At 38.7% G+C, this 126,174-nt stretch overlaps 7 protein-coding genes, 2 long non-coding RNA genes and 1 gene segment (V, D, J or C); 4 read left to right on the top strand and 6 right to left on the bottom strand.

Moving 5' to 3' along the window:
* The window catches only part of camta2 (calmodulin binding transcription activator 2), a 39,869-nt gene extending 38,566 nt beyond the window's left edge, over window positions 1-1,303 (top strand). Inside the window, exon 25 of the mRNA XM_067580378.1 lies at window positions 1-1,303. This exon is cut by the window's left edge and continues 1,950 nt beyond it. The gene's annotated coding sequence lies outside the window, so the exon portion shown is untranslated.
* A 3,786-nt stretch (window positions 1,304-5,089) lies between these two features.
* Window positions 5,090-22,794, bottom strand: LOC137174879 (zinc finger protein ZFP2-like). 5 transcript variants are annotated; one of them, XM_067580387.1, is made up of 7 exons: window positions 22,662-22,794; window positions 21,234-21,603; window positions 20,125-20,385; window positions 19,701-19,898; window positions 11,935-15,714; window positions 11,217-11,276; window positions 10,230-11,130 (listed from the first exon to the last, which is right to left on the bottom strand). In XM_067580387.1, exons 2-5 carry the CDS (start codon window positions 21,486-21,488, stop codon window positions 13,456-13,458), a joined length of 2,973 nt encoding a protein of 990 aa, XP_067436488.1. In that variant the 5' UTR covers window positions 21,489-21,603; window positions 22,662-22,794; the 3' UTR covers window positions 10,230-11,130; window positions 11,217-11,276; window positions 11,935-13,455. The 5 variants fall into 5 exon arrangements, with proteins under 5 accessions (XP_067436491.1, XP_067436488.1, XP_067436487.1 ...); XM_067580386.1 differs by lacking the exon at window positions 11,217-11,276; XM_067580389.1 differs by lacking the exon at window positions 11,217-11,276 and having other exon boundaries at window positions 19,701-19,856.
* A 1,558-nt stretch (window positions 22,795-24,352) lies between these two features.
* On the top strand, window positions 24,353-70,816 carry LOC137174884 (zinc finger protein ZFP2-like). 5 transcript variants are annotated; one of them, XM_067580395.1, is made up of 8 exons: window positions 24,353-24,443; window positions 25,219-25,392; window positions 26,662-26,913; window positions 64,034-64,294; window positions 65,895-65,958; window positions 66,051-66,175; window positions 67,730-67,813; window positions 68,235-70,816. In XM_067580395.1, exons 2-8 carry the CDS (start codon window positions 25,303-25,305, stop codon window positions 69,018-69,020), a joined length of 1,662 nt encoding a protein of 553 aa, XP_067436496.1. In that variant the 5' UTR covers window positions 24,353-24,443; window positions 25,219-25,302; the 3' UTR covers window positions 69,021-70,816. The 5 variants fall into 5 exon arrangements, with proteins under 5 accessions (XP_067436496.1, XP_067436495.1, XP_067436499.1 ...); XM_067580394.1 differs by having other exon boundaries at window positions 66,051-66,193; XM_067580397.1 differs by lacking the exons at window positions 24,353-24,443; window positions 25,219-25,392; window positions 26,662-26,913 and adding exons at window positions 62,151-62,268; window positions 63,509-63,672 and having other exon boundaries at window positions 66,051-66,193.
* LOC137174901 (uncharacterized) lies at window positions 36,271-37,513 on the top strand. Its single transcript, XR_010925497.1, has 2 exons — window positions 36,271-36,441; window positions 36,520-37,513. It is a non-coding gene; the product is annotated as an uncharacterized lncRNA (long non-coding RNA).
* On the bottom strand, window positions 42,270-49,221 carry LOC137174885 (zinc finger protein 431-like). Of its 2 annotated transcripts, none has more exons than XM_067580400.1 (3): window positions 48,660-49,221; window positions 46,602-46,862; window positions 42,270-44,649 (listed from the first exon to the last, which is right to left on the bottom strand). In XM_067580400.1, the coding sequence occupies exons 1-3, from the start codon at window positions 48,744-48,746 to the stop codon at window positions 43,444-43,446; spliced, it is 1,554 nt and encodes a 517-aa protein (XP_067436501.1). In that variant the 5' UTR covers window positions 48,747-49,221; the 3' UTR covers window positions 42,270-43,443. The 2 variants fall into 2 exon arrangements, with proteins under 2 accessions (XP_067436501.1, XP_067436502.1); XM_067580401.1 differs by lacking the exon at window positions 48,660-49,221 and adding an exon at window positions 47,012-47,376.
* LOC137175127 (Ig lambda-2 chain C region-like) lies at window positions 54,144-56,337 on the bottom strand. The segment is given in 3 exon segments: window positions 54,144-54,573; window positions 55,853-55,997; window positions 56,251-56,337. Coding segments are annotated over 3 exon segments (555 nt in total).
* LOC137174900 (uncharacterized) lies at window positions 56,403-57,632 on the bottom strand. Its single transcript, XR_010925496.1, has 2 exons — window positions 57,430-57,632; window positions 56,403-57,344 (listed from the first exon to the last, which is right to left on the bottom strand). It is a non-coding gene; the product is annotated as an uncharacterized lncRNA (long non-coding RNA).
* A 5,148-nt stretch (window positions 70,817-75,964) lies between the features above and the next one.
* LOC137174887 (zinc finger protein 431-like) lies at window positions 75,965-83,627 on the bottom strand. Its single transcript, XM_067580403.1, has 3 exons — window positions 83,533-83,627; window positions 82,400-82,637; window positions 75,965-80,180 (listed from the first exon to the last, which is right to left on the bottom strand). Exons 2-3 carry the CDS (start codon window positions 82,586-82,588, stop codon window positions 79,143-79,145), a joined length of 1,227 nt encoding a protein of 408 aa, XP_067436504.1. The 5' UTR covers window positions 82,589-82,637; window positions 83,533-83,627; the 3' UTR covers window positions 75,965-79,142.
* Window positions 83,628-99,060: 15,433 nt separating this feature from the next.
* LOC137174888 (low affinity immunoglobulin gamma Fc region receptor II-like) overlaps window positions 99,061-126,174 on the bottom strand; it is a 43,060-nt gene continuing 15,946 nt past the window's right edge. Inside the window, exons 1-9 of one of the 7 annotated variants that reach the window (XM_067580409.1) lie at window positions 116,480-116,641; window positions 108,303-108,338; window positions 105,672-105,935; window positions 105,354-105,593; window positions 104,858-105,058; window positions 104,534-104,635; window positions 102,926-103,015; window positions 101,540-101,629; window positions 99,061-99,200 (exon numbers count right to left, since the gene is read on the bottom strand). In XM_067580409.1, the coding sequence (XP_067436510.1) occupies window positions 99,157-99,200; window positions 101,540-101,629; window positions 102,926-103,015; window positions 104,534-104,635; window positions 104,858-105,058; window positions 105,354-105,593; window positions 105,672-105,903 (999 nt within the window). In that variant the 5' untranslated portion in view covers window positions 105,904-105,935; window positions 108,303-108,338; window positions 116,480-116,641 and the 3' untranslated portion in view covers window positions 99,061-99,156. Of the gene's footprint in view, window positions 99,201-101,539; window positions 101,630-102,925; window positions 103,016-104,533; window positions 104,636-104,857; window positions 105,059-105,353; window positions 105,594-105,671; window positions 105,936-108,302; window positions 108,339-113,528; window positions 113,971-116,479; window positions 116,642-123,715; window positions 124,093-125,080; window positions 125,132-126,174 lie in introns of those variants that run through there. The other 6 variants (XM_067580404.1, XM_067580405.1, XM_067580407.1 and 3 more) reach the window with 6 other exon arrangements.
* LOC137174895 (coxsackievirus and adenovirus receptor homolog) lies at window positions 116,680-120,047 on the top strand. The gene is made up of 3 exons (XM_067580420.1): window positions 116,680-116,955; window positions 118,417-118,764; window positions 118,842-120,047. Exons 1-3 carry the CDS (start codon window positions 116,892-116,894, stop codon window positions 119,042-119,044), a joined length of 615 nt encoding a protein of 204 aa, XP_067436521.1. The 5' UTR covers window positions 116,680-116,891; the 3' UTR covers window positions 119,045-120,047.

Here is a 126,174-nt window from a genome sequence, read left to right as displayed (position 1 = left end):
CTTTCCCCCACTATTAATACTAAATGACTACAGAACGACACGTCCATCGTTAGTGTGGTGGAAATCGCCGGGGGAGAGGGAGGGGAGCAGTAGTTCTCAATGTTTATCCAAAAGTCAACCTGTAGAAGAACTCCACATGCAGCAGAGTCCAGCAGGGGTCAGAGTTCAACACCGATGTTTCCCTCTCTGGTAACACAGATGTCCAACGAGCCTCGGGGACGTCTTCTCCCGGGAACGGGCTATAAGTTTCCTGAAAACACGATCAACACGGTAACAAAGGCTTCCACTAACAATAGAAACAAATACAAAGTGAATAAATAATAAATATTTATGTTTCACGCCAGTTTACCGCTGGAGAAATCTTGTCGATTCAGAAACTGCAGGAGATTCGGACGTCTCACGCTAAAAGATTTATTGACAAACACAAACTCGATCGACCAATGAGACGGCAGTTATCCTTCAACGTGAAACGTCACGGCGAGTCTGAAGGCAGCGACCTCGTCCCCAGACGCAACATCGCTAAGAGATCGTTTACTGTAGCGCTGTCTCCATGGCAACAATCATAAAGCTGGGTCAGTTCGACCGAGCTTCCTTCACATTACGACTACAAAATAACTCATTTACGCTTTTAGGACGACAAACGGGAACGCTCTGTTGTGCAAAAATATAAAGTTTTAATATATTTTCCTCTCCATTAAGCAGGCGGGTTTAACTTTCTTTGTCGTCGTTATGATTTAATTATCTTAATTAGGAGATTAAACAGAGAGCCGCTCCAGACTGAAGAAGTCAAACGCATCATAAAAAACCACTAACGAGGAGCTTCTGGTGTCATTTAATCTAAAACAGGAGAGAGCTGAAGGAGGCTGTGACGTCATCGGCGCTGATGACGTCACAGGTCAGAGGTCAGACCGGGATTCCCAACAAAACTGTATTTTAATCAGTCCGGCAGTGACGGACGACCCAGCAGGTTTCCCATCACAGCTGCAACACGTCCTTAACACGTTTTCCTTCAGCGGAGACTGAATGATGCTGTGTCGTCACGGCAACCACAGCTGCTAGGACCGAGCATGAGCTTTTTTTTTTCCCGGATGTTTTGACAGGTTTTTTTTTTTTCTTTGGGCTTGTTTTTCAGTTTTGACCCTGAATGAGGAATAATCTTCAGTTTCTACTTCTTCTTCAGCTGTTGCAGTGAAGCTTTGCATGAGTTTGTATTTCATTGTTCTGCATTTCAAAACCTTTAAAATTAAAAATCATTGTTAAAACATCATTCTACAAGTCAGACAAATAAATCAGCTGTTTGCTATTTGTTTTGGTTGTGTTTGTTTTCCTGCTGGTGGAAAATAGAGATACAAAAAAAAACATTTAGAAGATGTTACACATGTTTAGTTGTTAGTTATAAATTCTGGAAAAGATTTATGTAATTTTATCTTAAATGCTATTGTTTATTTTCTACTGATGCTGCATGCAAAATACTTCATGCAGAAGTCCAAGTTCTCCAGTCAAACTGTGTTTACTTGCTGTTTGAAACTATTTGAGGGTCAAATCCAAGCGGCAGGTCTTTAAACCTGCACTTTCTCTAACGGCCAGCAGGAGGCGACTCCGCTGCCTCCAAAAACAGTTTGTATGGAAGTCTATGAGAAAATGACTACTACCTACTTCTCTCTTGATTTATTACCTCAGTAAACACTTTCCTAACGAGTTTATGGTCTCGGTCACTAGTTTCAAGTCTTCTTCATGAAAGCATGATGTTCATTTAGTAAATTATGGTCCCATTTAGAGTAAAACAGACGATAAAGCAGCGTCTGCTTTAGGGCGTAGCCGTCACTATTTCACTGTTTTCAGTTCATTAAAGTTAATTATAACATTTCAGTTGCCTAAAAAACTCTAAAAGACCCTCTAAGGAGTCTGATGTTCAGTTTTTTTCAGTAAGTACATTTTGCTTTAAGCCTGTTTTTCGCTAGCTAAAATTAGCATCCCAGTTAATATCACCGTTAACATGAATTACAGATGAACCGTGCTAACGAAGCTAGCGCTAACGTTACGGTTAGCTCCACCCGCTTGTCCAAATATGGTCACTTCTGGCTCCAAAAATCCAAGATGGCGACAGTCAATATGTAAGCCCCAGGCACAGCGTCATGTAATTACAATGTGAAGTGATGCTATTTGGCCCCAAAAAGACTTTAAATCCACTCGACTCGCTGTCGGATCACGTTTAGAAAGTCTAGAAGAGCCGCGTGATTGGATCACGACTCGCTGGTGCGTTTGTTCTGCGGACGCCACAGATACGGAGGCGGTACAGAGGAAGTGGAACTTATTTGGCTTCATGCGTCGTTAAGCAACATTCATAGGATCGAACGAGGCCTCGGACGCTACAACGAGTCCACAAACCAACGAGTGACATCACAATGGCTACGACCATTATTTTTATAGTCTGTGGTCAAATAATCAGGAAATTTAACAAAAACGACCGACGGCTGTGGACACGAGGGAGCAACACGCATCAATCATGAATCGGTCTTAACTCAGCCCGACACGCGTCACGGCAGACGGCGGGTTTTCCACACGCTGATGAAGAAGCTCGGGCTCTGTTGTCTTTAGATTTATTAAAGGTGAACAGAAACAGTGAGAACAACACGGTTATAAAGGTGTTTATGATGCTTCCTGCTTACCTGCAGCATCAGATGTGTTTCATAATCAACTAAACTTCAGCCACCGTCAGTAATCAATACAAACATTATTAAACCGTTAACTAACAGCAGTCAACAACCTGATCATACGTTAGCAGATACCTGGTGTTTCTGTAGTGGTGACTAAACATTGCCAGCCTCCAGTGTTGCCAACTTAGCGACTTTGTCACTAGATTTAGTGACTTTTCAGACCTTTAGCAACGTGGCTAGTAGACATATCTAGTGACCTGAACTCCTCTCCTTGAAGAGGGTCAACAGTATTTCTCAGTGAACAAGAGCTGATGTGGCTCTGTGATTATGACTAATTACTGATCCTCATTGTTTTTATTATAAATGATTTAACTTTACCGTATAAGTTTGATTTTATTTTGTCAAAATAGAGAAATCAGATTAATTCCAGTGTGTGATCATCTCTCTACTCATGACACAACAGTTAGAATTGATAAAACAGTCTGCATTAATTGATTAATTAATTAATGTTGGACTGAGGGCAGACTGGACGCTACAGTGACTCACTATCACAGTACGAAGTGGTATTATAAGACAGAACGGGTCGGGGCTAGCTGGTTAGCATGCTAATTTCAACACAATACACATAGGTCTTTGACATAATGTCAAAACTGTTGAACATTTCGTTGATAATTTTGGTTAATTTTTTGAATGTTTTAAACTAAAATTCTGGCCAAATCTTACACATTGTACCTTGAAAGTCCCAGTGTGCTTCAAAGTACTCGTCAGGTCGTCACGCAGAGTCTGAAAACTCCTCAACACCAAGTATTATAGTAATAAACGTGTATGTAACTAAAGTGGACATGTTTGTGTTCTTGTGCTTAACCTTAGAAGACCTTTTACCCAAAATCACAATTAAGATGAATAACAATCATAATTCTAACTGACCTCTCGTGTGACCAACAAGGAGGACTATTTCCCTGTTATCATACTTACTCTAATGTGCATTATGTCGCTGGACAAATAATTTCAAGTTGGAGTTGTGCACAATACAACTCCCACATAAAATCATAAAGCTAACTGAGTGCACAAATTCTTACAATCATAATTCTAATTGACCTCTCTTGTGTGGCCAACAGGAGAGACCATCTCATTATTATTATTATACATACACTAATATGACTTGTGTCGATGGATGAATAATTTCATATTTGAATCATGTGCAACAATAATTCATAATTCCCTCTTAAGGTCATAAAACAATTTGAGTTCATAAATTCCTACAGATGCGTCTCAGCCACCTCACTGGATCGGGGTTCTGGCTGCTCTCTGCAGTAGAGAATACCAGACTTCTGTGCTGCGTTTGGATGTTCTAAAGAAATAAATGCTAAAACCAAGAAACAAGGACAGTCTGATAAATGAGGCACAAACTGTCCCTTTTGGCTTGAACCAGCCATTTATTATGTTAATAACAGAATGATATAAGATCTTACACAGTCAGTGTCATAGAAACAAAGTCAAGGAAACACTAAAATAAAGAAGGAAATAATTGAGCCAACTGTTGGTTGCCAGGCGACACAACGAAGATTTAATATGAAGCTAAAATCAAATGACCAAAGTCACAGCATGCTCAACAAATTACTCTACCCAAATTAAAACCAAACATATCATCACAAAAGCATTCGCTGTGGTTATCAGGACTACGTACAATTACCAACAAAAACAAACACACTATGGTGTTTTTAACTGAACTTATACACATCAACCTACCACAGGGACAGGAAACAGCAGACTGGTAATGGGGTTTGGGGCCCAGCGGTGGGTACACACCAGTCCCAGTGGTAAACTAATAATAATACATTATCACAACATGATATTAAAATAGAAAGGTGACCAATAACACATTTAATTTACAGCAATAACAGCAAGAATTGGCAAGTTATGGCAAGTGTTTGTTTAAGATCATATTGCTCCCTTATCAATAATTATAATTCAATGAAATATATTAACACTATATTGAATTTAATAGCAATATAGAATGAGGAAATGTTACGAAAAAGGCTTTAAACTCAGGGCTAACATTAGCCGGTTAGCTTGCAGCACTGTTAATTATTTAATGTTCAGTAAAGAAATCTGTAGCTGCCATTTTCACTGATATTATGACTTTTGACTTCATAAAAATCTCCCAAAGCCCACCCTGTGATGTGACACACAGTCAGAGCTGTACATTTTCTGGGGGGGGGCTGCTAATAATAACAAAGGCCAACAGCACCAATATCAATGACTTATGGATTATAGAGAAAAACAGTGATGGTAAAATCATTTAAAAGGGAAATTATGTAGCTTTGAGGTTCAAAATTCATTCAACACATTTTATTCAAAATCAACATGAAACTCAAAAATGAAAAAAACAACTATGACTCACAAACTCAGTTTGTAGAGAAGCTTAGGATCGAACAAAACTGTCATTACAGCAATGAGAGGAGGCAGGGGGATACCGCTAACCTGCCTCTAAAACACGTTCAACACGATGCTGAGTGACTGCGTTGGTGGGTTTTTAGGGTACTCACCTGAGCAAACATTTTCCCACATTGCTCACACCAGTATGGTTTTTCTCCAGTGTGACTGCGTTGGTGGCATTTTAGACTACTGTCTTGTGAGAAAGCCTTCCCACATAGCTCACACGAGTATGGTTTCTCTCCACTATGAACGCGTTGGTGTTTTTTAAGCTCACTTTCTGCAGTGAAAGTTTTCCCACATTGGTCACACAAGTACGGCTTCTCTCCAGTGTGAGTGCGCTGGTGGATTTGCAGATTATTTTCATACGTGAAAGTTTTCCCACATTGATCACAGCTGTATGGTTTCTCTCCTGTATGAATGCGTTGGTGTTTTTTTAGACTACTGTCCGTAATAAAAGCTTTCCCACACTGGTCACAACTATATGGTTTCTTTCCTGTATGAATTCGTTGGTGTGCCTTGCGATTACCGTCAGTAGCGAAAGTTTTCCCACATTGGTCACAGCTATACGGTTTCTCTCCTGTATGAGTGCGTCTGTGTTTTTTAAGATCTCCATCTGTAATGAAAGTTTTCCCACATTGGTCACACTGGTATGGTTTCTCTCCAGTGTGAGTGCGTTGGTGGATTTGTAGATAACTGTCTGTAGTGAAAGTTTTCCCACACTGGTCACACCAGTGGGGTTTCTCTCCAGTGTGAGTGCGTTGATGTATTTTTAGGTAACCATCTGTAGCGAAAGTTTTGCCACATTGGTCACAACTGTACGTTTTATCTCCTGTATGAATATGTAGGTGTATTTTTAGATAACCATCTGTAGAAAAAGCTTTGCCACATTGGTCACAGCTGTATGGTTTCTCACCAGTGTGAATGCGTTTGTGTATTTTTACACTTCCAGCTTGCGTGAAAGTTTTCCCACATTGCTCACAGCTGTATGGTTTCTCTCCAGTGTGAATGCGCTGGTGGCTTTTAAGGGCACTGCCACGAGGGAAAGTTTTACCACATTGCTCACACCAGTACGGTTTCTCTCCGGTGTGACTGCGCCGATGGATTTTTAGATTACAAAGAAGAGTGAAAGCTTTCCCACACTGGTCACAGCGGTGAAGTTTCTCTCCGGTATGAGTTCTTTGATGAATCTTTAAATATGCTGATGTTGTGAAGGCTTTGTCACAGTGCTGACAGCAGTGATGTTTGAGTCCCTTTACTCCTGTTTGTTTCTATGGCAACAGACAAACACAGAGAAAGAGAGTGAGAGTAAGTTAGATGACATTTGGAGCATGTAGATCATGTCTGTGGAAAATAACCCTCAGTGTCCAAGTTGGACTAAAGTATTACTACCCAGCTGCACTGGGCCCTGACGTCGTTTATAATTAGTCAACAAACCCGTTATAAAGTTACATTATGGGAAATGCAGGATCCATTTCTTAAAATGTTCTTATTTGCAGTTCTGTCACATAATGACAAATGTGCTCAACTGTTGCAAGAAATTACTCATCAGGAGTATTGATTCACAATTACATACACTACACAAACCAGGCATACCAGCCTTGAGGTCACATACGTCATGCACAGGGCAACTGGTCACAGCCAGTCTCTGTCCCAGAATGAAGCTGAGTCCAGGTGGATCCATCACATCAACCACAGGTTGTCACATCTTAATAAATCCACACATATTGTCATGCAGGGCAAATGTTAAGTCTTTCCAGTGTTTTCGATATTTCCTCGTGCCAATCCTTCAATGTGGGACCATCCTAAGGGATCCAGTGTTTAAGAATCACTTTGCTTGCTATAAACAACACACTAATAGGTTTAGTATTATTTGGGGCTTTTTTCCTGTCTTTATTCAAAAACGTTGTCTTTTATTTACATGTTCAGATTTTGTAATTCTTTCCTTCAAACCCTGCCTTCACACTCAAATAGCCCCTGCTTGCACTTAGATTTTCCTTTTTTTTTGTTTTAAGTTGTATTTTGTTTTCAAGTTTTTAAAAGACTGCATTGTGTCCCCCTCGAGGAGCTTAACAAGCTGGTCCAGTCCCCTCACTCACATGTGTCCTGAGTATTTGACACAATGAAATAATTTTGAACCTCTAACCCGGCTGCCTTATAGCTCACAAATAAAATGTCTCAAGGATTCCATATCAATCCACATATTTTACATGTCTGGTTTCACCCATTCATACACATCTTAGTGGTGCAGCACAATCATTGAGACCCACATTCGGGCCCCGAAGTCCTCTTAGAGGGGGAGCACCGCTCCCTTCATATGTTTCTCTGTTGCCAGCTGTTTTATATTTAAAAGCCTTCTGACATTATTGAAGGAGTTTGTGAGATAAAACGCCCACTTTTTATTAATGTTAATGCTTCCGTTATTTCTCTTTGACCATTTTCGGGGTGGGCAAACTAATTTTGGAGAAACCCTTTTCCCCCGACCATCCTTTATCGCTGCCACTGAGTTATTATTCTGACATTGATTGATGAGCCACATACTTCAGTTTATTGGCATGTTCCTATAGTCTTTGATAGAACAAATATTTTAATGCCTTGAAAATTTGTAGATCTGGAGACTACTAATTATTTTAATTTTAAAAAATGTCCACAAGTAATCAAAAAACTTAAAATAAATGAATAAAAAACAGCAGCATTAATCATAACAGCACCTCCTTGTTTCCGAGAGAGAACGAACATTTGTAAATACTTGCATAAATAATAAATACATAAACAATGTCAGTGTATTGCACACAGTAGGATGTTTAAAGCGTGCAGCCAGTGAGAGGTGGGCCGGAGCAGCAGATGAAGGTGGCGGCAGGGCTGCATCATGTCATCCACACAGGAACCGATACAAAAATACGCCTCGGGACGGTTTTGTGAAGGTGGTGAAAATGTTAGTTTCAAACCCTCTAAGTTACTATAACTATAAGCTATAAGTTAAACTTTTGCCTGACTTTCCTTGGTCACAGGAGCCACAGATCTCCAGGCTGGTCTGTTTGTTTCTTTGTGCCGATGCTGGACGTAATGTTAATGTTAAAGAGTTTGGTCTTGACCTGCTCTATGTGAAAAGTGCCCTGAGATAACTTTTGTTATGATTTGGTGCTATATAAATAAAACTGAACTGCATGTTACCTGAGAAAAAATGGTAAGACTTAAATTCCAAGCTGTCAGAGCTCGATATATTTAATTAGCCAATCTTAACATGTACAGTGCAGGCAGGAGCCACCGGAGGCCGGGAAAGCCGCTAGGAAACACTGCGGTCCCAGAGCTAACATGCTAACTGTTAGCAGGAAGCTAGTTCCATACCCACAGCACCCACTTATGTCTGCCTGTAGAATAATGAAATTGACACCAGGGGGGAGCACTAACATTGTTAGCAGGTCACTCGCAGGGTTTCCTGCAGACATTTTCTGTTTCATCGGCCCACGCATGGATGTATAAAGAGAACTGGATACGGCGTCGGAGGCGGGGCCTTGTCCGTTCCCATGAAAGTTGCTCAGTGGCACATGACACCAAAAAAGTTCAACTTCTGCACATAAAATCACCCGGATCTTCTGGGATCATTAGGCCCATAGAGCGAGCGCACTAGTGACTTTCGCTGGCCAAGCCGGCTACTTCCTGTTAGCCCTCCGGCTAACTTGAATGGGGATAAAACAATTCAATCGTGCGGCTCTTTTAGGCTTTTGAAATGTGATCGGGTTGTGATGCTCAAAAAAATGTATCTGCTGATTAACGGACATCTCTTTCACAATGTAAGTCTATGGGGAAAAAGTCTTCGTGGGCTCAACAGCGTCATGTGATGTTGTAATTACACGGTTTGGCCGCTGTGTCAAATTGGTTTCACAGCCCGGCGCTGTTCCTGGGGGCTTGGGCCTGCGATTATCTAAAACTGACATTAATCAGCCAACCACTGCTTGAAAGTTAAGTCTTTTTCCTGTTGGATATTCAAGTCAGTTTATTTACATAGCACAGTTTAAGAACAACCAGTGGTGAACAAAGTGGTTTACACAGACAAAAAAATAAAATATACAGAGCAGTTCTGAATGACATACAGACAAAACAGAAAAAACATATAAACACACCTAAAAAGCCAAAGAATACAAGTGAGTCTTAAGCCTTGATTTGAAACATTTGATGTTGGGAGCTGATCGAACATAGAGAGGGAGGTTATCCCACAACCTCAGAGCTCAGGCCACTGATATATGTTGGAGCTGTTTACAGCTTTAAAACCAAACAGGAAAATTTTAAAATCAATTCTAAATTTAACTGGTCACCAGTGCAGTGACATTAAAATAGTACTGAATAATATGGCACGATTTTTTAGATGTAGTTAGATTTTTAGATGTTGTATACTCGAGTATTTCCATGTGATGCTACTTTCTACATTTCAGAGGGAAATATTGTACTTTCTACTCCACTACATTTATTTGACAGCTTTAGTTACTTTTCAGATGAAGATTTGACACAATGGATAATATAACAAGCTTTTAAAATACAACACATTGTTAAAGATGAAACCAGTGGTTTCCAACCTTTTTGTCTTTTGACGTCTTACAAAAAGCAGTGTGTAGTCGGGGTCACATTTCACATGTCTATGAGTTGTTAACAGCTCCACCAAATAGTGATTTTTCCCTCTAAACTTCTCACATGCTTTCATTTCAATAAATGTTCAAATGATCCAATATTTCAGCAAAAATCAAAGATTAGAGAAAAAGTCCAAAAACTGAAAACAGATTTGTGTATCAGAACTTTGTTTTTTCTTCTTTCCTCTCCCATTAATCATCTCACCACCCCTCAGATTTATCTGCTGACCTTTTGGAGGGGCCCCGACCCCTAGGTTGGGAACCACTGGACTAAACTAGCTAACTGTATATAAAGTAGTGTAAACTAGCTCCACCTCCAGCAGCTACAACAGTAACATGCTGCTTACAAGTAAATAATGTGCAGAGCAAAACTCGCCAAATGTGGCAAGTTTTACTCTACAGATAGTAGAAGTAGTGAACTAGTGAACTAGTTCACTAGTTCACTACTTCTTCCACTTACATCTATCTTATGTTCAACGAAACATGAAGCAATAAAACAACGGCTTACAAGATTTCTTAAAAACATAATTTTATTCAATATTTTTGTCTCCAGATGAACCATACAGACCTACAGAACAGTATTCATCAAGGGTGTCAGATGTAATAAGAAGCAGGCTGGTGTTCAACACCTGTGAGGGAAAATGTGGTGACTGGTGATGACCAGTTACTGGCTGAATCCAAGCTGGCCTGATTTCCAATTAGACAAATGAAGTTTACTTCAAATTCCAATATTTTATTCCCAACATGCATTATCAAAAGTACAGGTGGACCAGGCCATGTTTTAAGTAGTGTGTGGTTTCTGTTAAGATAATTAAAATATACATATAAGTAAACAGCTGGCCATTATCCTTGACAAAATAGTTTAAACACACCAGCTCTCTTTTTAGGCTACAAAGGAAATATCAAAATAATTATCACAACATCATCATTGGCAAACACCCATAATAAAACAGTGGGTGCAATTTTATTAAATGGTCAGTAGGTGTCAGGTTAAAACCATCATGGGGAATTATGAGAATGAGCCACTGCGAACGACTACGACAGATACGTGATCCACATAAGAACTCATATGTGGTAATAATCCAATTAGTAATGCAAACTTATTAAACAACTAAGGTAACGCACCCAAAGTTTATCCCCATCCAATGAGGGGCGGCACCCAGTACATTACAGTGGGAATTTAACACAAGACCCTCTGATTTAAAAAAGGAAAAACAAAAACTGTGAAAATCTGGAATTATTAAAAAAACAAAGCAAAAAAGGAATTGTTTCATGAGTTCTTCTACATGTGGGAGGGTTCGCCACACACTTTACATGTTTGGGGATTATCTTCATCGCTCCTGTGAGGCCTGTTGTTGCATCCAGTCCTCCAAGACCAACAGAGAAGTAAAGGCTGGCTGTCTTCTTTGGATCTTATAAGGTCAGAAAAAGTCTAGTCAGTAAAATATCAACACAAATCAGGGTTTCCCACAGAAAAGTTAAGCCCGGTGGCAAGTACCTCTTGATGGGGCCAAGCGTCCAAGACTGATGGCAGCATTAAGGTAGAGCCCTGAAGTTTCTGTGATAACAGAATCACGGACAGAATTGTGGAATTTAGAATTTAAAAAGCTGTAACAGATTCCATAAGGCCCTACATTAAGACAGCGCAGATGACTGCATAATGTGTTGTTATAAATAAGTCCTTTATTCAAAACATGTCAAAAAATAAATAAATCAACAACTACAGTAGAGTCAAAGAATCTGACAATGTAGAGTCTTGGAATGCTGTATTTTCAACAACAAAAGAAATGAACATAAACATAGAACTGCTCAGAATAGATTCAGCTACTTTATCTCACCACTAACAGAGTGCCACTACATCCTTATAGAGGCGCTGAACAAACTGGTGACGTCAGATGGACGGCAATTGTAGATCACAACGAAGAAGAAATGCAAGCAAAATAATTAGCCATGAGTGGCTGCTGTCAGGCTCTTCGTGTCCACGCTGAAGACATAGAGAGTCTGCTGGAGCTTTGACAGTCACCTGTGCTGCAGCTGAGCTAGTGGCTCAATACATTAAAAAAAAATCCCTGATGCTTAAGCCTAGCGGGGGGTCCACTTAGGCCCAGCGGGCCACCGGGCTTGTAATACACTGGCGGAAACCCTGCAAATCAAGTTTTGGCAGTTTAATAGTGAATGAAAAAGCACTAGAGAAGAATTGAGCTATTAATACTCACCTTTTCTTTGGATCTTGTAAGGTCACAAGGCAGAGTGGCTGTTGTCATCAGGAGCAGATAGAGGGGTAGAGTGGCTGTTGTCATCAGGACCATGAAAGAGGGGCTTGGTGGCTGTTGTTGTCAGGAGCAGATAGAGGGGCAGAGTGGCCGTTGTCGTCAGGACCAGATAGAGGGGCAGAGTGGCTGTTGTCATCAGGACCAGATAGAGGGGTAGAATGGCTGTTGTTGTCAGGAGCAGATAGAGGGGCAGAGTGGCTGTTGTCATCAGGACCAGATAGAGGGGCAGAGTGGCTGTTGTCATCAGGACCAGATAGAGGGGCAGAGTGGCTGTTGTCTTGAGGACCGTGAAAGAGGGGCAGAGTGGCTGTTGTCATCAGGACCAAATAGAGGGGTAGAGTGGTTGTTGTTGTCAGGACCAGATAGAGGGGCAGAGTGGCTGTTGCCATCAGGACCAGATAGAGGGGCAGAGTGGCTGTTGCCATCAGGACCAGATAGAGGGGTAGAGTGGCTGTTGTCGTCAGACGCAGATAGAGGGGCAGAGTGACTTGTCGTCAGACGCAGATAGAGGGGCAGAGTGGCTGTTGTCATCAGGACCAGATAGAGGGGCAGAGTGGCTGTTGTCTTGAGGACCGTGAAAGAGGGGCAGAGTGGCTGTTGTCATCAGGACCAGATAGAGGGGCAGAGTGGCTGTTGTCATCAGGACCAGATAGAGGGGCAGAGTGGCTGTTGTCTTGAGGACCGTGAAAGAGGGGCAGAGTGGCTGTTGTCTTGAGGACCGTGAAAGAGGGGCAGAGTGGCTGTTGTCATCAGGACCAGATAGAGGGGCAGAGTGGCTGTTGCCATCAGGACCAGATAGAGGGGCAGAGTGGCCGTTGCCATCAGGACCAGATAGAGGGGTAGAGTGGCTGTTGTTGTCAGGAGCAGATAGAGGGGCAGAGTGGCTGTTGTCATCAGGACCAGATAGAGGGGCAGAGTGGCTGTTGTCTTGAGGACCGTGAAAGAGGGGCAGAGTGGCTGTTGTTGTCAGGACCAAATAGAGGGGTAGAGTGGTTGTTGTTGTCAGGACCAGATAGAGGGGCAGAGTGGCTGTTGCCATCAGGACCAGATAGAGGGGCAGAGTGGCTGTTGTCATCAGGACCAGATAGAGGGGTAGAGTGGTTGTTGTTGTCAGGACCAGATAGAGGGGCAGAATGGCTGTTGCCATCAGGACCAGATAGAGGGGTAGAGTGGCTGTTGCCATCAGGACCAGATAGAGGGGTAGAGTGGCTGTTGCCATCAGGACCAGATAGAGGGGTAGAGTGGCTGTTGCCATCAGGACCAGATAGAGGGGTAGAGTGGCTGTTGCCATCAGGACCAGATAGAGGGGCAGAATGGCTGTTGCCATCAGGACCAGATAGAGGGGTAGAGTGGCTGTTGTCGTCAGACGCAGATAGAGGGGCAGAGTGACTTGTCGCCAGACGCAGATAGAGGGGTAGAGTGGCTGTTGTCATCAGGACCAGCTAAAGGGACTGGGTGACAAATTTACTTGAAAGAGAAGTCCATTCCTCTAGAGGTCTGTGCAGCAAAGATGTCTATGGTATTCTCGTACCAGTGAGGATTCTTTCTAAGAGATTTTAGAATCTTCCTCTCGATTGCAAGGATTGCCAAGTTCTTCAGTCGTTCTTGTCCCATTGTGTTCCTTGTGTAGCTTTTCAGTCTTTTCAGACAAGAGAAACTCCTCTCAACCCCAGCAGACGTAACCCCAATTGTGGCAATGAGAGACATAAGTCTGTACAATTCAGGCATCGCATCATTCAGTCCACTGGCTTTCATTGACTGTAATGAATCGCAAAGCTTAATGCTGCCACCTTGGATCTCCTTGTCGCTGTAAAACACCTGCAACTCTGTCTTCAGTTTTACCAGGTCAAAGAAATGGCTGTAATTATCTGTCAGACTTCTGAATGCATCCAAGGGAAATTCTGTCCTGAACGATTGGAATTTAGCAAAATCTAGAAGCTCCATGAATCTCAAACATTCAAGGTTTTGATACCGCTGACCGATCTGACTTTTAACACTTGTATGGATGGAGTCATACAGTCGCCTATAAACTTTTCTGGGATCCTCATTACCTTGTCTACGTTTCCTTCTGTGCACAAGCTCCGGATCCTCTGTAACATCTGCTGCTCTACTGAAAATCCTCTCAAATGCCTCCTCTGACTTCAGCTCCTCCAAAGTGTCCATGAGCTTCTCAACACTCCTTTTACAAAGTGAAACATCCATTGCTTTTTTCTGCAACACGTCAAACATGACGTCTGTCTCAGAGAAAATCTGCTCACTTGTATAAAGCAAAAACATAAATTCAAAGTTCTCTAACTTTGTTTTCAGCCCATCTGCTGTTCTTACAGACTCATCATCCATTGAGGGATGATTGATGATGCGAGTGAATGTGTCTATCAGGCTGTCTCTGTTAAGAGCCACTGTGTTGACAATATGAGAGGTGAAGTTCCAACGTGTGGGTTCATTTCTTGGCACTCTGGAACACCCAGATTCTTCCAGCATCATTACTCTTTTGGTTGATTTGCAAAAATAAGAGCTGAACCCACCAAGAGTAGCAAAGAAAATCTTGGCCTTGGGGATGCTTTTCAATCCTTGGCTAAGAACAAGATTAAGGCGATGTGCATAGCAATGCACGAAGACTGCACTGGGGGCAACTGCTCGCACCTTAGCTTGCAAACTGTTAAGATCTGATGCCATAATGGCAGCGCCATCGTAAGTTTGTGCAATGAGCTTCTCCTCAAAGTTAAAACCAGACATTTCTGACTGCAATAACTCAAAAATGGACTGGGCATCCCGTCCACTGGACACATCAAAAAAGCCCAAAAAGCGCTCCTGAATTGTGCCATTATCGTCTATATAACGGACAATAACAGACAACTGAGAGTGACAGCTCACATCAGTTGTTTCGTCAATCTGCCAAGCAAAAAAAGGAGCTGCATCCACCTCTCCTTTGATCTCACTTTTAATTGTTGATGCAATTGCTGATATCAAATCATTCTGAATCGTTTTAGACAGGTCGGAGAAAACACCAGAATTTTCAATATGCTCTGCTAATATGTTGTCATAGCGTGCTATCAAGTCCACCAACTCCCTGTAGTTGCCCTTGTTAGCGGACTCCTGCCTCTCGTCATGCCCTCTAAAAGATTGCTCTTGCATTCCAAGATAAGCCGTCGCATCAATCAGACGGATTAAGGCATCTCTGTTTCGTCTCACTTTAACGTTGTGGTTTGCTCTCTGCAAACGCGTTCCCTCGTCAACCAACTCTTTGTTAGGCACCCGACCAAAAAGCTTCAGCTTACTATTCGCACTGATGTGCTCGAAACACTTGTCATGCCTTTTCGTAGCCCTATCTAAATTCTTAACATCACAGAATCCTTGAGCAGACCAAGTGTTGAAGTGAGCTTTAGGGTTCCCCATCAGAAGGCATGGCCAACAATACAAGCGGTTAGTTGTGGGACTGCCCGTTAGCCAAGAATATCTCTCATACCAGACCTTAGTCAGTTTTGAATCTTTCTGTTGACCTGGTCTAGCATTTTTGATCATGGTTATCTGTGGAGTTGGTCGTCCAGCAGTCTTGATCCTCATCTTTACTGCGTAATCCAAACTGTGGAATGGGTGTGACAACAAATAATCCACGAGATGTTCTTCCCCAAACCACTCGCTGTGTCTGCGTCCATGCCTCTCTGTGACCCCCTCACTCATGTTGCCATTAATTGCCTCATTAGCAATAGCAGCACCATTCTCCTTCAAAGAACCAAGATAAATACAAATCATTAGGCTACCGACCACTTTGTACAAGATGATACAAACTGTAACACTTAACGACAAACTTAATTTCAGTTGAATTCGATCACAATCCAACACACAAAAAAAATACCTACAGGATGCATTTCAGCTCATGTAAAGGAGGAAAAATACAACTTTTAAAAATCAAATGTGGTTTATAACGCATCGTACTTCATACAATTGTCATAAATGTAAAGCCTCATTCATCATCCTGTGAAATAAACTCCTTTTTCAAATAGATTTGATATCATCATTGCTTCATACTTGTATAAAGAGAGAATGATTCATAAAAAAACAAATTTACATGATGTCATAAATAAAAAATCTTGATCTTTAAAGAAAAACATCTAATTGTACTAACTGCAACAATAATAATAATAATAACATTAATGTGGGGGATCTAGAACACAAAATGAATATTTTTCTAAATCAAACATATTAAAATGTTGCAGCGTCCCCTTCAGGCCTTTTTGTTTTCAAATTACATTTTTTTTAAACTGGTGGAAGATATCTCTGGATGTCTCTTAAAGACAGTTTGCTTAGCGGTGGGCCATTTGTGTTCAGGCCACAGCTGTTTCAGAGTCCAGGGGTCCGTTTCACAAAGCAGGTTCAACAAACTCTGAGTCTAATCCTGAACTCTGAGTTGATCTACTCTGAGATAAGAAACTGTAAGTTTCCGGTTCCAGAACAGCTGATTTGAGTCAGTTTAATCAACTCGGAGTAGTTTCACCTGGAGTTAAGCGCGTGCACCACAACTATAAAAAGCCAGCATCAATTGAGCTCCGATTCAACGAGTCACCATGGCAACGGGGAAGAGGAGGGCTGCGTTTTTCGCCCCACTAGAACTAGACATCTTAATGCGATAATACAGTGAGTTTGAACATGTTTTCAGAAAGAAGTGCAACACAAAAAGTAAAACCTCGATAATAATCTCATGGGGGAACCTCATTTTGATCATGTTTTACATTGTAAAGTAAATATTAAGTGGCTGTTTGACTGAGCAGTTGTTTTATCCCCAACATAATGCTGGTTTCACACACATAAATGTCTTCTCATCTACATCATGTTCTGTTAAATAATTAAGCCTATTTAAACTAACACAGACTAACACAACTACTCAGCCAACAGAAAGAAGGCAGATGCCCGTAAAACGGGTGGTGGTCCAGCACCGCCACCTCTAACGGAGGCAGAGGAGCTGGCCCTAAGCCAGACTATAGGAAGGCCAGTGGCTGGCTCCGACACTGTACAAAAAACTTTTGCAAACCATTTGCAAAGAAACGCAGCGCAACACACAATATCTGCTGGGATGTGAGAGCATGACTACGATTGGTAATGTTGCAAATGTAAGGACGGATTAGGTTGTGTATGTAGATGATGGACTGTGACGTGAAACGGTCTCAAAAAGATAATTGTCTGGAAATGCTAGAACATTTATGCGCGGACTGATAACCATCTCTCAACGAATATTTAATTCTCTGCGCAGTAATGCTGCACCTTCATCCACGGGATCGTTATCAAAAGGACATGCCATGTTAGTGAAAAAGTCGCCACCTACTGTGCCCAATGGACTTCTAATATACTGACTCTGATTTTTTTAATGATTTTTTTAAATGACAGACGGCAGAACTAGGCTACGCCAAAACTCGCCTGCTGACTGAATGTATAAGGAAATCAAATGGAGTGTGTGGCTCTGAAAGAGGGCGGAGACTGAGAGAAACTCGAGGTTCATTGAGAAAAACCTGGTCCCGACCAGGTTAGGTTCATAGAGTCTGTTACTACGGTAACTGACCGAGAGCTTAAGTTACCCCTTTCTCTGAAACAGGCTAGAGTTATCCCTCTTTCTCTGGTTTGAGTTACCTCCCTTTTTGAAACGGAAAACTCAGAGTTTCCCTCATTTCAGGGTTAACAGACTCTGAGTTTTCACTAAACCCGCTTTGTGAAACGGACCCCAGGCCTGACGCACTGACCTCAACTCTGACGGCACCGGAAACATGTGAGACAATGAAGAGGACTGTCGTCAACAATCACCAATCTGTTTGTTTCATTTCAATTTTTGGCATTTTATTTAGGATTTCATTAAATCTGGTTTATTTGCAGCATTTTCTAACTGCCCTCCAAACTAAGAAAAAAGTTGCCAATGATTTGTTGGCATGCGAACATTTATATGCTATACCTGGATTAAATATGTTTGTTTTGGTTGGTTGTAACATTGTCTTTGTTGGAATTCTTCGTCTGTTATTGAAAGAATATTGTGAGTGAATTGTAATATAATTGCAGTGGCAGATTCAGATCGTGGTAGTCCCTGGACCCAGCTTGAAAACATACAGCAACAGGGGTGATCTCCAGCGCCACACAGTGGACACATAAAGTGACAGTTATCTCCTACATGCGATGTCCAATATTCATCAAACTGTACGTCCGTTTCCCTCTGGTGAATGTATTACTGCACTTACATAGTAATGTTGACTGGCAACAGGAAGTGAAGCCTGAATGACTGGGGATGCACAATATTATCGGCACGTCATCGGTATCGGCCGATATCAGCTCTAAAATGAAATATTGGCATCAGCCTGAAATGAACATTTTCTGCTGATTATGAGAGGCAGATATGTCGCCTTCTCCTCCGCCGCCTGACTGTGTTTCCCTCCACAGACTGTTTCACCCTGACGGTCCCGGTGTTTCCTCCGCAGGCTCCACTTCACTCAGCTGCCCGTCAGACCAGCTGCTGCTTCTAGCGGAGGCTAGCTGGCTGTGCTAGCTGGCTGTGCTTCCCTCTAGTCATGCTGCGGCTAACGCTCCGCTAGCCTCTCAGCTAACGTTAGCCCCGGCTCTCCGTGTGGATCCAACCGGAGCACCGAGCCCCGGTTTGTTATTAAGGTTCAAGTGGGAAGAAGCAGCGGGTCTGACGGGCAGCTGAGTGAAGTGGAGCCTGCGGAGGAAACACCGGGACCGTCAGGGTGAAACAGTCCGCAGAGGAGCTGCTATGTTCGGCTGCACAGATAGGAAACACCTCAGCTGACAGGATGTACCACTCTGTTTGGAAAAAAAACTTCTTCTTTTTGGTTTATAACGGCGGTTGGCAACCAGCGTTTTAGGTGCATTAGCGCCACCTTCTGCTCCGGAGTGTGGACCAGAGATTAAATCCTACACATTAATCCTGTCTGTCTAATAAACTCAATGAAAACTCTGCTGCTGAACTACTGAACTCCAGTCTTACTAAGTTCTTCCTTCATATATTGTCTTTCTTGATCATACTCAGTACAATCTATGCTTGCATGCATAATAGTCTCCTCAGCCAGTTGGAAAAAATATGTACATATATCGGCATCAGCAATCAGCCACAATGAGTTGGAAATATCTGCAAAAAATCCACTATTGTGCATATCCACTATAAATGACATAGTTCATCAAATGTATACAGTATTTCCAATATGTCATCTCCAGCGCCATGTACAGCACACAGGAAATAATATTTTACCCGTTCACACAGCGTCTGATAATCCTGACAATTCAGAGCTGTGTCTACCGACTTCCACGGCTGCCGCTCCCTCCGACGCACGTGAGGTGTGAGGGCACGTTCATCACATTTATTATTCCACATTATTAGTATTACCCCCGACGCCAATGCATTTCTGAGGGGCCCGGGAACACATAAGACCTGGTGAAAATTGCAAAGTTCTGCAGTGGACGTGGTCTGCGGGCTTCACAGCGCCCCAAACGCAGGGACACGTAGGGATAACGTTGCTTCGTTGAAACTGAGGAACATACTGAACCGTGACTTTTGGGTTCCGTTACACCACTACAGTTTATAAAATGATAACTAAGTGAACACAAAGTCTGGAAGTGTTTAGTTTAGTTTCTTTTTTCAGACTTTCTCTCCAACAACAGAATGAACAGATGATACACGGACCCTCCAGACTCATCATGAAGTCCTGAACACTGACCTGTTTATCGGTGGTAGCAGAGGGTGAACCTGGTTCTTCCATTGTAACAGGGTTGTTGGTGTGGTTCTCCGGGTTCTGGTTCTCCTCCATTTCAATCTCATAGTGGTCCTGGTCTCCTCTCTGACTGATGAACAATTCCTCTTCTTCTTCTTTTTCCTTTTTTATGTTGTTGGAGTGTGAACCAGAGTTATCGATCCCCTTAAACAAACAAACAAATGAAAAATAAAATAAAACATTATGTTCAAACGATCCAATATCTGAAAATTGAAAACAGATTTGTGTATCAGAACTTTGTTTTTTCTTCTTTCTAAGACTTTCTCTTCAACAACAGAATGAACAGATGATACACGGACCCTCCAGACTCGTCCTCGTGTCTTTAGTCTCATTATGAAGCCGGTTTTATCATGAAGTCCTGAACACTGACCTGTTTATCGGTGGTAGCAGAGGGTGAACCTGGTTCTTCTCTTTTAACAGGGTTGTTGGTGTGGTTCTCCAGGTTCTGGTTCTCCTCTATTTTGATCTTGTAGTGGTCCTGGTCTGTGAAATCCAGCAGGTCTCCTCTCTGACTGATGGACTGTTCTTCTTCTTCTTCTTTTTCCTGTTTTATGTCGGGTAGCAACCAGTGTTGAGGTGCATTACTGACACCTGCTGTGTTGTTGGAGTGTGAACCAGAGTTTTCTGTCCCCTTAAACAAACAAACACAAGAGAAAACAAATAAATATAATTTAAAAAACAAAAAAAACCAAAAGAATATCTCAAATGTTCAAATTGTCCAATATTTCACGACTTGGTAAAGTGGTCATACAGTACATCATAAGAACCAGTTCTGAGAGAACAATGTAGATAAAGTATTGCAGTAAAAGTACATAAGTATTATGAGTTTGATGTAGTTAAAGTATTGCAGTAAAAGTACATAAGTATTATGAGCTTGATGTAGTTAAAGTATTGCAGTAAAAGTACATAAGTATTAAGCAGTAAAAGTAGTGGTTTGGTCCCTCTGACTGATATATTATTATATATGACATCATTAGATTATTAATAGTGAAGCATCAGTGTTAGAGCAGCATGTTACTGTTGTAGCTGCTGGAGGTGGAGCTAGTTTACACTACTTTATATACAGTTAGCTAGTTTACACTACTTTATATACAGTTAGACTCCACTGCAGCAACTAAACTGTGTCAGTAACAGTTGTTCAATGTTTACATTCTTTAAAATAAAAAAGGACCAAAATATTATTTTCTTCCTTTGTTTTTTTGTTCTGCTGTACTAAAAATGTTCAGAATTGTGACACAAAAACCGAAGTACAAACCATGAATTAATAACAAGCTGAACTCAGGAAACACTGAGACCTTTATGTAGTTTTTATGACTGAAAACTCAGTGAACACAAAGTCTGGAAGTGTTTTAGTTTCTTTTTTTCAGACTTTCTCTCCAACAACAGAATGAACAGATGATACACGGACCCTCCAGACTCGTCCTCGTGTCTTTAGTCTCATTATGAAGCCGGTTTTATCATGAAGTCCTGAACACTGACCTGTTTATCGGTGGTAGCAGAGGGTGAACCTGGTTCTTCTCTTTTAACAGGGTTGTCGGTGTGGTTCTCTGTCTTCTGGTCTCCTCTCTGACTGATGGACTGTTCTTCTTCTTCTTCTTCTTCCTGTTTTATTTCAAGCAGCAACCAGTGTTGAGGTGCATTACTGACACCTTCTGTGTTGTTGGAGTGTGAACCTGGTTCTTCCATTGTAACAGGGTTGTTGGTGTGGTTCTCCAGGTTCTGGTTCTCCTCCATCCAGCAGGTCTCCTCTCTGACTGATGGACTGTTCTTCTTCTACTTCCTGTTTTATGTTGGGTAGCAACCAGTGTCGAGGTACAAAAAACACGACATTTGAAGACGTCACCTCGGTCTGTAAATTTTTCAGTTAATCATGAAACTAATCAGCAGATTACTCAATAATGAACACTGATTATTAAAATCTCTTTTGTCTGATCAACAGTACAAATGATTTGACACGATATTCAGTTTACTATCATGTACGACACAAAACTCTCACATTTGACAGCAAACTGCAAACTTTTGGCATTTTGGTTTTTAAAAGAAATTAATCATTTCTGAAGAAGATTTAAATGACGGGAGGAGCAGCGAGTTCAGTGAGAAACAGTCACTGCAGCTGTAATTATTACTGGAAAATGAGCCACATACAGAGAGAGAGACTGGACTGGGAATATTTTCTGCTTTCTTTAGTCTCTGTGACAATAAACTGAAGATCTTTAACAAACACTGATCCACATTTTTCATCATTTTCTGATATTTTTCAGTTTGATTTTATATATATTTCATATTGATTGTATAATCTTTTATTATCTTAACTATATATTACCATACTATACTATATTTACCATCCTGAACGTTTGTCTGTCACTTGTAAAGCACTTTGATTTGTATCTGACTTGAATGAAAGGTGTCATATAAATAAAGTTTGATTGATTGATTGTAATGTTTAAGACATACATGTAATGATCAAAGCAGCAACAAAACAGAATAAATTAAACAAACACAGGAGGACTGCAACTGACGATTATTAACATAATAATTATATAACCTATTTTACCATCAGTTCACATGTTTTCAGACACTTTTACAGAATAATTTTCCTTTTAAATAAATCTTTTCTACAAACTGAGCTCATTTCTGTTAGCCTCTTAGCTTCAACTCCGTTAGCATTAGCTCCACTTTGAATTCTTTCAAACTCAGCTCGAACAAAAAGTAAAGAAACAAACATTAAAGTTAACAGTGAGCTAAAGCTGATGCTAACGGTTAGCTGTACGGAGCTAACTGTTGCTAATAAGCTAACTAGTTAGCATCTGAGCTAGCCCAGCATGCTAACGCAGGCGCAGTTCGGGCTTCTGCTCGTGCTCGCTGATGTAAAACAGACACTTTAATGTGTTCATGGTGTGTTTTTACCTGCAGTTCTGCCGCTTAAAAGATGAGAAATAAGCTCGTGTGTTAGCACAACAATACAATTATCCCGCCGCCAGTTCGAGATCACAGCGAACCAATGAGACTTCCGGTTCAGTTCTTCTTCTTCTTCTCGTATAAAATGCAGCCGCATCATCTCGACTGTCACAAATGATGTGATAACAGAAACTTGTAAGGTTGTTATACTACAAACAAAACCTGTCGTCCCTGTGTTCAGATCCTTGGATCCATCTGTGTTTACTGGGACAAATGTTTGATATAATGTTTGTATCTTCAACCAAAACTGCAATATTTCCAAAACCTTTATGTACCTGCACTTTCTCCAGAATATAGAAATCACCTGAGACTGAGGGGAACAACCAGGTTACTGATAATGGCGCTGTAGGGATATATCTCCTCTGATTTAATGACATGTCTTTAGTTTCACTGCTCTACACTAAACACTCCCTTTGGACTCTTTCTCTCTCCCAACATGGAAGAAGTACTGTTGTTGTTGGATGTTGATCTGCAGAACGTCCTTGTAGATTTGCCCAGTAGTTCATCATTAACTGTTTGTGTCTGACGTGCAGCAGCATTTCACCATCTCAACCTGGAGAGCGGACACAGGAGTCGTTTTGAAAGCACCACAACAGAGTCTCAAAGCTTCAGCTGGCACCACCTCCAACTTCTTTAATGAGGTTTGTGCTGCTGAACCATAAGCAATACATCCATAATCTAACAATAAATAAATACATCTACCATTGGTTATTGTAAGCACCTAGGTGGGGTTTTTTTTGGAGCTGAGCCTGATGCTTGTGTTGTGTTTGTGCCCTGGGTGAGATTTTAGATTGGAGCCACCGTCCCCCCATCACTCCCCAACACCACAGCACCACACGTTCACCTGATTTTGGTTACATTACATCATCATATATACAGTCTGTGCTTAGAATAAGTAAAATTAGCAACTGCAAAATGTTGTCAAACAGAACAAAAAGCTCTCTGTGCTTGAAATAAGTTTATATAATAAATATATTTAGATATTTATGTTCACAAGAAGCTTTTCACAAGAACATTTAGTCAGATCTATGAACCTTCAGTTGTACATATTTATACATGATATTTATTTGTAAAATAGTTTTACGTTTGTTTAGATTTTTTGGTATGTGTTTGTGGATTGGACGATGCATTCGTGAACACCATAAATTACCCACAAATCATTGTACACATTTATAAATCAGGTTTTATTTGTAAATGATGTAACACACATCTGTCACCAGTACTGAGATTAATTTCTCTCCATACTGTCTCCTTTAATGTTGAGTCTGGAGAGACAAACAGCCAACAACCCTGATCAGACCTCAGAGAGCTGCAGGTTGATCTGTAACGCAGGCAGCAACAGCAACCGGATATTTCTCCATCAAATTGTTGCTTTTACGAAGGTTAAGGTCAACAGCACCCGAGTTTTCTGCAGGGCTTTTATATTGAATAGCTGCAATATTATCTTATATATTATATAAGATAATATTAACATTATATGTAATATCATACAGTTATCATCATGAGGACTGGCTGCTGAATCTCTAGTCGTTAATGGTGAAAAACCTAAAAACACGCCGCCTGTTGTTCCCCTCCTGGCCGGTAGGGGGGGGCGAGTTTATCTCAGTAACTGAAAACTTGAACGAGAATAAAGCTAACCGGAAGTCTCGTTGGTTCGCTGTGTTCTTTTTAATTGTGTTGTTCCGTTAACAGATGAGTCTATTTCTCAGCTTTTAAGCAACAGGACTGCAGGTAAAAACACACCATGAACACATTAAAGTGTCTGTTTTACGTTTAAAACCCGAAGCGAGCACGAACAGAAGCGAATAGAAACCCGAACTGCGCCTGCGTTAGCATGCTGTGCTAGCTCCGATGCTAACTCGTTAGCTCATTAGCCGCTGTTAGCTCCGGACAGCTAACAGCGCTAGCTTTAGCTCACTGTTCACTTTAATGTTTGTTACTTTACTTTTTTTGTTCGCACTGAGTTTGAAAGCATTTAAAGTTTGACGGAAGTTTTTAATGAGCTAATGCTAACGGAGCTGAAGCTAAGAGGCTAATAGAAATGAGTCCAGTCTGTAGAAATGATTTATTTAAAAGGAAAAATATTTTGTAAAAGTGCCTGAAAACATTTAAACTGATGGTAAAATAGGTTGTGTAATTATTATGTAACTGATCGTCAGTTGCATTGCTTCTGTGTTTGTTTAATTTATTGTGTTTCGTTGTAGCTCTGTAATGTTACTGCTGCCTTGATTATTACATGTATGTTTTAAATTTTACATTCAATCAATCAATCAAACTTTATTTATATGACACCTTTGATACAAATCAAAGTGCTGTACAAGTGACAGACAAACGTTCAGGATGGTAAATATGGATTAGGAGACTAATGCTCATCAAAATAATTAAAAAGCAAAACAGTTAATGAGACAACAATAGATGGGTAGTTAAGATAATACAATCAATAACGACATCTTCAAATATTGTGTTTTGTCTACTTCAACACTGGTTGCTACCCGACATAAAACAGGAAGAAGAAGAAGAAGAAGAACAGTCCATCAGTCAGAGAGGAGACCTGCTGGATTTCACAGACCAGGACCACTACAAGATCAGAATGGAGGAGAACCAGAACCTGGAGAACCACACCAACAACCCTGTTAAAAGAGAAGAACCAGGTTCACCCTCTGCTACTACCGATAAACAGGTCAGTGTTCAGGACTTCATGATTAAACCGGCTTCATAACGAGACTAAAGACACGAGGACGAGTCTGGAGGGTCCGTGTATCATCTGTTCATTCTGTTGTTGGAGAGAAAGTCTGAAAAAAGGAAACTAAAACACTTCCAGACTCTCAGTGTTTCCTGGTTTCTCCTTGTAACGGGAACAAAGCGAGAAAATAATCTCTGTTTACTTTGTGTCATGCAGCACATGCGCAGTACAGAAGCCAGCCTCTCATGGGAGAACGCACAACAAAAGAAAAAGAAACAAAAATCCACCATTTTAAATGTTTCTGAAGAGAATTTCTAGTTTATATCAGACACTGAGCTTCAGTTCTGGCTTCACGGCTGCTGACAGGCCACCGGTAGTTGATGTGTTTAACATATCTGCAATGGTCTATTTCCCTGTGTAGCGTCGTCAGGTTAGGCTAACCCGTTGTTGCTAACTCCCTCCACAGCTGGAGAAACAACAGACGACACTCTGTAGTCTGACTGTACGTTTACTGCCAGATCGACAACTTCCTGTTAACCTTTTCCTCCGCTCACATTCACCGTCACTATTCTGACACTCGCTCTCTTGCTTAACCACTCACTCGCCGGTGCTGCCCTATTCCTTTAAAAGGAGTTACGCAACCTGTAGTTTCCATGGCAACGACACAGACGCTCCCAAGCGCTGTTGATTTCTGAATGAACGGATATTTGGCGTTTATTTTTTTGGCCGGGCGGCCGCCCACCAAGCCCCCCCCCCCCCGAATTGATGGACGTGTGTTGCCATGGCAACGACCAAAAGATAAATATGGTGGAATCCGGATCGATGCGTCAGCTGTAGAGTCACTTCTGTTCCTCTCGCACGTTATCAATCAGTCCGTCCACGCGCTCCAACGTCTCACTCGACGGTCGTCCGTCAGCTGAAGACGAAACAAAACAGTTTGCGTGTCGGCGCCATGTGAAGAAACCAACAGTGTTTGTATTGATTGGTTCATCGATACAGTTAATTTGATAAAAAAAAAGTGTGTCAGATTAGAATCGCTGACTTTACCTCCAAACATCCGTCAGGATCATGTGACCACTGTCAAATAGATGAATCAGTGCAGCAGATCATTTGTCACTGACAAAAACACTGTTGAACGAGAATCAATAAAGAGGAAAAGAGGGAAGCTTGAAGAGGAAGAACTGAGTCTGAGGTTAGACAGTCTGCTCCATCAGTCGTTTTTAGTGAAATATTGTTTTTTATGTATTTTCTCTTTGTTTGTTTAAGGGGATCCAAAACTCTGGTTCACAGTCCAACAACATAGCAGATGGCGGTAATTCACCTCCACGCTGGTCGCTAAACGACATAAAACAGGAAAAAGAAGAAGAGTCCATCAGTCAGAGAGGAGACCTGCTGGATTTCACAGACCAGGACCACTACAAGATCAGAATAGAGGAGAACCAGAACCCGGAGAACCACACCAACAACCCTGTTAAAAGAGAAGAACCAGGTTCACCCTCTGCTACCACCGATAAACAGGTCAGTGTTCAGGACTTCATGATAAAACCGGCTTCATAACGAGACTAAAGACACGAGGACGAGTCTGGAGGGTCCGTGTATCATCTGTTCATTCTGTTGTTGGAGAGAAAGTCTGTTCAGGGATTCTTTTGGCTGTAAAAACTACAAAAAGGTTTCAGTGTTTCCTGATTTCAGCTTGTTGTGAGTAACATGAACAAAGGTAGAAAATAATCTGTTTACTTTGTGTTTTTGAGGAGTTTTACATTCCTCTGTGCATCATGTAGCCCGCCTCTCGTGAGGAGTGTGCAGAAAAAAACGGAAATCAGACATTTTAAATGTTTCTGAGGAGGATTTCTAGTTATCGTCAGAAGTATTCAGATCCTTTAATTAATCACTACAAGGAACTTTCATTTTGTGTTGATTTCAGCGTCTCTGTCGTGCATTCCCAGAACGAAGACTTCATTTCCCATGAGCACAGTCGCCTCGTTGTCGTAAACATCTCGGCTTTCTCGTGCATTTGTTTTTGGAAATGAGTGAAAGAAAGCCGCTACTTATTTTTAATACTATTTTTCTTTTTTAAACACAGCTGTTCTATGTAAGGTTAATAATACCGTTCACACAGCGAGGTTAAACCTTCCTGCAGGGTGTGGGTGTGTTTATTTTTGCTTTAGAACATAATTGCTGCGAAACATTGAGAAACTAAGGAGGGATACACTGATCTGACTGTTTCAGTCCCGATACTGATACCTGAGCTTTCAGTATTAGTCAATACCAAGTATTGATCATGATACTAGTGTTTAGTTAACAAGCCTCACTGTGTGGAAGAGACTGGGATCATCTTTTATGTGCAAGACTTGACTTAAACATAACTTTCCCAACGTTGTAAAACAAAATCTTACAAATAAGATATAAACTTACTGGATTGTTATTTATTAAAATAATGGTATCTGATACGAGATTGGCCCGTTGTCATGGATACCTGATCCAGCTTTTTGATATCCGATATCAGTAACGGTGCGTCTCTGAAAATAACGTTTTATTTCTCAGATTCACTCCTTTTGTTCTCGCTACGACGCCGCTCTCTCTCTCTCTTCATTCACTCTCTAGCTCGCTCGACCACCGCTGCTGTCAGGAAGTCAGGAAGCCGACAACAAGACTTAACTTTACTTTTAACATCACCAAACAAAGAGTAACGTCCTCGCTCCGTCCTAGTGACATCAGTGTTTCATATGAACGACTGTACAGATTTGAAAATATGAATAATATGATAACATTTATGTGGATACCAGCTCACAGAGGGATAAACGATGATGACATCATGGACACGTTAACAAACATCATGGACCAATCACTGAGTAAATCTGAAGCAGAGTTTAGTGTTCAGTAATTTTCTTTTGTTTAATTTATGTATTAACTTATTTTTCTTGTTTGTTTTAAGGGGACAGAAAACTCCAACAACATAGACGGTAGTAATTCACCTCCACGCTGGGTGCTACCCGACATAAAACAGGAAAAAGAAGAAGAAGAACAGTCCATCAGTCAGAGAGGAGACCTGCTGGACTTCACCAACCGCAACCACTGCAAGAGCAGAACGGAGGAGAACCAGAACCCGGAGAACCGGAACCCGGAGAACCACACCGACAACCCGGTTAAAGGGGAAGAACCAGGTTCACCCTCTGCTGCCACCGATAAACAGGTCAGTGTTCAGGACTTCATGATAAAAACCGGCTTCATAATGAGACTAAAGACACGAGGACGAGTCTGGAGGGTCCGTGTGTCAGTTATTCAGAAGAGTGTTTTCTAGTTAATGTCAGATGAGCTTCACTGTGGCGTCATCGCCGCTAACAGGAAGCGTGTAGTCGATGCTTTTAACAAATCTGTAGTGATGGAAGAAGTGTTCAGATCCTTTACTTCAGTCGGTCAGTTAGTGTCTCAACTAAAACAGCAAATTATAAGTAAAAGAAACCTTACAAATAATTAAAGAAATCAAAAAAGGAAAATGAGCACACCTTCCACTTCAAACCTATTTATTGTTATACAGTTTAATGTTTCATCTGCTCTAAATGTTATTGTTCATTTTAACTGTATTTCTTACAGTTGGAGTCAAGAGTTTTATAATCTAACGCACAGCGTGAAGGACTGACAGCAGTCTAACTAACATCAACTAATGTTAGATCACAGCAGCGGGATCAGCTGCTCACGTTTCTGTTATGAGTCATGTGACTGTTTTATTACATGTTTATAACAATATATCACAACGAAAGCTGTTAGAACATGTTAATGCAATATTTATTGACCCAAAACACAGAGTTAGTCATATTATTACACTGCACAGTCCAGTTTCACATAACCTGCCTGGGTACTCTCGCTAAACCCAGAGCAGGGTCTAAAAGCAACCAGGGCTAGCTAGCCTGTTAGCTACTGATGTGACCTGAGTGGCAGTTCCTCAACGGTAGCTGCAGACATGATGATTTTACACGGTGGATAATATAACAAGCTTTTAAAATACAACACATTGTAATAGATTAAATCACTGGTTTCCAACCCTAATGTTCTTTTACTGAAGTAGGATTTTTCATGCAGGACTTTTACTCATACTGGAGTATTTTTACGTTGCTGTGTTGGTACTTTGGCTTGAGTAAAGGATCAGAATACTGCCACCACTGCTTGAAACAATACAAGATATTCTGTACTTACGGTGCTGAATCATCAACAAAACGACAATAATAATTTAATAAAGTCCTTAAAAGACAATGCGGTGAAAACATGAATATTTTCTTGTTTCTTTACTCCTCTATGACAGTAAACTAAATATCTTTGGGTTGTAGACAAAACAAGACATTTGAGGACGTCATCTTGGATCAACATTTTTCACTATTTTCTGACATTAGTCTCTGAATCTCTGACATCCCTACAGTACTAAATGTTTCTCCTGTCAAAGAGCGCAACCTGCAGATGAGACAAAATAATCACGCAGATGGTTTTGTTGCTTTGACTGTGGTCCCTCTTCCTGAACGGATGCAGCTTAATGAGGTCATGCCTGAAGCTTAGATTATACTTTCCATGTGCGTGAGGGTCCATGCGACATAAATTTCATCATCAGAGGATGTAAACGTCGGCTCTGTGTGGACATCCGTGTACCTGCAACGTGTTGTGTCCACACAGTCAGAACGCTGTCTTCCCGTAGACGTTAATCTACTGCGTGTGTGTGGGAAGCGTCCTCCAAACAGACCCAGAAAGTAGTATAAACAGAACAACTACCTGTCCGTGGTGTCCGCTGTCAGCTGTACATGTCTGCTCAGGAGTATAAATGAAGCTTTTAAAGGGAAACATCCCGTCTGAGATTTGCCACCTTGTTTTTGCCACTGACAGGCTCTGACAACATTATGGAGAGAGAGAGAGAAATAAAACGTTTGTCTTTACCTTTGCCTTGATCCTGTCTGTTTGTTGTTGTGTTTAACCAAGTCTCACTCAAGGAAATCTCACGAGATTTGAGTTGTCGAAATCAGCTTAATATTCAGCCGTGAGAGAGTTGGAGAGAGAGGAGTGCCGGGAGGAGTTTGTTGTTTTGGAGTACAGAAAGTGTAGCTTTGTTTTTTATCTAAAAGATTTTCAAAGTCATGGCTGAATATTTAGCTGATTTCAACAACAACACAATGGCTGTGACCAGTTGTGCTTGACGAATGTTACCTCAAGGCCAGTATGCCTGGTGTATTTATGTGTAGTCTGTTATGGGATTTAGTATCCGGGTCGATTCGTTGAGCGATATGCTCTCGTCCGACCAAATTCTCATTGGTCTAATAATCGCCGTGTTTCTTTCATAAGGAGAGAAGTGCTACATCAACAGCCTTACAGGATTAATCTATCATTTCCTGTGGCGTGAGGGACAGACTAACAAATTACCTGTGAAAATGGAGGTGTATTCAAACACAACTTTTTTCACAACTTTGAACTCGCCCAACCTGATGGAGACTGCTGGGTCTATTACTGTACTCAAACTTTACTGAGCGTTTATGTATGGAATGTTTAGTGGATCAGTATATTTCCTATAACTATAACAAGGAGAACCCCTGCCAGGCCCAAAAAATATTTTTTTAATTCCAAAAATAATGCCAAATATCCATTCATTTGGAGATCAGTAGCATTCGGGAGCCTCTGGAGTGCTGTTCTGACACGAGTCAACCTCTGTGTTGTTGCCTGGGAAATTTTTGGTAGCATTATGGAAGGTTAAGGAATATAGCATTGCATAGTATGTGTGCGTAGCGAATGGGAAAGCGCAAGCGGCAGAAAAAGTGACGGTGAATGCGAGCGGAGCAGAGGAAAAGTTTAGCGGTAAGTAGTCAGTCTGGCAGTAAACGTACAGTTCAGGCTGCAGTGTGTCAGTTGATAATGCTGCAGCTTCTCAAGACCAAGAAAAGTCACGTCTGTTATTTCCCCAAGTGCTGGAAAAGTGAAGGGTGTTACCTCTGAAGTTAGCAACCATGGGTTAGCCTAATCTGAAAATGCTAACGGTTCCACAGGCACGATCTAAATATTATGTATGGTTTTAGATGACTCGTTCCACCATGTCATATCACTTACTCTCACTCTCTTTCTGTGTGTTTGTCTGTTGCCATAGACACAAACAGGAAGAAAGGGACTCAAACAGCACCACTGTCAGCACTGTGACAAAGCCTTCCCGACATCGACTTATTTAAAGATTCATGAGAGAACTCACACTGGAGAGAAACCATACAGCTGTGACCAGTGTGGGAAAACGTTTGCCAGAGGTGATAATCTAAAAATGCACCAACGCGTTCACACTGGAGAGAAACCATACAGCTGTGACCAATGCGGGAAAACTTTGACTAGAGACAGTCATCTAAAAATGCATCAACGTATTCACACTGGAGAGAAACCGTATAGCTGTGACCAATGTGGGAAATCTTTCACCCTTCTTGGTAATCTACAAATACACCGACGCATTCACACTGGAGAAAAGATGTACAGCTGTGACCAATGTGGGAAAGCCTTTACCACAAACAGTGCTCTACAAATCCACCAACGCATTCACACTGGAGAGAAGCCGTACAGCTGCGACCAATGTGGGAAAACTTTCACAACAGACAGTGGTCTAAAAAAACACCAGAACATTCATACTGGAGAGAAGCTGTACAGTTGTGACCAATGTGGGAAAGCGTTCACTGCAGACAGTACTTTAAAAACCCATCAACGTATACACACTGGAGAGAAGCCTTACCAGTGTGAGCAATGTGGAAAAACTTTTGCTCATGGGAATTCCTTAATAACTCACCAACGCATTCACACTGGACAGAAACCGTACAACTGTGAACAGTGTGGGAAAACGTTCACAAGAGACACTTATCGAAAGAGCCACCAACGCATACATACAGGAGAGAAACCGTACAGTTGTGACCAGTGTGGGAAAGCTTTTGCTCACAAGAACTCCCTAAAATTCCACAAAGACATTCATACTGGAGAAAAACCATACAGTTGTAAACAGTGTGGGAAAACGTTCAGTAGAGACAGCCATCTAAAAAGCCACCAACGCATTCATACTGGAGAGAAACCATACTGGTGTGAGCAATGTGGGAAAACTTTTGCTCATGGGAGTTCCCTAAAAAGCCACCAACGCAGTCACTCAGCATCATGTTGAACATGTTTTAGAGGAAGGTTAGTGTCAACCCCGCCTCCTCTCAATGCCTTAATAACAGTGTTGTTCTATGCTGAGCTTCGTTACAAACTGAGGGCTATGAACAATAACTTTTGAATCAGCATTTATGGCATTAGCTGCACATGTGACCAAATTGTAAACTCAGTGATTGGCTGTTTCTACAGAAATGCACTTTGGGAGTCTAACTTCTACCCTTAAAGTTCTTTTATTTTTCATTTTTGTGTTTCATGTCGATCCAAGTTGTAGAAGTGCTCAAACTGAATCATGTAACATTGACTATGGGGAAAACAGGACTTTTACCTCTGGAACTCAGAGGCATCAGAAATAGCTCCTCCCACCTGACAACTCTATAGTGCTAATTTAGTAGCTAGCTAATTTTAGGTATTTAGCCTAGTTTTATGGATTCTTAATAAAATTAGTTCAAATTGATCTCAATTTGTTTCTGAAGGGCCATTGGTTTTGCAGAATAAGGTGCAACATAGAAGGCTGTTGATTGAGTAAAAACTGATTGTTAATGTAAATAACAAATGTACAAGTTTACAAAACTAAGGATACGGGAAGAAAACCCTGTCTTCAGGTTCACCTGTGTGAATTATATAATTTCCTATATTTATGTGTCATACATGGTAATAAACTTAATATCTTTGGTTGCCTTGAACTGTTGATCAGACAAAAGAAGATAATGTCATCATGAGCTCTCAGATAATATAACAGTCCCGAACTCTAGACTTCTTTGACAAATGTCATTAAGCCTACTGGACGTCAGGGACATGTTGGTGCTGTAATCAACCTAACATTAAGTAATGTTCACTAAACCAAACGTCAGAAAACATTCACCTGACCTAAGGTCATGCAACATTCAGTTAACCTAACATCCACCTAACGTTAGATAACGTTCACTTAACCTAATGTCAGGTAACATTCACCTAATCAAATGTCAGGTAACCTATTGGCCAAGGTGACTTTTGAAATGCTCTTGTATGAGTACAAATCTTATTCTCCATCACATATCTAAGGGATAAGGCCTGACAAGGTGTTCATTATCAGGAATTAATGGATGACAATGGTTCTGGCCTCCCTGTCGCCCATTAATTCTTGATGATGTACACCTCAAAGGACATTATCCCAAGTATACCATGGTCACTTGATCATAACATGGTCACTTGCCAAAGAAAACAATTTAGACCATTAACTATATTTTCATGCGTTTTTCAATCAAAATCTAAAGTTCTTCACAAGCCATAACTCAATTTCCCTGGTAACACCTGAGGGTTTGACTAATGCCTGGATTAATTATTACCATCCCAAAAGGTTTTTATGCAATGGAAACACTGTTTTTTACTCCAGTCAATGGGAAGAACCTCAGATACGACGTGGCAGTGGGAGATATTCAGTCAATGACATTTGGTATGGGTGATAAACAGTAAATATAATTTGACACTCAAACAACAAGACTAGCTAGCTATCTAGCCATGTCATTGTCAACAAATCAATGTCAAGATTTTCATGAGCAAATGATAGGCCATGTGTACTGTTGGCTGCAGTGTGAAGTAGCGAGTTGAACAGCAAGTAGGATGTGAGATGATCGCTTATGTGATTCAAGGTATCAGTAAGTGCAGAGGGGCAGTGTACTTCTTGCAGCTTGTGTGTTACATTCACCATCCAGTGGTGTTCAGAGGATGAGGCACTGAAGGTAATTCTCCTGGTGTTAACTCTTTGTGCCGTTTCTCCCTTTTCTTTTCAATTTCTCTTTATTCAGCTGAATCCCAGTCATCAAAGTTGTCATGTTCTCCAAATAGACTAAAAGAAGTGTTTAAGTCACTCATTGTTGTAATTAGATGTTAGCTTATTAACATGTTGCAATAAATTGTAAACGGAGGCTATGACTGTGTCCCTGTTGCTACGGTTACTCATTTAGTCAGTGCATTGATTTAGAACGGTGAACAGACAGTTTCACTGGAACTAGAGAGCCCAGTGTTTGTATTTGTATCTGTATTTGTTGAGGCAGCAAAATTATTTGTATTTGTATTTGAATAAAAGTGGAAAGAGGCTTAAAAATCCAGTTTTTGTGTTTATTACATTTTTAATTTTAGAAAATTAAGGTGTTACAATGAGTGTTCATGAATAAACTACCTTGTGAAGGAGGTCCCCACACCGGGTCTCTAACTGGAGTCTCCCAGATCAGAGACGACTGCGCTGATTGTTGAGCAAAAACTTTACTCATCGCCTCATTGCAGACAGACCTCTACCTATTTATACACCCATAACCCAGAGACAGTACAATCTGTAACATATAGGGAAGAACTTCAAAGGTGATTATTGCTTTGCACTTTTAATTTATTGCCTATTTTTTACAACCTAACTTTGTGGAAAGGAGAAGGGGAACAACAGATTATGGAGTCCCTTGAGAGCACTTTGCATGTGTCAGTAGTTCAGTTTTATCTCTGGGGAACACCCCCAACTCCAGGACTGATGTCCAAATAAGGAAATGTGCGTCATGTAGCAGGTGGATGTGAATCCCCTCGTTGAGACCCGCTTATAGACGTAACAGCAGAGCAGAGGAGAGAGACTGAGATAGTGATGTAACCAAACTGCAACTTATTGCACAATCACTTGTGCTTCCTAAATGGACAGATTGATATCCCTCAAGTTTAACTGATTTAGTGTTATACTGTGGCAATTAAGTGTTCCCTTAATTTTTTTGAGCAGTGTATATACCCCGCCTTGCTTTTTTGTGGTGTGAAAAGTGAAAAAATGTAGACATATTTTTAATATGGAATAAATTTTTATTTTGGAATAAAAACTCAAACCTCAAACGAAGCCAATGTAGGAGTCAAATATGCTGCAGATGTAACCAGGAAGTTAACTGTTATTCACACTGGCAGTGGCTGTGACTCAGGTATGAAGGCAGCAGCTTCAATGTCATCAGGTGTTTGATCCTGGGGAAGAAAAGGGTTTCTGACCTCAAATATGCGTCATTTTTTATATTATGACATCAGAGTTTTGCTTCATGCACATGCACCTCTGTCTTTTTCTTTTCTTTTATCCTCCTTTTTTCTCTCTTTACTGCTATGATTATGTGTTACTGCTTTCTTATTTTTTGTATGCTTGTCTTGATATTTATATTTGACTTAACATTCATTGTAATTTTGTTCGTGACTCTGTCGAACCTTTGTCAATCTGTATGTTTGTACAATTGTCCTGTTCTTGTCTTCCAAACTTCAGTGTTTATCAGCTCAATCAGCACAGCGGATAGGTAATGTAAAGCAAGTAGACTTAGCCACTACACCCAAATGAAAATGTCTGTAGCTCCTGAACCACAGTGACTATCTGCATAAATCTTACCAGAAATGAAATCTCCTGTTTCCTGTGAACACGTCAGAAACACTCGTGGTTATACAGAAACACAGCAGCAGATCTTTGAAGTAAGTAAAAACTTAAAAATGAAAATAAAAATGCTTTCTGTCTAAGTAACTGCCTGTATGTTTGTGTGTAAAGGTGGAAGAGAAACCAAAACCAAACCTGAGTGTCATTTCTCTGTAGTTGTGAGCTTACCGCTGTGCTGCACAACAAACCAAGGTTAGATAACTTCTGTCAGGCTCGCACTTTTAATTATTAAGATAGAACCACACTGATAGAAAAGTTAGAGTTGAGGGCAGTTGTTGAGTCACTGGGAAACACTGAAATAATCTGATGTTGATGGACACTAAGAGGAACACAACCAGAGAAACCAGAGCTAAGTCTGGAGTTAAATGGGGAAGATCAGCTGGTTCCTCCTGTAACATCAGTTCCATCCTCACACTGGGACAGTGGAGTTTACTGGTGTGAGTCCAGAGAGGGAGCAACCAGTAACAGCATCAACATCACTGTCACTGGTAAGATCAGACTGTGGAGTTAGTATTGATGAAGCTGAGTGTAAATGATGAAATGCTGTAGTTTGTCTCTGTGTTCAGATGGATCAGTGATCCTGCAGAGTCCTGTCCTCCCTGTGATGGAGGGAGATGATGTCACTCTGCACTGTAAAACAAAGACCTCCAACCTCCCAGCTGATTTCTATAAAGATGGCTCCCTCATGCGGACTGAGCCTGCAGGTCACATGACCATCCACCGTGTTTCCAAGTCTGATGAAGGCCTCTACAAGTGTAACAGAAAGTCACCCATCAATCAATCAATTAATTCTGTTGTGGATGATTGATACTTGTCTCAGTTTATGAATTATCTACATTTCTTTCTGAACTGCTCTGATTGCAGGAAATGACCCACCCATCTCCATGGTGATGAACCCGCCCACCCAGGCTGAGCAGGGATTGGATGATGACTACGATGATGTCATCACATCTGTCATCACAGAGCATCACTTCTGAACTGAACAGATGTGTTTAATATTATATGACTTTATTGTATTATATTATATTATATTATATTATATTACATGCTTTAGTGAGAAACTGTAGCTTTCAGGATTGAATGTGCTCCTCAGCTTTGTCTGATGTGTCTGATGTTGTTCAGAATACATATATGTGAGTTTTGGACCTTCAGGTGTTTTGTAGTATTTGATTTTCTGTTCTTACATTCAGATTTAATGAGGACAGCCAGTCAAAGCTCTGTCAGCAATAATCAACCAGTTTTTAATGATATATATAACCTTTATTAGAGAAAAGACGAGAACAGTAAGTTCACATCTCCTCTGACTCTGTTTCATCATGAGTTCTGGTGTTGAGCTGTTATATCTCGGTTTGGACAGCAGGTGTCGCCACTTCCTCAGTAAAGCCTTGTTGAAGCACAGAAGCTTGATGATGATAAAATGATGAATCATTTTCACATAATACTGTTTGTAGTTTGTTGAGAACTGTTTACTGTAGCAAAACTTGATTACTGAGTGATCCAGTGTCTGTGTACCACAAACGATATTTTTACTGGGAAATAAACAGTTGATGTTCTGTGTAACCGAGCAGAGGTGAGTTTGTTAGTGTGACACAAATAACATCAGGATAAAAATAACACTTTTTGATGTTACTGAAACCCAATTTATGGAAGCGAATAAGAGCCATGAAAACTAAAATCTTAAGCAACTAAATACCTCATGTTGAATTTGAAATACCACTGCATTTAGAGTACCAGAATATTTGACTTCAATTCATGTGATTTCAAGTTGTTAAAATTCAGATCTTAAAGTTTTGTCTTAGAAGAGTCAAAGAAGACTATTCCCAAGCTTCGGAGCTGCGCTGTAGTTGTCTCTCTCTCTCTCTCGTAGTGGTCGTGATCTCTCTAACTGACGGGCTGCGTTTGTTTTCCAGCTTAAATATCACCTCCATGTTCTTGCAGTTATTTGTAAACTCTTGCGAGATTAATGGACTTTAGCTAAGCTCCGCCCCCCTCCGTCACTGTTGCTTTGAAGAGAAACATTTTAATGCTTCCAGCTGAAAATGTGAACCAGCACAAAGAAGTGAAGACATGAAGAAACAGCATTTCCTGTAAAATCAGTTTGTCACATATGTACAATTTATAGTCCGTTGTAATTTACAGCAGAAACACATGAAATGATACATTTATGCTTATTGTTTGTATGTCCAAACAGTATGTTTCACTTTTAATAAAAGGCTTTATAGATGACGACTAACAGATAAATTAAGAGCAGGACAGAGCTGCTACATTAGCCTACACTCTGATATAGTAGCATCTAGATCTGCTGTTTATTTATATATTTAGGTGTTTATATTTACTCAATGCAAACTTTATTTCAATAAGCAATAACGGTTACAAAGACCAGAGGAGAGTCTTAACATGAAAACATAAAATCAACATTAAAGAGGAGACTGTGTCTAATAAGAAATTAACCACAGTATAAAACTTAACCATTAAGTAAAGTAAGTAAAGTACCGCATTCGAAAGCTTACCTCAGTAAGTACAAAAGGTTTTAGATGCAAAATGTACCTAAAGTATCAAAAGTACCCATGATACAAAATGGCTTTTAAAAATATTTATTTATAATATTTATTTATACTGCTGGATAGTCTAAGTTCATATTTTATAAACTGATCATATGTGTTACATTTAAAATATTGATCTGAAAAACAGCTAAATCTGTGAAATAAATGTAGTGGAGTAAAAATAAAATAATCAGTATTTGTAAATTTGCAAAATTTAAAGTACTAAAAGCTAAAGCACTCACTCTGCAGAATGTTAAATGTTAACTAAACACTTTTGATTTTCCTGATGTGGTCAGACAACATGTCGTACCAACTCATTCTGATCGAGCTTAAACAGATTCTTGACAAAAATGTTAGATGCAACATTCCCAAATAGGTCCTTTACCAGCTTCAAAACCAAATCCAATCATAGAAAATGACACCAATGTATTTAATAATGATCATTCAACAAAACTTGAACCAGGAAGAAAACATTTACATATTTGTAAAAAACAATTTTCAATTGATGAGATATCTTTGTACAATCATCTATCAGGTCTCTCACACCAGCTTCCCCTTTCCCCCCGTGTTGTGTTTGTAATCTGTTGAAGCTGTAGTGTTTAGTTACTAATGGAATGAACTTCTTGTTGTTTTCTTGTGCTTGCACCACTTAACCTGAAAAGACCTTGCAAAATCATGATTCAGATTGTGGCGATCAATCCCACAGAATAAAAAAGATAATAATAATGGGGATACCTTACATTCATGCTTTAAATATATGTTATGTTTTGGTATGCGATTGCCCATTCTGTTTTTTGTTGTTTTTTTTTACTTACTTCCACACCCCACTAGTCCAGTCAGCCAGTGAGTTACTTCCACGTTGCCACTCCCTCGGAGTCCCGCCTCTTCCGTTTTCGTACCAGGAGATTTAATTCAGTATGGCGGGGGTCGCCGGCAGGTGAACAGCAGGAGAGAAACCCTCATGTCCGGAGTAAGCCTATCCTTGGCCATCAGCGCGCGTTTCAGTCCGCGTCGGTAAAATCCACCTTGGTTGCCCGCGAGCCGTGGATACTGCAGCCTCCCTTCTATCTATCTCCACGAACACATCAAACCGTCCGTGTTTTCAACTCCGGACAACGCACGTTTCCACACGTCCCCTGAACCGTGAGTCGGCCTAAGCCGGGTGACTTCACTGTACTCTTTTCGTTATCTTTTCTTCTTTTTTTGACTGGGCTTTTGGGGTTGGTAGGACGGTGAAAAACTGAACTGACTTCCTTATTTTGAGTTTTGTTTGGGATTCCGGGAAAACCCGAGGCGGATTATTTTGTTTGTGAACTGGACTGTTTGAACCTGAACTGTATTGAGAAACGGGAAAAACCCGGAACGGAGCACTATTTTTGTTTATGGACCTGGACTGACTTGTTGAAGAGTTTTGTTTTTTGTGTGAGTGCTCTAATATAATTTTGGGAAATTCAAATGGTGGTGTGTTTGGCCTTATTAACTTTATTTAAGTGTTCATTTTGTGTTATTTATATTGTACCAAAAGGTCTTTTGAAAGCATTTTTTTTTGTGGGTCATGAGTTAACCATGTATCCTATGTGGGCTCCAGGCACAAAAACTGGGATAAACACCTTCATGAGTTCAGGTTTGCCTTGAACTCTGCTGTTCAGGAGTCCACAGGAGTCACACCGGCTGAACTCAACCTACAGCGACCACTCAGGGGACCGCTGGATGTCTTGCTGCAGCCCAGAAATGCCCTGCCCGACTCGTCTGTCTACCAAAAAATCACACAGCTTGATGACCTCAAAGCTTTTGTTGCAAAGAATCTCTCTCTGGCCCGTAAGCGACAGAAGAGAAATTATGATAAGCATCGCAGAGAAGTGTGTTTGGCAGAAAAAGCACGAGTCTGGCTACGAGCCCATCCTTTTTCCAAAGCAGAAAAAGCCTTTACAGCGAAACTTGCTCCCAAGTGGCAGGGCCCCTACCGTGTCCTTCAGCAAGTGGGACCTCTGAACTATGAAGTGGTGCTGGAGGAGAGTGGAACAGATCGGAGAATAGTACACATCTCCCACCTCAAGCCTTGTTACCCCACTGCTCAGCAAGTGGAAGAGCAGCAAAACAGGCAGTTGAGGGAGATATTTGAAGAAGAAACCATGGATGAGGATTTCCTTGGTTTTCCAGCGAGTCCTCCTATGGTAACATCCAGGCCTCCTGAGAAAATGAAAATAAAAACCAAAAGTTTGAGAGAGTCAGGGGAGAAGGATAAGAATCTAATAGACCTATAAAAAAAAAAAAAAATAAATAAATAAAATAAAATTAAAAAAAAAATAATAATAAAAAAGGGGCTAATATTGATATAGCTCTATTTTGGGTTTTTTTTTTCTTTTTTTTCTTTTTTTTTGTTAAGGGGGGAAGAGTGTGGCGATCAATCCCACAGAATAAAAAAGATAATAATAATGGGGATACCTTACATTCATGCTTTAAATATATGTTATGTTTTGGTATGCGATTGCCCATTCTGTTTTTTGTTGTTTTTTTTACTTACTTCCACACCCCACTAGTCCAGTCAGCCAGTGAGTTACTTCCACGTTGCCACTCCCTCGGAGTCCCGCCTCTTTCGTTTTCGTACCAGGAGATTTAATTCAGTATGGCGGGGGTCGCCGGCAGGTGAACAGCAGGAGAGAAACCTCATGTCCGGAGTAAGCCTATCCTTGGCCATCAGCGCGCGTTTCAGTCCGCGTCGGTAAAATCCACCTTGGTTGCCCGCGAGCCGTGGATACTGCAGCCTCCCTTCTATCTATCTCCACGAACACATCAAACCGTCCGTGTTTTCAACTCCGGACAACGCACGTTTCCACACGTCCCCTGAACCGTGAGTCGGCCTAAGCCGGGTGACTTCACTGTACTCTTTTCGTTATCTTTTCTTCTTTTTTTGACTGGGCTTTTGGGGTTGGTAGGACGGTGAAAAACTGAACTGACTTCCTTATTTTGAGTTTTGTTTGGGATTGCGGGAAAACCCGAGGCGGATTATTTTGTTTGTGAACTGGACTGCTTGAACCTGAACTGGATTGAGAAACGGGAAAAACCCGGAACGGAGCACTATTTTTGTTTATGGACCTGGACTGACTTGTTGAAGAGTTTTGTTTTTTGTGTGAGTGCTCTAATATAATTTTGGGAAATTCAAATGGTGGTGTGTTTGGCCTTATTAACTTTATTTAAGTGTTCATTTTGTGTTATTTATATTGTACCAAAAGGTCTTTTGAAAGCATTTTTTTTGTGGGTCATGAGTTAACCATGTATCCTTTGTGGGGTTGAGGGTAATGCAAATTGTCCAAACCGCTACAAGATGAATAATAATCATAATTCTAATTGACCTCTCTTGTGTGGCCAACGAGGAGGGCCATTTCCTTATTATTACACATACTCTAATATGACTTATGTTAATGGATGAAGAATTTCATATTTGAATCATGCACAATAATAATTCATAATTCCCTCTTAAAATAATATAACAATTTGAGTTCACAAATTCATACTGATGCATCACAGCCACCTTATTGGATCAGGGTTCTGGCCGCTCCCTGCAGTAGAGAATACCAGACTTCTGTGTTGCTTTTGGACGTTCTAAAGAAAAATGCCAAAACCAAGAAACAAGGATGATGATGATTTCATGGATGAGTAGATATCACAATAATCAATAATCTACTGTCACCACTCTACTGCAAAGTCTGATGAATGAGGCACTTACCATAACGTTTGGCTTGAAAGAAAGAAATATTTGACCCAACTGCTGGTTGGCAGGTTACACACTGAAGATTTAATATGAAGCTGAAATCAAGCGAGCAAAGTAACAGCATGGCATACTCAACAAATTACACTACACAAATTAAAACCAAGCATATCATCAAAAAACCATTTGCTGTGGCCATCAGGAGTACATACAATGCATTTTTACCAACAAAAACAAACTTATTATGGTGTTTTTAACTGAGCTTCAACCTACCACAGGGACAGGAAACAACAGACTAGTAATGCAGTATGGGGCCAGCAGAGGGCGATCATGTTACACACAACACACCAGTCCCAGTGGTAAACTAATAATAATACTACATTATCACAAGATTAACAAAATATAAAAGTAAATAATATCATATTAAAATAGAAAGGTGACCAATAGTACATTTAATGTACAGTAATAACAAACACAAACTATAATTTAATTACGCTTATAGACACAATATTGCATTTAATAGCAACACTGAACAAGAAAATGTTAGCTGGTAAGCTTGCAGCACTGTTGATTGTTTAATGTTGAGTAAAGAAATTTCACAAACATGTATCTGCTGTTTTTACTGACATTTGACTCTTCATTAAAAAGTCCCAAAGTCCATCCCCTGTTTTGTAGAATACATTTCATAGATGTGTACATTTTTTGAGACCTGAGTAATAGGTGAGCCTCCACCCCTACCTCCACCCACCTGGCTACTGAGGGCTTCTGAGGCCGTGGCAGCCCCCCCTCCCACTTCCTTGTCTAAACTCTCAGGTGCAGCCGTTTGAGGCTTTGCATGTCTAACTATACCCCTCTCCACCGGTAGCTTTGACAAACAACTTTTAATCTCTGCCTTATGTATGTTCAAAGGCACAAAGATATTGAAGAAATTGGTGATAAACAACAAATCCGTTTTTGTGCATCTAATTTGTCATGGGCAGGATCTTGAGCAAAATCATCCATATCAAATGAAAGTTTAGACAAAGAGCAGACAAGGCTGAAAAAGAGGGTTATACAGTACCAAGGATTAATAAAAAAAAAAACAGTGAACAGTGTAATGACAGGTGGCACCGTAACACATGCTGATTCTAACATTACTGTTGGCAACCTTCAATTTTTCAAAGAAGCTCAGGATAGAACAACACTTACTAAGGCATGTAGAGGAGGCAGGAAACCACTAACCTGCCACTAAAACATGTTCAACATGATGCTGAGTGACTGCGTTGGTGGATTCTTAGGGAATTCCTGAGAGCAAACGTTTTCCCGCATTGCTCACACCGGTACGGTTTCTCTCCAGTGTGAATGCGTTGGTGGCGTTTTAGAGTACTGTCTTGAGCGAAAGTTTTCCCACATTGCTCGCACCAGTACGGTTTCTCTCCAGTGTGAATGCGTTGGTGGCTTTTTAGATTACTCTCTGCAGTGAAAGCTTTCCCACATTGGTCACAGCTGTACGGTTTCTCTCCAGTATGAATGCGTTTGTGGATTTTTAGATGACTGTTTGAAGTGAAAGTTTTCCCACATAGCTCACAGCTATATGGTTTCTCTCCAGTGTGAACACGCCGGTGACTTTGCAGAGCAGTGTTTGTGGTTAAGGTTTTCCCACATTGCTCACAGCTGTACTGTTTCTCTCCAGTGTGAATACGTTGGTGTTTTTTTAAGGCACTGCTTGTGATGAAATCTTGCCCACATTGGTCACAGCTGTACGGTTTTTCTCCTGTATGAATGCGTAGATGGCTTTTTAAATTGCAGTCTGCAGTGAAATTTTTCCCACATTGCAGGCAGCTGTACGGTCTCTCACCAGTGTGAATGCGTTGGTGGATTTGTAGAGAACCATTTGTAGTGAAACCTTTCCCACATTGTTCACAGCTGTACCGCTTCTTTCCAGTGTGAATGTGTTGGTGTTTTTTTAAGGCACTGTTAGTCTTGAAATCCTGTCCACATTGGTCACAGCTGTACGGTTTCTCTCCAGTATGAATGCGTTGATGAGTTTGTAGATTACCCTCTTGTGTGAAAGTTTTCCCACAATGGCCACAGCTGTATGGTTTTTCCCCAGTGTGAATGCGTTGGTGGATTTTTAAGGCACTGCTACGAGGGAAAGTTTTACCACCTTGCTCACACCAGTACGGTTTCTCTCCAGTGTGAGTACGTTGGTGACGTTTTAGATGACTGTCTCTGGTGAAAGCTTTCCCACATTGGTCACAGCTATACGGTCTCTCTCCAGTGTGAGTACGTTGGTGGCGTTTTAGGTTTCTGTCTGTACTAAAAGTTTTGCCACATTGTTCACAGCTGTGAAGTTTCTCTCGTGTGTGAGCTGTCTGATGAATCTTTAAATGTGTTGATGTTGTGAAGGCTTTGTCACAGTGCTGACAGCGGTGATGTTTGACTCCCTTTCTTCCTTTCTGTTTCTATGGCAACAGACAAACAGAAAGAGAGTGAGAGTCAATGAGACAAAATGGTGGGGTGAGTGAACTCGAACCGTGGATAACATTTAGATCATGTCTATGGAAAATAAACCACAGTGTTCAAGTTGGACTAAAGCTGCAGGGGCGAGTCAACAGAGGGGGCACTGGGTCCTGACTTCCCTTTATTATTAGTCTACTAGCCAATTATAGAGTTACATTATGGGAAATGCAGAATCAATTTTTAATGGATCCTGCATTAACTGAATCTTTTCATTTGCAATTCTGTCACATTACAACAACTGTGCTAAATTGTTGCACATGCAACAATAATTTTCCATTCAAAGCAATTGAACAAATAGAAAAAATTAAGAACTCAGCAGGAGTATCAAATCACAATAACATGGACTCTACACATACACAAACCAGCCATACTGGACTTGAGGTAACATGCGTCATGTACATGGTAACTGGTCACAGCCAGTCTCTGTCTCTGCCCATACATATTGTCATGCAGTATTTTCAATATTTCCCTGTGCCAGTCCTTCAATGTGGGACTGTCCTTAGAGATCCATTGTTTAAGAATCATTTACCTGGCTACATACACACAATATCCCCATCAGTTTAGCATTATATGGGGCTTTTTTCCTATCTGCGTGTGGTCTTTCAATTTGAGATTATGATTTATTGATTTCATGTTCAGATTTTGTAATTCTTTCCCTCAAACCTGCCCTCACACTCAAATAATGTGCTTAATGTGGAATACTGTATTCCTCATACTGTATGTCTGTTGCATAGACTGTGTATGGTGTGTTGTAATCAGGTGTTTACGCAGACTTTCATCACTTTACAGCTGTTAGAGGCTCAGACTGGCTTCCTACTGCAGTTTCTGTTATAGCTTCTAGGAGCACTCGTTTTGTTTTACGTTTGAACGCTGTATCCATTTACGAGAGATGGAGACGGCCGCTACTGTTAACACGGACTCATAAAACACCGCCCACCTGTGCTATGCAGGTGTTTAAAACAAACGAACCCTCCGTGCTGAAGCTAGCAGGCAGACTGGAGCCGCTTTCATGAGACAGATGAATGAATCAGAGTTCAGAGGATCAAATATGACACTAATCTGTTACAACAAAGTAAGTAGCTAGAAAAGCTGACATTAGTGATGTTTAACCATCCAGTTTATCTGCTGCCACTTTACATTACAGTAATGTTAATGTAGCTGATAGTTTGGATAACTTGACTACTGATGTATTCACACTGTGTGTCATTTGTCCATAATTACTGTAATTAACTGCGTACAAGTTAAAGTTCTGCTTCCTGCTCTGTCAGACCTTTAAAAGGAAGCTTTTTACATTTCCAGACACAGTTTAAGGAGGAAAGAGAAACACATAGAAGCAGCCCAGACGTCAGCTGATGGAGAGACATGAACATCATCATTATTAAACATGAGAAGGACGATCAATGATTAATCTATAAAGCTCATATTGAAACAGACAGTTCAGGATCAAATGAAGAGTTCATTAACAGGGAAGTAAAGCCTTCAATACAATTCATAAATTGAATGATTTCTATGTTTTTGGATGCTTTCAAACATTTGGTCGTCTGAATTCTGCATTTGCAAACAAAATTTCCTGGACAAGTGAAAGGTAAATTTACTTGTCTGAAAGGAAAAGTGCCTCAAAAAGTTAATGTCGAGTCCTGAACATGAGATTATTTTCTAACTTTGTTCATGTTACTCGCAACAAGGTGAAACCAGGAAACACTGAGATCTTTATGTAGTTTTTATGGCCAAAAAAACTCAGTGAACACAAAGTCTGGAAGTGTTTTAGTTTTCTTTTTTCAGACTTTCTCTCCAACAACAGCATGAACAGATGATACACGGACCCTCCAGACTCGTCCTCGTGTCTTTAGTCTCGTTATGAAGCCGGTTTCATCATGAAGTCCTGAACACTGACCTGTTTATCGGTGGTAGCAGAGGGTGAACCTGGTTCTTCTCTTGTAACAGGGTTGTTGGTGTGGTTCTCCAGGTTCTGGTTCTCCTCCATTCTGATCTTGTAGTGGTCCTGGTCTGTGAAATCCAGCAGGTCTCCTCTCTGACTGACGGACTGTTCTTCTTCTTCTTCTTTTTCCTGTTTTATGTCGGGTAGCAACCAGTGTTGAGGTGCATTACTGACACCTGCTGTGTTGTTGGAGTGTGAACCAGAGTTTTCTGTCCCCTTAAACAAACAAACACAAGACAAAACAAATAAATAAAATAATTTAAAAATGAACACCAAATTGTTTTGTTCAGTCCAGTTTCTTTCAAATAAAGGCAGGTGAGGAGTACATGTTTGTTATTCTTTAACTCCATAATTCTCTTTCAAACCTTTTGCACCTAACTTAAGGCTTCATGAAGAAATGGCATCTAAATCCACAAAGCAGACTGAAAAAAAGACTCCATGCTTTAGGATGATGCAGCCATTAGCAAGGTTAGCATGGCTGAGTTAGCCAGCTTGCTAGAAAACTACATTCTTCCTGTAGAAAACAGCGATCTCCGCCCTCGAGTCTAGAACTGATCTGGTGCCAGCGACTGTCCAGACTCAGGCTGTGGATCACTTCTTTAGAGTTATCCGGCGCTGAGTCCAGTGAAGTCAGCTGGACTCAGGAGCCAGACGGCGGTGCGGCCTCCTCTACAGCCATCTGGTGCGGTTCGTTCTGTTGTTCGACCACTAACACCCGAGTATCCAGACTGACTGACAGGCTTCACCACCTCTGAGCTGTTCACTGTCACCCTGGAAGTCTCAGTAAATATTATTAAACTGATGTCTGAGAACAGTAGCACAAAACATTAAACCTGCATTAACTGATACAGTTGGTTATAATTAATAATTCACTTAAATGTCACATTCTGTCCAAATCCAAATATATTCAGTTTACTATCATATATGACACACAAAAAAGTTTAAAATCATCATTTGAGAAGCTGCAATCAGCAAGTTTAGTCATTTTTCCTTAAAAAAAAAAAATTGTTCAGTTATCAAAATAGTTTTATTGATTAATTTTCTGTCAATCAACTAGCGGTTCAACCAGGATCAATACTGATGACTAGTAATCGAGGAGACCGATAACCGAAATTAAGAAAAGATAAACACATAAAATCCAGAATACACATCAAATAAATGACTGTTTAAGTCCCAATATTTCACAAAAAGACAAATATTAAAGAAAAGTTCTAGAAGAATAAAGCAAGTTAAATTTTATGTAGCAGAACTGTTTTATTTTCTTCTCTTCTATCCAATCTGTCATCTCAAGACCCCTAAAATGTATTTTATAACCCTCATAAAGTAGTTGAACCGGCTCCACCTCTAAAATGCTGCTCATGCATCGACTTACCAGTGTGAACAATGTACTTTGTTAAATATATTCAATAAATATCAGTCACAGCCCGATATTCTGCAAAACGAGTGCTTTTACTTAAATAGGATTTTAAGTGCGGGACTTTTACATTGTTGTATTTACTAAAATACAGGATCAGAGTATTTATTCCACCACTGTTTAAACAACATGTGATAGCAGGACAGCAGTCTCCTTCATTACTAATGATTACTGCAGCAGTAAACGTGACTGTTGACCATGTAAACAGTCTGTTAACAGGCGGTAGATGCAGCTCCGTTATGTATCTGAATCAATCATTTTGCTGGTCAGGTGGATAAATTATGGATCAATAAATGAACTTGTTGAAGTTAAACATGTTTCATTGATCCATAAACCATCAATAAGCTGAATTAATCAGATGGATAGATTAGTCTACGGAATTAAGAGTGATATAATAATAATATCACAATCAACGTTTCCTCTCCATGATTGGATCATCTGCTGTCGCCGTAACCAGTTACCAGGGAGACCAGTTGATTTGTAACACTGGTTAACCACAGCCTGGACAACGTTATACTGTGTTGAATGGGACAGCTGGTCAGCCACGTGACTAAACAGAGTTAATGTTAGAGCCTCGTAATGACGTCATGAGCACTGACCTGTGTGTCGGTGGTAGCAGAGGGTGAGACTGGTTCTCCTCTAACCGGGTTGTCGGTGCGGTGCTCCGGGTTCTGGTTCTCCTCCATTCCGCTCTTGTCCTGGTGGTCCTGGTTTATGACGTCCAGCAGGTCTCCTCTCTGACTGACGGACTGTGTTTCTGTTCACTTGAAACGTGTAAATACCTCATTGGCCGCTGCTGCATGTCGCCGTTGTGCGCCTGCGCGTCCGCCATATTGCCGCTAATAAACAAACAGATATAAACTGTTCGTCCCTTGTAGACCGCGGAGGCTGCATCACCGGCTGTTCCCGCCCTTACCTTTACGTCACGAAGCGCCGTTCCTGTCGCCTAGCAACCATGACAGCTGCAGATGACAATCAGGACACATCTGGATGGAGCCAGATGTTTTTATTGTATTATTGTGGAAGCAGCAGAAACACATTTCTAAGAACTCATGTTTATAACACTGAATTTAAGACTTTTAAAGACCTACAGACACTTTGTTATTCTGCTTCTTATGTACTTTATGTTGTAAAGACTGCTGTAAATGAAATAAACAATGTATGGGAAGAAATAGACATCACATCCTTTCTCTGTCAAATGTTCAGACTGTCAGACTTCACATCTGTACAGACGAGAATCTTCATGTTACAAAGAGTTTTATGTTATTTCAGTTCATAACACTGACATGAACTACATGATACGTAATGTTCATGCTGCTGCTATCTGTCATCCTCAGCTGATAAAAGTTCATCAACACATCTGAACTCTTAGTGCAGGATCACACTATTAAATCAAAAATCATTACAATCAAATGTAGAATGAAGAGTTTCTATAAAACGTCATGTTGTCGATCAAACACTTGAGCCAATCAGCTGTTTGATCAGGCCACAGCCAGGCGTTTCCCATCATGCCTTGATCTCGTGAGGTCATCGTTATCCGCATGACGTCATCGTTCAGTTATCACCGGTGATCGATTCTCCCTGACTCATGATTTTATTCATACTTTTCTATGAAATAAGAGACTGTAACAGAAAAATCACACTTCATACTTTGCACCTTGGATGAACTCACATAGTTTAACCTTGAACGTGTAACCACCTCCCACATGTGCTCATTACTGGGAGGAAGTAGGAAGTATCTTCACCTTGAAAATGTTACAGTTCTTCTCACAGCTTTGATGACAGCCGGATCCGTCCCACACACACACACATCCTGACACTGCTGGTCTACAACATACACTTTATAACCCACATCAGTCCGCAGTCACACTCTGATTCCTCCTATTTTCAGATTTCCACCACATTTAATCAGAACTCTGAGCTTCAACCTGTAACATAATAAACATCAGACTGAGAGCAGCGGCCTCTCGGTTTGTACAAGAACACACAGGAAACAGCAAACATGTGTCTTATCATATCCTGCAGATAACTGCAGTTAACTACCAGCTCAAGCCAATGCAACCTCGGACCTGCTGAGGCAACATCAACAGCAAGGCATAACATGGCTTTGTGATCAAGGTTTGATGTCAATTTAAGTTAAAATAAGAAGGTTAGCTTTCTTTAGCATTCCCCGTAGCTAGCCAGCGAGCCACCATTTCTATTTATTCTCTTTTTTTTCAAACTCCTATTATCATTTAAACATTTTGTGCCTTATCATGAATCATTAAGATGTTTAGCCATTAATAAATGTCTTCATTTATCATAAGAAGTCGTGGTTTCCTCTGAGCATAGAGGTCACTGTTTTGAAAAGAACTTATGGTTTTATGAGATTGATTAATTGATCAAATTGAGAATTGAATTTAGGCTTTAATGTTTCCTCTGGACATTAAAGATCTCCTCTTGGGACATGGAGCCCATCAAATGAGGATTTTATATTAATTAAAGTAGATTAACGGTACATTAGATCATTATTGTGTAACTTTCTAATTAGCAGTTTGGTCAGTTATGCTTATAGTGTTTTCTGGACTTTGTTATCACAAAACTGACTGTGTGAGACCTTATGTCATTTTCTTGATACCAGAATAAAAGATGATTCAGGCCAAAAGTGACAGTTTGATAACTTGTGGTGAAATAAATACTCAACCATGAAATTATTCCCTGTTTCTTGGTTTTCATTCTTTAGAAGATCCAAATGCAGCACAAAAGTCTGGTATTCTCTACTACCTAGAGCAGCCAGAACCCCAGTCCAGTAAGGTAATGAGACACATCTGTAGGAATTTGTGATCTCAAATGGTTATTATAAACTTATGATTGTTATTAATCTTAATAATGATTATGTGAGGGTGTAGGTCTTTCAACATTAAGTGACTGAGATGCAGTATCTAAGTTAAGATGTAAATAGACAATGGTTTATAGTAAAACTACTGTAACATGTTCACCACACAAGGAATATTATATGACATATATTATTCATGAAATAATATCTAACTTCTTCATCTAATAATACTAGCAGGGGTCACACAAATCACAATTACTAGAAGAGGAAACTTGAATCAATAAATGAGCAACAGCTCAGACATTAATCTGGTCACTAAACAGAAAACAACACAGGCGATAACAAAAGCAAACCTGCTCCTGGGGATCAGGCGCCACCGTGTGGTGAAAGTGAGAACCAACACTCTCTCTGAATGTTAAAGGCATATTATAAAACACATTTACATTGATAAAGGCTGATACATACAGTCATGGTAGGACTGTGTAAAGACTGTGACTGTGGCTGAACCGGATTTTTTGCCATATAAGGTAGAATGTGAGTTATTGGACATGACATCACACATTTAATTAGCAATTAGGCCGAGGCAGAGAAAAAACAGCTGAGAGCAGATCATTAAAAGGTCCAGGTGGATTTCCTGAAAGAACATTTGGAGACACAAGTTTCCTGATGACATCAAAACCAAAAGAGAGAGAGAGAGACTCTGTGGGCACTTGATGTCTGGGTTACAACCATGTAATGTAATAATGTGTTTTGGACTGCGTCTGCTTTGGGGCACAGTGTTTCTTCTGCCTGACTGCCACTTTTGAATATTGTTTTTTTAGGTGGTGAAATGTAAGGAAAGACATTTCTCTCCGTTTTATGAGTCTGAGTTAAACACTAGCAAATTGTGTTTGAACAACAACTAACTCACTTACTCTTTTTCTTAAATATGTTCTTACTTATTTACATACGTGAATACGTCTACCAAGGCTGCACAATCCTGGATCAGTGATCCTGCAGAGTCCTGTCCTCCCTGTGATGGAGGGAGATGATGTCACTCTGGACTGTAAACACTTTACTGGTGTGAGTCCAGAGAGGGAGCAACCAGTAACAGCATCAACATCACTGTCACTGGTAAGATCAGACTGTGGAGTTAGTATTGATGAAGCTGAGTGTAAATGATGAAATGCTGTAGTTTGTCTCTGTGTTGAGGTGGATCAGTGATCCTGCAGAGTCCTGTCCTCCCTGTGATGGAGGGAGATGATGTCACTCTACACTGTAAAACAAAGAACTCCACACTCCCAGCTAATTTCTATAGAGATGGCTCCCTCATCGGGACTGAGCCTGCAGGTCACATGACCATCCACCATGTTTCCAAGTCTGATGAAGGCCTCTACAAGTGTAACATCAGCAGTCATGGAGAGTCTCCATCCAGCTGGATCACTGTCACAGGTGAGGAAGTTAAAGACAAATCTTTCAACCCATTATTTAATATGTTATGTTGTCATTTTACACAAACAAAGCTTGAAATCATCCTTGAAATCTGGAAAACAAACCATAAACAATATGGATGAAGTTAATATCCAATAAACTGCACTAAGTTTATCACTTATTTAAGCTTGCTGCTGAGCTGCACAACAAACCAAGGTTGGAAACTTCTTCTATGACACCAAAAACATTTTCACTTGCTGGTTATTTGCATTGTCACGGTAACTTGGCCTCTGCAGCTGAACAGGAAATGATTTTCATGTTCATATTCAACTGAGGGTGTGTCGGTTGTGTTTTCTCCCGGAATAGGTCCAGAAACTGCCAGCAGATGTTCAACGGCTCATCAACTTTCAAATCACTTCACCCAAAAACCGCAAGAAGCTGTTCTACAAGTGTTTTATTGATCACACCCAGTCTCAATGCTCTCAAGAGTAAATTAATATTATGTGTTTACTCGTCTGTAAACATGTAAAGTTCAGTGAGGTCTCCTCTGATCTTCGACCGCTGTATGATTCGCTGGTTGAAGCTTAATTTTTTACTTTTCAAGCCACAGATCTGAGCATCTGATTGATATATTGATTGATGATATTTTGGAATCATGATGATGGCCGGATTAAATATTTTGTACATTATGAATACATATATTACTTGAAAATGCTGTTTGCTTTCTTTTAGTTCCAGATGATGCTGACAGAGTTTATCAGTGACAGATCAGCAGTGTTTATATGACTGCGTATGTTGTATTTTCTCGGTGATAAATGGCTGGATTGAACAGTTGAGTTGTTTCATTTAGAAGGCAGATAAAAGCAGAGTTTATAGTTAAAAAACCTGATCCAGGATTGATCTGTTTCACTAGCAGAGTGAATGAGATCAGACAGCTGAGCCCAGATCACATTTAAACAGACATGTCAGGACAGATCCGTGGTGTTAATAACCACAGAGCTGTACATTAAACAATCTGTGTAACATGACAAGTAGTAAAAAATAAAACCTTCTCCACAAACACAGCAGAAGAGAACCTGTAGCAGGTTGCTGTACACCAGATATATACGTGGAGATGAACTCACTTTACTTCAGTTTGTTGCTTGTTGTCATGTCCTGTGTGAGTAATAAAGTCTTTCTTTGAATAAGTGCTGAGTATGAATCAACATATTGATACACGTATAGAAGATGCGACATGCAATTAAACAACTGACACATCGAATAGAAGCTGAAGCAGCTTGTTTATTTTGTGACAGGAAAATAAGATGATTATTTATTATTTTGATTGTACCACTTGGTTTGTGTGTAACATGAATATAACATCTTCCATATGGTTAAACTACAGCCATGAATAAAAGCTATTTATTAGCTTTATTTTAATGATACTACATTTAAAACAAGCAGATATCGGCTGGAATACTGTGCAGATAAAACTGAAACAGATATGAGTTCATGTTTTAACGAAGCAGTGTAACTAAAGCACATCTGTGTCAAAACTGATCGATAAATGATCAGATTGACAGGAACTGAAAATCATGTTCACATGAGCAGCAGTAAAGAGGAACTATTGATTGTCAGACTAGTTGATGCTGATACTATGTTTCCATGGTAACCTCCTTTATGAAACGGATATTCTGCTTTAATGAAATAATCCTGGTTCAATAGTTGTCCTGCTGTATCAAAACACCCCTCTGGTTCTTCAGCATGTTCAAATAAACAGTCACAGCTCGATGCAAATACTGTGTTGCTGAGTGAGTGTCAGCATCTTTACTGATGGCGGGAAATGAATGAATGTGTTCACAACAATGACACCATTGAATAAATCAAACATCTTTTTTTTATTTTCTTCTGAACAACAAACATGAAAGCAGGCAGCATCTGTAGCACGGATCACCAGCAGCAGGTCAACAGATGAGGTTTGCGTCCCTACAGGCCGCACTGTGTCCTCCTGAGCTCAGCTGACCGCGCGCCGCCGTCATGAGACACCTGGCAGGTGAACAAGTCTCGCTTCTGCCACTCTTCCTTGCTCAGCGTCAGGGTGCTGCTGCGGACAGACTTCCCTCCGTCCCTCTCCACCTCCTCACCGGTCAGGACACCCTCCGTCACCTCAGTCCCATCCACGGTCCAGCTCACCGTGGCGCCCTGCGGGCTGTAGCCGCTCAGCACGCAGACCAGCGTGGCCTGACCCGCCGCCAGCTGCTCAGAGGAGGGGGGCAGCAGAGAAACGGACGGCGGCACGGACACCCCCGCTACAAGGAGGCGACCATACAGTTAATGGAGGACTGTCACATATAGTTCATTCAACATATTGAGTCTAAAAACACTGGAATCACATAATCATATCCACAATATGTATGTTTTTAATTGTAGAGACTAAACCCCAGGAAGCTGTTTGGTCTATAAAATGCCAGTAACAGTGACAAAAGCTGTGAAACATTCAAAACTCTTTAATATTATAGAAAGAACCAGTTTTTTTTTGGTAGTTTTTCTTAAAAAATTACTTTAATTAATCAAAATTACTGATTATTTATTTTCTTTTGATCGCCAGATAATCAATGAATTAACTTATCATTTCAGCTCTAATAAATACAGAGCATATAACCTGTTACTACTGTCTGTAACTGTTATAGAAATACTATGAAAAACCAGAGTAAATCATTTTTATTTTTAAATATTTTTAAATATATGTTAAAATGTTGTAAATTGTACTAGTAGTAGGTAGTAGTAACCTCATTAGTAGTAAACGTCTTCCAAACTCACAGAAATGTTAAATATAATCAGTAAAGTTAATGTGAATTTAAAGACATTTCAGGGATTTTCTTCACATTTTAACAGTATTAACCTTCCTTAACAAACTGTCTACACAGTTTAAATTTGAATACACATAAAAGGTTTATAGTTTAGTACAGTTATACTTTCTCAACCAATGGAACATGTGATAGGTGTAATATACACAGCATGTACACTCAGTAGAATACAAATAAAATACTTTTGAGTTGTTGAATGTTCAATGTACTTTTCTGTCCTTTAGTTTTACTTTACTTAAATTACATGCAATTTATAAATGTTAATAAATTAATTTAGGCAAAAATCATTACTGTGTGTGTGTTTAATTGTTGTTTAATTATATAACAAAGTATTATTCTCTAAATAAAATGGAACAATAAATGTTTTAATTCTAAATTGGGAAATTCACCTGAAATGAGAATTAATTATGAGAATTTAATTTTGTTCCTTCTCTTCACTTTACAGAATTCAAGTTTTAGTTGAGAAAACCAGATCTGACGAGTAGAATGAACTCACTAATTGATCACTGATTCATCATAATGATCAATTAAAATGATGTAAATCATTTACGAGGTTGATCACTGTGGATAAAAACAGTGTCAGTGATCCTAAAACACTATACAGTCATGTTAAGGACTAATATAAGATTTTATTTATTTTCTGAGAAAAAAAATCTCTTTAATTACAGTTTTTTAATTTGTGAACTTCAGAAAAGGAAAAAAGAAAAAAACCGTGACTTACTTTTGACGATGAGTTTGGTTCCTCTGCCGAAGCTGTACCACAGTGATACAAGCTGGTTAAAGCGTCGTACAAAAACCTCCGTCCCAGTTGAACTACACACACACTCATGAGAATCCACAGCTCCAAAGGTTGAAAACAAATCCAACTATAAATCACCACAGTGCACTGAGATGTCAGATGTGAGTGTACTTCAGGAGAAGAAGAAGCTCCTTTTATATCCAACTTGTTATTCTTATTATTCCATTTTTTTAAGTGGTTAAATTCCCAGTGACCTGTTTTATGTTGGCAGTTAGTTTGGAATAATCAGGTGAAAAAGCAGATAGTTGAGAACCATTTAAAATCCAGACATACTGGGTTTCATTCCAAGTTCCCAGAGAATTAAAGTGCAGAGTCTTAACAGCATCTTCATCCTGAACTCCTCCGATCATCAGGATGACGTCTCTTCCTGATCCGGCAACACGGAACCGTGACGGGATTCCTGCCATGAGAGTGTTTCCTGCTCCAGTCACATGACTCTGGTAGCTTCTCCTGTGTTTTTGCTGGTTCCAGGATCGACGTGGCAGGTCCACATCAGCACTGGCTTTACAGCTGACCGTCCTGTACCTCAGCACTGTCACTGGCAGCAGGAACTTTATAGAGAATACAGATCTTTGCATCATCATGGAGGATTAAAACGATTTGTGATTTTGTGTCAATTACAAAGACTGAGGAGAACAAAGTTCCATATTTTATATATTGGTGGTGGTAGTTGAGGTGATTCTTCAGCGTTGCTATGAGACCTTCTTTCTCTTTGTTTATTCCTCTTTTCTTTTCTTCCTCCACAATATAAATGGTGCCTTTATTTATTTATTTATCCATATATTTGTTGGGCTGCCAATTAAAGTCATTAAATGCACAAAGTTTCATGTCCTGTGTGCAGTTAACATACAGTTCCTCTGTTGACTTCTGCCAGACTTCATGTAATGACGTTATGTGTTTCTGTTATATTGTCTTTCTGTGTTCAGTTTAATGTTGTTGTATGTCGTCATGTATGTCGGCTGTTTGCACTTAATAAAATCTAGTAAAAACTCTGTAGATCTGACTTTAACTCTGAGCTGTTGAAACAGCATCAAAAACAAAATACTGAATCTTGAGTCTCTTTCAGCTACAGTCACTTCCTGTTTAACTGACTGAGGTTTTTGTACGGCTCTGTATCACTGTGTGAGTGGAAACGCGTCATGCTGCAGACAGTAATAAACTCCTGAATCTTCAGCCTGTACGTTACTGATGGTCAGACTCAAATCATAATCATATCCACTGCCTTGGTATCGACCTGAAGTCATACCAGAATTAAAATCAATAATGAATTTAGGAGCTTCTCCTGGTTTCTGATGGTACCAGACTAAATCATCATCGATGGCGCTGCTGGCTTTACAGCTGATGGTGGCAGATTCTCCCCGCTGGACTGAGAGGGATTCTGGAGTCTGGGTGAGCAGAATGTCTGCTGAGCTCACTGAAAAACACAACACAGGAACATCAAGTCAACAACCAACCAAACAGTGAACATGAGCTGAACGTAGACTGAAGAGATGACCAACCTTTGGTACACACAGTGAGTACCAAGACGCAGATGCAGATGAAAGACATGCTGGTTCTCTTGGTTTGTGCTGCTCTCTGTATCACAGTGAGGAAGGTGCATGAAGCTGTCAGTTATAAAGCTCTGAGGAGAACTGATCACTGTTTCCTCTGCATGCAAATGAAGAGCCGACAGCTGCGTCCTGCTCAGCCTGAAACACACCAACCAGAGAGACAAGTTCACCCAACACTGCTCTCCTAAACCTGTGGAGAAGAAAGAAAAGAGTCACCGCCTCACAGCAAGAAGGTTCTCAGTTTGAACCCAGCGGCCAGCTGAGGCCCTTCTGTGTTGCATGTTCTTCTTATTTTGATGTGTATTTATAACAAAAGTAAAATTACACTTAATCTTTTGACTAAATTGCCATCTAACATTATTGTTAATGATATAGTTAGAGTCATTTGTTGTTTTTGCAGTAATATGGCTACATGTTGCTACATTTTGCGGAGCCATGTTGAAAGCGAAGGGCTAAGAAGTGGGAAAACTTAAAAACAAATTCATACAAGTTACAAAGTTTTGTTTCATTATATTAAAATACAGTCTAAGATAATGAGAACACATATTAATAATCAGAGTTCCCAGAGTGTTTTCTTTGCTGTATTTAGTATTTGAAATGAACACCACATGAATCATAAACTACAACTGTTTTGATATAAATTGTAATGTGTGCAGCAGCTCAGGAGGCCAGCGACAGGGAGTGGAACTGAATCAGGGGAGCCCACTGCTGGGACGTGGAGGTGGTTCTTCATCATGGATGAAGCATTAGGTGGGCGGCCGTCTATTCAGCTGCCGATAGAAACCCTTCTGACCCTTCAGCCCTTAGTTATGCTGCTATAGGCCTAGACTGCTGGGGGACTTCCCATGATGCACTGAGCTCCTCTCTCCTCCTCCTCCTCTCCATCTGTATGCATTCATGTAACATCAATGCATGTCACTAACTTTGCTTCTTCCCCGGAGTTTTCTGTGCTTTCACATCTCACAGGAACCCTGGGTTCTGGGCCGAGCCTTTGTGGTCCTTCACAGTCCTGATGGCATCCTTCCCTGGCTGCTGCTACTTATACTTATTGTTATTGTTATGATTGTTGTTATTCTGTCACCCCTCATCCTTTCCCTCTCTCTTTCTTTCTCTCAACCCAACCGGTCAAAGCAGATGGCGCCCACCAAGAGCCAGGTTCTGCTTGAGGTTTCTACCTGTTAAAGGGGAGTTTTTCCTGCTGCTGCTCATGGGGGAATTGTTGGGTCTCTGTAAATTAAAGAGTACGGTCTTGACCTGCTCTATGTGAAAAGTGCCCTGAGATGACTTTTGTTGTGATTTGGCGCTATATGAATAAAAATTGATTGATTGATTGATTGATTGATTTATACCCTAAGCTTATTTGAAATGCCGTCCCTACATGGGCTTTTAAAATACACAAAACTCAACAGTAAAATTCATAAAACAGCAAGCACCAGATCAGTCATGACCACACGACTGATCCCTCTTTAAAAAAAAACTGTTTCAGTTTGAATTTAAAATGTTCATGGTCCATTTTCAGCTCTGTGGGTAAAGAGTTCCACATGGTGATTTCCTGAATAGAAAAAGACGTCTGTCCAAGTGAGGATTTATGAAAGGGCACCTTACTATTCCCAGTAGACACTCGTCCTGTCACTGAGACAGAAACCCTGACAGGAACCACCAGGTCACTGAGCACCTGAGGAGCTGGTTGTTTAGACATTTATAGATGAGTTCGCAGTTAGTAAATTTAACAAAATGATCAGAATGTACCATATTTAATTTCTTAAGAACATGGAAGTGGTGTGATCTTATTGGCTTCCTGTCCATAATTTTAAAGGCTTGATTGTAAATCATCATAAGAGGCCTGATTGTGACCAAGAAGTCACACAATCACTTAAATGTGAAAAGTTCATGGAATGCATAAAACTATTTGCAGCATGATATGGTAAACAATCTCTAATGAGTCTAAATGCATGTAATTTTGCTTTTGCATACTTGCTCAGCCATACTTCAGCAAGTATGGCTGAAGCTGACCACCTCGGTCATCTGGCCCATGCAGTACCGCTTCTACAGGCTCGAGTGTGTCTCCATCCCTGAGGCAGAGGTTGTGCAAAATGGCACAACAAGCAATGTCCTGCACCACAAAACTAGGGTGCTTCCAGCTCCTTGAAAAAATATAGAAAAGAATAGAAAAAACTCTGTAAGTCTGACTTTAACTCTGAGCTGTTGAAACAGCATCAAAAACAAAATGCTGAATCTTGAGTCTCTTTCAGCTACAGTCACTTCCTGTTTAACTGACTGAGGTTTTTGTACGGCTCTGTATCACTGTGTGAGTGGAAACTCTTCATGGTGCTGACAGTAATAAACTCCTGAATCTTCAGCCTGTACGTTACTGATGGTCAGACTCAAATCATAATCATATCCACTGCCTTGGTATCGACCTGAAGTCATACCAGACTCAAAATTAATAATGAATTTAGGAGCTTCTCCTGGTTTCTGATGGTACCAGGCTAAATCATTATCGATGGCGCTGCTGGCTTTGCAGCTGATGGTGGCAGATTCTCCCCGCTGGACTGAGAGGGATTCTGGAGTCTGGGTGAGCAGAATGTCTGCTGAGCTCACTGAAAAACACAACACAGGAACATCAAGTCAACAACCAACCAAACAGTGAACATGAGCTGAACGTAGACTGAAGAGATGACCAACCTTTGGTACACACAGTGAGTACCAAGACGCAGATGCAGATGAAAGACATGCTGGTTCTCTTGGTTTGTGCTGCTCTCTGTATCACAGTGAGGAAGGTGCATGAAGCTGTCAGTTATAAAGCTCTGAGGAGAACTGATCACTGTTTCCTCTGCATGCAAATGAAAAGCCGACAGCTGCGTCCTGCTCAGCCTGAAACACACCAAGCAGAGAGACAAGTTCACCCAACACTGCTCTCCTAAACCTGTGGAGAAGAAAGAAAAGAGTCGCCGCCTCACAGCAAGAAGATTCTCAGTATGAACCCAGCGGCCAGCTGAGGCCCTTCTGTGTTGTATGTTCTTCTTTTGCCTCCGTGGGTTTTCTCTGGATGCTCCGGCTTCCTCCCACAGACCAAAAAACATGCAGGTCAGGTTAATTAGCAACTCTAACGACTCTCTATATGTCAGCCCTGTGATTGACAGGTGACCTGTCCAGGGTGAACCCCGCCTCTTGCCCAGTGGAAGTGATGGAGGCCAAAATCCACAGTGTGTCCACACAGTCATTTAAAAGTAGATGTGAAGCTTATATGAGGCTTCAGCAGTCTGAGTTAGTCACATCAAGTGAGCGGCTGTGGCTCAGGAGGTAGAGCGGGTCGTTCACTAATCGGAAGATCGGGGGTTCGATTCCCGGCTCCTCCAGTCCACATGCTGATGTGTCCTTGGGCAAGACACTTAACCCCAAATTGCTCTTGATGGCTGAACCATCAGTGTGTGAATGTGATTTGTGGTATAAAAGCACTTTGAGTGGTTGGAAGACTAGAAAGGCGCTATACAAGATTTACCATATCTGACACATTAACAGTCTTTGTGTTTCCTGTTGAGCTGCGGTGGAAGTATAGTAACAAAAAGAGGGACTTTGGCACTAAAAAGACTGTAACGTTGTAAGATATCTACTTGATTTGACTTGATATTAGCTTCAGATAAACTTTTAAATATATTTTTCAACAGAGGGAGGACTGTAGATTTTGGGATGAATAAATGTATGAAGGGATCTTCAATTATTCCATCTAGTGAAGGGCTCATCGCATTGGTTGAATATGTTCTTAATCAAAACTGTGAAATACAGTCTCTCTCAAAATATATAAGTTTATGTCAATGGATTTATTTTAATGACAGATTGACTGATTTTATTTGGTGCTAATGTTGAGGTGAACGTTTATTTAAAAAAGGCTTATACATGGAACTGAAGTACAATATTTTCTTTTTTATATAACTTTGAGCCCATGGTTCTCATGTTCAGAAAATACATTCAACATTAACACTGAACTCTAGTCGTCTCTGTGATATGCAGTTGTAGCAGCTGTAGGATGATTGCTCACAGGCTGAAGGACACCAGTCACACCAGGAATCAGGATCTACACATTTATTCTCTATAAGAGTAGCACGGGCCACAGTCAATACACACACACAGTGACATGCTCTCTCCCAGGGCAAAAACTGTCCAACTTTTTTTTTGCATTAAAATAAACATATAACAAACTACTGCTATAAATAAAATATGTGCACACTAAACAATGTGCGCCCTTAGAGTGCAGTTACACATGTGTATTTGAAATCATTAGTTACAGTAAAAGCAAATGTGAAAATAATCAATGAGTCAAATTCATATCCACTGAAATTGAATGAAATTTGATGTTTTCATTTGATGTCTCACCATCTAGTTTACATGTGAATATAAGAATCTCTTCAGAAGAGAGACAGAAGTACACATTAAATAAAGAGCTTATTTTCATGTTGTTAAGCTACTAATTCAATGCAGTCCTTCCGTAAAAGCACACAAGAATAAATAATACATAATAATAATAATACAAATAACAATTTAACACCATAATCCTGGAGGGACTGGCTGCTGAATTAAACAAACACGCCGCCTGTTGTTCTCTCTTCTGACCGGTAGGGGGGGCGAGTTTATCTCAATAACTGAAAACTTGAACGAGAATAAAGCTAACCGGAAGTCTCGTTGGTAGGCCGGAAGTCTCGTTGTTGATCTCGAACTGGCGGCGGGATAATTATGTTGTTGCACTAACAGTCGAGCTTATTTCTGAGCTTTAAAGCGGCAGGACTGCAGGTAAAAACAGACCATGAACACATAAAAGTGTCTGTTTCACATTAAAAACCGAAGCGAGCACGAACAGAAGCGAACAGAAGCCCGAACTGCGCCTGCGTTAGCATGCTGTGCTAGCTCCGGTGCTAACTAGTTAGCTCATTAGCCGCTGTTAGCTCCGAACAGCTGTTAGCGGTAGTTTTAGCTCACTGTTAACTTTAATGTTTGTTTATTTACGTTTTGTTCGAGCTGAGTTTGAAAGAATTCAAGCTTAGACGGTAGTTTTAAAGGAGCTAATGCTAACGGAGCTGAAGCTAAGAGGCTAACTGGTCACTTTCATGTTTTCAGGCTTAAGAAGTGATTTATTTAAAAATAAAACTATTCTGTAAAAGTGCCTTCAGACGTGAACAAATGTTAAAATATATAATTATTATGTTAATAATCGTCAGTTGCAGTCCCTGTGTGTTTAATTTATACTGTTTTGTTGTAGTTCTGTAAGGTTACTGCTGCTTTGATCAATACTGTAAGTTTTAAACCTTACAATCAATCAATCAATCAAACTTTATTTATATGAAACAAATCAAAGTGCTTTACAGGTGACGGACAAATGTTCTTTATGGTTAATATGGATTAGGAGACTAATGCTCACCAAAATAATTAAAAAGCAAAAGAGTTAATGAGACAATAATAGATGGGTAGTTAAGATAATAAAAGATTAATAAAGATAACAATCAAATTAAATGAAATAAAAAGATTATAATAAAACAGAAAAATGTGGATCAGTGTTTCTCAAAGATCTTCAGTTTACTGTCACAGAGACTAAAGAAAGCATAAAATATTCCCAGTCCAGTCTCTCTCTCTGTATGAGGCTCATTTTCCAGTAATAATTACAGCTGCAGTGACTGTTTCTCACTGAACTCGCTGCTCCTCCCGTCATTTAAATCCTCTTCACAAGTTTAAAAAAAAAATAATTTTATTCATTTTTTTAAAGCAAAAACGTTGCAGGTTGCTGACTTTAAAATCTTTTGAATGTGAATTTGAATCTTTTGTTAGTAAACTGAATATCATGTCAAATAATTTGGACTGTTGATCAGAAAGATAAAACAAGATAATAATCAAGAATTGATTATTTTCATGATTAATAAACACTTTTTATCAATAGAAAGTCCAGAAATATTTTAAAAAATGTCTAAAAGCCCGAGGTGACGTTTTCAAATTTTGTGTTTTGTCTACCTCAACGCTGTTGATACCCGACATAAAACAGGAAGAAGAAGAAAACTGTCAGTCAGAGAGGAGACCTGCTGGATTTCACAGACCAGGACCACTACAAGATCAGAAATGGAGGAGAACCAGAACCCGGAGAACCACACCAACAACCCTGTTAAAAGAGAAGAACCAGGTTCACCCTCCGCTACCACCGATAAACAGGTCAGTGTTCAGGACTTCATGATAAAACCGGCTTGTTAGAGCAGCATGTTACTGTTGTAGCTACTGGAGGTGGAGCTAGTTTACACTACTTTATATACAGTTAGCTAGTTTAGTCCAGTGGTTCCCAACCTAGGGGTCTGGCCCCTCCAAAGGGTCAGCAGATAAATCTGAGGGGTGGTGAGATGATTAATGGGAGAGGAAAGAAGAAAAAACAAAGTTCTGATACACAAATCTGTTTTCAGTTTTTGGACTTTTTCTCTAATCTTTGATTTTTGCTGAAATATTGGATCATTTGAACATTTGAGATATTGTTATTTTTATTTTATTTTTAATGTTTTTGTCTTGTGTTTGTTTGTTTAAGGGGACAGAAAACTCTGGTTCACACTCCAACAACACAGCAAGTGTCAGTAATGCACCTCAACACTGGTTGCTACCCGACATAAAACAGGAAAAAGAAGAAGAAGAAGAACAGTCCATCAGTCAGAGAGGAGACCTGCTGGATTTCACAGACCAGGACCACTACAAGATCAAAATAGAGGAGAACCAGAACCCGGAGAACCACACCAACAACCCTGTTAAAAGAGAAGAACCAGGTTCACCCTCTGCTACCACCGATAAACAGGTCAGTGTTCAGGATTTCATGTATTTAAAATCATCTCTCCGTCCCCCCAGTTTCTATATCTGAGCTCACCAACAGGCAAGTCGAAAGCCAAAAACTCGACCAGTTAGTCAACGATAAACAACAGCAAAACGCAGCAGAGACTCTCACAATGAGCCGAAATTAAACAAACGCACATAAATTATAAATTTGGCAAATAACATAAACAAAGGATGCGTTTTGCTGCTCTTTCTCAGCGTGTGTGTGCGCGCAGCGTAGCAGAGGAGAAACACACAGCTGAACTCGTTGCTAGGGCTGCAGTCAACCAAAGAAAATCTCTAAAATCATCACTATCAAAGTCAGCTACACTAGGAAATCAATACCAGCTCTGCCTTCAGCTTGTTTTTGTTTTTTTTAATACTTGCAGATGTAGAAATCCCCCCAAAACATCATTCCAGGAAGTTAGAAAGTTGTTGTTTAAGAGCTACTGTGGTGTATTTTCATTAAAAGTCATTGGTGTGCTTAAAGACAATATTAAGCGATGCAGATTGATTTTATAAGTTTATAAGCAATAAGGGCTAGTGTGATACAATTTGTATTGGTGTAGTTATAATCTCATGAACCATATTTAATCACACTGTACGTATAGAGGCACGGTAGAAGAATCATAATCATACACTGGAGAAATTTGAGTGTGTTTGTATTACATGTCACTTTGCTTGGGTCTGCTAAAGTCTTCACCTTTCAAACATACTCTCTGGAGGAGATCAAGAAATAAGGGTGTAAAATGACTAGAATAACTTATAAAAAAATAAAAGGCCAGAAGACAACTTGGCAATAATGGTGTAAAATGATTCCCAATACTTATATATAAAAATTGGATATAATCAGGTAGAATTGAATATGCCAGTACATATCCTCAAACAGCTCAAAACCTGTTTTGAAGAGTTTTGACCAACAACGAGTGACGGAGATAAAAGTAACATAATAATTGGTCAAAAATTAGGGAGGGTGGATGATAAGGTGTGACCTAAGCCGACCCAAGGACATAAAAACAATGAACCCCAAAGAAAAAACCTTCGGAGCGATTTGGTTCGTTGTAAAAGTGCTACTTGCTCCCCTTTTTTGCCGGCATTAAAGAACACTTTGCTGCTTGGACCTCTGACTCCCTTTTTATTTTCAAGAGAGAGTTTTTTGCTCTGGTACCTTTTTCTGCAACTATTTGATACAACAGTACCTGTTGGTGTTTCAATGGAAACATTCCCTCAACTTCTCCTGTAATCAGTGGTAATCTTAATACTAGCTATTACAGATTCAACTCAGCAGTTAGACCAGACATTCAAACATCCTGTGGTGAAACAAGTATAAGATGATTATGGATTACATCATCTTCATTTCTTCCTCTGTTGATTAACAGCTGTGAATGATGAACAGACGGTGACACACAAGTTTATCAAGTCAACTTACATTGTTTTCAGTTATTTTTGTTATTCCCACTTTCTGAAACTTTATTATATAACGACTGTTTTAATCAAATCACTTGACAGTATATCACTCTGTTTTTCACTTCATATTCATTTTTGTTCAGTCACTCTTACATGTTTGTTCTCTTTTCCTCCACTAGAGTGCAGCAGCGTTTACTTTACCAGCAGAGGTCTCCACATACAAACAGCTCATCACCAGTCAAGGTAAAACATTTCTACACATTCAGTTTTATATCTTCATGACAGAAATGCTGCTGAACAGTCATGTGACGTTACAGCTTCTGTTTGTCTCTCAGGTCAGATCCTGCAGGTTGTCCGCGCCCCCATCGGGACTCAGTACATCATCCAGCAGCCTCAGCAGCAGATCCTCCTGCAGCAGCAAAGTCAGCCTGGTGGCGTTCAGGCCGCGGTCACACAACAGGTGAGCCCCGTCACACAGGTGGGTCAGTCCAGGACACCTAGCTCTGAGTCAAGGAGTCAAAATGTGCCCGCTGCGTGTATCTCGGTCTGAAGGATGGAAACCCAACAGCTGGTCCTGTATCTGATCAGTCCATCGTCTCTTCATTATTATTTCAGCTACATAAAGCTGTTTGTCTGCAGAGATGTGGGTCTTCTGGAGATGAATCCACTCTGAATGTGTCTCTCACATGTTCATCAAAATAAGTAAAGTAGTAAATACAGAGTAGTTTGAAGAAGTCTCTATAAGTGAACTAACAACAGGGACCCACCAGCAGACTCATCTTCTGTATATTTTACCACCTGACGTTAACAATAAAAGCTTCCTTTGTGTTCTCGCTCAACTATGTAACACGGGGTCTTAGAGGGATTATCTAGCTTTTTGCTTATTTTTGATTGAAGTGTGAATTTCAGGATATTTGAAAATATTGATCCAGTTCCTCTAAAAACAATAAGAGAAGACCTGAAACGATGGATTGTTACCTCTGTTATTCTGGGGTCAAACAGAGGTGATAAAAATGAACATCCGACCCAGAATATCTTTCTTATTCTCATCTATACCCATTAAGTTCACACCACAGCGGTTTAAAGAGCTCAAAATATAATGACATGTTTTCTATGGAGGAACAAAAAACCTAGAGTAGATCATAAAAAGCTGGTTTTGTCCAAAAATAAAGGTTGTTTGGTTGTTCCACATATGTTCCACTACTACAGCACAGGATAATGTGGCCAGTATATGATCATGACAACATGAGCATTTACACCGTGACAACCTTTACCCCTGAATTCCACCGGACGCGTCGGAGCCGGAATGCGTCCACTCTAGTCAATGTATCTGATTCCACCGGGCGCCGCGACGCGTTTCAGAAGCGTCCCAGAAGCGGCTCTCCGCTCCGCTGCGCTAAAGATAGACGTCTCGTCTATTTTTTTACGGAGGCCGCGTCAAGCAGCACAGAGCAGATCGAGCTGGGCAGGAAGTCAGACACAGAAACAGCATTGAGCATCCGGTCAATTTTCAAAATAAAACACCCCGTGCAGACTCCTGGTCGTATATCAACAATAAACACTATTAAAGCAGATGCATAAAGAAACCATTTAACTACGTAGCCTAATTAACCACAGAAGAAGCACAAAAATTAAGGAAAATGACCAAATCAACTAAAGCTGAGCAAGTTAACAAAATTGGGCAGTTTAGTTGCCCTGCTACTGCAGTAATTACGGTAGCCTTAAGGGACTTTATCAGCTTTGACTAGGCTGCTGTAATTACTGTAGTAGGAGTGCAACTGACTTTAAACAGCAGAAGGCTTCCCCGCAGTGAAGACGCTCCGCTTCTGACACGCTCCCGGTGGAATCCCATGGTTAGACCTGTAACACTTCTGTTTTCCACATTCTTGAACCCTAAAACGTCCTGCTGACTACAGTCAGATAAATGATCTTTCCTCAGGATTCAATGTGTGCGAGTTTGTCTCTCACTCCCTTCAGTTACTCTTACATGTTCACTTTTCCTCCTGTTCTCTAGCACATCATCCAGCAGCCTCAGCAGCAGATCCTCCTGCAGCAGCAAAGTCAGCCTGGTGGCGTTCAGGCCGCGGTCACACAACAGGTGAGCCCCTCACACAGGTGGGTCAGTCCAGGACCTGAAGCAGGGGAAGAACCAATTTGTAGAAAAAACAGCTTGAGAGATGAGAAATGAAATATAAAGTTGTAGAAATTGGCATTACCACCACTGAGGTGCCCTTAACCCCGACTGCTCCAGTAGAGCTGCTCAGTGGCCCACAGGTCAGACTGTGGTTGTACTGGGCAGCTTCCAGGTGTGAATGTGATCAGCGTGTTCCTGCAAAAGAGAAGCTGCCTCTTAGTGAAACTTCCTTGAATAAATAAAGGTCGAAAAAATATTTGAGTCCAACTTGAACACTGTGGGTTATGTTCCCAAGACATGATCTTAATGTTATTTATGGTTTTAGATCACTCACTCCACCATGTCACTTCACTTACTCTTTCTGTGTGTTTGTCTGTTGCCATAGAAACAAACAGGAAGAAAGGGAGTCAAACATCACCGCTGTCAGCACTGTGACAAAGCCTTCACCACATCAACATATTTAAAGATTCATCAGAGAGTTCACACCGGAGAGAAACTTCACAGCTGTGACCAGTGTGGGCAAGACTTCAATACAAGAAGTGCCTTAAAAAAACACCAGCGCATTCACACTGGAGTGAAACCGTACAGATGTGAGCACTGTGGGAAAACTTTCACTACAAACGGTACTCTACAAATCCACCAGCGCATTCACACTGGAGAGAAACCGTACAGGTGTGAGCAATGTGGGAAAACTTTCACTACAGACAGTCAACTAAAAATCCACCAACGCATTCACACTGGAGAGAAACCGTACAGGTGTGAGAAATGTGGGAAAACATTTGCCTATGGAGATTCCCTTCAACGCCATCAACGTATTCACACTGGAGAGAAACCATTCAAGTGTGAGCACTGTGGGAAAACTTTTACTGATGACAGTACTCTAAAACGCCACCAACACATTCACACTGGAGAAAAACCGTACTGGTGTGAGCAATGTGGGAAAACTTTCATCAGGGTCAGTGAACTAAAAATCCACCAACGCATTCACACAGGAGAGAAACCGTACTGGTGTGATCAATGTGGGAAAGCTTTCACTCAAGACATTCATCTAAAAATCCACCAACGCATCCACACAGGAGAGAAACCATATAGTTGTGAGCAATGTGGGAAAACGTTTACTTGGAGGCATTCCCTAAAAATCCACCAACGCAGTCACTCAGCATCGTGTTGAAGGCAGGTCAGCGGTGTCCCCCTGCCTCCTCTCCGTGTCTTAAAGTTATAGTGTGGGACTTCTACATGTAAATTAACGTCTGTTACACTCAAGCCATTGCCAAACAAGCTCACACAGATAAATCTCTGTATTTGACTGTATTTGACAGTATACAGAGTTTTTAAATCTGGTGTTGGTGGCGACATTCTTGCACTGGCTCAATAATGCAGACTGCGAATGCTGTATGGGAAGAGCATGTACACCAGAGACTTCTGCCAGCTGAGCTGGCTAACTTCTGGTTAGCTCTCTGCTAATTTGAATAAAAATAATTTCATTGTGCGGTTCTTCTAGATTTTCCTAATGTTATTGTACTGCATGGATCAAATTCTGATGAGATCAGAAATGGTTCTTTTCACAGCGGTTGTGTGATGCTCAAAACAATTTGTCCACCGTTTTACAGCTGCAATAGTAGAGGCGGAGTAGACTACGGCGGAACCTAAAATGTAAGCGCGGATCGACAGTGTTTTTGTAATTACTCTCACTGCCAGAAGGGGGAGACAGAAGTTCTGTACTGCAGGTTTAATAACTGCGTTGTTCTGTCTTGAGCTCCTCTACAAACTGAGGGCTACGAACAGTAACTTCAGAATCAGCGTGTACGCTATCAGCAGCGCATGTGGCTGAATGTAAAACTCAATGACTAACTGTTTCTTGCAGAAATGCACTTTGGAAGTTGTAGTTAACTTCTAGCCTGAAAGATTTTTTACTTTTCATTTTTGAGTTTCATGTTGAGTTTGAATGAATTGTGTTGAATGAATATGTAAATGACTCTTTAGATCTACAGAGTTCCACATTTTGAATTATTTTAGAAATCAGTGGATTTAAATATAACCCACATTAATGTTAGCTTTTGTCCTTTGCTATTATCAGCAGCTGAATTATTGTTTTTGTCCCACAAATATACACATTTCTGAAATGTGTCCAACAAAACAGGGGAGGACTTGGGGAGATTTTTATGAAGAGTCAAGAGTCATAATGTCAGTAAAAACAGCAGATACATGTTTGTGAGATTTCTTTATTCAACATTAAACGGTGCTGCTAGCTAACCCGCTAAAGTAGGCCTTGAGTTTAAAGCCTTTCTGCTAACATTTTCTTGTCCAATATTGCTATTAAATTCAATATAATGTTAATAAATGTCACTGAGGTATAGTCCTGAATAGATACTGATGAGGGGGCAGTTTGATCATGAACAAAGCAGCCAAAGCAGATCGATTGCAGGCAACAAGTTGGTTTGGTGTGAATGTGACAGAGGTAATGATTCCACTTGCCATTACTGGGCAATTCTTACTGTTATTACTGTAAATTAAATGTATTATTGGTCCTTTCCATTTTAATATTATGTTATTTACTATTTTATTTTGTTAGTCTTGTAATAATGTATTATTATTAGTTTACCGTTGGGACTGGTGTGTTATGTGTAACATGAGTGCCCCCTGCTGGCCCCAAACTCCATTACCAGTCTGTGGTTTCCTGTCCCTGTGGAAGGTTGATGTGTATAAACTCAGTTGAAAACACTATAAGAAGTTAGTTTTCGTTGGTAAAAGTGTATTTCATGTACTCCTGATGACCACAGCAAATGCTTTTCCTGATGATTAATTTTAATTTGTGTTGTGCTTGCTTGATATTAGCTTCAAAGTAAATCTTCCACTATTTCTTTCATTGTTTCAGTGTTTTGTAGACTTTATTACCACGAAACTGACTGTGAGAGACCTGATATCATTTAGTTACCAGAATAAATGGCTGGTTAGAGCCAAACGTGACAGTTTGTGCCTCATTCATTGCATTTTACAGTAGAGTGTTGTGAGTAGAGATGTCTAGTCTTTCATTTTATTGCGCCACTGCAGACCCCAACGGTCAGTTTGAAGAATGAAGTCTCTTCCAAGAAGACAGTACTTGAAAGTCTCATGCCCACTTTAACTGATCCTCCTCTTTCTGGAGCATTTTTTTAATGGATCATTGCCTTGCAGTGCTCCATAATACAGCAGAAAAGACTCCAGTGGAAACTAGGAGAATAGCAGTAAACAGTAAAAACTACAATTTTGAAGCCAGGGCTCGGGATTGAAAGCCTGATATAATAGAATGCATGATTTTATGCTGTGAGGGTCAACTCTGAGCTCAATGTATTATGAAGAAATTGATGATTTGAGTAGTGAGAAAAATGTTGGGTCTCTAAACATTATTTGAAGAAAGAGAGAGCCAAGATTCACATCATTTTAAACCTGTCTGTCTCTCTCAAGCAGCAACCTCCGGGGCTGAAAAATGAAGCCAAAAACTGCAGTTCCTTGAATGACCACTTGAGGCTCCAAAAGCGAGTCAATCCCCATAGACCCCCATGTTAAAATGCAGAACTTTACAGCAGAAATAAACATGTTTACAGTCTGGTACAAACAACGGTTTTGGTCTCTGTAGCTAATTTCCTCTTTCATGACAACTGTGCGGGGGGTGAATTTTTTTATAACTCACCGGTTTAAATTTTATTAAGCCGTATAGTTCTGCATAATGAAGGACATGGCTGCTTTGAGTGACAGGTCTGCCAGCCGCTAGGTGGCTTGTTTCAGCCGTTCGGCCCCGCCTCTTTGCCCATTTTTGATTGATTGGCTGGGAGTTGGGCAGCGTCACGCACTGCCAAGATGGTGACGGCCGGAGCGGCTCGCTTTGAGCTTCAAAACCGCTCTTCAGAAACCAACGGGTGACATCACGGTAACTACGTCCATATTTTTATACAGTCTATGGTCTCTCACCTGCAGTGGCGGATCTAGAACGTTTACAAGGGGTAGTTAAGAGGTTTCGGCAGGGTGGCATCAAGCAGCAAAAACCGCAGTTCCTTGAACGGCCACTTGAGGCTCCAAAAGCGAGTCAATCCCCATAGACCCCCATGTTAAAATGCAGAACTTTACAGCAGAAATAAACATGTTTACAGCCTGGTACAAACAACGGTTTTGGTCTCTTTAGCTAATTTCCCCGTTCTTGACAACTGTACAGGCAGTGAATTATTTTATATAAGTCACCCATTTAAATTTTCTAAAAGGCTTAAAGCTGTGAATAATCAAGGCATGGTGGGTGCTGTCACAGGTAAGTTGCTACCATGACAACAACGAGTATAGCCGTCGCTATTTCAGTGTGTTGTTAGCTCATGAAAGTTAATTGTAACATTTTGGTTGCCTAAAAAAGTCTTGTTCAGCGTTTGGTTGTACTACCTTCTTATCCAAATATGATCACTTCCCGCCCCCAAAATCCAAGATGGCGACGGTCAAAATGCAAACTCCAGGCTTCAAAATGGGAGTCCACAAACCAATGAGTGACATCATGGTTATTTTTTTTACAGTCTATTGTACACACGCACACAATTTAAATTGCATACTTTTGGTTCATGTGCTCCATAATACAGCAGCAATGTCCCCAGTGGAAACCAGGAAAATAGTCAAAACTACAATTTTGAATTCAGGGTTCAATCAATCAATCAATCAATCAATCAATCAATCAATTACAGAACAAAAGTCATCTCATGGCAGTTTTCACATACAGCAGGTCAAGACCGAACTCTTTAATTTAGAGACCCAACAAGCATTTGGCGACAGCGGTTGAAAGCCTTATATAATAGAATGCATGACTTTATGTTGTAACGGTGGTGGGATTCAGAATAACGGTTTTAATGGGGATATTTGTTTCCATAAGGATCTCAGTGTCCTTAATGTGGCGACAAAGTTTACTACAGAGCTGAGGTTGAACTTCCAAAATTAAAAAAAAAAAAAAATCCACCCTAAATGTAAGCCGAATGCATTAACAGCCAAAATTATAACAAATTGCAAATTAAAAAGCAATGGAGTAAAATTTACCTGTGGCAGTTTTTCCAATTGTACGTTAATTAATGCTAATTTCCTAAAATTATGTTGTGAAGCACATCCTACTGTTAATTAATTATTAAAAACACGGCCATTTATACCTAAAACCACCACTTGATATATGAAATGCATTTATTTCCACGCGGTTCGTGTTTAAACGTTTTTGCTCGGTTGCTAGGCAACGGCATCAGTTGGAGTGTGTGATCAAGTGCCAAATGTGTCAATTCATAATTAAATTCTAAAAAAAAAAAAAAAATCAGATGAAAATGAGCTGCAAAAAAACTTCCAAATGCAGGAAAGTTGTCTGCTTAGAGTGTTTGAGGGATTCAGTTGACTCACAAATGTTCACTGGCTGTAAAACTTAGTTTTAGTTAATTGATTATGCTATGATTTTTGTTTTGCTATGTTACTGTTTATTGTTTAAAGGCTATATGAATATTGTTTTATGTTTTATTGTGATACAACATTGAATCAAAGCAGATTTAATGTGGATTTTTTATTCTGGTCTATCATTCTGAAAACATCTCTACAGTCATCTAGATTTATTACAATTATAAAAATATAAAATACATCGTCTGTTTTACTCATAAAATGTAGCTCTGAACAGTAACTACAGCTGTGAAATGAATGTGGTGCAGTAGAGGTTTATGGATCTGAGTCTAAACCTGCTTACCGTCTCTGCTGCGGATCAATCACGTCTCTCATCACCAAATACACAATCAATCAATGACTCTGCATCATTCATTTCAGTCATTCACAAGCTGAAGCCTTGTTTACCAGCTTCTCCTGTTTGACTGTTCAGTAATAAATATGTAACTAAATCTGAACGTGTGTTTTCTTGTCCTTTTATCTCAGTCACTTAAACCTTAACACACTTATACACTCACAAAATCACGATTAATAACAGTAATAATTCTAATTGTGTGGCCAACATGTAGGGAGGGTTTTAAGAGCCAAAACTAAATATATAAATACATAAATAATTATATAATTAAATGCTTAAACAAATAAAAAAATAATTGTAACTTAATGCTTAATAAATATATAATTATGTAATAAAATACTTAAATAAATGAATAAATATGTAATTTAATGTTTAATCGTCACCATCAATGAATAACAAATTAAATGAGACATTAAATATAAAGGTTAAATTTGTGTACTCATTTATTCACACATTCAATTATCTATGTATAATTTTATTTATTTATTTATTTATTTATATATACTTGTGTTTATGTGCTGTGATTGGTGGTTGAACTTGGATCCACTGCTGTCGGCTAATTGAAGATGGCAGCAACTGGTGCAGATCTTAATCTACAGTGGCGGATATGTTGGCTGTAGCTGAACAGATGTGTTCTGAAGCTGTATTAACGATCCGAGATCCTGCTGGGTCTGAAATACTCTTCGTTCACCAATCAGACGCTTTAAACGCACAACATGTAATTTCAGCTGCTAGACATCTCAATCAGAACAACGACAACAGATGGAGTGTGATGACGGTGTGAAGTAGCAAGGGATCATGGGAGTTGTTGTCTTCGTTGTTAAATAACCCAGTTTCACCGGGATAGGATTACTCCAGTGTTCATCATTCAGGATGTTTTTACCTGCAGAGGTCTCCTCCTCTCCAGAACAAACGGACCCGGAGATTACAGGTAAAAATACTAATTAAAGCTGTTTCACCTAAAAAATCAGTATTTCTCCGACGATGTTTGGTGACCACCGGACTTCCTGGAGGGGCTGTTAGCTGAGCTGCTGCTAACGTTTGTCCAGTTTATTTCTCTGATAACTTAAGATCCAGACGTCCAACGACTAAAATCCTTCTTCCGGCTAAAAGATATAGTTAAAAACCACCTAAATTTATCATGAAAATGTGGCTTAAAACGGAATAAAAGTCCATTTATAACAGTTTGTGTGGAACAACCACAACGCCGATGTATTATCTTGTATGTGTGTAAGTTACTCTTTGGTAGACGCCATTGTAGCGGACAAACACAGCGCCGCCGTGTGCATCTGGTGCGTGTTTACTCTTTGGTAGAGGAGGTATGACGCCATCGACAGGCGACCAAATGAAACGGTCCGTTACTTTGATTAAATTACAGATTTCTCTGGGTTTGAAAATACACAACTCAACAATATATATAACACAGGTCTAGTTGTTTTTAGACATTTTAATGTAGAATAATTACATATCATACCTGGATAAAAGAAATAAATACAATTATTAATAGATCAATAAAATTAATATACAAAAGAATAAATAAATATGCAAATGTATAAATATATATATATCAATAAATAAATACAATTGTGACAGTTAAGCATTAAATTATATAATTCTTTATTCAAATATTTTATGATATATTTAAGCATTTAATTATATAATTATTTATGCATTTATATATTTAGGTTTGGCCCTTAAAACTTTTCATAACCAAGAGGGCCCATTTCCATATTATTATAATAACTCTAATGAGTTATGTTGATGGATGAATAATTTCTTTTCTTTTTTTTTAAAAACTTTTTATTTTTATTTTGCCCCCCCCCCCCCCCCCCCCCCCCTCCTACTCCCCCTTACATACACATGGTCAGCAAGGGAGGTAAACAGAGGAAGTAGAGAAGAAGAATAAAGTAAAACTGTAAAAACAGTAAGTGGAAGTGGGGCACACCGCTCTTGTTGCAGCTTTTTTCACTCCTTTAGGTCTGTTTAGTATTTCTTTTTTCATATATACAGTCCATTTGTGCCACTGTTGGTTCATTCTTAGGAAATAAGTCAGTCTTTCCATTGAGTACATCAACAATACTCAGCCACTGTTCTGGGCTTGGAGGGTCATTTTTCATCCAGTTCCTTGTTATGGCCTTTTTAATAATTTCATACTTGAATCATGCACAATAATAATTCCACAATAATTCAGTTCTGGCTGCTCTCTGCAGTAGAGAGAGTTTGTTGGATGTTTGGATGTTCTAAAGAAATAAATGTCAGAACCAAGAAACAAGGAATAATTTCATTGGTGAGTAAATATCTCACAACAATCTACTGCAAAGTCTGGTGAGAATGAGGCACAAACCGTCACTTTTGGCTGTAACCAGCTGTTTATTCTGATAATAAAATGATATCAGGTCTCACACAGTCAGTTTCATGGTAACAAAACCCAGAAAACTCTAAAATAAACACAGGAATATTTGAGGCACATAACAAGAAACAGCAGACTGGTAATTTGGGGCCAGCAGAGGGCGCTCATGTTACACACAACACAGCAGTCCCAGCACTAAACTAATAATAACAATAGTACATTATTACAAGACTAACATAATATGGTGACCGATAATACAGTTAATTGACAGTAATAACAAGAATTGGTTGGTAATGGCAAATGTAACATTCACACCAAACCAACTTGTTGCCTGTAATCATTACTGTCCCCTCATTACTATAACTCAATGACACTTAATAACAATATATTGAATTTAATAGCCATACTGAAGAAGAACATCACCAGAGGCAATTGTGGCTCTTAAAGCAGAACTTTTAAATCATGATTGGCAGGAAGTTCATGTAGAAGATACTAATCAATCATAAAATACATTTTTAAATACATTCTTGAAACTTTATGATCGACATTGTCCACTGAAAGAGTGTACCATGGTTAACAAAGGGTTTGGAAAAAGCTTGTAAAAAGAAAAATAGGCTCTATATTATCAAGCATCGAACAAAGGAAAAGGAGGACAAGTACAAAAAGTATAAAAACAGACTGACATCTATTATGAGATTGCAACAAAAAGACTGTTCTGATCAATTGTTGCAAAAACATAAAAATAATATTAAGGCTACCTGGAAAGTGCTTAATGACATGATTAACAATTGTAGTGAAAAAGACAATTCAGTTATTGAAAATATAGAGGAAATTGTTAACGAGTTGAATGATTTTTTTTTGTTAATGTAGGAACAAACTTGGCAAAAGGAAATTAACCTTCCTACAGATGAAGACAATAATCTTGATTTTGCGTTTGACAACAACAATACAATGTTCCTTGGTGGAGTTTGTGAGAGTGATGTGTTCAGAAAGTTTAAGAATAAAAAAAAAATCCACTGATAATAACAATATTAATATGTGACTCATAAAAGAAGTAACTGACTGTGTCCTCGAGCCATTTACTTATATATGTAATCAATCTCTTCAAACAGGTATTTTTCCCTATAAAATGAAAGTGGCTCCAATTTATAAAAATGGTGACAAACATATTGTATCAAACTACAGACTAAAATACACAAAAAACTATTTGTAAATAGACTTGATGACTTTATTGAGAAATATAAGTTACTGAGTTTAGGGTTTAGGAGCAAGCGATCAACATCTTTAGCAGTGATGATTTTGTGGAAAATATAGCAACAGCAGTAGATAAGAAACAACACACTATAGGTGTATTTATTGATTTACATAAAGCGTTTGACACAATAGATCATTACTTACTTCTGCAGAAATTGAAACACTATGGTATAAGAGGTGTCACACAACACTGGTTAAGTTAACTAATAGGTTTCAATATGTAAAAGTTAATAATACTGAATCACAGTTTAGAAGAGTGGCCTGTGGTGTTCCACAAGGTTCGGCATTGGGAAGTTATTTATACTTTATTTGATTGATATTTGTACAATTTCTAATAAGTTGGAATTTGTTATGTTTGCTGATGATACAAGTTTAGTTTGTTCAGGGGAGGACATGAAAGACTTATTGAAAACAGTTGAAAGGGAATTGATAATGTTAAAAAAAAAATGGTTTGACATTAATAAGTTATCACTCAATGAAAATAAAACTAAATTTATGGTGTTCAGTGGAATCAGAGTTAACTGTGAAATAAAACTGAATTTAATTGGAGTTGAACTTGATAGAGTTTATGAAACAAAATTCTTGGGAGTGATTATAGATCATAAACTCTGCTGGAAGCCACATATAGAATATATCAAATGGAAATTATCTAAATCTGTTGCTATTCTTTACAAAACAAGGGATCTGTTGAATAAGAAATGTTTGAATATATTGTAATGTTCACTTATATATATGTATATATGTCATATTGTGTTGAGGTCTGGGGAAATGTATATAAAACAAATATAGACTCTATAATTAAACTCCAGAAAGGAGCTATTAGAATAATAGATAAAGCTCGCTACCGTGAATCCACTAATCCATTATTCATAGGGTCCTGCATTTCAAAATCTTTAGATATTGTGTATTTAAAAACACTGGAATTACTTTTACGAGTTAGGAATAAAAGCCTTCCTATTTGTATTCAACATTTTTTTTAAGTTAAGAGAAGGAAATTATAATCTAAGAGGACTGTGTATCTTTGACATATGTAAAATGAGAACCAATGTAAAATTCACATGTGTCTCAGTTTTGGGAGTCAAACTATGGAATGATCTTAGTGATGAATTAAAATTGTGTAACTCTCTGTTGAGTTTCAAAAAAGCCTTAAAATGTAAAATAATAAAGGATTATGACGTAAAATTATAAAGATGTAAAATAATTAGTTTTACAATTTAGAGTAAATTTTCTTTTTTTTCATACTGCTAATATTCTGGGTTATCTTTTGGATTGTATAGGATAGGTTAAAAAAAAAAAAGCCTTGAGCTTCAGCCTGTTCCCTTCTCAGTCACTGATTGTGGGATTTTTTTTGTGTGTGAAATGGACTGGTATAAACATGTATGATGATGTTTTTGTTAGTTGCATACCCACACAAAACTTTTTGTTCCTTATTATGTATGACCGAAATCAACTATTTATTCACAGTTTTATTGAGAATCCATAAAAATAAGCAAAATTACCTAAAGCTGAGAGCTAAATTAGCACTATAGAGTTACAAGGTGCGAAGAGCTATTTCAGACGTACCTGGTTCCAGAAGTAAAAGTTCCATTCATTTTTACCATAGACAATGCTATGTAACACATTTTACTTAGTTACTTAACCAGTTGTTAGTTGTACTTCTACAACTCAGATCAACATGAAACTCAAAAATTAAAAGTAAAAAAACACTCAGAGTAGAAGTTAACTACAACTCCCAAGGTGCATTTCTGCAAGAAACAGCCATTTGACAAACAGTCACGTGGCTTAAAATTCAGTCACGTGTGCCGCTAATGACATCAGTGCTGATTCTAAAGTTACTGTTCTTAGCCCTCAGTTTGTTAAGAAGCTCAGGATAGAACAACACATAGAGGAAGCAGGGTGACTCCTCTAAAACATGTTCAACACGATGCTGAGTGACTGCGTTGGTGGCTTCTTAGGTAGCGCGCCAAAGTAAAAGTTTTGCCACATTGCTCACACCTATACGGTTTCTCTCCAGTGTGAATGTGTTGGTGGGTTTTTAGGGTACTCACTTGAGCAAACATTTGCCCACATTGCTCACACCTATACGGTTTCTCTCCAGTGTGAATGCGTTGGTGGGTTTTTAGGGTACTTACGTGAGCAAACATTTGCCCACATTGCTCACACCTATACGGTTTCTCTCCAGTGTGACTGCGTTGGTGTTTTTTAAGGTCACCATTTGCAGCGAAAGTTTTGTCACATTGCTCACACCTATACGGTTTCTCTCCAGTGTGAATGCGTTGGTGTTTTTTAAGGTCACCATTTGCAGCGAAAGGTTTTCCACATTGGTCACAGCTAAATGGTTTCTCCCCAGTGTGACTTAATATGTGCTGTTTTAGACTACTCAGTGATGAAAAAGCTTTCCCACATTGGCCACACATGTACGGTTTCTCTCCAGTGTGACCACGTTGGTGCCTTCTTAGATCAGCTTCTCTAGCGAACCTTTTTCCACATTGGCCACAACTATACTGTTTCTCCACAATGTGAATACGTTTGTGGTTTGTCAGATGACTTGCTCTAGTGAAAGCTTTCCCACATTGGTCACAGCTGTACGGTTTCTCTCCAGTGTGAATGCGTTTGTGTTCTTTAAGGGCACCGTTTGTACTGAAATTTAGCCCACACTGGTCACAGCTGTACGGTCTCTCTCCAGTGTGAATGCGTTGGTGTTTTTTTAGATCACCCTTTGCAGTGAAAGTTTTCCCACATTGGTCACAGCTGTACGGTTTCTCTCCAGTGTGAATACGTTGGTGGCATTTTAGACTACCATCTGTACTAAAAGCTTTCCCACATTGGTCACAACTGTGAAGTTTCTCTGATGTGTGCGCTCTCTCATGGATCTTTAAATATGTTGATGTGGTGAAGGCTTTGTCACAGTGCTGACAGCGGTGATGTTTGACTCCCTTTCTTCCTGTTTGTTTCTATGGCAACAGACAAACACAGAGAAAGATGAGAATAAGTGAGATGACATGGTGGAACAAGTGATTTAAAACCATAAAAAACATTAGATGATGTCTGGAACACCACCCACAGTGTTAAGATAAACTAACTTTCACTGTATCATGCTACATTATCTTCTGTGAGCAAATGATTATTCCCAGAAAGACACTTACATTTTCCAAATTACCCAAAATTACTCAAATAATAAGCCCTTGGTCAGTAAGTCCCTCAAGAACAATCTAAATCAGAAAAAGCTGAAGTTGTTGAAAAAGGAAATAAAGCTGGCCAACATGCAGTTTAAAGACAATGTAGCTGTTCTCCTGCCTAATCTGACCAGTGATGACATGTATAGCCGCATGTCATCATTCATCCGCTGGCTGTTGAGGTCCAGCAAACGATGTGGGCTTCATAGATAATTGGCAGACTTTCTGGGGAAGACCTGGTCTGATTAGGAGAGACGGCATACATCCCACTCTGGATGGAGCTGCTCTCATATCTAGAAATATGGCCAAGTTTATTAGTAGACCAAAACCATGACAACCCAGAGTTGAGACCAGGAGGCAGAGCTGCAGTCCTACACACTTCTCTGTGCTTCCATTAGAGCTGTTACCCACCCAAAACCACATAGAGACTGTGTCTGTCCCCCAAAACCACATAGAGACTGTGTCTGTCCCCAAAACCACATAGAGACTGTGTCTGTCCCCCAAAACCACATAGAGACTGTGTCTGTCCCCCAAAACCAGAGACTGTGTCTGTCCCCTGACCACTTAAATCAATTAAATCCAAAGTAAACAGAAGAGGATTCATTCATAAAAATCAAATAAAAATTAACTCCACTACTGCAATAGTACAACAAAACAGGAGAATTAAATGTGGACTCTTTAACATTAGATCTCTGTCATCTAAAGCTGTCTTAGTAAACAATATAATCTCAGATTATTTTATTGATTTATTTTGTTTTACTGAAACCTGGCTGTCATGAAGAATATGTTAGCCTAAATTAATCCACCCCCCCCCCCCCCCCCCCCCCAGTCATATTAATACTCACATTCCTCGAGACACCAGCCGAGGAGGTGGACTCAAGCCTAATTATCAACTGTAGTAATTTCTGCACTGCAATTGCTTTACAATTTTATGAGGGAATTATGAGTTATTATTGTGCACAACTCCAACATGACATTATTTGTCCAGTGACATAACTCATATTAGAGTAGGTATAATAATAGGAAAATAGTCCTCCTTGTTGGCCACACAAGAGAGGTCAATTAGAATTACAATTGTTATTAATCTTAATTATGATTTTGCAAGGGTATAAGGTCTTTCACATTTATTACTAATACTACAGCTACAGGTACTAAACACTACAACATTTTACAAACAAGACACATGAGGGAAAAGGAAACGGGTGCACAAGGCTGTGGCTAGTGAATGGTTTGAATGCATGATGCAGAGTTATCTATTGTGTCACTGGTATGAGAGACCTGATAAACAGATGAGATGACTGTTACCGGAGAAGCAGTGAGTCAAATCAACGGTACAAACAACTTGGTGAATGAATTTGCATCATTCTTGCATCAGACATACTGTTGAATGCACAGATTTCCTGCTCCAGCTTCAGCCCTTCTCCTCACACTCAGGCTGTGAAACGTCTGCTCTCAGATTTCAGCTCTGCTCTTGAACTTTTTGTGCAAAATCCCCCAACCAATAGAATGCCAGGTGTAGTGTTGACCAATTAATAATCCCTTTGCTTTACTTCTTAGAGCGTCCCGTACGGGTAGTTACTCTTTAACATCCAGTCCCGCCTTCTTTATTATATGCACTTCTCTTGCTTTATTCATAACTTTTGGAATAAAACAACAGTTTCTATGCCAGTGCCCAACTTTTTCCTTTTAGTATAACAGCTACATATAATAGTAGCCGTAGAGGAGAAAACGGCGTCACCTTTCCTGACTTTGTTCATATTACTCACAACAAGGAGGAACCAGAAAACACTAAGACCTTTTTGTAGTTTTTACTACTATCTTTACTATGTAGGCGAAAAACTCAGTGAACACAAAGCCTGGAAGTGTTTTAATTTCCTTTTTTCAGCCTTTCTCTCCAACAACAGAATGAACAGATGATACACGGATCCACGAGACTCGTCCTCGTGTCTTTAGTCTTGTTATGAAGCCGGTTTTATCATGAAGTCATGAACACTGACCTGTTTATCGGTGGTAGCAGAGGATGAGCCTGGTTCTTCCCTTTTAACAGGGCTGATGGTGTGGTGCTCTGGGTTCTGGTTCTCCATTCCGCTCTTGTAGTGGTCCTGGTCTATGAAATCCAGCAGGTCTCCTCTCTGACTGATGGACTGTTCTCCTCCTGTCGGGTGGCAACCAGTGTTGAGTTGCATTACTGCCACCCACTATGTTGTTGGAGTGTGAACCAGAGTTTTCTGTCCCCTTAAACAAACAAACAAGAAACAGGACTGGGTCAGAACCTTGTGTATGGCTGGACTGTGTTTGTTACAGGGATAGTCAGTGGTAGTGTCTATAATGTGAATTCCTGGATATTAAACGTTCATCTGGAGGCTGCGGTGGAAATTATAAATGAATGTTTGGACATCATTGGGTGCTAATTCAGAAGGCTCATCTCCACCCAGTTACTGCAGTTACAGCGAGCGAGTTAACAAAATTGGGCAGTTTAGTTGTCCTGCTACTGCAGTAATTACGGTAGCCTTCAGGGACTTCATCAGCTTTGACTAGGCTGCTGTAATTACTGTAGTAGGAGTGCAACTGACTTTAAACGGCTGAAGGCTTCCCCACAGTGAAGACGCCCTGGTTAAGGGCGCTGTGGTTGTATGTAGCCTAACTGTTTATCTGAGTTTGCCACGTTTCTTAATATCTGCAAATTCTTGTAAACTCAACTGCTGGCTGAGACAAACCAGCCCCTCCTCTCTACCAGCTGCAGTGAATCATATCAGCAGCAGTGGGAGGAGGAGGAGGAGGAAGAAGACCTCATACTGACTGATGTATGTGTTCTTCATTCAAAAACACTGGTGTATATATTTAGCTGAATGAGTGTGTGTTCATGTAACTTTGCAGACTAAAAACCAGAAGACTGAAAACATCAAAGTAACCAGTTAGCCTCTTAGCTTCAGCTCCGTTAGCATTAGCTCCTTTAAAACTACCGTCTAACTTTGAATTCTTTCAAACTCAGCTCGAACAAAAAGTCAAGAAACAAACATTCAAGTTAACAGTAAATTAAAGCTCAAGCTAATGCTAAAGCTACCGCTAACAGTTAGATGTCCGGAGCTAACAGAAAACAGACACTTTAATGTGTTAGGTGTGTTTTTACCTGCCGCTTAATAGTTGAGAAATAAGCTCATCTGTTCGCACAACAACAACACAATCAACCCGCCGTCAGTCCGAGAAAACGACGAACCAACGAGACTTCCGGTTATCTTTATAAGTTTTCAGTTACTGAGATAAACTCGCCCTCTTAACGGCCAGGAGGGGAACAACAGGCGGCGTGTTTTTAGGTTTTTGTAATTATTTTTGCAGCCAAAAGTGTTTGATTCTGCAGCGGCTTTTCTCAAAAATTCCGATGCAATTTGTGATGTTTTATGTGCTCTCTTTGCTGTAAAATTGAGTGAAGTTTTGTTGTAGCCTATAGAAGAGAAGTTGTAAACATAAGGTTAAACTATTCCCTCTCACACACCCATATCGCTTACACTCCTACTAATGGAGAGTCACTATGAATCACTTTGTTGGATAAAAAGCATCCTGTATATCATAGAATAACCATATTTCAGTGCTACATGAGAACATGAGAACCAAATCTATAAATAAGAAAACACTGAACTTGAGTTCCATGTATTAGCCTTTATTAAATAAACTTTCAACCTCAAGGCAGCACTCAGCTTCAATTGATAATGATAAAACCACAAACTAAGCCAGAAATCTTGGTGTCGTCATGGACTCAGACCTGAACTTCAACAACCACATTAAGGCAATTACAACGTCAGCCTACTATCACCTGAAGAATATATCAAGAATTAAAGGATTTAAGACTCCCGTCTTCGGCTCGGGTTTTAGTGATGTACCTGTTTCCCACTCTACGTTCCTGGGAACAATCCAAATCTGCAGTTGTGGATCTACTGCCCCTCTATTTCTCCCCGCTATTGTTAGATCTTCAGGGATTCCTAAAAAAAAAAAGGGCGCAAAGGAAGAATTACTGCACTTTTAGGGGTCAAACACAGGTTTTCTAGTATTACGGCTAGGGTGTATGGCACCCAGAGACTACGTATCACGTCTTCCCAGGGTACTACTGGGAATTCTTCTCTTGTCTGATTCAAGTTTATGATTTTTGTTAACTGCCACAGCTTCTGGTTAATTTCTTGTTCTGTTTGCCAATGTTCTGCGCCATCTTCATCAAAATATGTGCGTTCCAGCCGAAAAATGTGTTTTTATGCCTTTAGTTTCTATATTCCTCTTGTTTATAAAATGACTGGGGGTCAAGACCTCATCATCACTATCGCTTTCCACTATCTGCTCATCCATTCACTTTTCTTCAAAGTGAATCAGTATGTATTTCGTTACTTGTTTATGTGTATGTTCCTCTCTTATGTGTCTGTTCTTATCCTGCTATCTTTTCTTCTGTCCTAATTACTGTTTTAGTGTGCTTTGTACAGTCTATGCTCTCTCTGCACATGTGTGTGTGTGTAGGCATGTATCACCCTTGCTCTTATCTTTGGCACTCTGCCTTCTGAGTCCTCCAACTCCTTATCTAAAAACTCCTGGCCATTGGCTCAGGTTCATGCAACTTAACACTAAAAGGGGCCTCTTGATTATACTTGTGTATACATATATGTACACCACTTCTCGCTAGCTTTATCAAAATCACCAACCTTTTAAAAACGCCTATTGGCGTAGTTTCATCAGCTGGTTTTACCCTTAAAACGCTGGCATACTTACTCTCGAGATAGACTGGTTCACCCGTGCAGACCTCCCACCTCTGGAAGCGGTATCCGTGAACTTTTAACCTTAGAACATGACAAATAGACGTACACTTGTGTCTGTTTCGATTAGATGTAGCAAAGTACTGACAATGATCTATTCTGACACTTTCATTACATAGAGAGACCTTGTTTAAGAAAACCTCATCACTTGACCTGCTGAATCACTTAAATCTCACAGTATTACAATCTACCAGATTCAACTTAATGAACGGTCCAGGATAGAGATACCGTGTGATTCCAATTCAACCGCACCTTAGTCTTATTTTGTTTTCAGGGACGTACTGCTCTGATCTTTCTAGCTATCCCTGGTTTACTGCCAACATAATTAACCCTCCCGCAAAAACCACAGTTGCCAACATCCAAACAGCTACATTAAATATAATTTCATCACATTCACTTCTTTCCACTACATCACTATTAATCGGCAGATATTCAGAAGGCTCTGCTTTTTAGGGCTCGTGGGTCAGAGAGAGGTGAGACCGCCGCCTTGCAAAGGATCTGATGTCCTCCTGGATAAGACTCGCCAAACATATATCGTGTCAGATTGATGGGTTGCAGTTGGAGAAACACAAGGTCAAAAACTACTCTTTGATGTAAAAAAATCAGAGGTCAGAGCTCCAAGCAGCAGAGTGTTCTTTAATGTAGCGCATACACGATGCAGCGGGTCGCTCTGAGGGTTCTGGCCTCAGGGCGTAGTCTTTTATACCCTTGGGTCTGCATAGGTCACACCTATTGTCCATCCTCTTTATCTTTAGCCAATTACACCATTATAATTTATCCTCGTCACTCGTTGTTGGTCAAAACTCTCCAAGACTGAACTGCATCAGTATATTCAGTTCTATCTAGTCACGTCCTTTTTTATATAACTGTTGGGAATCATTTTACTCCATTATTGCCAAATTGTCTCCTGGCCTTATTTTTTTTATAAGTTACTCTGGTCATCTTATTTCTTGATCTCCTCCAGAGAGTATTTTTTTTAAAAAAGGTGAAGACTTTAATGCAAACCCAAGCAAAGTGTCATGTAATACAAACACACTCAAATTTCTCCAGTCTATGAATTAAAATTCTTTTGACACACTTCTGTGCCCTTATATTTATTATATGTGATCTGTGAGATTATATATGCAACATAATGATAATTCAACATATTCATACTTATTGCTTATAATGTTTATAAGAATCACCCTGCCCTGTTTAATATCTTTTCTGTCAGCACACCATGACTCTTAATGAAATTACACCACATAAGTAATACTGTTGTAATATAAATCTAAATATTAATACTAATGTAATGGTAAATAAAGTCATTATTTTTCATGTAGCATTATAATAAGACTTATTAGAGACATTACAAATGGCAGCTTCGTAACAGCACTTCTTTGAAAGACAAATGACTGTGTGTAACTGGAAAGTATTTCTCTGGAGCAGGAAACTGGACGACCACAGAGCTGCTCGCTGCTATTAAAACATGTTTGCACTTCGACCACAAGGTACAAAACAGACAAAAGTTCAAATCAGACCACACTGTAGTGAGAAACCTCACCAGCTTCAGAATACACTTTACTGGAATCAACAAGAGGAAGTTGTTGCTGTGGTTTTATCTGCACAGTTTTAAAAACAATTAAATTACAAACGTCATTAAAGGACAGTTTAAGATGGATTCATGGAGCTTGTTGGGAGACTGTTCAGCTAAACCAGATTCTGTAGGGGTTAAACTAAATTAGACTCTGCTGGAGCTTAAATACTCTGTCATTTCCAACTTTCAAACTAAAATGAACCATCTCTACCTGGATAGTTTGAAATAACCATTTTTGGGAGAAAGCACAACCTGACAGACTGAATTCAGGGTAAAAAGGCACGTGAAGATGGCAAACTGGTGTTTCAGGGGTAAAGTTCCCGTCTATAACTGCAGAGACCAGTTCTGTGTCTGAAATCACTTCCTCCTCCACTCATTCACTACTAGCTATAGTTTATTCAGTATTATGAAGAAGATTTCAGACTCACTAATCATCCTCACTAATTAATGCATGATGTGGTGAACAGGGAGGAATTTAGTGATTCCTGTTAACAATCTCTCCAGCGTGGTCATGTGTTCCAACAAACGACATTGACTGTGTTCATGGCGGTGGGAAGCCAGTGAGGGATCCTGTCGCTGAGAGCACTCACTTCAACAATTCTTACTCTCCACACTGACCCTGAAGATATTCTCTCTGAATGTAACTAAACTGTAAGAAATGGGGGGCAACGTCCACAGCTGAAGTTCAGCTGAAGTTAATATTTCAGGCTTCAGCAGTTTCAGTTAGCTAAATCGAATCGATATCTTCCAAAGATACAGTTAGTTTAGTATGAAATTCCCTCTTTTTGTTTCTGCAGAGTGAATTTCCTCACTGATCTATGGCAGAGGGATAAACTCAGGTAGGGCAAGTAAGACTGTTGACATTTTCTGGCTTTTACTACTCAAGACGTCCTCAGAGAATGATTTTTTTTTTTTTTTTTTTCAGATTTGACAGCTGGAGTATTTCTGCAGTCTGTTTTTTTGGCAACTAATATGGTTCACGTCTGTGTTTAACTGGTGTTGTGAAAGAAACAAGCGATGGGGAAAATTTGTTCCAGAGATTTCATTTGATAGATCCTGTAAGCAGCGAGTTGTTGCTAATAGTTGTCATAATGTACATATATACGTTTGCTGCTCAGTAGCAGAACAGCTGTGAGAAATGTCACCAGTTGAGCTGACAACAGTTGACGAGGAGGTCAGTGGACATAAATACACAGTATGTGGTTCACTCTGTAACATCTGAGTAAAAATCTGGTTCCAACAACAAATCTACCCACTACTACTAGAATGTATCCCTCCACCGCAGCTCAGCAAGGAACTACATTCCAGGAAATAAAAAAAAACAGAATTTGTTCTAAACAGACTGTAACTTTGGAAGACAACGACTCAAGTTAGCTATTTCAGTAAAGTATTAAGCCAAACCTTTCGTTTAAGCACTCATCTATATGATGTCTCTATGCTGATGCTACTTTTTCTGCCCCGATCTCAACATCAAGATTAATCTCCTTTGTTGTCGACACATATACGTCGGTAAAAAGCAAGTATATCAGTGGCTCAAGATGCTACAAATGTTGGTCATGTTTTGACTGTGACAACCATAAAAAACTTTGAACAGGTTTCTGTTGTGGATCCACAAAGAAGAGCAGCTGTACCTCTCATCTTCGTCCTTCTGTTGTTTTCACTGCTGAGAAAACTGCAACTGAATAACACACTGGAAGATAAAAACATAGAAAATACATTACTGACAATACTACAAATGATACAAGTACTGTTAGAATACAATATCTACTAGTGCAGTGGTCATTATTCAAATACTATTCATATTATTTATGCCTCTACTTCAAATCAATAATGATACCATTTTTCTATAGTATTAAAAATTGAGCATAGCGTTAGTTCAGGCAAACCACAAAGTTAAGTTCAGCTCACAAACCCAGCTACATCAGCTGATGGCTCAGCTGAGTCCTTCTATGCATCTAGTTGACAGTCTCATACAGGGCGCCTTATTTTAAGTTGCTTTAGTCTGCCTACCCTTCCTCTTGCAGAGGCTTCCTCTGCAAGCCACTTGCAACACACCTCCACCCCAGATCCTCCTTACATGCTGTGTCTGACTTAAACAATGTCATCTTGTTGTCAGTTACCTGCTCTGTTCTGTACCTGGGGTCTTTGCTGCTGCTCCCAGAACAGAACCATGCAGCCAAATATAAGTACTGCAAATGGCTTTAATAGTTTTCTTTTTGACTTAAGTCTTGACTGAACAGAACAGGATGGAAATATGATAAATTATAGCAGCAAACATCAGTTTATAGTTGAAAAAAGAAATATTAGAAGTAATATTTGGGTTTGACAGTTTTTTTCTTCTTAACACCACTGCTGCTGTGAAAGAGACCAACACAAGTGGTGAGTTTATTTATTTGGGCGATTTATTAGAATTGGAAAACTAAATGACCACAGAGTTGCTAGCTTTTATTAAAACAAGTTCATCACCACAAGATGAACATCTGTAACTAAATGTATTTATAATTGTAATTATACATATAATGCAAATAAAAAAGATTGGTGTCCCATAAAAGTATTTATCAACAAAAAGTGAGATAATGTTGAAGGTAAAACAGTGTATAACACTGAAGTAAGTTCACTTAATGTAAGTATTAATCATATTATATAAACATGTCAGTAATAATGTTTTAGTAAACTATATTAGACTAATATAGTTTTGTGTTCCGATATATGCAAATATGTACATTTATAAACTATGTAGAACATGTGCAGCACAAACTGTCTTCATCAGAAACAGAAAACTGGACGACCACAGAGCTGTTGGCATCTGTTAATGATTCACCACAACAGTTTCACACATGACCACATCACACATTGTCATCGACCAAAACAGAACAAACTGTTCTCTTGCTATTTTGTTCAAGTGTATCATGAAAACTTAATATTAACTTTCCCACTTTCCCAGTGTTCCCAGTGTCCCCATAATCCTAAATGTCCTCACTTTCTAAACCCAAAGAGTCCTCACAAAGATACAAGTTAACATCTTAACATCTTCTCCAATGTCTAATTCAGCAGCTGGAAGGAACCAAAATGATCAGAAATATAATTTACAATAATAAATATACAATATTAAAATGTCATCATGAACTGTAGTAAATGGGTGTAAAACACAATTTCCAAATGTTCTAAAAAATTCTAAGTAAAAAATAAATCTTAAAAGGTAACATAAAAGTTAAATGTTTACTGTGAAATCAAGAAGTCTGTGTCTGACCTTTAAGTTTCCTCTGAACACAACATCTCACCAGTAGAACCAGTAGAACCAGTGGAACCAGACCACAGACAAGTGGAACAGACAATAACACAGTGAGATAAGGAGAGGTGGAGGTGGAGGTGGGAGTAAAGAGTGGTGTAGACTGAGAGGTGGTGGTGGGTTTCTCTAAAAATGAAACAAAAATAATTATTAAAAGCATTAATTTGAAAAACAGATAACACATTCACTAATTTCACTGTTCAGAAAGTAATTACTGAGATTGGTGCAGTTTATTATTATTTATTATTAAGCTTTGTTTGGGTAAAATTATCACATATTAAATTAAATATTATTTAGTGTTAGTAGAGTTAGAAATGTTTTCTCTCACTATGAATGATCACTGTTGTCCCTTTCAGTGCAAAAACCTGCAAACATCAATAAATGAAACACAACGAGGTCTGAAGATTTTTCTTTGACTTCTCACCTGTGACAGTGATCCAGCTGGATGGAGACTCTCCATGACTGCTGATGTTACACTTGTAGAGGCCTTCATCAGACTTGGAAACATGGTGGATGGTCATGTGACCTGCAGGCTCAGTCCTGATGAGGGAGCCATCTTTATAGAAATCAGCTGGGAGGTTGGAGGTCTTTGTTTTACAGTGCAGAGTGACATCATCTCCCTCCATCACAGGGAGGACAGGACTTTGCAGGATCACTGATCCACCTCAACACAGAGACAAACTACATCATTTCATCATTTACACTCAGCTTCATCAATACTAACTCCACAGTCTGATCTTACCAGTGACAGTGATGTTGATGCTGTTACTGGTTGATCCTTCTCTGGACTCACACCAGTAAACTCCACTGTCCATTGTGATGATGCCACTGATGTTACAAGAAGAACAAACTGTCTTCCCCCAGTCAGCTCCACACTCAGCTCTGGTTTGTTTGGTTGTGTTCCTCCTCAGCGTCCATCCAGCAGAGCTGTCGTCCTCCTCACAGCTCAGAGAGACAAACTGTTCTTCAAACATCTGAGAGCTGCTGGGACTCACAGTCAGAGAGGCTGCAGAAATTCATTGTATATTGAGGAAAACATAATAGCCTATTGAGTATCACACAGTAACACTCAATGGTCAACAACAGTAATCCTAGTCGTACAGTTATAGTGTCAGTTTTTATCTAAAACTGAGTCTCAATGCTGCAGCCAGTGAGTGAAGCATGACCAGAAGATGTTCATTTCACCACATTTACACTTAACCACTTCATGTGTCATCTGTAAATCAGATAGTTGTTAAATATCAATCAGTAAAGATAAAAATTCCTCAAAGAAGCATTTTAGATGGAGGGAAAATGTGACACACTCTAGCCAGATGTTGAAAAAAAGGATGTTCTCTCTGAGATGCATACATGATCTTTATCCGACAGAAAAAAGCATCTCTAATGATTTCCACACAGTCAATCAGGGAGGGTCCGTAGGCTAACAGGACTTAAGCCACAAATGTTTTCAGCAAAGCTGTGGATCTGTTACTGTCCATTACATGTGGCATTTGTGATACCAAATCACTGCTGCAGAGGAACCAATGTGTTTTGAACAGATTGTTTCTTGGTTCAGTCTCAGTCATCTGTTTAAGGAACCCAGCCAGGAGAGTTCACAGTTTCTGCTTTTATCTCCTGACAGCCTGTCTGATAAAATGAAACACATAAACACAACCCAGGAAAGAGCTAAGCTGACCTACGCTGTAAAAACTAAGAGCTCACTTTACCATAACATAAATTATTATATTTGGCAGCTCATCATGTGTCTACGTTCTTGTGTGGACTGATTAGAAAACATAAACTGAATGAATGACGCAGCCTTGTCCCTGGTGATGAAGATGATGACGATGATGATGATGATGATACGGAGGTGTTGAAGAAAGTTCTCCTGCACAGTCTGAACCAACCTGCAGACTGCCTGACTCGCCCTTCCCCCGCAGGTGTTAATACATTATGTTACATTAATACATAATGTTACAGTGTTTTCATTCATTAGCTCCAGTTTCAGACTCAGAGAGGCTGGAATATTTATTTAAAACTATTTGATACTGTCTGATATAATATCTTGCAGTCATTTGTAGTTCCTTTTATTATGCTGATTTGTTAAATCATTATTATTATTATTATTATTATTATTATTATTATTAATATTATTATTATTATTGTCCCATTAGGTGCACACTCATAAATAAATGAAATGAAATCAAAATGGTAATTAAATCAGATTGACGTATGAGTAACTTATATAATGTTTAAAGATCTCCAGACATGATTTAAGACATATAAAAATAATACATTTTTGTCTAATTAGGTTTTTCCGAACAATTAACTATTTAAAAATTCGTAAAATGCATGCAGTCATACAGAAAGTGTAACATGTTGTTGTAGTGTTTATCTGATCCCTGATAAGTTCAACCACTGATCTGTACATTAGAGAGCAGTAATGTGAGTGAGGGAAAGGTGTGAGAGAGTCTGTGAAGATGCTAGTTTTAGTTTATGTATATGCATGCATTATTAGCTACCTAGCTAACCTGCTATGGTTGTAACTGAACAACTAAACTGTAAAAGGTTTTGTTCTCTTTTAGCTGTTACCAAGCAGCTCCAGTAGAGCCGATATGTATGTAACCCTGAAAACAAGTCTTATATCTCCTCCGGGTTTCATCATGAACATACATGAATAACAAGTTTAACAGATAATGTCAGCTGTGGGCACATTATGACTCAATTAAGCGTTTAAACCATATGTTAAAATAAATACTGGTCACTTTGTGCAACAAGCCCCAGAGGCCAGTGTACCAGGGACTGTTAATGTGTGTATTATAGACAAACAGGTATGATATGAGTCAATGTCAAAATTCTGTCAAAATTCATGGATCTGGTTCTTTTGGATGTAAATTCTTTGTAGGTGCAAAACTTTAGATGACCTGACTAGATGATGTCAAATACTCAGAATCTATTAGATTTTATGCTATGTAGTATTAAACCAATGTCTTTTTTCAATTAATTTTAAATTTTGGGCTTCATTGATATCATTATTTGTGTCAACTAGGACCACTATGGGATGTTATATTGTTATAAATCTGAATTCAAATAGAGACCAGAATTTATGTGACCTCAATATAACCAACACCAGACCACAAGGAGTATCTATATTATTATTAGTTAAAATATATACTAAACTCCACTAACACAGTTTAGCTGCGTCTAGTCAGCGCTCAGTCTATCCAGACTGGAATAAACTTGCAGTGTGCACGTGCACGGAGGACATAAACAGCCCAGAACAGTTGATTGTAGAAAAGACGATACTATGTCACAAAAAGAAGAGAAAACTAGAGCGGTGTTCTTCTCCGCAGCAGAACAAACCTGCTGATGAAACTCTATGAAGAATATAAAGGAGTTTTCACCAAAAAGGGCAAAACTGCTGCAATTAACAAGGTGAAGGAGATGGCTTGCATTCGGCTTGATGAGGCTAGGTGGGGAGAGTGAAGAGCAGCGCTTGTTCATTGGTTTTATCTTTATTTGATAATAAATGAGCATTCAGATCGGTGACTGTGGTTATATTATCACTAGGCAAGATAATATCAGATGTATATTTAAAATAATGGTGAAAGCAACTTAAGAGAACTTTCCAACATCGTCATACTCTTTGACACATCTTCTCTTTCACAGGATCCATTTACCAACATCAATCAAAGTTAAAAATTAAGTTAGAGATAAAGAAACTGGAGAAGGATATAAGTACAGTGGAAGCCGCTTATAATGATCACGTCTGTCTGAGTCAAATATCACTATAAGCAGATGATTATTATAACCTTTTCTTTTTCTTTATTTCTCATGCTGAATACCATCTAACTGACATTTGTATATTTATTAGCCTACATGAATAGAGTTACTGAATTTTATTGACTGTTTGTAAATACAGTATAGCTGTTTCAAACACAGTGTGCACATTTTTTAAGAGGTGAAATTTATTATTGTTATTGTTTATTGTCAGAAGTTTTGAGGAGACGACGTTTGTCATTGAGAGGAAATGACTCCGTCATGACTTCAGTGTTCACGCAGCAGCAGCTGCTTATCATGGGAGTAAAGTACAGAAATAAATTTACGTGGTTTAAAATGTTTTTCCACATGTTGTCATATATGAAGAGACCCAAAATGAACACTGTAGGCGGACTACTTGATTTCTTTAGGTGACTTATTCAAACAGCATAAATGCTGTATATGAATGATTCTGTCTCAGAGCTTTTTGATCCACATAAACAGCTGATCACTGTAACTGTGATCACTATAAGCAGTTAATACTGTAAACATTTAAACACAGCAGAAGGTCATGGTTTGGACTTTATTTAATTTTCTTTTTGTCTTCACAGTTTAAACGAAATCAGTGAATGAATAAATAAATAACTTCAAAATAACGCTGGCACACGTTTATTTCTAAAATGATAAATGCTAAACTTTTAGCTAAATAAAAGGGTTGCGAGTACGAAGGCTAGGTTAGTTAGGTTAGGCTAGTTCTGCTGACTAAGTTACCATGGTTACTGAGCTGGGACTCATATAAGCTGATTACAAGCATATAAAACATTTTACAACATGGACAAGATGAGAATGTACAAGCTACAGAAAGATGAGAAGATGATCTATACGCTTGAATAATCATCAATGAGGGAACATGTAGAACAACACCCACAGCTACGGTGCATTTAGTTTCTGAGAAAACCAGTTCAACAAGCTGAATACAGTTTATCAGTGACACCAAAACACTGGAGAGGATGTAGAGAAACTTTTTTTTTTTTGTATTTTCTGCTCATGTTCATGTTTTATATTATATGTATGTTTTATTGTTATGTATATATTATGTCTATCAGACACATGATGACAGAGAAACATTCTGTAAATTTGGGAGCAGAAAAGACAAGAAAGGTTCTGAAATGAGAGAATTTTGTTGTTGGTGAAACTTGATTAACTGTATTATCAGTTCAAATCTGTCAGTGAACAATAAATGTAGTTATGTCTAAATTTAAAACATGCAGATAAAAAAATCATAACTCCCTTCAGTAGTTCATATATTGATTTTGTGTGTTAAAATAAAATAAATCTACTTTTTTCTACAAAATCAAACACTGAGCTCTCAGAGTCAGAAGGTTCTGTCTGAAAACTTGAAAATGTAAAAGTGTGATATTATACATTATATTCAGAGGACATTAAGGGTGTTTGTTATTTCAACAAATAAAAGTGAACTGTTCTGTATATCAGTTTTGATCATGAAGATGTCAAAACTTTGAACCTCAATAACTCAAAACCAGTCGGATGCTGAGTCTGAAAGTGGTTTCAGTTCTTCTCCTTTAAAGTCAAATCAAATGTTGAAACTCTGACTTATATGACAACAAGCTGCAGTTCATTTAATTCACTTGTTTTTATTTCTGGAAACATTGTAGATGTTTTATATTCATTAAATGAGAGTTCAGATGACTGACTGTGTTTCTATCAGACTAAACTGAACTCAACACTATTCTTTCTGACTATAATCCTCATCAGCTGTGGACAGACACATCATTGATGACTATGAATGTGGTTCAGCTTCTGCTTTGTGGTTTTGGTTCAAATGATTCTTACATCCCTCCTGCAGCATCAGAGTCAGACGTCCATGGGGCTAAAGTTTCCAAACCAAGATGGTTTCACTTCTCATGGACGTGGCGACCACATATTAAAAAGTCAGAGCTCCAGTAGATTTAGAAAACAACGTAATGTGTCGAACCTAACCGATGAAAGAGGATGTGAGGAATGGAGACTAGACTTACATCATCCTCTACTTTTTGTCCAAAGACTTAAAGGAGTTTGGGATTTACTGGGTGAACCTGATATCTCATTATTAACTGAAACCTGGTTAAAGAAGACTATCAGTGATTCTGATGTATACGGTTTTAATCTGTACAGGATGGACAGATCTAGACGGGGAGGTTGGGAAGAGCTTCTGAACTGACTTTACATATATGTATGTATATACATATACATATACATACATACATACATATATACATATACATATATATATATATATATATATATATATATATATATATATATATATTTATCCTGCTCATGATCTGTTTCAGCCTCTGTCCTCGGGGGGGCGCTAAAACAACCAAAACAACAAGCAGATTTAAGAACAGCATATTTCCTGCAATATAAAGACTCTGAATTCTTCCTCTTACTCTCTAATTCCTGCTTCTCACATTGTGTTACATGCAGCTCTTCATTGCTGAAAAACACTGTGATTATTATCTATTGTGTAATGTATTATGTCGGCCTGCAGGTGGTGCTGCCGAGTATTGTTTTGAACACGAGTCTTCACTCCTCTCTAAAGATATCACAGAGATGTGAGGATGGAGGAGCTGTTTTCTTCCTCACTCCATCACAGGACACACAGTGTGTTACTGTGCTGAAAAAAAGTGCTGTGATATCATAATAAAGTAGAAATAAAGAATAGTTTTGAAATGTGCTGTGCTGAAAACCACATAAATAATGAGAACTGTGTTGTATATTCTGTGCTGCTCAGTTATTGATTCATCATCACTTCCTGTGTAGAGCTTCAAATGTATATTAATCACATTTTCATTCTACAGAAGACAGACGTCAGAATTATCAACAGATGCACTTAATGAGAACCCTCAAACCTCATGTTTCTTAAATGACAGATGTTTAAATTTGATGATATTGATATTGTATAAATCTCACAATAAGGAAAAACAGCAGATCAATGACTCAGTTCAGAAACTGTTTTCCAGCAGGATTCTTTTAGTGGAGGCATATTTAGACGGAATCTCCAAATTAGCTATTTGTAATGATCTCAAATGTAATGTGAGTAATGATTTCAGCTTATAAGCATCAATGTCTCAAGAACCCATTGGTCCATTTGGATGGTTCACGCCTCTATTGAAAGGTCACAACCTCCAGCAAGTATTGCCTCTGGGTAAAACTGTCAGTACTCCAACCACTAGATGGAGACATAGAGTATGTATTTGCATGTAAGCCTGACTGCAATATAGTCTGCACCACAGTTACTGTTAAAAGCAGGTGTGTGGTTCAGTTCATTGATAACAACTCTGGTTATTCTTAAAGTCTGATGCAGTTGTGTGTTGGCAACACAGAACAACGTGAAGAAGGGAGAAGGTGATAATATAGTTGAAATACAAATTTACATCTCTAACTGCTGTATAATTATGAAAATGTAATGATTTAGATTGTGAAACACTGCAGTCACATGTCCTACGTACAAAACATGTTTGAAGAGAGTCGATATAATCTAAAAGAAGCTGTGTGTTCAGAGTACATTTAATAAACAGATGAATTTATAGAGGTGAATTTATGGAACAAACAAGGGTGAATTAAAAATATGTAAAACAATCATTATGTTTAAGAAAATGATCAAAAATAATATATTGACTAAGCACAAGAATGTGGTCTAATTACATATTATCTTTCTTTTAAAGATTATTCCAGTTTTTTATTGGTTTATTGACTTTGAATGAGTATAAAGTGGTGAATATAGAAGGGTCGGCATCATAACTGTACATTATTAGTACATTGTTAAGTGCTTGTACTTGTTCAATGACAAATTGAATCTAATCTAAGAAGCTTTGCTTCAGTCGACACCTTTCCCGTCTTATTTAAGAGGATTTGTTGTCGTTGTTGTTGTTGTTGAGTTCCAGTTTTATAACATTTACATTTTTCTTCATGTGCTGCAGATTGAAAACATCATGATGAGTGTGTTCATGTAGTGTGACATCAAAGCACTCAAAGTAATCTACACATGTACCTGCACTCATTTACTGTACATCTACACTCACCGATCAGTTTATTAGGAACACCTGTGCAATCTACTGCAATCCAATACAACAGCTCTGCTAATAATTATACTTTACAAAGCTTATACACTTTCAGTTTTTGTTCCTAATATTTTGTCCACCCCATAAACATACATGAGGGGGGGCAAAATATTAGGGAAAACTTTTCAATATAATACACTCCAGTACACCAACACCCCCCACTATGACCTCAATAATAAACATAAAGTAGAATTATCACCTTTCTGACAATTTCAACGACTGAATTAGATTTCATTAGATTGCACAGGTGTTCCTAATAAAGTGCTTGTTGAGTGTTTATATCTACAGTGTCTGCAGACAAGGAAATACATAAATATACATAATAAATACCTAAATAGACTGTTATAATATCTGCAGACAAAAACAAGATTGCATTCTTCTTCCCTCCTGCCTTTGATGATGTATTTCTGAGTTTCTTGGTGTGTTACAGCCACCTGTATCAGTGGAATAATGTGAAATCATCAGCAGGATTGTGTATCGTGTCACTCGCACTATATAAACACGACAGGGACCCTCCAGTGAAAACACTGCTCTCTAGCACTTCTAGTGGTCAAAACCTCCACAGGGAAGCTTTTTTAAGTTATCCAGATAACCCAATAGATTCACAACAGTTTGATGTTACAAAGCGTCACATCAACAACAGAACAGATTCATTGTTTAAAGAGTTTAAGATGAACGACATGATGTGTGATGTTTAAACCAGGAGACGTTTTACAGACTGAATTTTCTTCATGTTTCACTGAGTAAAGAATCTAAACTTCACACATTCTGTGCTGCAGCTGTGTGTGTGCAGAGTTTCCCGCTGCTGAATGGCGTTCCTGCTGTTTATAGATTGCGGGTGCGGTTTTTGTGTGTTTGTTATCAGCGCTGCAGAGCTACAAACACACAGATAGTCAGAGGTGCGTGTGGATCGGTTACCCACAACCAAACCGGAACAAGTCAAATTTTCCATCTGACCGCTTTGTTGAAACCCACAGAACCACACAAAGAAAACAACAAACAAGACCAAAGTTTATTGTTCTTGCAAACAAGTTAATGCTGCAGCAACAACAGCACGCTCCAAATATATATATTATGTATTATATATATAACAGTATGAACAGTAAAGTTAATGAGGACATTAAACACAAAACAATTAAGTTCATTCCTTTATATGAGACACAATATTGAAGATGTGTTGCTGTTTCAAACTTGGACATCAGTGGTTGGACTGGTGTGAAGGTGTGGAGGTCTACCTCAGTGAAGAGTAGACAACCTCTGGCTCTGGTGGACACGCTGAACACAAACAGATAAAACAATATGAGACACAGTTGTAGAAAAAGACAGCTCTTGTACAACATCTACTGGTGGTAACTACAGTTGGTTGAGGTCAGGGGAAGATCTTGGTGACAGTTCATGTAAAGACAAAGTTTCACTGCAGGTTTGTGATGAGATGTGAACTCTGGGCCTGAATTCATGAAGCTTCTCAGAGCAGGAAATCTCTCCTCACTGGACAAAAACTAATACATCTTTGGTCCTAGTTTTAGGAGAAGGAGTAACTCAGGAAATCACTCCTGACAGACAATAAAATCATTAAAAGATCCTTTAGATGATCCTCATTTCATTTGTTAGTCTGCAGGATGCAGAGAACACCTGCGGTCCCCATAAACCCTGATGTCCCCACAATGTCACATTTTTTTACATTGAGGAAACTGCAGCTTTGTGACGGTGATGTTTCTGTCAGAACCAACTACTTCAGCTGTAATAAATCAAACTCTGATCATTGATGAATCATAAAGATAATGTGCATGACGAGGGACTAAAACTTAAACACCATCGTGTCCCCCTGCTGGATGACTGCTGTATAATGACGGAGATCTCGCCAGAAGAACAATTTCTTGCTGACTACAGTTGGCCCATCACATCTAACATGGCGCATTACATTAACACAATCATTTGTATTCTTTGTATTGTTACACTTGCACATTACATATACTGTTTATATTGTGAACATTTGCACATTCCCAGTCAATATTTTTGACTATTTGACTACTGTATAAAAGGCTTGGACATTTATGGGTGCTTATCACTTTAATACTCACATTATCAGGCCGTAGGAGATGACGTGTGACATTGTGTGTGTGGGTGAAAAGAGCGAGTGCTAATGTTAAAGGTGTATCGTGTTGTGGTTAAGTTCACTCACCTGTGACGACCCATAAGTTTTTTGAGCATCCTTATTTTGCCTGTGTGGTCCAGTGGTATTCCCAGTATTGAGTCAATGACGAGAAGTAAATGTCTGTTATTCTGTTGTAATGTTTACACCTCGTAAGTTTAAATACATATTTACATGTGTCCAGCGTGACAAGCGATACTTCCGGTGTTGTTATGATGTTAATGCTGTAATTTCCTGAAGGAAGTATTAAGTTAGTTACGGTAATCTTTCATATGTTTAAGTTAAAGTAGTATTGTTTACACTGTTGTGACGAGTTAAGTTAATAACACCTCCATTAAGGAAAATGTCCGTGGTGTGTGGTCACCATTATATAGTACTTTATTTGACCAAAGGGTGTCGCCATTATACTTTGTTATACCTTTATGTGACTTAGTCAGTGATATATATGAGAAGTTTGTTTATTTCTCTGAGTATTCTCATCTATATGTAACTCAGCTATTATTCTGTTAAATGGGGACTGAGAAGCTTTGATATATTTATGTTTAACTGAGTCTCAGTGGCACCATGACTGTGTATATATATATATATATATATATATATATATATATATATATATACTTCTTTATTCATGCTTAACCGTGATTATGACCTGTTGCGGTCAATATGACAGTGCCTAATGGTGATTTATTTGTTATTTCAGACTGATGACAATACTAGTGTTGAACTGCCAATAAACAAAGCTGGACCACAGCACAGTTCAGAGAAGCAATTACGTCTCTTCATCCTCATTCCTCTATCCTGACCGATACACCATCCTGTTTACTGTCAAACCCTAAACAAGCTAGCCCTACCTAATTAGCTCACTAACAACTATTTTTCAAACTCAGCAGCCCTCTTCACACAGAATAGATTTTTACTAATTCTATATTGTAAATGTTATTTATATAGTTATACCACCTGTCTTTTTGGTACTTAAGTTTTCTTTTTCTTTTTTAACACATATATTTATATTTAATTACTTATTCTACTAGTATTGTAGATGCAACAGTTTCACCCCCACTACAACAACAGTACTATTAGTACTATATTAGTATTAGTAATAACAAACCTTATAATGACAGTAGTTATATTTTTCTTACTTTGTATATATACTTGTTTTCTTTCTCTTATCTTCTATTCTTAGCAATAAACCTGATTCTTATATTCTCATCTTGATCCTATATTTCTAACATGCTTATTACTTTTAAATGAATAGTTCTACAAATTCAGAATATACATTTTCTTTCTTTGAGAGAATGAGATGAGAAGATTGATATCAATCTCATGAATGTGTGTTAAGGAAAGTTAAGTATAGAGTCAGGATGTGTGCTTAGCTTAGCTTAGCATAAAGACTGTAAGCAGGGGGAACAGTTAGCCTGACTCTGTTCAAAGTTCAGAAATAAAGACAGAAGAGCAGCTGTACCTCTCCTCTTGTTTGATTTGACGACTATTTGTCCATAACTGACGTCTTCTGTTCTTTTCACTGCTGAGTAAACTGCAGCTGGATCACTCTCTGGAAGATAAAATACATTCATATTAATCAGCACTGTTAGTAAACTTTATTTACTGGGAGTAATACTGTTGCACATGTAATATAAATCAGAATATTAATACTACTGTGATGGCAAATAAAGTCATTATTTTTCATGAAGCATTATAAGACTTGAAAGACAAACACCATGTGTAACTGGAAACTATTTATCTGAAACAGGAAACTCGATGACCACTGAGCTGCTCGCTGCTATTAAAACATGTTTGCAATTTGACCACAAGGTACAACAGACAAACACATTGTCACCGACCACACTGTAGTGAGAAACCTCACCAGCTTCAGAATACACTTCACTGGAATCAACAAGAGGAAGTTGTTGCTGTAGTTTTATCTGCACAGTTTTAAAAACAACTAAATTATAAACTTTATTAAAGGACAGTTCAAGATGGATTCATGTAGGTTGTTGGGAGACTGTTCAGCTAAACCAGATTCTGTAGGGGTTAAACTAAATTAGACTCTGCTGGAGCTTAAATACTGTGTCATTTCCAACTTTCAACCTAAAATGAACCATCTCTAACTGAAGGGTTCTAAATAATCATTTTTGGGAGAAAGCACAACCTGTCAGACTGAATTCAGGGTAAAGAGGTGGCTGAAGATGGCACACTGGTGTTTCAGGGGTAAAGTTCCCGTCTATAACTGCAGAGACCAGTTCTGTGTCTGAAATCGCTTCCTTGTTAACTTGTTCACTGCTTCTGATATAACAGACACAATAATTTAATTAATAGTTACTAATCATCATCAGTTTGTGTCATCACTGACAGCTGTGGCGTCGCACAACAGTTATTTTCACATCTACAAAATGTGACACGTTGCATTGTGGGATTGTTAGCAGAAAGTAGAGTGCATGTCATGGACTCTACTTTTCAGAGTTCAAATACAGAAAAAAAATGTCAATGGCAGAAATGTAGTGCACAATATAGTGAATTGGGAAGGATTTAATGATTCCTGTTAACAGTCTCTCCGGCTCGTGTGTTCCAACAAACATCACTGACTGTGTTCATGGTGGTGGGAAGCCAGTGAGGGATCCTGCACTCTGTCAGCACTCTGTAACTTCTGTTTTTAAAAGTATATATAAAGTTTTCTTGCATGCTGACTTGAACCCTCAACGGCCTCCCACTCAAGAACAACGACAGTTATAACATGTGACCAAGTGACTACCAGGAACTGCTAAAGCCACTGATACACTTGCTTTAAACTACGTGTACGTCTCATGGCTACCTCACATTAGGAGCATTGTGCAAAGAATAGCAGCTGTACCTCTTGTCCTGTTAGATTTGATGACTATTTGTCCATAACTGACGTCTTCTGTTGTTTTCACTGCTGAGTAAACTGCAGCTGGATCACTCTCTGGAATAAAATACATACAATATACATTATTGACATTACCACAACTGATACTCATATAAGTACTGTTAGAATATCTACTACTACTACTACTGCAGTACTAGTCATCATACAAGTCGTATTCAGATTATTTATGCCTCTACTATAATCAATTATGATATTATTTTTGTAAAGTATTATAACAGGACAAAATAAAATTAATAAAGTATAACAGCAAACATCAGTTTATAGTTGAAAAAGAGGTTTTAGTGCTTTAGAAGTGTTAACAGAACAATTTAGGTTTGAGGTTTTTTTTTCTTCTTAACACCACTGCTGTTGTGAAAGAGACCAACAACATGAGTGGCAAGTTCAGAAAACGGAACTCGGAACTGCTAGCTTTTATTAAAACGAGTTGTTCACCACAAGATGAACATGTGTAACTTTAAAAATGTATTTATAATTGTAAATTGTAAAAAATGTTGGTGTCACATAAAGCTGGAAAAGTAAAAGGATTCATCAACAAAAAGTGAGATAAAGTTGAAGGTAAAACAGTGTATAACACTGAAGTAAGTTCACTTAATGTAGTATTAATCACATTACATAAACATGTCAATAACAATGTTTGTGTAAAATACATAAAAGTAAAATACTGTGTTCAGATATATGCAAATATGAACATTTACAAACTCTGTAGGACATGTGCAGGACAAACTGTCTTCATCAGAAACAGGAAACTGGACGACCACAGATCTGTTAGCTTCTGTTACTGATTCACCACAAAGACAGTTTCACATGTGAGCACATCACACCCTGTCATCAACCAAAATAGACCAAACTACACTCTGAAACTCCACAGACAAAAGATTAAATATGTTTTGTTTAAATATGTCATGAAAAAGTATCAAATATTAATATAAATGTAATGTGATGTTAAAAGGTTTATGTTAATGTTCAAGGTTCAATGTATGAAAATTTAACATCTAAAAATAGAAATAAGAATTTGACAGAAATATAGTATAAATTAATATAAAATGTCAACTAAAACTCAAGAGCATCAAATAAGTACATTTTAGTACTTCTGTACGCGTTAACATAATTATTCCACTACTCCTCAACATTTCCTCAACAATGTCCTCAAATCCAACAATATCTTTCTAAAGTCAAGTCAAACATAAACACTAAAATCAAGTCTTAAATGTTTCAAAAACTGACGGCTTGGCAAAATATCCTCACTTTCCCCCCAAAAAAGTCTTAATTACCCAACAATCTCTTCATAATCCAATAATTCACATATTAGTGTTTTTACTTTTTCTCAAAATGTCCTAACTTTATAAAAACTTCCCCGTACTATAATACCGTCCTCATCTCCCAAAAATATTCTGACTTTCTAAAAATGTGTACCCATTCCAGTGTCACTTTCCCAGAGTTCCCATTGACCCCATGTTTCTAAACATCCACACTTTCCAAAAATGTCCCTATATTCACTTTTTCAAAATGTTTACTCTCAAAATCCAAAGAGTTCTCACAAAGATACAAGTTTACCTCTACTCCGTCTGATCGGCTGTGGCTGGTGACGCAATATTTTGATGTCACTGTATGTGATGTCATCTGTGATGTCATCTTCTCCAACTTCTAAATTAGCAGCTGGAAGGAACCAAAATGATCAGAATATAATTTACAATATAATAATCTTAATGGACATTTAATTTAAGAAAACTGAACATGCAAATCAACAGAAATGATAAATTAATAAATTATAAAATGTCGTCATGAACTGTAGTTAATGGGTGTAAAACACGATTTCAAAAAGTTCTAAACAATTCTAAATTTTAAAAAAATCTGAAAAGGTAAAAGTTAAATGTTTACTATGAAATCCAGAAGTCTGTGTCTGACCTTTAGGTTTCCTCTGAACACATCGTCTCACCAGTAACACCAGTATCACCAGTAGAAACAGTAACATCAGTACAACCAGACCACAGATAAATGGAACAGACAATGGAATGAGATGAGGAGAGGTGGAGGTGGGAGTACAGAGGGGTGTAGACTGAGAGGTGGTGGTGGGTTTCTCTAAAATGAAACAAAAATAATTATAATAAGTATATATTAAAAAAGGATAACACATTCACTAATTTCACTTTTCAGAAAGTGATAAGATTACTGAGATTGGTGCAGTTTATTAGACATTAAGCTTTGTTTGGGTAAAATTATCACATATTAAATTAAATATTATTTAGTGTTAGTAGAGTTAGAAATGTTTTCTCTCACTATGAATGACCACTGTTGTCCCTTTCAGTGCAGAAACCTGCAAACATCAATAAATGAAACACAACGAGGTCTGAAGACTTGTCTTTAACTTCCTCACCTGTGACAGTGATCCAGCTGGGTGGAGACTCTCCATGACTGCTGCTGTTACACTTGTAGAGGCCTTCATCAGACTTGGAAACATGGTGGATGGTCATGTGCCCTGCAGGCTCAGTCCTGATGAGGGAGCCATCTTTATAGAAATCAGCTGGGAGGTTGGAGGTCTTTGTTTTACAGTGCAGAGTGACATCATCTCCCTCCATCACAGGGAGGACAGGACTCTGCAGGATCACTGATCCACCTCAACAAAGACACAAACTACAGCATTTCATCATTTACACTCAGCTTCATCAATACTAACTCCACAGTCTGATCTTACCAGTGACAGTGATGTTGATGCTGTTACTGGTTGCTCCCTCTCTGGACTCACACCAGTAAACTCCGCTGTCCATTGTGATGATGTCACTGATGTTACAAGAAGAACAAACTGTCTTCCCCCAGTCAGCTCCACACTCAGTTCTGGTTTGTCTGGTTGTGTTCCTCCTCAGCGTCAATCCAGCAGAGCTGTCGTCCTCCTCACAGCTCAGAGAGACAGAATCTCCTATAAACATCTGAGAGCTGCTGGGACTCACAGTCAGAGAGGCTGCAGAAAATCATTGTATATTGAGGAAAACATAATGACCTATTGAGTATCACACAGTAACACTCAATGGTCAACAACAGTAATCCTAGTCGTACAGTTATAGTGTCAGTTTTCATCTAAAACTGAGTCTCAATGCTGCAGCCAGTGAGTGAAGCATGACCAGAAGATGTTCATTTCACCACATTTACACTTAACCACTTCATGTGTCATCTGTAAATCAGATAGTTGTTAAATATCAATCAGTAAAGATAAAAATTCCTCAAAGAAGCATTTTAGATGGAGGGAAAATGTGACACATTCTAGCCAGATGTTGTAAAAAAGGATGTTCTCTCTGAGATGCATACATGATCTTTATCCGACAGAAAAAAGCATCTCCAATGATTTCCACACAGTCAATCAGGGAGGGTCCGTAGGCTAACAGGACTTAAGGCACAAATGTTTTCAGCAAAGCTGTGGATCTGTTACTGTCCATTACATGTGGCATTTGTGATACCAAATCACTGCTGCAGAGGAACCAATGTGTTTTGAACAGATTATTTCTTGGTTCAGTCGCAGTCATCTGTTTAAGGAACCCAGCCAGGAGAGTTCACAGTTTCTAGCTTTCATCTCCTGACAGCCTGTCTGATAAAATGAAACACATAAACACAACCCAGGACAGAGCTAAGCTGACCTACGCTGTAAAAACTAAGAGCTCACTTTACCATAACGTAAGTTATTATATTTGGCAGCTCATCATGTGTCTACGTTCTTGTGTGGACTGATTAGAAAACGTAAATTGAATGAGTGACGCAGCCTTGTCCCTGCTGATGAAGATGATGGTGATGATGATGATGATGGTACTGAGGTGTTGAAGAAAGTTCTCCTGCACAGTCTGAACCAATTGACTGCCTGAATCGCCCCTCCCCCGCAGGTGTTAATACATTATGTTACATTAATACATTATGTTACAGTGTGTTCATTCATTAGCTCCAGTTTCAGACTCAGAGAGGCTGGAATATTTATTTAAAACTATTTGATACTGTCTGATATAATATCTTGCAGTTATTTGTAGTTGCTTTTATTACGCTGATTTGTTAAAATATTATTATTATTATTATTATTATTATTATTATTATTATTATTGTCATTGTCATTGTCCCATTAGGTGCACAATCATAAATAAATGAAATGAAATCAAAATGGTAATTAAATCAGATTGACGTATGAGTAACTTATATAATGTTTAAGATCTCCAGACATGATTTAAGACATATAAAAATAATACATTTTTGTCTAATTAGGTTTTTCTGAACAATTAACTACTTAAAAATTTGTAAAATGCATGCAGTCACACAGAAGGTGTAACATGTTGTTGTAGTGTTTATCTGATCCCTGATCAGTTAAACCACTGATCTGTATGTTAGAGAGCAGTAATGTCAGTGAGGGAAAGGTGTGAGAGAGTCTGTGAAGATGCTGGTTTTAGTTTATGTATATGCATGCATTATTAGCTAGCTAGCTAACCTGCTATGGTTGTAACTGAACAACTAAACTGTGAAAGGTTTTGTTCTCTTTTAGCTGTTACCAAACAGCTCCAGTAGAGCCGATATGTATGTAACCCTGAAAAACAAGTCTTATATCTCCTCTGGGTTTCATCATGATACATGAATAACAAGTTTAACATGTCAGCTGTGGACTTCCACATAATACAGACACATTATGACTCAAGCGTTTAAATCACATGTTTTGTGTTATTATTTATTTGCCTTTTCAGTTTCAGTATTTTCTATATATCTCATATTTTTTAAATTAGTAAGGTGGCTTTCAGTTAGACATCAGGCTACATTTACAGTATATGTGCACAGTAATGCCTCTCCTGTAAATACTGTAAGAAAAACAGTCTGGCCACATAAACGGAGAACATCCTGTAATAATCCTGCTGACAGACAGTTTATTTTGATCATCCAGAGGAAACTGAATTTGGAGGTTTGCTTAAAATAGAAAAGTCAGCACTATTAATAACGTAATGGTATAAATGTATCTGTGTGGAACAGCTCATCAGAGAGTAGAAAAGGAGGGTAAATTACTCTTAGATCACATTGTGTCTGACAATTTAAATAATTCATGAAGGTGTTGCTGTGCCAGCTGAGCATAAAATGACACGCGGTGCATCACAAAACTGCAGATATGATGCACATATTTCTGCTGCTGGTACTTAACTGAAAAAGAACTTGAAAGTAATAAAACTTGATTTCAGAGAGGTCTGAGTGCAGTCAACAAGTAAACATCCAAATATACATAATATGTTGACAACAAAGAAGACGCTCTTCTCTCAAATCAGCAGAGCGACCATATAACAGCTTTAGATTATCAGATGAGAAGTTTACTAACCTTGGTTTGTTGTGCAGCACAGCAGTGAGATCAGAACTAAAGAAAAATGACACTCAGGTTGGTTTGAGCTTTTGAGCTTCAAGATACAACAAGACAGTTCTACTCCAGAGAAATGAGAAACCCATAAAATACAGAATTCAGATATAATATTTACCACTAATAATAATAATAATAATAACAGCAGAGATCATGTTACAACAACCAGACAAAAAGGTTGTTTTAGAACAGTGATTGAGTGAGTAAAAACAATAATATTGACAGAGGAAAATCTATCAATAATATATCAATACAGCAGACAATCCAGTAATACAACCATAAAAATGAGGAAACAGGAAGAGATGTAAACACTGCTGACGTTTGTCTGAGCATCATTCATGTAATCTGCCACAAACATTTCAATAAAATAAGTTTAGATAAAACTAACATCTGAATTAAAATACTGTTGTCATGTGTCGTCTTCTTTCTATTGTCAAACTTTCCTTTATCCACTTTTTTCTGTTCTGTCCTGTTCTGGCAGATGTTGTATGTTGTTATCAAGCTTATTAACATTAATTGCTAAAAACTACAAATGATATGTCAATGATACTTTGATATGAAACACGACTTTATCTGGAAATCAAATATTTTGACCTGATTTCTATTTTCTGGTGTAAAATGCTGCTTTACAGTAATGTAATTAAAATTTTCTGAACTTATTAAACTATTGAAGAATTAATTTCTCTTCCTGTTTGTTGCATTTTACTCTGTGTAGACTTGTCTTTGTTGCCTATTTTCTTGATGCCGATCACTTTTATCTCATTTAGATTCTCGTTTCATTGTAAGATGATCAATGACCTTCAAATCATATATTGTAACTGAAATTTATTTTGGTCTGTAATCAATAACAGACACAATTAGGTCATTTGTATATATACATGTATTCACATATATACATGCATTTGCATATACATACATACAGTATATGAAATCAAAAAGTAACATCAAACAAACAAACAAACAAAACTTACATATCCTGTTCCAATTATGCTACGCCAATGTTCCTCTCTGGTCAGACATTTTTATATTTGTTCAATAGATTATTTTAAACATGGTTTTAAACTTACAATGTGTTTAACATGATTAAGGTTCTTCACTACAGCTGTTCCATAAATTCACCCCTTTAACTGAAATATAATCTCAGGAAAAGACAATTTTTTACATTAGTCCTCACAATTAGGTTTCTCAACAAATAAATTCTTTAAACAACTTTTAGATACTTTTAATTGTTTTTTGTTTGTTTGTTTTTTAGCTCTATACATTACTTTAACCAAATCTTTTAATTATAGAACCTTTTATTTATTTAACAGTGAATTTCCTGGTTCTCTGTGAATAGTTTCATTTACAATTCTTATGGCTTTCTTTTGAAGTAAGAAAATTTGATTTTGTATTTTTTTTGTATGTATTTCCCCATACTTAAGTTATATATGGAACTATAAGGGAACAGTATCAGGTTCCCTTATAGTTCCAGAAACATTTTTAAAAAAACAGTTAAAACCATAAAGTACAACTTACAACAAACTGTCTCTCTTTGGACGCAGCCACGATATTTATACAGCTATGATTCTTTCCCATATGTCTTATTGTATTACATGTTGGGGGCAGGCTGGAGAAACAACCATAAAACCTCTTCGGCCCTACGCCTGGCACAAAGCCTGGGCCTTGAGGTCACACTGTAATTCTTAAGCAGGAAGGGGACATTTTCTCCTCTCCTTGAGACTCCAGCTGTCTGTGATGTTTTGGGGAAAGCAGAAACCTCTCTGTTAGACGGTAAACCAGCATCGCCATGGTCAACAAGGTCAGAGGAGGCTCTCCTAGACAACATAGATAGGTGAATGCGTAGATTCTATTGATACAATCAGACATTCAAACCAAAATGTGCTGACAGTGACCTGAAGTTCCATGCAACATGACCTGAACTGAAACGGGTAAGCTGCAGTTCCTTGTTTAGAAACTAGTGAACCAATTAGACTTATTTTTTATATTGTAGGCTGATCTGCTGAGGTTAAAGACTAAGGGTCAGACCTTCAGAGTCACAACGGAAAGAGACAGCATCCGAGTATTTCAGTTCTCCTTGGCCAAGTACTTCAGTAAACATTTTCAGCTTTAAGACATCAAAGGCTCGTGTGCGCTTTTCTCCACTGAGGTGCTGACCATCGCTCCAAATATCCACAACACACAGGACGCGCAGCAGCGCACTAACATGCAAAAGATTAAAAATAAAAGGACTATAATGTGAAAGATTATTATTGTGGACATCAACATATTTTAAAAAACATGTCATAATGCTTAGTCATAATATTTATCAGAATGAACTAATCACAGTGATGACGGATGAAATTGTTTAATTATTTGACCAAATCGTGGTAAAACACGTAGGTATTTAAACAGACGGACAACAACGGATCAGACACAGATCGACTTTCCTGCAGCATCAATACATGATGACATGAGGAACACATGAGGAAATAAATGAGGTGTAAACAATGATCCTTCTTACTGCTTGGCAATAATAGCAATCCACCAAGGTGCAAACGCACCTGGGAATGGGAGATGACACTCTGATTGGTTTATTGTATATTGCTGACACAGCCATGATTAATTAGGACTATGGACAACCCCTTTGAACCATGCGCCTGGCGCTCTGACCATTTTTCCGGCGTTAAAATAGCAAAAGTGGATTTGGACACACCTTCAATGCACTTGCACCATGTGCTTCAGACAATATGCTTTAGATCGTTACATAGGGCCCCTTGAGTCCTTATACAAACAAACTGTAAGAACTCCGACCAAAAACTCAATGCGTTTCCATCACTGTAGGGTTCTGGAGAAATACAATTTACTGAGCTTTGACAAGATTATTCTAAAATTTGTGCCTAGTTTATAAAATTTTAAATGGTTTGTCCTCCTCCACTATGTGACTTTGTGTTCACTCGCTCAGTAAGTTCTATTAGATCCTCCAGAATATCCTCTATAGATTGGACCATTTCATCACACTGTATTTGGACAGTCAGCTTTCTCTTTGAAAGCCACAACCTGTGCCCTACCAACGTCCTACATGATGATATGAAGAACTGCAGTTCAATCAATACATTCAAGGCTACATTAAAAAATTCACTGAAGACCAATCAGCTGTGTGACCACTGAGTGTAAACTTCATCTATGGTCTTCTCATTAGCGCAGGCAGTCTTGCTTTTAATTTGACATGTTTACATTATTCATTTCTAATTGACATTGTGGGTGTATGTGATGTGCTGTTGTGTGTAGCTTTGTATTTTGTATTTTGTATTTTGTATGGTGTGTTCTGCGTGTTTTTCTGCTTTGTACTGTTTGTTGTTGTGCTGTTGTGGGGGACTGCGGATGTAAATTAGCTTTGAGCTAACTCCAGTGCAGTGCATCTTTTATGTTAAAAACTGTACCTGTCCCAATAAATAAATACAATCAATATAATATAATATAATATAATATAATATAATATAATATAATATAATATAATATAATATAATATAATATAATATAATATAACATTATATTATTACATTTTGTAGCTGCCAACATGATTTATTATTACTATCTATCATCACTCCAGTAAATTTAATTTCAGACACTTTAAATTTCAATATCATTCATGATGAGCTTTCTTTGTAAATTTGTCAAACAATTACTAAACATTATAAATCTAGTTTTACTTCCTTTTCCACTGGATCCACAACAGAAAACATTTGTATCATCTCCAAATAAGATACATTTTAGTGTTTCAGAAACATAACATATATCATTTATATTCAAAATAAACAATAATGGTCCAAACACGGAGCCTTGAGGAACCCCCTTCAGTTGGTGTAAATTAAAATTATTTAATTGAACATATTGATACCTATTCCCCAAGTAAGTACTTAACCAAAAGCGTGCTACCACTATAATTCCATATCTCTGTAATTTATTCATTAGTAAGTCATGGTCAACAGTATCAAATGCTGTTTTGAAATCCAGGAATATCTCTACTGTATATTAACCATTTTCTATTACTGTTGATATTTCCTCCACAAATTCCATTACTGCAAACAAAGTTGTCCTATTAGCTCTAAAGCCATTTTCTGTCCAGACAGTGCATTATGTTTTGTGATGAAATCATCTAGTCTTTGATTGAATATTTTTTTCCAATATTTTAGAGAACTGTGAGAGCAAAGAAACAGGTCTGTCATGAGAATACATGTCTATCTCTAACCTTATATGACTTCAGCTGTTTTCATTTTGCTGGGAAATAAAACAGCTTGTAGAGACTGATTATTTAATTCATAAGTGTTGTTTTATCAACTCATTTACAACTATATACATATCAATAATAGTTGTTTATTCTTTGTCAGGAAATAGGTTGGGTAACCTGCTTTTCTAGTTCTATTTTTTAATGATGTCATTCATTACTGTCCATGTATTTTTAATATTTTTTGTGTTGTCTTCCAATAATTTACTGTAATAATCACTTTTGCTGCATCTCATAATACTTGTCAGTTTGTTTTTATATGTCCATTATGTGTCTCTTGTTTTTTTCTTTATATATTTTCCATTTTGCAAGCATTTTGTATTCCCTTAGTTAACCACGGCTTTTCAGAAAATTTCTGCTTCACTACTTTCTTTATTCAAAGGACCTTTTTTCATAAAGAGTGGTTATTGTGGATAAAAATGTCTCAGAGGCTTCAATCTTGTTTCATAATGTCTTTAAAATAATTAATTGCACCTTGTGTTTTGATACAGTTCTGAAGGGTTGCAAAGATTGATAAATGGTCACTTATCAATAACATTAGTAAATATATTGTCAGTTAGTGTAGCACTGTGTTGTTTTCCTGCTTGGTCGTGTAATTTAGGGATTTAGACTCATACTGAACATGAATGGATGAACTCTGTAGTTGTTTTGTGTTTGTGTGGGTTTAACAAGTCATTTAAAATCCCCACAAAAACATTTTACTGTTCATGTTGTCATACAAACCAACTAATTAAAGGTATCAATGTAAGATCCTATTCAGACTCTATATACACAGTTTATAATTATATTTTTGGATTTCTTCATCTCAGTTTCTACAGTGATACATGTATCATAAATGACTGTGTATCTCACCACCACTCTCCTATAACTCAGCTGACTGCTATAAGTATAATTATTTAAATGTGGACAGTATAGATTGTACTTACAGAGCAGACACTGAAGAGATGTTTGGTCCATTCTGCCTCTCGGTGATGTGAGAACAACTTAGTTTGGTCACAGCAGTTAAACCCAACTTCCTTCCTTTGTAGGAGAGTTTGCTGCTGTGTGGTTTACTCTCCAGCAGTTAGCAGGAAACAGCTCATTTATAGCAATTTATATTATTAGCACAGAGATGAACCATCAATGATTGATACTATTTAACTAGTTTAAATTCTCAAATAGTGTTTGAAGTCTTATTTACATCAACTGCAGAGGACCAGGCTGATCAAATGTCTGTATGAAGCCTCCATGTTTTCTGATCTGCTCCTGTTTTAATTTGCTGTTAATACAAACTGAACATTTCCTCCATGTTTACCTGATGTCATAATAAGATCAGTATAATGTCCTCTTCCACAGCAATAATTCAATTTAAACAACAGTCTCACTCATTCATTATTTCTGTCATCCACTTTGCTGTTTCTCTCAAACAACGTTAAGCTAACATAAATAAAACTCAAAACTTCCTGCTGATTTTTCACATTAAAAGTCTTACAGCCTTCCCTTTATTGGGAGGCTTTTAAAATGAAAAATGTAGAGGAAGTGTTGAGTTGAGTTTCATGAAGAGTAGATTAAAATTGACCAAGAATAATGGCCCAGAGGAATGGCTGCATTAATAAATTATTAAAAACAATATTTCTTGAGTTAAAAAGAGGAAGGAAGAGCAGCAGAGTGAATATAACATGACTGATGTTGTACTGAAGGAATCATTACTGTGCAAACTGCCATTACTCAATGTGTCATTTTAATGGTTTTATTGTTTTGTTGTTGTTTTTTTCAACCTGATCTTTATTAACAACAATCATGATTTGTTTGTGCTGGTTATACCTGCTCTATTATTTGATTATCAGCTTTTATATGAGAATTGAAGGTGATTTTTGTTTCATAGGTGATAGAAGTGATAGATAATATAAAACTACTGTGTCATCAGACAGTGAAGTGAACACTTAGAGTCATTTCCATCTAACGCGCCTCATGACTGCTCACAGCTTTCAAAACTGTTGTGGATGACGGCAGCAGCACCAGTGGTGGTTCCCTTGGGCCTGATGAGAGCTTGTCCCCTACATGGCTGTTTCAACTCCTTTAACCTCCATCCAAAGAAGGAAAGAAAGAACACGGCCACTCGTGACACGGTCCTGCTCCCCTGGAGGAGCAGGGACTTCCCTGTCAGAGGAACTCCACTGGGGAACCTTCTCGGCTGTGTGGGCTTCTCCTGTGTGATTTCAACAGACACCGACACGCCCCCACCTGCTGTCAATCAACAGACACCGACACGCCCCCACCTGCTGTCAATCAAACAGACACCGACACGCCCCCACCTGCTGTCAATCAACAGACACCGACACGGCCCCACCTGCTGTCAATCAACAGACACCGACACGCCCCACCTGCTGTCAATCAACAGACACCGACACGCCCCCACCTGCTGTCAATCAACAGACACTGTCATACACACATACCCCAGCTGGAAAAAAAATTAAAATGGACTAATAGTAATACTCACAAGATATAAATCAGCATAAAGTTGAAACAATATGTATTTTTCTTTTCATAGCCTCTTTAAACACACTTAACACCATAATATGCATCCTGTTTATTTTGAATCTAAGTTATACCAGGTTATTTGTATCATTATTTGTTGTTAAAAGGCCTCTAATTTGATTATTTAAAGATGTCTAATTTGTAGTCTACAGCAACATCTAGTGGCCACATATCAAAGCATCTTCATGACTCATTTCATTAAATTACACGAAGTGATAGTGAATATATTACCAGATGTCACTATTTTACATAAACACACCACACTTACAGCCATGAACAAGTAAAAACTCATCCTGTCCTAAAAAGTGGTTGTGATGTGGAAATTGATGTTTCCTCACAATAATCAGTCAGTTTGGATCTTCAGCTTAGCTGACATGATTCTTCAGTGTTTTAGTTCAGGTATTGTTTAAAAGTTCACATAATCTGCAGAGTCCCTGAAATAAAACTGAAAACAGTTTCCAGGGTTTTTCATGAAAGGTTGTTTTCTTGTAAATCACGTGACACATCAGGAACTCCGCCTCCCTCTTTCTTCAGGTGAGGCGGAGGGTTTTTTTTCAGTGTTCATAAAGTAATCAATGTTTAACTTTTCTTACTTCCTAATTTCTTACAGCAGCTGCTGTAGTTGAGCTGATTAGTCTTTGAATACAGAAAGTAAACTCCAGGAACACGCTTCATTTTTCCAGAAAGACTTATAGAAGTGCTGACTGGTACCCTCCATATAAAGCTGCTGTTAACCTTTCCTGCTTCAGCGTCCAGACCGTGGTCGGGAAGCACAGGGGATACTTAGTTTACAGCTCCAGGGCCGAATGTCACCGCTAACTTCGGGGTTAACTCCCTCCACTTTATCAACAGGTAGCAAGCAAGAAATGGGAACTCAGCTTCAATCTTGAGGAGTTGCAGCATTTATTCTCTGTCAGAACAGCTCAAACTGTACATACACTGTACTATTACTGTCACAGCTAACTGCTAACTTAACTCTCTCTTACTGCTCCGGTCGCCCCTAAAACAGTCACACCCGCTCGCTCTCTCGCTCTTGCTCGTCATGCGCACACCTTATGCACTAGGCTATTTCTTAAAGAGACTACGCCACTCGTATAACACTACGTTCAACTTGTCTGATAACAGGATAAACAAATATACAACGCATTATTTTGTTTTTCTGTTTTTCATAGGAATTAAAAACATGTTTAAACTCTAATGTAATGGACACAGTGTTTTGGTAAATGGATGCACTTATATAACACTTTTATCCAAAGCTCTTAACAGTGTTTTTCCTGCTGCTCAGTCACACATTCACACACACAAGATACCTCACAGCAGGACAAGCTACCAGTTTGGGGTTCAGTATCTCGACTCTTACCCTCTTCATCATGTGGACAGGAGGAGTCGACGATCAATGTTGTTGCCAGTGTTCAGTAACTTAACCCTCATTCAGTCAACACTGTAATCATACAACTGTCTTGAGTTGTTTTATGACATTATAAACATGGAAATGTTTCTGATCTTTACTACCAGTCCTCTGTCACAGCATGTGGCAGAGGAGACGTGACGTCATGACGCTTTCTCAATAAGAAGTTCATGCGCACAAAGAAAACGAAAGTAATCAGTCAGGCGGCAACTGTAACTACTAGCAGCAACATGACAAAATAATCAGAGATCAAGGTCCATTTACCAACTTCTAACTGTCGAATATTCTTCAAGCGTAACTGGTCTGGACTTCATCAATTCTGGAAACTAACAGCCAACAAATACTATAGAAGAAGAAGAGAGAAATGCCTACGTTGACTTTCTCTTTGTGTGTCCTCGCTTGTTTCCTGTCCTTTACTGTCTCTGCAGGTAAGTTGTGTGTGATTCACTACTAACTGAAAACTCTGTAACTGGTTCAGCTGAAGGTTAAAGTTACTGTGCTGGAAAAACAACTTTTATTCTGCTCGCTGGCAGGTTTCAAACTCTGTTTCCTCCCTCATTCAGAGGCTAATGGCGGCGCAGACACACTGTTTCATTTCCTCATTTTTATCAAGTGAATATGATCAGTCATTATGGATGTTTATGTCGGGAGATGAAGATCATAACAATATTAGATTTAATATTATTCACATATTTCCTCGCAGACAAACATTAGGCTGCTGCTGTCTTCAGGTTATTGTTGCTCTTCTTTTGGTTTGATGGTATTTGGCATCGTCACTGAAGTGAGGACCAGTTATCATCCCTTAAATAACCTTATTGATTATTTATATCAGATCAGTTTGTTACCATAGTTACTAGTTTCTGAGTTGTGTTCAGTCCAATATCACACATCACAGATCAGTCTCAGAGGGTTTTACAGTCAGTACAGTAATACAACATCCTCTGTTATCTGATCCTCCATTCAAATGAGGAAAAACTCCAACAGAGGAGGATCCCTCTGCAGGACAGACAGGAAACACATTACAGAATACAGCATTGAACAGGATCACATGACTTCCTTTAGTTATTGGTTATGATTCTGTTCTGTGTCATGAAAGCAGCAGGAAATATGACGTATTGTTCAACAACTGTGTGAAAAATGAAAGCAAAGAACCTGCAAAACTGAACCAACAAGCAGAGATACTCAATCATTCAAAATACGCAATAAACAAGTTAATTATGATTAAATATATAGCTCAGTTACTTTTTACCTTCAAGTCCTGCATCATATATTCAGACAGTAAACTTATTTTACATTAACGTCACTGTAACATTTCATGTTTTACATTCTTATGACATTAAGTTCTATTTCTCAGACATTCTTGACTTTATCCAACTTTGTTTTAATCTATGATAACAACTCAGCAGTATAATATTACAGGGACTCTATCAAGGCTCTGTTACTGTTATTTAACAGTGTGAGCAGCTGTGCAGGTGACATCTGCTGGATATGAATAAAAACAGGTGTTGATTGGTGGAATTTCACAGTTGTAGACATGATGTCACACAGTGGTCGTCATGGTGTTCATGGTGAAAAATGAAATTGCTCCATGTTACATTAAACATGTAATAATTACTCATTTAATAAATGATGTTCTCCCCAAACACCAAATTTCACCAAATTAATTGAAACCAACCGAAATCACTTCAACTATTATTATGACATCATCATTATGTGAAAGTTATATTAAGTAAAGATTTTCTTTACACACACACACACACACACACACACACACACACACACATACACATATATATATATATATATAGACACAGAGTTGTATCACTAACTTTTATTTCCTGCTTTTCTGTGAATTTCCTGTTTTTGTTGGAATCTTTCAACGATAAAAGTAAAGCCTGGAGAAAATGTCATTCTTCAGTGTCAGAGTCCCAGAGATGCAAACATCACAGCGTTAACGTGGAGCAGACCTGACCTAAACCCAGAGACAGATGGTTTTGTCCTCTTCTTCAGAGAGAACCGACTATATGAAGACTACCAGCATCCATCTTTTCGTGGTCGAGTGCAGCTGAGAGATCCAGAGATGAAGGACGGAGACGTTTCTGTGATTCTGAAGAACGTCACCATCAACGACACTGGAACATACAAGTGTCGTGTTTCTGTGAACAGCAAAGGATATGAGCTCATGAACACCATCAATCTGACAGTCAACACCATCTACCTGAAGGTTGAAGACTCAGGTGAGTTTGTAGAGTTTGTAGAGTTGAGTCATCACCTACCTGACAGCTGATACCTCACACCTGTTTCTGCTCTGCAGGTCACACAGCTGGAAACACCTGGACTGAAGAAGACAAGGATGGAGGAAAGAAGGAGGAACGAAATCATGGACTGACAGTTGGTCTGCCTGTTGTTGCTGTGCTTGTTGTTGCTGTTATTGTTGGTTTTGTGATTCATAGACAACATACACAACGTCCTGACCAACCTGTTCATCATAGAGCAGCTGTCCCCCAGCAGGTCTGAAAGGTCTCAGATCTCTGAACTCCTGAATCTTTGTGTCCTGAAGCTTTTACAGCAGCAACATGTTCTGAACTGGAACCAGGTCTAAAAGGTCGGACTTTCATCAGTAAACATGTTTTTCTTGCTGTAATCATTCCTCCTGTTCATGCTGAGCATTAGAGGATCCCTTCATAATTAGAGCTGCAACTATTCTACTGATGTAAGTGATAAAAATTAGTTTATTTGATTTTCACTTCAGTTTTGTTTAATAGCATTTTACTGTGTTGTGTAAGTAATGTTATTTGTGTTCAGAGTGTGTAAGAGTGAGATTATTGTTGTGAGTCTGTAGAGATGCAGACTGGAAAGTGAGTTTTATTGTGTTTTCCAGCCAATGTTAGACTGTCTACAGTAGTTTATACTGTAAACACTGTTATAACGTGATGTTTTCTATGTGTATGATCTATTGTTTCTGTATTGTGTAGGAAATGTTCATGTGCAGATGCAGGTATTTGTAGTGTTGTTTATGGGATGTTTGAAGTAAGTGAAGTTCATTGAGAACTTTAAAGCAGGACTGTAAGCTAAAGTTATTAAAATTCACAGTTCAGAGATAATAGAGCTGATGCAAGCTGAGTTAACACCACAATGATATGAATAACATGCTGACAACTATTTTAAATATGTTTGCACAGTTTTGCACAACACATTTATTCACAGTTAACCCCTGTGAATAAATGTGTTGCATCAGTTTGTACCCAGAGCTTCATTCTGAACTTGTAACATATAATATATTTACTGCACTGTGTATTTGTTGACATTTAATTTTTCATTATTAAATATCTATACTTTTTAACATGTTTCCTGTTTTGATAAAGACTTTGTTCATAATGTAGATGAGCTGGATTCATGTTATATATTCATTTATGTTTATAACCAGACTTCCTGTTTAGTTGTTTACCTGAAGCTGAGCTGTTGAACCTGTTGATACTCGTCAGCTGTGCAGGTTTAATAAAACACACAGTGCAGAGTTCATCTAGCGCCACCATCTGGTAATGTGTTCTTATCTGATCAATTACCTGCAAAACTTTGTTTTCAGTGTTAAATTTTATAATATGCAAAAGTCTCCATCATCAAAATGAAACAACTCTGCTGAAAGGACACTTTTTATCTTTTTGTGTGTGTGTGTGTGTGTGTGTGTGTGTGTGTTACGGTTCAGAGGACTCAGCAGCCATGAGTGCAGCACATGAATGTCAACCAGATAAAAAAAAGAGAAAACTTTGTTGATCCCTCAGACTCACAGTTCAGAGGAGGTGAAACGTCATAAGTAGGAGGAGGAAGTCCTGGGGGAGTGATTTGTCACAACAAGTCACATGACTTTGACAACTGACACTTTTGTTGCTGCGTTCATGTGCTCCTCGGATGATCAAGTGTTGGGAAGTCGTTCTTTCACTTCAGTGTGTTTATGAGCTTTTAAGTTGTAATGTGGAAACAACATGGACGTTACTAAGAAGATGTGTTGAATTTTGACCCAGATTTGTTGCTGCACCAGTACATTCCCTAAAACCACTAAACCAAACCACTAATGCTGACTTGTTATCAGCATTAATGCCAATACATAACTTTACGTGGACACAGTTACAACCTAAAACCATATTACAAGTTACATGTGAGCAAAAAATTGATGTGAAATGTGAATTAGTAAAAGTTTCTTGCCATCAACCAAACATTTACTTTCATCCATCATGTTTCTGCGTATACAAACTTTCAGCAAGTTGTGTACCAAACTTTCCGAGTTGTTGTTTCAACCTGAGGTCGGAAACCCATTCTTACGATTATTCCGACACCACATGAATGCCACATATGTCCTGCTGTTTCAGGGAAAACGGTGGTTTGGGTTAAATATTGAAAAAGTCGACGGGTCATCTGAAGTCAGTGTTGACTTTTTAATATTTAACCAACATCTTTCCTGAACCTTGAAGTGCTGTGAATGTCTAAACATCATTATCAACTAATACTTTAGAGAAAGAAGTGTCCATGAGGTGGATAAATGTCCAGATTCAGATCAAATGTTGGAGGATAGAAACTGCACACAGTCTCTGTTCACTGTATTATTTACTGCTGCTGGCTGTGATACTGAACAACAAGATGAAAAAGGTTTGACTGTAGAGAACTAAAAGCAGGAAGAAAACAAGCTACAGACAACAGCAGCTGTGTGTCTCCACCCACAGAGACATTCATCATTTATTCTCTCATATGAGTCTTTGTGATTTAACATGTCTGATTACTCAAACTCAGTAACTCCCTCTGATTCCTCTATTTAGGAAAAAAATCCAGATCTCATCTTCATTGGTTTTGTCTCCTCCAAACTTTCACTGAGAGACGTCACAGTTTCTGCTGAGTCCTGTGGTGCGTTCAGGAAACATCTGAAAACTCAGCTCCTCTGTGAACACTGAACACTTCAGCACTCTGTTGATTGATGCACTGCTTTCTTGTTGTTTATGATATTTATTGTGCACTTGTTTACTTCTTATCTTAATAATTAAATTAAAGTAATTTCTCATTGCACTTGTACCTGATCAGCTGCTTGAGAATTTATACCACAGTTCTCTCTGAGTCACTGTCCTCTAACATTTGATTGTCTTTGGATAAAAGCATCTGCAAAATGTAAAATATGTTGAAGCGCAGGACTGTTGATGGAGTGTGCAACAGCTTTTGAATCTCGTGCCAAGCTTCTGTTGGTCTTGACTCAGTCTCAGGCTCATTTGGACTCTTTGAATAACAAACATATCCGTTTATAAATGTCCCTGATAGTGATTTCATACATATCGCTCAGCCCTAATGTGCAGTTGGAAGGAAGGGTTTAACTTACATACTGTTCAGGGTCAAATTTAACCCATTTTTACATTTGAGAGCAGTAAAAACATCATTTTTACTTTTCATTTGGCCTGAAATTTAATGACTTCTCCTCATGTGACCCAGAATATTCAAAAATGGAAATATTTCAACTTTTTAAAAACCTTTTTGCACAGCTGATAAACATTTTTGTTGCATGTTTGATCCATATTTATTACATAATTCAACAGTCACTATTCGAAAATATTGTAGCATTCTTCATATTTACTATAACTCATTGAAATCATCATGTTCTCCTGTTTTATTTATGATTGGACCTTTATATAGTGTATATAGTCTAAAGAATAAACTCTCTCTGCTATCTGAAAGCTTCATTAAGGATTAATCACACATTTAACTGTGACTGATGAGGTATTTATGAATGATTTGTGCTTCACTAATTTACTATAAAGACTAATTATGATTTGGTGTGAATGCAGCCTTAAGCAGCATCAGCTCTTCAACGCTGAAGCAACGGCGGCCGCTCACAACTGGAAATGTAATTTTACCAACATGACACTAAATCTACACAAGGTTTTAATTACTGTAGAGTTAAAACTTTAGAGCTTAAACAGAATCACATCAGTCTCAACACGGTCTCTCAACATCAACAGTCCCCCTGCAACAAGTTCCCTCTACTTAGTTCTGCCTCACATTAACGACTCATCAATTAACAGCTCGTTCCTGATTCGTTCCTCAGTAACTAGGCACAGTTTCATATACATTTAATGATCAACACAATTATTTACTCAATATTTGATGTAAAATAGTTTATTATTAATTAGTTCATATGTCATTAAACTGGTGTCATTTATAAACCAGTAGCTGTGGTGTAATACCCATAATGACCAGTAGGTGGCAGCAGACTTTAAAGAGGTGTTGTTTCAGGTGCAGGTGGGAAGATGGAGCATGAGTTTACTAATATCAATCTATAATCTGCTCCTGATTACTTGTAATATATCACCAAATAACATTATTACCAATGTTATCTGTACAGTCTTATATTTACCTCTTTAATCACTGTATTTACATTATAAATGACAACAATCATTTGCAGGTATTTAACAGTTTTATAGACATTTTACAGAGACAATGGTGCACTTTGGTAAAAATTGTAAAAAATGAACAAAAAAGTTGAAAATACTCAGTTTTCAGTGTGTCAAACGATATATTTAATATACTAGTTTTTTTTCAAAATTTTCCTAAAAGAAGCTGCTTCTTATAACATTTCTTTGAAAGGTTGTGTAATTTGGTAGTATACAGGAAATGTGCTCATTACAGAGATTTAAGAAACAACCTAATATACTAATATGTAGTTTGACACAAAACAACACTGAAAACTGAGTATTTTCTGTCAGTTAAAGAATTGTCACGAGTCTAATTTAAGATTTTTGCAAATTAACAACATATGAACCCAAATATAATTACCAATTAAACCAACTTAACATTTTTTCTGTTTTTTCTTCAAAGTGTTTAAGATGAACTACATGATGTGTGATGTTTAAACCAGGAGACGTCTTACAGACTGAATTGTCTTTATGTTTCACTGAGTAAAGAATCTAAACTCTTCACACACTCTGTGCTGCAGCTGTGTGTGTGCAGACTTTCCAGCTGATGATTGATGTTCCTGCAGTTAATAGACTGCGGTTGCGTTTTTTGTACGTTTGATATTGGTGCTGCAGAGCTACAAACACACAGATAGTCTGAGGTGTGTGTGGATCAGGTACCCAAAACCAAACCAGAACAAGTCAAATTTTCCATCTGACAGCTTTGTGAAACCCACAGAACCACACGAAGAAAACAACAAACAAGACCAAAGTTTATTCTACATCTTATTGAAGATGTTTTTCTGTGAAACACAGCAAGTTAATATATTATTATTATATTAGGAAATATTTTTCCAAAATGTAATAATGTAAATCTAATAATTTTAGTTTCACTGTTTATTCACTGAAAACACATCTGAAAATGAACCTGTTGTTTGTCTTTCTGTTGCTGCATGAGTCTAATTTAGAGAGAACAACATGAAATATATAAAATATGTATAAAAAATGAATGTACTGCTGCCTGAGGGGCTCTGGAGACCAGTAACAGGCTAGCTGGACGTCAGTGGTTGGACTGGTGTGAAGGTGTGGAGGTCTACCTCAGTGAAGAGTAGACAACCTCTGGCTCTGGTGGACACGCTGAACACACACAGATAAAACAGTATGAGACACAGTTGTAGAAAAAACAACTCTTGTACAACATCTACTGATGGTAACTACAGTTGGTTGAGGTCAGGGGAAGATCTTAGTGACAGTTCATGTAAGGACAAAGTTTCACTGCAGGTCTGTGATGAGATGTGAACTCTGGGCCTGAATTCATGAAGCTTCTCAGAGCAGGAAACCTCTCCTCACTGGACAAAAACTAATACATCTTTGGTCCTAGTTTCCGGAGAAGGAGTAACTCAGGAAATCACTCCTGTCTGAGCTGATATTTAGCAGCTGCAGAGATGTTTGAATGTTTGATGACAATAAAATCATTAAAAGATCCTTTAGATGATCCTCATTTCATCTGTTAGTCTGCAGGATGCAGAGAACACCTGCAGTCCCCATAAACCCTGATGTCCCCACAGTGTCACATTTTTTACATTGAGGAAAATGCAGCTTTGTGACAGTGATGTTTCTGTCAGAACCAACTACTTCAGCTGTAATAAATCAAACTCTGATCACTGATGAATCATAAAGATAATGTGCATGACGAGGGACTAAAACTTAAACACCATCATGTCCCCCTGCTGGATGACTGCTGTATAATGACGGAGATCTCAACAGGTAAAATTTCACTGTAGTAAACATGTCATGTATGCTGTAACAGAATAGTATAAATACTGTTTCAGGAAAAATTACCTTTAAAATGATGTCTGATAATTCACAGACAATATGTTGACATTTCATTTGAAGAGCATCTGGTAATAGAGCAGTAACTTTAAGCTTTACACCAAGACGAGTGTCTTTTTAACCCAAAACTAGAACTGGTTTGTTCTGGTCTTATATTTCTAACATGCTTTTCACTTTAAAGGAATAGTTCAACATTTCAGGAAATACGTTTACTTTCTTTCTTTTGGAGAGTGAAATGAGAAAATTGACATCAATCTCATGAATGTGCGTTAAGACAGAAGAGCAGCTGTACCTCTCATCTCTGTTCTTCTCACTGCTGAGTAAACTGCTGCTGGATCACTCTCTGGAAGATAAAATACATACATATTAACCAATACTGTTAGTATACCGTATTTACTGTGAGTAGTACTGTTGCACAAATATAAATCAAAATATTAATACTACTCTTAAGGAGAATAAAGTCTTTTTTCATGCAGCATTATAATAAGACTTATTTGCGACTTTTGAAATGGCAGCTTCCTCACATCACTTCTTTGAAAGACAAATGACTGTGAGTAACTGGAAAGTCTTTCTCTGAAACAGGAAACTGGACGACCACAGAGCTGCTCGCTGATATTAAAACACTTTGTCAACAAGGTACAAAACAGACAAACACACATTCAAATCAGACCACACTGTAGTGAGAAACCTCATCAGCATCAGAATACACTTTACTGAAATCAACAAGAGGAAGTTGTTGCTGTGGTTTTATCTGCACAGTTTTAAAACAACTAAATTATAAACTTTATAGGACAGTTTAAGATTGATTCAAACCAGATTCTCTAACTAAATTAAACTCTGCTGGAGCTTAAATACTCATTTTCAGCTTTCAACCTACAATGAACCATCTCTAACTGGATAGTTCAACACTATGTGGTCATTTCATTTGGAGGACTTGTTGCTCAAAACGGTTATTTTTACATCTACAAAATGGGCACATGGGATCATTAGTAGAAAGTAGAGTACATGTCTTGGACTCTTCTTTTATAGAGTTCAAATACGGAAATAAAATGGCGGAGGGTTAATATAGTGCACTATATAGTGAATAGGAAGGGATTTAGGATGCGGCCCAGATGTTTGGTTCCTGTTAGAAGTCCCTCCGGCTCAGTCATGTGCTCCAAAAACATCTTTGACTGTGTTCATGGTGGTGGGAAGCCAGTGAGGGATCTTGTCCTTGAGAAGTCTTCCCTGTTAAAGGTAATGTTCAGGTTTTTTCAAGTCTGTCTTTACACAATACTGATGTGCCATTATGTAGGAGGAAAAGAGTCTTGGTCGCTGTAACTATTCCTACTCTCCATGTTGACCCTGAAGATATTCTCTCTGAACGAGACTCCACTGTAAGAAATG

The sequence above is a fragment of the Thunnus thynnus genome, chromosome 22 (genome assembly GCF_963924715.1).
Source record: "Thunnus thynnus chromosome 22, fThuThy2.1, whole genome shotgun sequence".
In the NCBI taxonomy this organism is placed as follows: Eukaryota; Metazoa; Chordata; class Actinopteri; order Scombriformes; family Scombridae; genus Thunnus; species Thunnus thynnus.
The sequence above is the reverse complement of the archived record's forward strand: the minus strand, read 5'-3'. Positions and strand labels throughout refer to the sequence as shown.

Coding starts and splice junctions, on each gene's coding strand:
- LOC137174895 (XM_067580420.1), top strand. CDS start 116,892: ATGCCTACGTTGACTTTCTCTTTGTGTGTCCTCGCTTGTTTCCTGTCC. Junction 116,956..118,416: donor GTCCTTTACTGTCTCTGCAG/GTAAGTTGTGTG, acceptor CAACGATAAAAG/TAAAGCCTGGAGAAAATGTC. Junction 118,765..118,841: donor CCTGAAGGTTGAAGACTCAG/GTGAGTTTGTAG, acceptor TCTGCTCTGCAG/GTCACACAGCTGGAAACACC.
- LOC137174884 (XM_067580394.1), top strand. CDS start 25,303: ATGGAGGAGAACCAGAACCTGGAGAACCACACCAACAACCCTGTTAAA. Junction 65,959..66,050: donor ACAGCTCATCACCAGTCAAG/GTAAAACATTTC, acceptor TTTGTCTCTCAG/GTCAGATCCTGCAGGTTGTC. Junction 67,814..68,234: donor AGGCCGCGGTCACACAACAG/GTGAGCCCCTCA, acceptor CTGTTGCCATAG/AAACAAACAGGAAGAAAGGG.
- LOC137174885 (XM_067580400.1), bottom strand. CDS start 48,746: ATGGAGGAGAACCAGAACCCGGAGCACCGCACCGACAACCCGGTTAGA. Junction 46,863..48,659: donor CTGCTACCACCGACACACAG/GTCAGTGCTCAT, acceptor TGTTTGTTTAAG/GGGACAGAAAACTCTGGTTC. Junction 44,650..46,601: donor CTGCTACCACCGATAAACAG/GTCAGTGTTCAG, acceptor CTGTTGCCATAG/AAACAGAAAGGAAGAAAGGG.
- LOC137174879 (XM_067580387.1), bottom strand. CDS start 21,488: ATGGAGGAGAACCAGAACCTGGAGAACCACACCAACAACCCTGTTACA. Junction 19,899..20,124: donor CTGCTACCACCGATAAACAG/GTCAGTGTTCAG, acceptor TGTTTGTTTAAG/GGGATCGATAACTCTGGTTC. Junction 15,715..19,700: donor CTGCTACCACCGATAAACAG/GTCAGTGTTCAG, acceptor GGTTCTTTGAAG/GAGAATGGTGCTGCTATTGC.
- LOC137174887 (XM_067580403.1), bottom strand. CDS start 82,588: ATGCAACTCAACACTGGTTGCCACCCGACAGGAGGAGAACAGTCCATC. Junction 80,181..82,399: donor CTGCTACCACCGATAAACAG/GTCAGTGTTCAT, acceptor CTGTTGCCATAG/AAACAAACAGGAAGAAAGGG.